Source organism: Urocitellus parryii, chromosome 9, assembly GCF_045843805.1.
Source record: "Urocitellus parryii isolate mUroPar1 chromosome 9, mUroPar1.hap1, whole genome shotgun sequence".
Lineage (NCBI taxonomy): Eukaryota > Metazoa > Chordata > Mammalia > Rodentia > Sciuridae > Urocitellus > Urocitellus parryii.
This window is the reverse complement of record NC_135539.1, coordinates 37,091,445-37,230,274: the sequence shown is the minus strand read 5'-3', so window position 1 is coordinate 37,230,274 and position 138,830 is coordinate 37,091,445. Positions and strand designations below refer to the sequence as shown.

At 54.9% G+C, this 138,830-nt stretch overlaps 4 protein-coding genes across 6 annotated transcripts; 2 read left to right on the top strand and 2 right to left on the bottom strand.

The window, feature by feature from the left end:
• The first annotated feature begins 18,644 nt into the window (after positions 1-18,644).
• Positions 18,645-26,785, top strand: Lfng (LFNG O-fucosylpeptide 3-beta-N-acetylglucosaminyltransferase). Its single transcript, XM_026405706.1, has 8 exons — positions 18,645-19,113; positions 23,550-23,598; positions 23,967-24,066; positions 24,153-24,306; positions 24,447-24,532; positions 24,900-25,065; positions 25,453-25,538; positions 25,685-26,785. Exons 1-8 carry the CDS (start codon positions 18,685-18,687, stop codon positions 25,749-25,751), a joined length of 1,137 nt encoding a protein of 378 aa, XP_026261491.1. The 5' UTR covers positions 18,645-18,684; the 3' UTR covers positions 25,752-26,785.
• A 7,402-nt stretch (positions 26,786-34,187) lies between these two features.
• On the bottom strand, positions 34,188-62,649 carry Ttyh3 (tweety family member 3). Its single transcript, XM_026405714.2, has 14 exons — positions 62,501-62,649; positions 48,812-48,981; positions 48,625-48,736; positions 48,265-48,485; positions 47,884-47,979; positions 46,651-46,723; positions 46,334-46,409; positions 45,584-45,639; positions 44,851-44,943; positions 42,207-42,299; positions 41,889-42,025; positions 40,247-40,420; positions 39,614-39,689; positions 34,188-37,252 (listed from the first exon to the last, which is right to left on the bottom strand). The coding sequence occupies exons 1-14, from the start codon at positions 62,621-62,623 to the stop codon at positions 37,178-37,180; spliced, it is 1,575 nt and encodes a 524-aa protein (XP_026261499.1). The 5' UTR covers positions 62,624-62,649; the 3' UTR covers positions 34,188-37,177.
• A 13,828-nt stretch (positions 62,650-76,477) lies between these two features.
• On the bottom strand, positions 76,478-124,545 carry Iqce (IQ motif containing E). Its single transcript, XM_026405680.2, has 22 exons — positions 124,451-124,545; positions 116,000-116,047; positions 114,650-114,692; positions 110,883-111,011; positions 108,854-108,924; positions 107,506-107,619; positions 107,352-107,402; positions 104,468-104,538; positions 103,159-103,231; positions 102,865-102,914; positions 100,993-101,156; positions 99,476-99,531; positions 98,312-98,508; positions 96,297-96,401; positions 94,528-94,618; positions 89,593-89,769; positions 87,177-87,203; positions 82,629-82,739; positions 82,016-82,140; positions 80,987-81,081; positions 80,144-80,221; positions 76,478-78,699 (listed from the first exon to the last, which is right to left on the bottom strand). The coding sequence occupies exons 1-22, from the start codon at positions 124,484-124,486 to the stop codon at positions 78,572-78,574; spliced, it is 2,040 nt and encodes a 679-aa protein (XP_026261465.2). The 5' UTR covers positions 124,487-124,545; the 3' UTR covers positions 76,478-78,571.
• A 2,584-nt stretch (positions 124,546-127,129) lies between these two features.
• Positions 127,130-138,506, top strand: Brat1 (BRCA1 associated ATM activator 1). Of its 3 annotated transcripts, none has more exons than XM_026405707.2 (14): positions 127,131-127,237; positions 128,025-128,166; positions 129,929-130,083; positions 131,730-131,877; positions 132,331-132,703; positions 133,011-133,130; positions 133,958-134,049; positions 134,298-134,416; positions 134,487-134,673; positions 134,871-134,944; positions 135,541-135,643; positions 135,784-135,882; positions 136,013-136,188; positions 136,566-138,506. In XM_026405707.2, exons 2-14 carry the CDS (start codon positions 128,040-128,042, stop codon positions 137,256-137,258), a joined length of 2,466 nt encoding a protein of 821 aa, XP_026261492.1. In that variant the 5' UTR covers positions 127,131-127,237; positions 128,025-128,039; the 3' UTR covers positions 137,259-138,506. The 3 variants fall into 3 exon arrangements, with proteins under 3 accessions (XP_077658743.1, XP_026261492.1, XP_026261493.1); XM_026405708.2 differs by having other exon boundaries at positions 127,155-127,232; XM_077802617.1 differs by lacking the exon at positions 131,730-131,877 and having other exon boundaries at positions 127,130-127,237; positions 132,360-132,703.
• Positions 138,507-138,830: the final 324 nt, after the last annotated feature.

Below are 138,830 nucleotides of genomic sequence, written 5' to 3'. Positions count from 1 at the left end.
GGGCCCTCCACTATTGCTGTCCGCAGAGTGAGGGGGGCACACTATTGAGGCATTCAGGACGAGGAGCTGAGGAGCTGTGGGCAGCCATGGACAGAGCACTCTTGGTCCTTGGTGAGCAAGGCTCTCATCTGAGTGATCCAAGTGGCTAGGTGGGGCTTGGGGGCCACCAGGCACACAAGAAGTCTCAACTCGGAGGCAAACAACTTTGATCCAGTGACACAGGAGGCTGAAGCAGGAGGATGGCAAGTTTGAGGCCAGCCTCAGCAACTTAGCGAGACCCTGTCTCAAAAAAAAAAAAAAAAAAAAAGGTGTGGGATGTGGCTCAATGGTAGCCGCCCCTGGGTTCAACCCCCATGACCAAAAGAAGCTGCTTAAGTTCCTTAAAGGGCCAAGGGGTCACCCATGGGAAGGACGAGGGGATGACCTGCATACGGACGCCCTAGAGGCCAGGGGCAGGGGTGGGGCACCTGAGAGTTATTTGTTGGGGTCCACTGTCAGGGGAAGGGCTGCTGCCCACGTGGACAGGGCCAGGGCCTGCTGGGGACTGTGGGGTGGGGTAGGGAGCCAGATGTGAGGATGGCTGTGTGCTGAGGAATGCGGCCGCCCCTCCCCTCTCTGGAGAGACAGAGGCAGATGGCAGGGGCTGATCTTGCAGGGGGAGGTGGCCAGAGGCTCTGATGGCCCCCGCAGCCCCTCGTGGGGGGACGCATAGCCTTCTCAAGTTCCAACCTCTGCCAGCTGTGTGCATCTGGGGCCTGCACTGAGGAAACCCAACCCCAGCAGGGGACAGGAGCCTGAGGCCTCTCTGAGCCCCGATGGCCGGCCCCATGGGCTCCCCAGATAGGTCCATAAGGCCATTTGTGACCCGAGGTGACATGACTCCCAGAGATTGTCTCTGAAAAGGGACAAGTGAGAGCCCTGAGCCTGAGACATGGCAAGTGACATCATCCCTGAAAAGGGTGGAAGGCTCCTGTGTGAACAGGGTTCCCGATCCCCAGGGGGCCTCAGAGCCGTGTGCACTCACCTGTGTAGGCCTGAGGAAGAACGGCTCCTGGGCTGGGGACGGGACCAGACCGGGACATGGGACCCAGGAGGCAAGGGCAGGAGTTACTAGGCCCAGAACTGCCCTGAGTCAGTTTCCCCAAGAGGGCCTCCCCTGAGGCACAGCGGGGCCCACCGGAGGCCGAGCTGGCCTCTGCTCAGCCCGTGGCTCCACCTCAAGGGCTCCCTCCTGTTCAGATGGGGAGACTGAGGCCCTCCCCAGAGCCGCCCCTGCCTCAGCGCCCAGAGCCAAGAGGGCGGGCCCTGCAGGGAGGGGGCTGCCAGATGGCTGTGATCCCATGTCAACAGGGGCTTAGACACCTGCTCAGCTCCTTCCTCCACACCAGGGGCCTGCCCACATTCCCGCACATCTCTGTGGGCCAGGGGCTTCCCCAGGAGCCAGGGTCTGGGCCTCCTGCCATGGGGTGGGGGCGCTGCCTTCCCCGCTGTGCTGTTGGGGAGCTCCCTCTGATCTCACAGTCAGCCCTCAAGGCCAGGCCCGTGGCCTCCCCACCCCTGACCTGACCTGACCTGGCCTGGCCTTTTCTGCACACCTTGAGGCTAAGACGTCACAGTGAAGGAGTGACAGTGGGGAGACCAAGGGAAGCCGGGTGCTATGGCAGAGGGGTGGCGGGGGCCCAGGGCCAAGCTCTGGATGGGGGGCAAGGCTGTTGGGTGGAGGCTGGGGAGTTGGGGAGCAGAGCCCTGTGTTAAGAGCCGGCTGTTGGTCAGCTTGCTGGCAGGGCACGGGGCTGAGCAGAGAGGCCAGCCCCTGGACAGAGAGCCACCTGAGGAAGGAAGTCACTTGGAGGGCCTGGGACTGCGAGTTTACTAAGGGAGAGATGGACCTGGGGAGGTCAGAGCAGCTTCTGGGGTGCCTGCCCTCCCCTCTCTGTCCACGCTCCCTCCCCACCTCACGCTGGGCACTTAGGCCTGGCTTAGCCAGAGTGTCCCTCAGCCAGAGCATGTGCCTCTGCAAGTCTGTCCCCTACCCCCAGGGTCCACCTTAACTGCCTTTACCCAGGGTCCCACCAGACCACTGTTGAGTGGCCTCAGGGACCCAGGGCAGGGGAGGGGTGGCCACTGTAGGGGAATCAGGGAGGAAGGTGGGGCTGTTCTTGCCCTGGCCTGCACCTGCCCCCTGTCCACCCTGCCCGCCCAGCAGGCCCCCTCCTCCCTGTGAGTGCAGAGGGCCCTTTCCAGGTCTAGATTTCCATGTCAATGGCCGGCCAGGCCGCCTGGTAAGCTGGTTAACAAGCCCAGCGTGGGGAGGCGGGCGGGGTGTTAACACACAGCCCCATTCTCCCTGGCTTGGCTCAAGGTTGCCATGGTGTCTGCGAGGCCTTCAGGCCCAGTTAATCCTTTCTTGGGGCCTTTCATCCTGGCGTCCCACCCCCGGGCTGGTCCTGGTGACTGGGCCATGCCCAACAAGGAGGGCTCCTCAGCAGGGTCAGGAGAGGCCATAAATCCACCCCCAGGGCCCCCAGGCCCTAGGCCCAGCTCTTTGTCCTGGGCATTGTCTCCAAGTCCCCAGCCCCCCCCCCCCTCTGGGAACTCTGGTGGCGGGAAGGGTCTTTGCCAGGTGGTCAGCTCCTCTCCTTCCAGAGTGGAGGCTCCTCAGGACCATCCCCTGGTCTCTCTGCTTGGCCTGTGGCCTGTGGCCTCCTCTCCTTCTCTCTCCCAAGCTGCACTCCAGCTGTGGCCTCCCTGTTCCTGGAACGTGCCGGGCTGCTCTAGCCTCAGAGCTTTTGCCCTACCTGGACGCCCTCTTCCCCAGGTGTCCCCACTAGCTCCCCTGCTGCGGGTCTTTACAGTCATGTCACCTCCTCGGGAGCCACAGGCCCTGGGTCTCTGACAGCACAATCCCTCTGACCCACCTTGAGTGTCACTTGCCATCTGTCCCTCTAGAACACTGGCTCCAGTGCTGGGCAGGGACTCCAGCGACCACTGCAGGTGATGGACACTCTACAGCAAGGGATGGGAGCTCTCTCTGCTTGGGATGGAGGTCGCACCCCAAGGACACAGCAGCTGAGGTCTCAGCCTGGGCTGACCAGATGGCACCCTGGAGGACTCAACTGCCCATCTCCCTGGGGGCCCGGAAGCTCACCACCAAGACCACCTCCCTTTCCTCCAGCCTCCTCGGTCCCCAGAAAACAGAATCCTGGAGTCCTGGGGGCCCCAGGCCAGCATGTGACCTAAAAGGCCAGTGGTCCGGCTGCTCCTCCCTGCCACTCTGCTCACAAGCCCCCAGTGAGGTGGGCCCTGGCTCAGGAGCCAGGAAGTGCAAGTGGACCCCCCCAACCCCCCGCTGGTGTGCTGCTCCCCAGCCCATGGCTCCTGGCCTTGTGGCAAGGTGGGTGACTCTCCCCTCACTTCCTGGCTGGCCCAGGTGAGGAGCTGCCGGCAGGGCCCAGAGCCCATCCGCATCCCTGAATGTGGAGTGAGAGACGCACTCGCTGATGCGTCCACAGCTCCCAGAGTCTCAGGGCAATTTCACCAGGCAGAAAGGACAGGAGGTAGCTCCCTTTGACAGCTGAGAAAGAGGACTCTTTTTTTTTTTTAATTAACATTTATTTATTTTTAGCTGTAAATGGACCACAGACCTTGATTTATTTACTTACTTACAGGGTTGGGCAAGCGCTCTCCCACCACCCCAGCCCCAGCCCGGGGCTCATGAGGCCCCTGGAAGGCAGAGCCTGGACGACCCCAGGGCCTCCCTGGCCGTCCAGCGGGGAGGCCACCCCAGCCTTGCTGATCAGACAGAGCGCCGGGGCCTCCACAGACCTTGTGAGATGAACTCCTGGCCCCCATGTGGCGACAGTCCTTGGGAGGTGGGGACAGCAGGAGGGTCAAAACTCAGGGGTGGGTTGTGGCGGGAGAGCCCCCTGGGGCAGCCTCCGCTCCTCAGGCATCGGGGCTCAGGAGGGGGACATCACCTTACAGGGCCTCTCAGGAGGTGGAGCAGCAGACCCCCACCCCTGCACCCCACTGTGGGGAAGGATTATCAGGGAACACAGGCAGGCAGCCTCTCCACTGGGTGCTTGGGAAGACTGGGATTCTGGAACTCTCTGGGGAGACCTTGCAGCTGCAGTTGGCTGCACAGTAGGGGCGGGTGGCTGCCCCCAGCCTGCGCCCTCTCGGAGACTCTGACCAGTCATGAGGGTGGCGCTTCTCTGCCAAATGGAAGGCATCACAGCTCAGAGAGGGCAAGAGACTTGCCCAGGGGCACCCAGCGAGGACCTGTGACACAGTCTGTGTGAGTGGATGAGGACATGTGCTGGTCCAGGCCCCCTGAGCCCACCATGCCCTGGGTTGATCTTCCTCGGCAAGCAGAGAGCCTGCAGGAGGGGTGGGGCCTCTGCACCTGGGTGGACACCAGCTTGGGCAGCCTCCCCCTCCCAGGTCCTGGTTGGGGTGGAGGTGAGCCGAAGCGGCCCCCACCGGCTGCCAGCCTCCCGCGGCTGCAGCGGGGCCAGGCAGCTGCTCTCAGAGGCTGGCAGAGGCCCCTCTGGGGCTCAGGGATCTGCCGCTGTGTGGGCGCCCCCAGCCTGGAGCCCAGCCGGTGGCGAGTCAGAGCAGGCCCACCCATCTGGGAAAGGGCCCAGATCTGCGCCCCAGGAGCCCCAGGCCCCACCCCCAGCTCTGCTTTCCTCCTTCCACCCCCCAGCCCCTGGCCCAGTCCACCCACCAGCTCCTCAGCACCCACTAAACCCAGGCCGGGCTTTGTCCGGGGCTCCGCCCTCTCTGAGCCTCGGTTTCCCAACTTGCAGCAATGCAGATGAATGAAAGCCACCAGGCCGTGCTGCCAGACTCAGACCCCACAAAGAGCAAGGGGCCTTGGGGAGAATCGAAAGGCGGGGAGGGGCACAGAGAGGTCATATGCCTCACCCGAGGTCACCCAGCACAGATCACAGTTAAGATTTAAGCCCCAACAATATGGCCCCAAAAGGCAGATAAGCACACCCTTGAGCAAAGTGTCACCCCTCCCAGCCTCAGTTTCCCAGGGAGGTCCCAATGTCAATTCCAAAACAGGCCTGGCACAGTGGATAAGAAGTGGCTGTCAGGGACAGTTTGCAGGCAGGGCCTCCCTACTACCCGCTCCCCCTCAACACACACAATGAGCCTCCCTTCCAGTACCTGTAAAACTGGGGGATCCTGACCTGCCTAGAAGAACTGGGCAACAGAGACAGCAGGCTCCCAGGTGCTGGTGTGGAGAGCCAGCAAGCTGCAGCCACAGTCCCCTGGCCTTGCCTGACCCGAGGGCCTCCGACTGGACGAGCAGGCTGCAGACTACAGAGAGCCTCAGACACCATGGGGGGGGGCGGGCACAGGGGTCGTGGGAAGGGGCCTCAGGGAAGGTCCCTGTGGATACACCTGGGCGGTCCTGCCTCCTGGGGGACAGAGGAGATGGCATCAGGACTGGCCCCTCCCTCCCTCAGCCAGACGGCCACCCCGCCTGCCTGCTGTCCTCACCAGCAGGGACAGAGCTGCCGGTGGCCCCTGGGGAGTCACCTCCCTCTGACTCCACAGAGGCGAGGACAGGAAGAGATGAGGAACCTGCTGTGCGGGGACACCTGAGCCGATGACCAGGCCCCAGGGGGGTGCACGTGGGGGCTGGGAGGCAGAGAGCAGGCCCGTTCCCACCACCTCCCCACAGAGGCCCTGGAGGGATCTGGCCACCAGGCCAGCTGGGCTGGGCCTGCCCTGACCTGCGTCTGCTGAGCTGGGGTCCTGAGACCAGGCCAGGCACACCTGGCCTCAGCTCCTTTGTCCATGACCAGGGACACTGTCCTTCCCCTCCCTGGCCCTGGGAGTCCTGCAGGCAGACAGGACTCTATTTCTGAGACAGGGAAGCTGAGCCCCCAGGTGAGCAGGGTTTCTGAGGGACAGAGCAGCTGCTGCCAGGCCTTGTGGAGACCCGCAGACCTTGGTTCCAGACCTGGCTGCACCTCCTGGCTGGAGGACCGCTGGATTTCAGTTTCCACATCTTGTGAAGGACTCTGGAAGATCATCTGAGTTGACACCGGCATGCGTGATTACACTGCAGGAGGCGGCTTCCGGCTGGTGGGGCAATCTGAGGGGGCAAGCGCTGGGAGCCCAGCCTCGCTGGCCCAGGGCCTGGTGGCCGCTCGCCCACACTCATGCCCGGGCCTGAGGGCCAAAACACCCTGCTAGCAAGAAGGCTTAGCACAGGGGGGAGGGCAGGCCTGCGGGGAGGAATTGGCCTATCTGTATGCGACCCTCTGTCTCTCCTGCCTAGCAGGGGCCTGGGACGCTGGGAACCAGCCAGGAGTCAGGGGCAGGTGTTAACTGTCCATTTGTGCTGTGCGGGTGGGGACTGCAGGTCACATTCCTGGTGGGCAGGCCTGGCACTGCCTGCTCCCTGCTCTTGGAGCCGCCAACCCTGCCTGGGACCAGGCTCTTGGTCCCCATGCCAATCGGTGTCCCCCACCCACCTACACCAATGCAGATAGGGAAACTGATTTAGCAGTGAGGGAAGTTTGGCCTCATAGGTCCCTGACATTTGGGGGTACTGTGACACCCCCCCCTCAAGTCCCAGCCCCTGGAAAGGGATCTTGCTTGGAGAAAAGGCCTCCAGAGACGTAACTCGTTAAGGACCTTGAGATGAGGCCATCCTGGAGGGACGGTGGGTCCTAAGTGCAATGACGAGTGTCCTCGTGAGGAAAGGACACAAGGCTCAGAGAGGACCCTGCTACCACAGAGACAGGATGGTGCGAGGCAGTTAGGGCCAAGGAGCACCAGGAACCCACCAGAAGCCAGAGAGCAGCCAGGGACAGATTCACCCTCAGCCCTCAGAGGGACCTGGCCCTGCCCACACCCTCACTTGGACTCCTGTCCTTCAGGACATGGGTTGGGGGACCAATGCGTGTGTGTGTTTCTCCTTCCTCCTTTTCCTCCCTCTGTCTTTCCTTCCTTCCACTGGGAATTGAATCGAACCCAGGGCCTCATACGCACTAGGAAAGCTCTTTACCACCAAGCTGTATGCCCGGTCCTCCCCACCCTCCTGACGTTAAACTTTGATTCTGATGCAGGCTCTTGCTAAGTTGCTGAGGCTGGCAGTGATCCTCCTGAGTCGCTGGGATCACAGGTGTGCACCACTGCATCCAGCTCAATTTTTGTTGTTGAAGGCATTTGGCTTGTGGCACTTTGTCACAGCAGCCCTGGGGCTGGGAGGGTCTAAAGAGGCTCATCTGTCAGAACCCGGGAGGATGGGAGGCCCGGCCTGCTTGGGTGTCTCATGGGCAAGCCCCCAACCTTCCACGACATGGGCTACTCCACAGACCTCTGAGTTTCAGATTTCAGCTCATTGACCCATGAGGGTCCAGGGGTAGAGACTTGCAGTAGACCAGGTCTCCTGGGTCCAGGGGCTGAAGGGGACCCTGCTCCCCAAGGAACAGAACAGATATGGGTCCAGCTGGAGCTCCTGCCTCTGCCCAGCCACGGGATCCCTCCCCTCCCCCATTCCCATGGACTGGTCTCCTCAAGTTCTAGCTTTCTAGGGAGAGACCCTCCATCTCAACCTTGCCCTGGCCCTGTCCACCTCAGGCCCAGGAGCCCCTATTCCCCGAAATCCGTGATCATCCGCGCCAACGTAGCTTTGGCTTCTGGGAGATGCCCCACAAATGCTCCCAAGAGCCACTGAGCTCACTGGACCCAGGGACTTTGCACCTCCCTCACCTCCGTGAGATGCCCTCATGACACCCCTTTTATTTGATCCTGCTGATCCTTCGTAGAATTCCGTTTTCAGGAGAGTCCCAGCAGCAAGACTGGCTGTGCCTTGTCCCCATTCTATCTCCACCATCACACGTGGGTCCAGCATCTCCATCACATTCCAGTTTCAGGAAGGGGAGGGTTTGATGGTTGCCCAGGACTAGCCAGAGTGACCCTGAGGACTCCCCTGTGAGCTACTATGGAGCCGCTGCCTCGGAAGGCCTCAGCATGGCTTGTCCCTCCCCAGGCCCTTCCTTGTGTCTGGAGGGGTCACCAGGCCGGGCTTCAAAGCAGACCCTGTCTGTCCAGGGCCCAGACTGCTGTTCCTTAGGGTAATGAGCCCTCAGGGAATATGTCCACTGGACGCTCAGGAGTCCCAGGGAAGCAGCCATTCAGCAGGTGCTTGGGATCAGGAGAGGGCTGAGTCCTCCTCTCCCTGAAGTGCCACCCTTAGGCCTGGGGTGCAGCAGAGGCAATGAGGGCCAGGGCAGAGGTCACAGAAGGCTGCCTGGAGGAGGAGGGGTAGAGGGTCAGGATAGACTCCAGAGCAGCTGACGCAGCCTCAGGGGCCTCGCCTCTCCAGGCAGCACATTCCCCATGGACAGGCCTTCGGTCGAAGGTTGCTGTCACAGCCCTGGCTCCCCAGAGCCAGCCTGGCCTCCACCTCCCACCTTGTCCTGGCCACCTCTCTGGAGACCAAGGATGAGGCCAGCAGGACCCGCCTCCTCCTTCCGGAGTTTCCAGCTGTGCTGGGGAAGGAGCCATCTGGGGGCTGATGGGATGGGCTCAGGCGTCTGCACATGGGGAGACACGTGTCCCTGGACATGGCCAGCCCACACGTGCAGACTGGCTGCGTGCCATGTCCCCCCACCACCTGTGGACACACAAGTGCACTTGGGTGCCACCCTGTGCCACACCGTCTGGCCGAGAGACACTGTGGTTCCCAAGCCATCACAATGCTTTTTCCTGCACACGGACTGACTGTGTGCCACCAGCATGCCTCTCTGTACTGGGGGTCTCTGTTCTGTCACCGACACACCCAGCTTCCTGCAAGTGTCATTATTAGCAGAGCTCCCTCAGGCTCTCGAAAATGTCCCATTTTAGATGATAAAATATGTGGCCACCTCTGTCTGGGGCACCAAGAGGAAGACTCCAGGCTTCTGCACAAGGGCCAAAGAGCAGGTCATAGGCCCCAGAGGGGGTGAGGGGAGAAGGAGGGGCCCAGGCCGGGTGCTGGGAGGCATCTGACCACCTGGCCCCCAGTCCTATGCACCCTTGACCCTTCAGGGGGGAATCGCAAAGCCTTGGGATTAGGATCTGAAGTTGTCTGTCCTCCATCACCGTCAGGGCGGAGGCCAAGGCCAGGCCTTATAATCGGAGCTCGGGCTGGGGAGGACACCACCAAGGAGAGCAGCCCTGGCTGCAGAAAGCCTTGAGTAATGGGGAGGGAGGGGACGGAGGGCAGTGTCAGGGCCACTGTGCGCCTGGACGGAGGTCATGCACTGACCAAGGATGGGCTCTGGAAATCCAGCCACGCTCTGCTCCTAGATCTGCAAAGAAGCCATGCTTTCCCAACAGTGCTCCTGGGCAGAAGACAGGGCGTCAGGCGGGCGGGGTGCCGTGCTCCCCAAGGCCCTGTGTCCACTGTGGCAGCAGGTGTTCACAGACATGAGCCCCCAGGTGCTCCTTCTCTGGAGGCTGCCCAAACAGCCCAGAGGATGCTGGGACCCCAGCCCCGGCCAGGGCCACACCGGCTGGCCAAGAGACACTGTGGTTCCCAAGCCATCACAATGGCCCCATAACAGGGGTCCCTGGGGATGGAACTTAATCTGCAGCATTGAAGACCTGAAAGCTGTGGCCCCTGCCACAGCCAGCACCTGCCCGCCCCACCCAGGACACCCGATCCATCATGGACCTGCCTCAAAGGGGGACACTATCCCCAGCGTTCCCTGCCCCAAGGCAGAGACAAGGAGGGAAACTGGGTCGCAGGGATAGAGTGACAGCAATGGTGGGTGGGGACCAGACAGGAAAGAGGGTGGCCACTGAGGACACACCAGACCTGAAGAGCTGCCCCAGGCCACAGAGTCCAAGAGTGGCTTCAGGGACTGCTGGCTTTGGAAAGAAATCCTGTGACACACCCAGGACAGGGACCCTTCCTCTCTCCCTTTCCCACAGAAATGCCACAGGTCCTGCTGTGGGCTGGTTTGGGGTCAGGCCTGGGGATGACACAGGCCACCTCACCTCACCCCTCTTGGGGCAGGCTAGCCAGCCACCTGCCCCTGGAACTGGGCCTGTCCAACTCTTGCTAAGGCTCCTGGCTGGGCAGAGCCGAGGGACAGCAGGGAGAAGCCCAAGGTCACCATCTCCACCCAGCCTGCCTCTGAATCAGCGTCCTGTAGTCCCCGTTCAGGAGAGCTCTGGAGCCCCTGCCCTCTGACTGTGGGGTCCCTAGGGAACGGGGGATGTGGTGAGCCCACGGAGGCGCACTCCCCAGGGTGACATGCCACACGCTATGTGGCCTAGGCAGGCCGCCCTCCCTGCCTCAGTTTTCCCAATTGTGAAATGAGACTTTGACCTTAGGCTCCTGGAGGCCCTTCTAGCTCCTCTAGCAAGGGCCACGGTTGAACCCCAGACGAGAGCGGGGCCAGAGGGGATAGTGGGGTAAAGGGAAGAGGGGGAGGGGACTTCCTGGAGGAAATGGTGGCTGAGCAGAAAGGCCAAGCTGGGCCCGCTGAGCCTTCCCCGCAGAAGCACAAGCACAGAGGGGGAGACCTGGGGAGTAATGGTCTGGCCAAGCCAAGGAAGGCCGAGAGGCTGGCAGGGGCGGGACTGGGCTGGCCAGCCAAGGGGGGCAGCCCTCATTGTCTGGTCAGGCCCACCTGCCCCAGCTGCAGGGAGGTGAGGGCCCTCGGGGCTCTGCTTGGCCTGACCTGCTGTCGCACCCAGAACCACCCCAGAGGTGGTGCAGGGAAGCCTGGCCAACCACGCCTGGTCCACGGCTTCCTGGGGAGGGGTGGGCTGTGTCCTGGGCCACTTCTCCTCTCACCCCAGCCCTGTGGGACCTCCCGGCCAGCAAGCTGCTGCTCAGCGCCACACCCAAGCACTGGAGACCCCCTGCCCACTGTGTGACCCAGGCCAGCCCACTTCCCTCTCTGACTGCAGCTTCCTCATCTTGCAGATGAGGCCAGGAGGCTCCCTGCTGGGCCGGTGACCCTCTACCCACCCCACCTTCCTGCCCCTCCTGTCCTCAGGCTTCAACACCCCCCACCCCCGCAGTTAGCAGAGGAGATGGGGTGCCCTACCTTGAGGCCAGCCTCAGAGCTATGGGAGGAGGGGGCCCTGGAGGCCGGGCAGGAGGAGGCCGCAGTTGAACCTGGCAGGCTCAGTACAGCCTTCCTGTTTTGGAGATTAAACCCCGGCTGAGCAAACAGCTTTCAAGGAGGCTCCTCCCTCCACCCCAGCCTGGCCCAGGCCTGAGGCTGGGGCCACCTAGAGACTGTGGGATGACAGAGATGGGCCTGTGACCTCGAAGCGCCCCCTCCACCCTGCCCTAGCACTGCCCAGAAGCCTGGCCCCAGCCCCAGTCCCTCCCTGCCCCTGCTGGCCATCACCGGAAGCCCCCTGTGCAATCCTTCCGTTCTGGGCCGCCACACTGTCCTGATGGCCCTGCCCTCTGCAGCCTCTGCCCTCTACATCCTCTGGCCTCGGGTGACCTCCTGCAGGAAGGCAGAAGCAGCCGCTCCTTGGGCCATACCGTGAGGCGCATGCCAGGCGCGGTGGGAGAACCCTGCCATCTCTCCAGTAGCTCCTTTGGATTAGAGCGTTCTGTGCTGTGGGCCCTTCCTGGGTGTCCGGGTGTCCAGCAACATCCCTGTCCCCTCCCTAGTACATGCTAGCACAGTGGGCCCTCTCCAGTGGCAAGGATGACCAAAAATAGCTCCAGGAATTCATCGTCAAATGTTTCCCTGGGGACCCGAATCACCTCTGGTTAGACCCCCGGGCAGCCCCAGCAGACCAAGGGTGTGAAGAGACCCTGCTACAGAGAGAGGGCCTCAGAGGCTATGGTGGGAGCAGTCACAGCTCTGCTCAGGCTCACCTGCCCACTTCCTCTTTCTCCCCTCCCACAGAGTGGGGCCCCTGAGCTACCCAGCCCTCCCTCTGCACTCCTCTCCAAACTAAGCTCCAATATTGGCAGAGCCTCCCAAGGAAGGAAGGAAGGAGGAAAACAAAGGCTGAGGGGGCCCTCAGTCCCCTCCCAGCGTCCTACCTCCCTGGAAGAACTGACTGACAGACAGGGAGGCTCCAGCCTGGCCCCAGCGGCTTCTCTTTCGGTAATGCACTTTGGGTCACTTCTCTTTTGCTCCCTAACCTTCCGTGGCTTCCTATTGCTTCCCATGGCACCCTGAGCCTGAACTTGAGGCTCCTGTTCACTGCTCCAGCCTCATCTCCCATGGTGGTTCTACCTACATCCCTGCCTAAGAATTCAGCCTCTCCAGACCCCGACAGTCCCACCCGCTATCTCCCCGTCCAGCTTCACCTACCCAAAGCTTAAGCCCCAGGGAGGCATCAGTGTCTTTTTCAGAAGTCTTTCCAGAAGCCTCATCTCCCCCAGCTCTGGCGCATGGTGTATTCTCACCACAGCCGGCCCAGCACCTTTGGGCCTGAGCCATCTTCCCATCCCCACCACCCTCTGTCTGCCCTCAAAATATCTGGGTGCCTGTTGAATTCTTCCCACAAGACTGTGAGCTCCCCGGGACCAGAGGCTGTATCTGGGGCCCCATCTCAACTCCCCCATGCCAAGCACAGCCTTCATGCAGAAGCTTAGGCACGGTGTGGGTGGGTGGGCAAGTGGGCAGGAGGATGGGTGGACGGTCAGACAGGTGGAAGGGTGAGTGGAGGTGGAACTGACTCTCAGGTACTGAAGTGGCAGCTCACCTCTTTGCAACTGAGCACATCATTCCTGGATATAACCCCCACACCACCCCGACTTCCAGGGCAGCCTGGATTATCCCGATGCCATATCTGCCCACCCTTGAGGGAGTGAAGGAAGCAACACTCCTGTTTTGCAAAGGTAGAGAGTGAGGTCAGGGAGCACCCAGACTCTGACCCAGCCTGGAGCCTTCCCACCATTCCTGGGATCCTGTCCCCCTGACATGGCCTGGGGTTATGACTGGGGCAGGGGATCACGCCTGGAGCCTGCCAGGCCCCAGCAGAGCCCGCCCACCTCCTGCTCACCCACACAAGCTTGCCATTCTTAGGGACACAAAGGCCATCTGGGGCGGGGTGGCTCTGCTGCCTCCCTGGTGGGTGTCTGGCCTCTGCAGGATGTCGGTTAAGTGGATCCTGGTGGTCCAGCTCTGCTACTGGGGGCTGCAAATCAGATTAGCTCCAGCCAGCCCCACAGCCCAGCTGGCCCGAGGGCAGAGTCCCCAGAAGAGGCTCAGCTGCCAGGCCTGGGCCTCTGCCCTCCTGGTGTGGACAAGTCCTGGCCCCACAGTAGAAACCATCCCCACCATGGGGTCCGGGCATGCTTCCTTTCCTTTTTGAACCCCTAGACCCGTCTAGGAGGCCAAGGGTTTGCATGAGACCCTTTGAGGCCATGTCACAGGGCAGACCCACAGCCTGCTGTCTCGAGCACTTGTCTTCACGAAGGCTTCCTGAGGCCCCAATCCTTCGCCAGTCAGAGGTCAGCAGGCAGCTCTGTGCACCTCTACCCCGAGACCCACGTTCCTCACGGCTGAGTGTTTGGGGACAGAAGCAAGGGAATGTGGGGCTGGGGTGGCGGCTCATGGCAGAGCGCTTGTGTAGCGTGTGTGAGGCACTGGGTTTGATCTTCAGCCCCGCATAAAAATGACTAAAAATAAAATAGAGGTATTGTGACCATCTACAACTAAAAAGGAAGCCGCCGCAGCAGAAGGGGATGCTCTGTCCAGCCCAGAGCAGGTCTCTGTATCCCCCGCCCGGTCCACTCTTCCTTCCCGCGGGTTTATAAAGCTGGCAGCGTTCGGACACTGAACACAGCTGTGAGCAACACGGTTTCTGCTCTCACATAGCTGACATCTGGCCCCTTCCCAGCCATCCACATGCTTCTGTCTGGCTGTTTGTCCATCTATCCATCCAGCTATCCCATTCATCCTGCCCTCTCTCATCCATTCATCCATCTGTGTCCATTCATCCCTCCACCCATCCATCCGTTCACCCACCTGTGTCCCTTCAAACCTTCCAATCATCCATCCACCCATCTGTCCATCCATCCATCTACCCATCCACCCATCTACCCCCCACTCATCTGTTCAGCTAGTATTTACTGAGCACCTACATTGTGCACGGCCCTCACAAGGAGTAAGACATGCCCCTGTCCTCAGGAGGCAGATGGATAAAAAGACAGTTACAGCTTCATGTGGTCAGTACCAGGATGAGGAGGTTGGGGAGGTTCGGGGAGAGGCAGAGCTTAGCTGGGCTGGCAGGGTGCCAGGACAGGTGTGCTCCAAAGCCTTGCCCAGTCACCCAGCCCAAGTTGTTCATGCAAGGGTCAGGGTTCAAGCCCAAGTGTCAGGCCACCAGTGGAAAGGTGGTCACTTTCTACCTGCAGAGCCTGTTTGGGTGGGCAGGGCAGGGCAGGAAGGTGCCAGCCATGTCCCTACTACAGAGTGGAGTAATATCCTGAGGCCCACAGTGAGATGGGAACTGTCCCAAGACCATACAACGTGTGGGCAGTGGTGAAGGGTGCTGGGCAGAGTGGGCAGGCAGGGCTGGGATGAGGTGGGCGCTCCACTCACAGCCACTCTCCCCCTGGGATAGGGCCATCCCCCACCCCACCTGAAGCTATGGGACTCAGTTGTGCCCTGGGTACCCCCCGCCCTGCCTAGGGAGCTAGCCCTCAACCCCGCTCTGCCAGCAGCAACTGCTCACTCAGAAGCTGGGCTAGGTGTCCCTGAGCCACCTCCGTCATGCCATTGTTCCTTGGGGAGCCCATAGGCACCAGACATTCTCTCCAGCAGCTGGGACAGGCTGGACACAGAGCCTAGGTGTCCAGCCTTGCCTTCCTGCCATGGCCTTGCTATAAGGTTGAGGGATGCCGCCCGCCTTCCCTCTCTGGACTCTGCCGGTTCCTGGGCCACAGAGCAGGGCCACCTGACACAGGGAATGAGGGGTCGTCTCAGATGACTTCCTACTGAGTTAATGGGTGACCCATTACATCTCCACACATCTTCCCAGGACCCCATGGGAAGGCTGGCAGCAGCAGCCCAAGACACCACCTGGGAAGGCAGGCAAATGGCAGGCTGGATGCCATCCCCTGGTGGGGCAAGGACAGGACCAGGCCATGTCTCCCAGGACCTGGCGGTGACTGATTCCAACAGGAGACCCTCATGTGCCGCTGAGCCTGTGGAGGTGGGGCCTGAACTCAATAAGGATACAACAGCGCCCTTGAGGCTAACGTGGGGACTGGGGGCCTTGGGATAGCCAGCCGCCTCGCATGGCCTTCCCGGTTGTGTGAGTCTGTTGACTTTCCACCCACCCTCAACAGACAGGTGTCCTAGTCATTAAGGCATCCAGCTGTCCAGAAGCCACAGCTGGGGGTGGCAGAGGGGCTGTCCCAGGAAGCACAGAAACCCATGTGCCTAGGAGGGCCGGGCTGCCACTCTCCAGGAGCAACTAGGAGCACCTTAAAAAACAGATGATATCGCTGGGCACAGTGGTGCACGCCTGTGATCCCAGCAACTTGGGAGGCTGAGGCAGGAGGACTGCAAGTCCAAAGCCAGCCTCAGCAAAAATCAAGGGGCCAAGCAACTCAGTGAGACCCTGTCTCTAAATAAAATACAAAAAAGGGCTGGGGATGTGGCTCAGTGGTCAAATGCCCCTGAGTTCAATCCCCGGTACCAAAAAGAAAAAAAAACAAACGATGATATCTTCCTTGCATTATGGGTGGGGAAACTGAGGCTCAGAAGAGCAAGGTTACAGGTTCAAGGTCTTGAGGCTAAGAGGTGGCCCCTGGGATGGGAAGGTAAGCAGTCTGGCTAAGTCCATATGTCCTGCCTGAGCTGGGCCCTGAGGTGGCCTCCTCCCCCAGCCCCTTTCCCTAGGATCCTGAGGCCCCCAAGGGGCTTTCTGGGAGACCTCTTCCCTCTCCAGCCCCCCCCCCCCAGCTCCCTGGGCTGAGGACATGGCATCCCTTACCCCCCTTCCCTGCAGGGGCAGTTTGCTCAGAGGGTCCCTGGAGGGAGCCTTGGAGTCTGGGGAAGGGGAGTGCCTCCGGCTGGAGCTGGTCCTGGGGAAGGGGCAGGGGTGGCTCGCTGGCCACCCCCTCCAGATTTCAGACCTCAAGGAGTCACCACGAAATTCCATTCTTCTGACAGCAAAGAAATTGAATCACTCTTGCCAAAGCCTGCAGCCCCCACAAGAATGCCGTCAGGCTTTGTCCTGCTGTTCTCAGACAAGCAGCCACAGCCACAGTTCCCGACCACCCCCAAAGCTGACTGCAGGGAGCCACAGGAAGCCCCTGGCCCAGCTCTAGGCATGTGTCCCCACCAGGCTGGACCCATCCCTTCTGCACAGTTCTGCTCTCTGTACAATGTGGCAGTCCTTCTTGGAGTCCCAGCTTGCTTTCTGTACAATGGGCACATGGCTCCTACTGACTGTGTAGTGACAACTATGCCGCAGCAGCCAAGGTGAGCCTGCAGCATGAGGGCCTGAGGGGCTCTGGACTTGAGGGAGTCCCAGCCTCTGGACTGGGGGCCCACAGGATATGGACTCACTTGCAGGATTTGCAGGACAGGTGGGTGTGGGGAGGCACAGCTGCTTCCTCTCTGGCTGCTGGCAGAACGCTCGGCGACTAGTTGGTACCCACTAACTACCCTTGCCCTTAACCTGAATTCCAAGGCACAGGGCACAGTGCATGTAAAGATGTGAGAGCCTGGCATGCTTGGGTTGTTGGGGACTGAAGAGGGTTGAAGGGAGCAGCAAGAAACTGGGCTAGGGCTGTCACAAGGTGTGTGGATACCAGGCCAGGACTTCAACTGGCAGACAGTGGGGGCCGTGGAGGATTTTCATCTTCTTGTGTGTGATGGTGGTGGAGTTTCCAATCAGAGTAGCCTGGTTGCTGTAGAAAGAATAAATAGAGCAGGTAGGCTGGGGACCAGGGGACCATGGGAATGGAGGGTGTCAGATGGTACGGGGAAGAGATGCTTGGGTGGAGGTTAGCGCTCCACATAGTTGTGAGGCAGACTGACAGGAGTTGGGGTTGGAGGTGAAGAACTTGGGGTAGAGACCAAGGTTGGGGCTGGGCTGGGCTGTTTGGGGGCAGCCCACCCAGCCTCTAGGTAGGTCCTTTCCTTCTTGCCCATCCTCAAGCTTCTGCAGCTGCCAGGAGACTCTGGGGGTGGGCCCTGCCTGATGGGGGAGGGGTTTATGGTAGGAGGTGACGCCATGGGAGACTTGTCACTTGGGCACAGCCAACACCATCTGCTGGGGCATCTGCCTACCCGAGGTGGTGACTGCTAATTACCTGGGGAAGGCAGGAAGAGGCCTGGGAACCACCATCCCCCTCCTACCCCAGCACAGAGGGCCCCAAGCCCTTACAGCAAATGGGCCACAGCCCTCTCTGCGGGGTTGAGCAGACGGGTGGGACATCTATTCAATAAATCTTCATAGGCCCCTGCTATAGCTAGTACCTGTCCCAGCCTTGGATTTCAGGAGTTCCCTGCTATCTTGCCTTGAGGTTGACATTCAGGGAGAGGGGCACCAGCGGGTATGGAAATAACTAAAAATAACATTTCAGGCCCAGTGTAAGTGCTGTGGCCATAAACAAAATGAGGCAAAATGAGGAGCTCTGGTGGTCCTGGGTGGGCGCAGAGGGCCCCCTTAGGAGGCGACCCCGGCGCAACCAAGCGGAGAGCCGCCTCCGGCTGCGCTGCCGGAAGATGTTGCAGGCAGGGGCTCGGACCCTTCTCCGGCTCCCAGGGGATCCTAGGCCACTTCCGGGCCCCTATCCCCTCACTGTCGCTTCAGGCGCGCATTCCTGCCGCCCCCGCTCGTGCAGGGGGCGGACCCAGACCCGTGGGAAGGGCCGGGGGTGGAGGCCGTGAAGGGGGGCGGGAAGGGCGCACAGCTGGGTCACATCTGGCGTGAGCACGGAGCGACCAAATGGGACAGACGGCGGCCTTTCATCGTGAGGGAAAGGGCGGCTTTAGTTCTGTTCGCCACGGGGCGCCTGAGAATTTCGGGGACCAACCCACCCCATGTAGGTCTCGGACTCCAGGAGATCACCGGGCTGGGGGCGGATTTGGTACGGGTGCTTTCTCGATGGAACCTCGCATTCTCACCTGTTGGCACAGGTGGCTAGGCTCCCGCTTGGTGTCAGTAACGGCTGCCCGGAGCCGAGCACTCTCGACGACCTCGGTTAGCTCGGCCTGCACTGTCCCAAGGGGAGGAAGCCCGGCTCCGAAAGGGGAAGTGCACCGCGAGGAAGTAAAAAGTCCCCTGCGGGGTGTCTGAGCCGGGACCCGTGTCCCAGCACCGTGGCCACCACCAAGAGCGCGCACTTCCGTGCGGCAGGCGCGGGCCAGGCCGCGTGCCCCTTCCGGGCATCCGGCCCGGGTCGGCCCCTAGCCCCACACCTCGGGCAGTCTGTGGGGGCAACCCTGAGGGGTGTGCTTGCACGTGCGCAAGGGGGCGGGGCCGCGGCGCCCGCCGAGCAGTTCCCAGCCCCCTGCCGCGGGCCCACGTGGGCGCTCCCTGGAGGGGGGGTAGTGCCGCGAGGCCCCGCCCCCAAGGCTCGAGCCACTGAGCGATCGGGGGCGGGGCCGGGCGGGGAGGTTAAGAGCCCTGGGCGCGGGTGGCTTGTAGCTGGACGGCGCCGCCGGATCGGGACATCGGCGGGAGCACGGGAGGGCGCACGGCGCAGCCCCTACCATGCTCAAGCGCTGTGGCCGGCGCCTGCTGCTGGCGCTGGCGGGTGCGCTGCTTGCCTGCCTCCTGGTGCTCACCGCCGACCCGCCGCCTTCCCCGGTGCCTGCCGAGCGCGGTCGGCGCGCGCTGCGCAGCTTGGCGGGACCGGCGGGGGCCGCCCCGGCGCCCGGGCTGGGGGCGGCAGCGGCTCCTGGAGCGCTAGCCCGCGAGGTGCACAGCCTGTCCGAGTACTTCAACCTGCTGACCCGCGCGCGCAGAGACGCTGGCCCGTCGTCCGGGAGCGTACCCCGCCCCGCCGACGGCCACGCGCGGCCCCCGGCCGAGCAGCTGGCGCCCCGTGATGTCTTCATCGCAGTGAAGACCACTAGGAAGTTTCACCGCGCGCGCCTGGACCTGCTCCTGGAGACGTGGATCTCTCGCCACAAGGAGATGGTGAGCCCCGGTGGCTTAGTGGGGCAGGGTCGTCGTCCCTCCAGCCGGTGACGGTATCCGATTGGGGTTAGGCTGCATCCCTGCCCAGCCATGGAACTATCTGGGGCCCGGTGATACAGATTCATCCCCTTCGACCCAATTTGTCAGCTGGAGACCACTCTTCCATACAGCCCTGGAAATGTCCGAGCCCACTCCAGCCTAGCTCCAGAGCCCTGGATGGCTGCATCACCCGACAGCAGTCTCCAGTGCTTGGGGTCGGTTTCCTGTGATGCTTGTCCCACAAACGCCAAATTAATTTGGTTGATTGCCCCCAAACGTCCCAAAGCAGATTCTGCTCAGGCCTTAGAGTGTCATCCACCCTAGACGGGGACCAATCCCCAGGAGTAAGGCTCTAACCTTGGCGGTGAAGAGAAAGCATAGGATCCCTGGGCACAGGGCCAGACCACTTCTCATCCCAGTTTGCTACATGTAGGGTCCAATCACTGCTGGCTGGGGGATTTGGGAGTGCATCTTAGAAAAAGGAGAGTCCTGGGTTTGGGAGTCTTGTGTGGAGACCCCTCCCCATAGTGCAGGAGACCCTGAAGCCCAGAATCTTGGGCTTGGTTCCTCCAATTGGGAATGGACTCCTGCACATCAAAAAGACACACCCCATTTTGAAAATGTCCCCAGAGGCTACTGCAGGACGGTTGGGTTGGGCAGGGAAGGGGCAGAGTGTGGGCCCTGAAGGGGGGCAGCAGGGGAACATGCCCGATTGGGGAGGCTCTGGGATGTGTAATGTGAAGGTGGGTACTCAGAGAAGACCCCATGACCCTTTCCTCCCTGTTCAAGTCTAGAGACCAGGGCTTTCTGGCTTGGCTGAGTCCTCTTTGGGGGTAGAGTGGGGTTGGGGGGAGGGCCGTGGTAAGCTTATGGAACTAGGGGGCAGGGTACTGTCTGGTCTTGGCTGGGGAGAGGCCCTGGGAACCCCATGGCAGCCTCCTGGGAATCAGGCGTCCCTTTCCCAGGGGCTCAGCAGGCTGGCGGGAGGGGGTAGTGGGGGCCATGGGTTTTGTTTAGCGGCTGGGCCGTTAGGATTCCCAGCGCCGGGCAGCTCTCGGGCCGGCCCCATGGGCAAGGTAACAAAGCCCCTTTCTCCAGCCGAGAAAGGCGTCGGGCCTCTTGTGTGCAGCTATGCGCTCCATGGGAACCGCCGCTAGCACGCTGGCCACTCAGGTTGCCTGGCGATGAGGGGGCCTGTGCCCCACCCATCTCTGACTGACAGCCCTCTTGGGGCACCATCCCTGAGCCAGGCGCATCCCCTCCAGCACTTGGGCTTCCTACTGTGTGACCTTGGGCATCATTGACCCGCTCTGGGCTGCCACCAGGTTTGAGCACCTCTCACGCTGGAATTTGGGGGTTTCTCCAGCAGAGAATATATAGTCTCTGGTGTGGGTCTTAGGTGTGGGTCTCAGCTGGGCTAGGTACTTTTGGGCCAGATCTTGGTCTTTTCATCTCTGAACTGTAGGAAACGTTGCCTTTCCATAGGCAGTATTGTCAAGGAGAACTGGCCCAAACTGAAGGCATGGGTGCGCCTCCTAGGCACTCAGAGTTGGAGCCCATCTCTCCACTGGTCTCTGAAGTCCTTTTTGAAGGATCCCTTCACCCAGGAGAGGCTGGGTCTGCGCAGAGTCAGCTCGTATGCGCATGGCAAGCAGAGCCCCTCTTGTGGTACCTTGTGGTCAGGGGTCTATGGAACGTGCTGCAAAGAGCCCGCTTCCCCAGCCTGTGCAGGATGACTCAGACCCTTCTGACAGAGGGACACAGAGAGGCTGTGTGAGCTGAGTGGCATCTGCCCACACTGGGGGGGAGGCTTCCTGGAGGAGGTGCCATTTGAACTAGAGTGAGTCACAATTGCCCAGGAAGAGAAGTTCGGGCATTGCTATCTCAGGCACAGACTGTGCAAGAAACCTCAGCTGCCAGTGGGGTGGGGTGGGGTGAAGAGAAGTTCGGGCATTGCTATCTCAGGCACAGACTGTGCAAGAAACCTCAGCTGCCAGTGGGGTGGGGTGGGGTGGGGGTGCTGGCCGATGGGGGCCATGCTCTGATGGGTCCTGAAGTTGGGGTGAGGAGCCTGGCCTCTGGCCCGTCCACTCCTCCCCCACCCTTCCAGGAGCGCCAGGCTGCAGCGGCTGCCACCACCTGGCCACAATGGTTGGGGGAGAACTTGGCATCCTGTGTTTCTTTGAATGGCGGCTCCAGGCTCCAGGAACAATGCCGCTTCCTGTGGGTGTCCTCCCGCCCCCCCCACCGCCCCCTGCCTGCCCTGGTCCAGCCCTGCTGCCCTTGCTGCCCCATCTTCCTCCTTCGGGGAATTTGTGGGGCTGCTGGAGAGTGCAGGTCCCTGGAAGCCAGGGGCTGGACTGGTCTGGCACCACCTCTGCGCTGGGTATGAACACAGGCTGGTGCCTGCATCTCTCTGGCCTCGGTCTCCCCGATTGTACACACGATGGTGCCTATGTCCACCTCCCAGGGCCTTTAGAGAGAGGAAAAGACAGGTGGTCCCCAACACTTTGCTCCTCACAGGTGAGCTCTTGTGCCCCTTTTAAGAGAAGGAAACCAAGCCTGAGCAGGGGGTGAGGCCTGCAGCTGCACCTCCTGCCCCCTCCTCTCCTGTTGCTCTGTTGGGGAGACACCCCCACACCTTGCAGCCCTGCCCCTTGAGGGCAGTTCTTCTGGAGGCTGCCTTGCTCCTGAGCTGAACAAAGGTGACTTTAATCTCCGTAGCCTTGGGCTGGGTTTTTAGAACACCACCAAAGCGCGGGAGAACAGGCCTCGCTTGATCTCATTAAGAAAGCATTTTGCTTTTAATCCAGCGGCACAGCGGAGCGTCTGCGCAGGCCGGCCCTATCCACCTCCCACGGCATTCCTGGACTGAGATGCTGGGGCATGGGTGGGGGGCTGGGTGCGAGTCTGTGCGTGCGGGCTGCCCGGGGTGTCTGGCAGGCTCCAGAAGGAGGGGTGCATGCAAGCAGAAGGTGTAGACTGCACCTGCACTGCCCATAGCTCTGGGCCCATGATCTGCAGCTTGGGGCCTCACCCCAAGTGAGTTGGGCGCAGGAGCCCCTCCACACCCTTGCCCTGGCAGTGCCCACCCTGGTGTGCCCCTGATGGCCCTGCCTTGCCCCCAGGTGGTTCTGCTTGTGTCTGGGCCTGGGGTCAGCTCTGGCCAGAAGCTGGGGCTGCCCAGGTGAGCTGTGTCAACCTCCTGGCTTGGGGGTGAGTCCCCGTGCTCCAGGCCTGTACACACTGGACCTGTTTGTACACGACAGGAAACAGATCCAGTGGGTCTGGGGGGGTCCCTGATTTCTGCTCTGGGCATCCCCCACCCGCTCCAGGCTTGCACTCACCCATGCCAGGGCGCGGCGGGCGGCACGCGCTGGGCGGGCCGGCAGAGGAAGGAACATTCCTCCCCGTGTGCCGACCAGCCCAGGCGGGCGCTGGCAGCTCCTGGCCCCGCCTAGCAGCCCGTCCCCCTCCTCTTCCGCAAAGCTATCCTGACAGGGGGTGGCCCTGTGCCGGCGCAGGTGGAGTCTTGCTAAGGCCCTGGGCAAGGTCCTCTGAGCGGGCTTCCTTGCCTGAGCAGCAGGAGGGGTGCCAAGTGCCAGGCTGTATGGGCACTGGGGGTATGAGCCGTTTCCTGCCGGCACCCCACTCACTGTTGGCGATTTTAGAACCTTGATGGCTGCTTTGGCTCCGAGGGTAACCTGCTAAGCTGGTCACACCGCAGGGGGCTGGCTTCAAGGCCCAGTCCCTAGGGTTGCCTTACTGGTGGCCACACCCCTGCCTGGGGACCTCTTGCCCAGCCCGGCCCAGTTAACCAGGCCAGCTGTATGGTAATGACAGCACGGCCACTCCTGCTTAACTCGGCCGAGTTAAGGCCAGCCCTGCGCCCCACTCTGCTCAGCCCAGGACAAAGCTGGCCGACGATGTCTGGTGATTCATCCTCCCTCTGGGCCCTTTGTCTGCCAGGGCTTGGCAGCCGCCCAGCAGAGGCCTTTGTCCCCAACCCAAGTGACTGCGACTTGGCTTCCCAAAGCCGACCTCCTCTGCCTGTCCCTCCCACCCCCCTCCCACCCCTCCAAGTCAGCAGGCCGGGCCCTGTGTCAATAAGGGTGTGTGCCTGGGCCAGGTGCACTGAGCCGAGTGCACTGGGAGCGGAGCTGGAGCGGGTTACCTGGTGGTGGGTGGGGCGCCCACCTGGCTCGTGCCTCACAGCTGCCTAGGTGACCTTGGGCCCAGCTGCGGAGGTTGGGCGGGAGGCCCCAGCCTAACTCCGCTGAAAGAGTGGGGAATGGTGACCTGATCTGCAGCCGCAGAACCCCAGGGTGCCCAGCCCGGGCTCTGTGGCCCAGTAGGGATACAGAGCTGGGGGCTCACGGTTGTGTCTTTACTTCCAGACGTTCATCTTCACCGACGGGGAAGACGAAGCCCTGGCCAAGCACACGGGTGAGCCCTGGGCTGGGGAGGGAGGAGCCAGCCTCCATCCTCGCAAGCCTTTCCCCTGCCGGCTTCCTCCCCCTCCCAGGGCAGAAAGGTCGCAGCCTTCTGGGCTGGGAGGGCAGTTTACTCAACAGGCTTGCTCAAAGCCCCGCCCCACTACTCCAGGGCCCCCTAATTCTCATGCAAATGAGGCCCTTTCAGCCCCCAGGGTCCCTTTGAGCCAAGCAAGCAGCAGCAGGTGGCGGGTACTGGGAAAAACCTGGCTGAAAGGGCAGGGGCGGTGCACTGGGGTGGGGGCTGGGCTGAGGGAGGGGCCACAGCCCCTGCCCCCAGGGGGGAACCCCAGGCCCACTCACCGCCCTCCCCGCCCACAGGCAACGTGGTCAACACTAACTGCTCGGCAGCCCACAGCCGCCAGGCCCTGTCCTGCAAGATGGCCGTGGAGTATGACCGCTTCATCGAGTCGGGGAGGAAGTGAGTTGGGCGCAGGAGCCCCTCCACACCCTTGCCCTGGCAGTGCCCACCCTGGTGTGCCCCTGATGGCCCTGCCTTGCCCCCAGGTGGTTCTGCCATGTGGATGATGATAACTACGTCAACCTGCGGGCCCTGCTGAGGCTGCTGGCCAGCTACCTGCACACCCAGGATGTCTACATCGGCAAGCCTAGCCTGGACCGACCTATCCAGGCCACGGAGCGGGTCAGCGAGAACAAGGTGGTGAGTGTCCCCCTCTCCGTTGTCCCATGTCATACACATTGCACACAGTGTGGGGGGGAGGCTGAAGATGGCTCTGCAGCCTGGGGGACCCCACCCCAATCTCATAACACCACCCCCCACCCCCCCACCCCCCCCCCCAGCGTCCTGTGCACTTCTGGTTTGCCACCGGCGGAGCTGGATTCTGCATTAGCCGTGGGCTGGCCCTGAAGATGAGCCCGTGGGCCAGGTAAGCACCCTGCACAGGTGACTCCACCAGGTTGTTCTGTCCTCAGGTTCCCTGCTGTGGGGCCTGACTGGTTTCACATTCCCAGCAGTGGGGGGGGGTTCCCAGCCTCTGCGTGGCACCACCTACCTCCTGCCTCCCGTCCCTCTCTTCTCCCTGGGTAACATGGCAGGTGCACTTATGTCTTTCCCATGTCTGTCCATCCTGCTCAGAGCAGGCCCATTGGGCAGCAAGCACCCTTCTGGTGCAAGAACCCCCAAATCAGAACCAAGGAGCAGCAGCGCAGGTGTGGGGGGCAGGCAGGAGCTCTCTGGACAGAGCATGTGCAGCGTGTCCACCTCCTTCCTGAGCGTAGCCCCCTCTCCCTCAGCGGTGGCCACTTCATGAGCACGGCCGAGCGGATCCGGCTGCCGGACGACTGCACCATTGGCTACATCGTGGAGGCCCTGTTGGGCGTGCCCCTCATCCGCAGTGGACTCTTCCACTCTCACCTGGAGAACCTCCAGCAGGTGCCTGCCTCTGAGCTCCATGAGCAGGTATCCCGTCCCCTGGGGCCTGGCCAGGCCTGGCTGAGCACAGGGAGGGATGAGCAGACAGGGGGAAGGGACCCACGGGAGAGGGGGAAGAATGGGTGGAGTCATTGACTTAAATCAGATGCCATGGGGTACCGAGATGCCCCGCAAGCACGGACACCTCGCTGTTTATATGAGGGAACACACCTCTGTGCCCTCTGGGTCTTTTTCAGATCAACAGACGTTTTCTTATTATGGCCGTCAGCCCTCTTGGACTTCATTGCTGGGGTGGGCAGAGCAGGCTTCCTCAGCCCGGGGGAGGCAGTACGAAGGGCAGGCAGGGCTGTCTCTTCCTCCAGAGCCCAGGGACACCAGGGCCCCTCCAGCATGACTCTGCCTGTCCCCCCACAGGTGACTCTGAGCTATGGCATGTTTGAAAACAAGCGGAATGCTGTCCACGTGAAGGGACCCTTCTCGGTGGAGGCTGACCCGTCCAGGTGGGCTTGCAGAGGGTGCCTGGGGCTGGGAGTCTCTAATTAGAGGTGCCCCTGGAGGCCCGCCTTCTCGGTGAATAAGCCCCCGCTGCTGGGTCTGCAAGGCACCCCCACCCCGCACAGACCAGCCCTCTACTCTGTCCCCACAGGTTCCGCTCCATCCACTGCCACCTGTACCCGGACACACCCTGGTGTCCCCACACTGCCATCTTCTAGAAACCATGGCTGAGACCTCGTCCCTGGGTGCCCCTGGTATCCAAAGGGCCCAGGGACCTCTGTTGTGTTGTCCTGTCTGTAGCATTTGATCGTTGTGTGTGTGAGTGTGTCTCTGTGTGTTTGTGTGTGTGTCTGTGTGCGTGTGCCCACCTGCACAGTGGACTGCTGGGCAGTCTTGCTCTGCAGGGAGCTGGCAGAGTGCCTCTTGTCTGCCTTTCCATAGGGGGAAAGGGTCCGTGGGGGGGTGGGGGCAGTCCTATTCATGTTCCTGGGTCTCCGTAGCACTGGGCTCCCAGCTCCTCTGCAAGGTGATGTGGGTGCCTCTTCTGCTGAGCACACACCTTGTGCTGGGGAGTGCCAGCACCCTGGAATTCTGGCCCCTTCCTGGAGTCCCCCAGGACAACTGAGCCATGCTCAGTGCAGGAGAAGCTGGTTTTGGGGAGAGGCCCAAGCCCCCTCCTCTGATCTCTGACCTGGGCACAGTGGCTCAGAGGAACAGCAACTGCTGTCCGGGGACTCCTGGGGCTGTTCAGCTGATCCTAGGTTGGGGTCCTCCTGGCCCCCTTGAGGTCCTGCCTTTGTCTCCCCATGATTGGGGGGTCAGAGCATTTTATTTCCTCTCCAAAGTAGAGAGAATGTCGCCCACAGTGGGCGTGTCTGTAAATATTGTGACAGTATTTTTTTACTGTGCTCTTTTTCAAAAAGGGGTGGGTGAAAGGGGGTCTGATTTTTGTTTTGCTTTGAGGAGTGGGTGGGGAAGGGCCTTATTTTATCTTTTCTGTGGATCAGAAAAAGCAGAAGCCAAACTTGGGGAACGCCTTCATTTGTAAACCTGACCTGGGAATGTCTATGTTTTATGCCTTCCAGTATCTGGAATCCCCCCTCGTCCCTGCCCACTAGGCCCAGGGGCTCACCTGGTCCTGGGTGTGTTTTTAATTCTCTTTGCAAAGACATAGCTAGGAAATCGGATGATAAGGGAAGAGCTCTCAGGGAACTGAAGTGTTGTTGCTATGGTGACGTCTTTTTGCTGTCAATAAAGGTGCTTTTTGCAGCAGCCCGGCATCCTTCTCCTGCCTGGGAGTTAGGCCTGAGCCCTGGGCTCATGGAGAGGCTCCCAGAAGCCTCTGGGGGCATCAGGTCAGGGGAAGTTAGGCAGGTGAGGCGGTAGGCCTGGCTTGCTCCACAGTGGGAGGGTAGGTGGAAGACCCTACACACTTTGGAAGGAAACTTGGAATCGAAAAAGTGACTCGCTGGGACCGGAGAAGTGTGGCCAGCCTGAGGTAGGGTGGTTGGGGGGGGTGGGCACTGTGCTTCCTGGAGGGACTTGTCGGGACTGCTGGGGGCCAGCCAGGGGAGCAGCTCTGAGGCTGCTGGCCTGAACTGGGAGGAGCCCCGTCATCTCTGCAGGAAGGATGACTGTTGTGGCCGGGCTTTGGACCTCCATCTTCATCCTCATCCCAAGCCCAGTCCCGTTCTTTAGATGAGGAAACCGAGCAAGTGGTGTCCAAGGCCAGTCAGGTGCTGGGGTTGGGGTGGGTCCAGCCCACTGCTAACACCGCCCCTGACCAGCTGCCTCTTGGCTCCCCTGCCCAGGGGTTGGAGGAGTCTCTGGAGCAGTGCCTCCCGGGGCTGCTTCCCAGGCTGGGCCTGTGACAATGCTCCCCCACCCCCAGGTCCCAGGAGCTGGGAAGGATTCAGACCCTTTTTGCTTGTGAAGAAGGCCACTCTGCAGTGGCCTTTGTTCCTCAAATCCAGTCTTTGAGGGCTGAGCAGGCCGCCAGCTGGGGGAACCCTCCACCCCTTGCAGTGCCTGGGGGCTGCCCCGCTTCCTCTTCAGACTGCCCCACGCCTCCCTGGCTGGCTGGGCCTGGCTGCTGTCCCCTGCAGATGCCCGGGCTGGCCTCCCCTGTGGCTCCAGGTCCACCCTTCCTGCTGCTTCTGTGCCATACTCTGAAAGGTGTCCCCACTGCTAACCCACTAGAGACCCATGTCAGCCCTCCCGAGGCTCAGCACCCCATGTGGGCTGGGCCTCTCCTCAGCCCTCGCTGGTGGCTGCCACTGCTGCTGACCTGGGACTACTGGCCAGACCCGACCCTGCCTTGGCCTCGCGCCGCTGAATCAGCAGTGTGGTTTCCAGAGGCCTGGCAGCTGCCTGAGTGAGCGGCGACTGGGAGGGGGATAGGAGGGCCCCTTGCCACCTCATGGTCTGACCCCCTGAGGGCACCCCCTGACTCAGCTGCTGTTGTCCCTCAGTACCAGTCATGTTTTCTTGGAATGCAAGAAAGCTGACACTTGGGGGTGGGGGTGGGGTGTTACAGAGCAGGCTGTGGGCACTGGCTGGCCCCTTCCTTCCTGGGTGAGTCAGGCTTGGTGCTCTCTGCCCTGGCCCCCACACCACCTCCTGCAGCCTGTGTGAGCCCTTCCGTGGAGCTGGCAGACAGCAGAGCTGGCAGAGGTGTGGCCCTGCTGGGCCAGGTGGAGTCCACTTCAGCGTTGAAGTCATAAGTCATCACCACAGCTGGTGCAGATGTCCCTGGAGCAGCCAGGAGCAGTGTGGAGAGGATGCCCTGCTCCTCCACAGGCCCAGCTTCTCCATCTGAAAAAGTGGGGTGAAGGTAGTGCAGAGAGAGGGAGGGGTCCCGGGAAGCACAGCCCAGCAGCCTCGGGCCTTGCTCCCAGGGAGAAGCTGGGGAGGGAAGCGGCTCCCCCTCAGAAGGGGGAGCAGGTCCGGGAGCAGCAGGGGGACCCCACCTACAGGTGGTGAGCCAGCCAGACAGGAGAGGGAACCCTCCTTTCCCCCAGGTTCCTTCTGGGGACAGCTAAGCCCCACCTACAGGCGGATCATCAGTGCCTCAGTACACCTGCGCTCAGGGCTGGTGGGAGAGGGTCCTGGCTGGCCCAGCCTGCACCCCCTTCCAAGCTGTCAATCATTTGTGGGACTTTCAAAAGTAAAACTGCAACCTTCAGTGGGGGTGTGGGTGCGGGGTGCTCTGCAAGGATGGCAGGACTCGGCCCCCACCCCCAGCTTCCGCTTTTTCAGTCGAGTGCCGTGGAGCCAGGTCCGGGGAGGGCTGCTGGGATGGGGCCCCTCCCAGCTCAGTTTGAATGACTCTCCTCCCCCTCGGCTTATCAGGCTGACTTCCTGGAAGAAGCACCCCAGCTAGAGAAAACCTTTGCAAAGATATGATAGCGATGGGGAGGGGGTGGGCAGAGGGAGGTTACTGCTCAGCACTGTCACAGCAGAGGCGCCGAGGGAGCCCTGGGAGGCCCTGAGGGCAGGGAGAGGAGATGAGCAGTGGAAGGGTGACTCTGAGACCTTGCAGCCAAACATGGCTTTCCCTGAGCTCCCAGGTGGCAGAGCTAGGCCCTGCTGGTGGCCTCAGCAAACTGGGTGAGACAAGGACCAGGGCCAGACCTGGCTTTGTCTGTCAGACTGATTGGTCCTGCTGGTCTGGGGGCTCAGAGTAGTGGGTGCTCCTCCCTGTGTCCCTATCCCCAAGAAACTACAAGTGGACCTCCCGTCTCCCATCACAGTGCTTGGGTGCCATCTGGTGGCAACAGCTGGTGGTTTCTATCCCACCTTTCCTGGGACATGCGCCTGGATCTAGGGGTGAAGCCCAAGGGGAAGGAAGGGTTCCCACTGAAGCTTCGGCTCACTTCTTCACCAGCATCTGATTCGGGCGAGGCAGGTAGCGTCCAGTGGCAGGCTGGACCCAGCAGATGGAGCAAGCCCCAGGCCCCACTCCTGCCACTTTGGCGACTGGTCTCTGGGGTGGGGTTTTGCAAGTGTGAAGTGCAGTGGCCAACTCTGTGACAACTGAGTCACACCAGCACCCTTGAGTACTGCGGAGGTGGCGATTCTCCGCCGCTCGCCAGGAACTCGCGGAGATCCGCCTGTCTCTCCTCCTCCAAGGACCAGCGCCCCCTGCTGGACACTTGCATCCATGCATCTCTCCCTGGAGCTGCTCTCACTGTGAGGCCCAGACCCTCCCATCCTTTCCCTTAGGGCAGCCCCACAGTGCAACCCCTGCAAAACCCCATCTGGGGGCTTCTCACCTGATGCCCCCAGGGGTACTCACAGGCTCACTTGCTCTTGGGAGATCCTGGCTCCTGTCCCTGACTACTGTTTTCTGCACTGATCCCATGTCCATTTTTTGGAGGGGCGTAGAGGTTGGTACTGGGGGTTGAACCCAGAGGTTCTCTGCCACTGAGCTCCATCCTCAGCCCTTTTTATTTTGAGACAGAGTCTTGCTAAGTTGCTAAGGTTGGCCTCGAACTTAGGATCCTCCTGCCTCAGCCTCCCAAGTCACTGGAATTACAGGCTTGGACCACTGCCCACAGTCTATGTGCATTCACAAGTCCTCGGTATTCACTGTCCTTCCCACAACACCATGCCCTCCCCCTCCTTGAAGGATGGCTACTCTTCATGCTTTACATGCTCCATAGCCATGATCTTCAGCCTCCAGCTCTGCCTCCACCTCCAGTTGTGCCCAGGGCCCAAATGGCACATATCACCACCTCCCTAAACCCAGTTCTCCCTTTGATACCCTGACTCCAGGGATTCCTCTACCTCCTCTAACCCTGTTGAGGGCTCATCCTCAACCAGCTGAAATTTCTCAGTCAAGCATGGCAGGCTCCATCTTCAACTCCTGTCAGACTGATTGGCTGGTCCTGCTGCCACCCAAGGCCCATCTGCCCGCTCCAGCCTCAGCCTTTTTCAGTGTCTTTGGAGGGTGGAGCCCTGCTGACCCCAGTTCTGAGCCCAGGGCCAGCATAAGGACACACATGGTAGTCTTCAGGAGGAGCCCAGACAAAACGAGAGCCCTGTCCCTTAGCCCCAGATAATCCATGAGGTCAGCTTCATGTGCTCTGGGCCAGCCCTGCACCTGGGCCCTGTTTACACCTGGCCTGTCATCTTCTCCAGGCAGCTGTGTCCTGGCCTGGTCTCACTTTCAGTTCCAGATTTTGAACCTCAGGGGGACCTCAAGGCCACCCCCACGTGTCCCTCTCCCCAACCTGGCTCTCTGACAATCTTGCTTCCTCTTTCGTGCCCCGCCGCCATGTGCCTGCATCACGCTGACTGGCAGGCCCTGGACCCGCCCTGAATCCCAACCCCCTGCCTCTCAAGAACCTCCTCCACCAAGTCCCTCTGCCTTCACCTTCCTCTCTCTGCTGCTGTCTCCATCTTGAAACACTCTCACGTACGCACACACGACACTTTCCTGGACCACCTGCCTCCTGCTCTCGGGCTGTTTGGCTGCTTTGCAGCTGAACTCCTGTGAGTCCTGGCCGCTTCCAGTTCCTCCTTCCCTGAGCCAACCCTGGGCTTCACCAGCCCTGTCTTGTCCAGGCCATATGTGGCATCCAGGTCACTGAATCTGCTGATCAGGTTCCAGTCCTGGTCAACATTGACCATCAGAAGTATTTGATGGGGTTCTTCCTCCCCGCTCAACATGCTGTCTGCGGGTGGCTGGGATTCTTTCCGCTGTTATGTTACCCCTAAGCCCCTTTGGCTGGTGGCCCCCTCTTCTTGCAGACCTGACCCAGCGCCCCCTGCTGGACACTTGCCCAGTCCTTGGTCCTTCTGTCCCCTCTCCCCACTCCCTCAGGGATCTCGCCCAGGTTGATTGGCTTCAAATAGTACCTGTGCCAGAGACTCCAATCGGCCACCTTCAGCCCAGTGCTTTGCCCAGGGCCCTACTGGCACATGTCACCACCTCCCTAAACCCTTGGTGTCAGGAGGACACCCCAGGGTCAACATGTTCAGACTGGACCTCTGACCACCCTCCTACCCAAACCTGTGCCCTTCCCAATTGTCCCACCTCAATTTATGACCATGCTCAACCCAAACCCCACACAGACCCATCAGGAAGTGCTGTGGGTGGCACCTTCTGGAACCTACACCATGGGGCCCCAGCTCCCATTCACTTGTGCCTGCATCGTGGCAGCAGCCTCCTAATTGGTGTCTGGTTTCTGTTCTTGTCCCCTTCCCAACTCAGCAGCTAGAGTTAGAATGAATGTTAAAATGAACAGTTAATACTCCAGTTAAGATGAATGTTAGATCAACTCACTCTGCTTAGACCCTCCATGGCTCCCACCTCACTCAGGAAAAATGTCCCAGGCCTTATGCAGCCCACAAGACCTTTCGAGATCCCCCCACTCTGACCACACTCTCCTTGCTCCCTCTACTCCAGCCACTTTACCATCTAGCTTGAACCACCAGGAAGGTGTCTGTCTGCCTCAGGGCCTTTGCTCTGACTGCTGTCTGCCTGGAACCCTCTTTCCTCACGTTGCCTCAAAGTTAGATTCCATGGTGAAAGATGTCCACATCCTAAACCCAGAATCTGAGAATATGATCTTGGCGGGGTTACCCAGGATTGAACTCAGGGGCACTCAATCATTGAGCCACACCCCCAGCCCTATTTTGTATTTTATTTAGAGACAAGGTCTCACTGAATTGCTTAGGGCCTCACTGTTGCTGAGGCTGGCTTTGAACTTGTGATCCTCCTTTCTTAGCCTCCTTAGCTGCTGGGATCATAGGCATACATCACTGCGCCCAGCTGTGAATCTATTTTACATGGCAAAAGGGAACCAGATGAGATGACTCTGTGTTATTTAGGTAGGCTGGGTGTCATCACAAGGGTCCTCAGGAGGAGGCAGGAGGCCAGTATTGGAGCGAGATCTGCAGGTGCTGCTGACCTTGTGGATGGAGGGAAGGGAGCGACCCTGTATGTGGTGTACTTTATGATCTGGAAAAGGCAGGAGAGGTGCTCTCCTAGAGCCCCAGCAAGAATACAGGGCTGTGGACACTTGGCTTAAAAGCCCAGGGAAGGCCAGGTGCAGTGGTACATGCCTGTAATCCCAGCAGTTTGGGAGGCCAGGGCGGATGATTGCAGGTTCAAAGCCAGCCTCAAGAATCTCAGTGAAGCCCTGAGCAACTTAGCAGGACCCTGTCTGTAAATAAGAAAAAAAAAAGGGGGGGGGGAGCTGGGGATGTGGCTTAGTGATTAAGTATCCCTGGGTTCAATCCCTGGTATAGAAAAGTAAATTTTAAAAAACTGAAGTAGCCCAGGTAGGCTCTGACCTTCAGAACTGGCATGTTTGAAGTCAAGTGAGTTTGCAATAAATTTGTTACACCAGCAGCGAGAACCACATACATTCTGATCTATAGTCTCTTCTCCATGGTGGCTCCTTCAGGAAGGTCCTTCCTGAGTTTTGAAAATCATACCTGTATACCCACCTTCCACCCCTTCACCCAGGCCGTCTCACATGTTTGGCATCTTCTATGTATCAGCTGTCCAGGACCGAGCTCCTTGACCTTCTGTTCCTTGGCTGCACCGTGCCTAGTCAGCGCAGTGCCGTGGCCTAACATGGCTGGGGCTGCTGCCCTGGGATGTGCCTTTCCCGGTTAGGAAACCTGATGCTGATTTTTACCTTCCCTGATACAGGGGCTGAGGGCCCAGGGTACAAGACGTGCCTGGGGTCTGTCCTCATCCCTGGCTCTCACTCCAAGCCTGGGGCAGTCATGTCTTTGGGGCCTCCAAACCTGAATGTCTCCAGGTCACTCTCCTTGTCACGTGACACCAGAGTCATGAATGCCTCCACCCTGGTGGCTCAGCATTTCTCCCCAGAGCACCCCTGTCCGTTCCCTGGAGCAGAGTGCTGGGCAGGACTCCTGGTGTTTGCGGGGATGGAGGAGCAGCTCTCCGCTGGGCAGCCTCCCTCAGGTGCCAAGAGCTGGGAGCCAAGGACGCCTTCCACTGGCCCCTGCCACCTGTGTTTCCTGAAGCCTCCCTGCGGGGTGGGGGGTGTTGCTCACAGGGCTACTCGACAGGTGGCCCCAGGCAACCACTTTGCCACCCCAAGCCTGCTCCTTGAGGAAACCAGGAAAGCTCATTCCCACCCACAGTCGGTGAGGGATCCACGGAGAGATGGTGCAGACCCCCAGACACGCCAGGACCTGCCAGCAGGAAGTCCCAGCAGGAGGAGGAACGAGTGCCGTGGGGAGCCACCTGGATCCAGCCTGTTCCCTAGGGGCCCTCCACCCTGTCTGTGCTGGCCCAGGCACGGTCACTTTTGCTGGGGGCCTCATAACACTCCCCAATCCCATGACCTGCAGAGCCAGGTTTTCAGCCACATCCTCTGTCCCCTGCCGTGACACTGCCCCTGCACATCTGCTCTGCAGGCCAGACACTTCCAGGCAGCTTGGCCCCAACAGCCACCAGCCAGGACCTGCCCGAATGCAGGGTGGAGCTAACCCTGTCCCCTCCCCACACCCTCTGGCCTGGACTACTGCTGTTGAGTCCTCATCCAGCCCCAGAGGCCCCCACACCTCCCACCCCAGCGCAGCACAGTGGGCACCTGGACTCCCCCAGCAGAGCCTAGAGCTGGGACCCTCCAGAGCAGCTCAGGAAAAGAGGCCCGTCTTTTAAAATTTGTTTATTTTAAAACATGAAACCCAAGCTGAATAGAAACCACAGAAATTACATCGACGAGATTTTTAGTATTTGCCAGAAAAATAAAGTCCCCAAAGAAATAAAAATCAAACCCCAAACCCAGTTTTAAAAAACGAAAACACAGCGACAATACACACAGCCATGGCCCTACAGAGGCTGGGGGAGCGCAGGGCTGGTCAGCGCGCACGTTAGTTCACATGGGCGGGGGCGGGGGAGATGCAGGTGGGCAGGAGGGAGAAATCAAGAGGTAAAACAAAATCATATATATATTTATAGTATAACAAATATAAAGGGATATGGTACACAACCATTATGGTTAAACATAAAAAAGATCCCACACTAAAGGCCCTGGTCACCTGGGGCCCAGAGGCTACCAACTGACCACCCCCTTGGGCTGGGCGGAGCTGGGACCGGCGGGGAGGGCGATGGTGCTTGGAACTGGAATTGCATAGTGCGATGGGGGCGGTGGGCGCCAGGGGAGAGGGGCAGGGCCTGCTCCTAACCAGGAGTCCACTACCCAGACCCTGCCTGGCCATGGGGAGGGCAGAGAGGCCTGCGAGGGGTCCCATGGGCATGTCTCTTGTCCCAGCTAGACCCCTCCTGCTCCTCTGGCCAGGGACCTGGGGCCTGGCTGGTGGCCTCGCTGCCTCCACAGGGTGCAGGACCCTGGGGCAGGGTGGGTATAGCAGCCAACCAGGCAGCAGGTCCTGGCCTGGTGCCCCGGGTGGAGTGGAGGTCGCTGGGATGGGGGTTGTCAGGAACGCGGCACCAAAAACTCAGAACAAAATAAAACCGAGAGAGGAGCCCGGCCTCCCTCAGCTGAGGCCGGGCGGGAGCCCCTGTTGACTTCCCCTTCCCTTCTTCAGCCTCGGTGAGTGAGTCACGGACGGCACACGCACACAACGGTCAGGACTCCCAAGACAGCACAGGTTCACAGCCACGTCCGGGCAGCGCCCACCGCTCATGCTACGCATTCACCTTGGGGCAGCACGCGGCTGGGCCGCGGGCAGCATTTGTGCTTCCGAGTGGCCCCAGAACACACAGTGGCACCCAGGCAAGGGGTGCAGCACCTCCCTGTGGACCTGTGGCCAGGACACAACCCGGCAGGTCAGGCCCAGAGGAAAGACTGGGCAAGTTGGCTGTGGCCACAACTTGATGGCCCCACCGAATCCCAGTGAGGCCAACTGGGGCCAGAGACAGAGTCCCCTCGGTTGAGGTTTGGTCATGCCTGGGGGGCTCAGATGCCCAGGCTTGGGGCCATAGGCCCACTGACTCCCCTGCCCCACTCCACTTTTGGTCCCAGACACCAGCACAAAAATGGATCAGGAAGGAAGGGCAGGGTGGGGGGGCCTCGCCCAGAGAGGGGTGAGGACATTCTGGAGCCAGAAGCTGCCCTGAGCTCCACTCAGACCATAGGTCTGTAAACCGCCTCCACTGCAGGGCCTCCAACCTCAGCCCCTGCACACACTGTCCGGCAGCCCCCTGGCTGCCCTTGGCCTTGGCACACAGGTCAGAGCCTGCACTGGACCATGCCATCTGGGGTGGGCTGGGCCGGGCAGGGCAGAGCCTCCTCGTCCTGATCTGGGGAGGCTCCACCCCCCACGCAGGAAGCACAGCAAACATCATACACTAAAAGCCAAAAGCACCTCAGGGAAGCCTTGTTCCCACTTCACAGGTAGGGAGACTGAGGCCACTGGGACCTCAGCCCGAAGTCCATGGGGTATTTGATCCCGAGAGCCATCCTCCTGCCCAGGGAGGGGTCTCCAGGCCCTTGGGGCTGCTGTCATTCTGCGGCCCATCCCCAGCAGCACCCAGGGGAGAAAACAGCTCCTCCAGCCCTGGCTCCCAGCCAGCTGTCCTGGCCCTTGGCCCCAGGCTCGACTTGGGTCACGCACACTGGCTCTGGGCAGCCAGGGCATCCAAGAGGCTGGGAGTGAGGTTAGTGGTTAGTCCCAGGAGGGGCAGCAGGGACTGTGGGCATGTTCACAGCCAGCTAAGGTCCAGCCCCCGAGGCTGGGCCCCGGGGACACTGTGCTGTCCTGGATGGAAGTGGAACCAGGAGAGGGAACGGGGCAGCGCCCACTCAGCCTGCCCTGGAGATGATAAACGTGGTTAGTGCAAAACCCAAACCGGATGGAGCTGCCAAGTCTTTGGGATGGGGGAGGGGGTTTGGCACCAAGAGGGTGGCCAGCACTGGAGGCCAGTGACCCAGGCTCTGCATGGCACCTGCTGTCCGTGGAGAGCTGGGTGGGTGCTGGGGGAGAAAGCAATGCTGGGCGGGAGGCAGAGGAAGGGCCTCCCTGGAGGCTCTGGCCACCAGCAGAGGGGAGGATATGATCAGGTGAGCTGTGTGGATGAGAGAAGGCAGGTGCCACAGACGTGGTGGAAGGCCATGGGAGGGCCCACCTGCGAAGGTCACCTGTCCCTCAGTGGCAGAGATGCCAGGCACAGAGGGCTCCTGTTGTGCCTGTGAACTAAGAATTGATCCACAGAAGCGAGGGCAGAAGCAAGGGAGGCCCCACGACAAGCTCAGAGCTGCGGAGGGAGGAGGGGCTGGGGAGGCCAGCGCTTGAGGGACAGTTGCAGCAGACAGTCTGGAGGGCCACCTGCAGATGGAGCACATTGGGACAGAAGCACCTGGGCTCAGTGAATCCAAGAAGGCAGAAGGATAGGGGAGTGGGTGGCCAGGCAGGGCCAGGTGTTGGTGGCGGCATCTGTCCAGATACATGTCCCAAGTCGGGGGCATCGGCCCATAGCCCTGTGTCTCAACCTGCCCCGAGCTCATGCCGGGCACCTCTGTGCCCCCTGTGGGGAAGGGAGAGGAGGGGTGAGGGGCCTACAGATGTGCCCAGGCTGGCCTGGAGTGGCATGCGGAGGGTCCGGCGGGCGGCCACAGGTGGAAGTAGCAGTGCTGGCACAGGAGGGGTGGGGCGATTGGCACGTGGGGCAGGTGGCTGACCGGTGCGCAGTCTAGTGCCCGCTGCCGCTGGAGTCAGGGCGAGGCTGGCTCGTGGCGAGGTATTTGGCTCTCATGCTGGAGGTGTACTGGAGGAGAGAGGGAGGGGGAGGGGGGTCAGCAGGGTCCCAGGCGGGCCAGGGCAGCCAGAGGCCTCCTCGGCGTGGTCCTCAGCAGGATGAGCCAGAGCCGGCCCTTGGGAGGCAGGTGGGAGCACAATGCACAGCTGGCAGAGCCTAAGGAAGGGGCCGGGGGCCTGGACCCAGGACTGGATACGGCTGAGGGAGCTGGTGGCCCCCAAGGGCAGTCCCCTCCCTTGACCGGATGATCACGTTCAGCTCATCACTGCCCACGCTGCTGGCATTTGGGCATCTGGTCAGGCAGAACTCGACCACCCCTAGGAGCCAGAGCACTCGGCAACCCAGAACCTGGAGGCCACACACACGCAGGCCGAGGTCTGCACAGGTGGGTCCTCCTGAGCCAGCTCACAGCTGGCAAGGCCCAGCCTCCAACCCATGGCTGCTCTGCCCCGTCACCCAGGGAAGGAGGGACTCCCAGGCTGGAGCGCTGCTGCTGCCAACTCAGGAAGGAGACCAACTGTGGGCTCCTCTGGTCTTAGAGTCAGGGACAGGGACAACTGGCTCTGCACATGGCCTACAGAACTTGGCCACCCTCATCCAACCAGAGCATGGCGGCCTCAAATAGCACGTGTGTGCGTGTGGCACATGTGCTCAGGAGGAACAGGTGTTGAGGCAGGGCTTGGTGCCCACGGCAGGGGCAAAGATCACCAGTGCTAAGGAGGCCTGGGCTGACTCCACCGACCCCTAAATGGGCTCTGGGGACTCTGGGTGGTCCTCATAGCCCCCAAACCACAGAGAAATGCTCCCTGGGTCCCTAGAGCCCTCCTGGAGTACCTAGAAGGTTACGAGCAGCCTGGGAGGTGACCAAAGAGCAGGGGAGGAGGAGCAGCGGCACTGGGAGCCATGTCATTCCATGGTCATGCAGCAGGGACAGGTGGTGGGATGGGAGAGTGGGTGGCATCCCAGACCCCAGAAGAAGCCCAAGCAGGCGCCTGTACTGCTGCCGGGAACAGCAGGGGAAGCTCGCATGCTTGTCTGCATACACGGTGTGCACCAGGGTCACACCACGGGCCAAGCTCTGCTCTCAAGTCCAGGTGCACAAAGGGGCCTTGGTAGATGCTTCCCTCACTGTGAGGTGACAGGAGGGGCTGGGGCCAATCGTAGCTGGTGGCAGAGTCCCCAAAGGCTGGGTGGCTGGGCTTGGGGGTGGGCAGGGGATGCCTGGACTGGGGCTCACTGCCCACTGTAAGACCGGCAGAACGGGGGGCCAGCAGTTGAGGTCTCTGGCTGGACTGTGCCACCCACAGCTGGTCCTGGAGCAGTGGAGCCCAAGGCCAGTGTTGGGGGAGGGTGGTGGTGAGAGAAGGGCAGGAGGCATGGAGGCGCAGGCGGGTGGCCGTGCGGGTGGGGGACAGGGTGGTCAGTACCTGTCACTCAGAGGGCACAGCTACCACAGCGTTCGGGCACTGTCCATGGGCTTAAACTGCCAGCCCGCGTGGCTGCCAGAGTCCAGGGCAGCCAGATAGCGCTAGGAGGGCCCAGGGTGGGAGGGTGCAGGAGAGAGAGAGAGAGGGGGTATCCTCAACGCCAGGGCGCAGCTGGCCTGGAGCAGGCTGTGGGGCCAGTGGGGCCAGGTGAGGACAGCTAAGCGGAACGTAAGAGGCCAGCAGCTGGGGACGGCCTCTGGGCTTACAGCCCCTGGTCCAGGTCCTGGGCAACCCAGGGCCCTGCTGTGCTATGGGACTACAGGACAACAGGGACTCCTGACAGGTGAGCGTTTCTGAAAACAGTGGCCTTCAGCCTCTCCAGCCCTGGTCGCACAGCTCATCCCCTCCAGGAAGGCCTGGGCCCCCAGCCTCTCCATCAGCTCCTTTCCTCTGGCACCAAATCACCCTGTCCTTTTGTGCCCATGTTTCACTTCCATGATCAGAAGAAACACCAGGCCCAGACTAGGACAGCCCGGGGTCAAGACTGCTGAACACCAGGAGAGGAAGGAAGGAGAGGAAGCAAGGCTGGGCCCGAGAAAGGGACAGTAGCCCTGCTGGTCCTGGGGCACCAGGACCAGGGCAGTGCAGCTCAGGGAACACAGTTGGGTCACACCTTGCTATATGCCTGCCTTCCCCAAGAGAGAGCCAGGAGCTGACCTGCTGGGCTGCTGGCCCCTGAGGGCCACCCGGACTGTGAGGCACTTCATGGCGGGTAGGAGCTGATGGGCCCACCCAGTCCCATCCACTGGAGGGGTCCCAGCTGGGAAGAACCCCAAGGCCCCCAGCACTAAAGGCTCACAGCTGCCCCCAGAGCCCATGCTGCCCATGAGAACCACACCAGAGCACCAAGGCCAAGGTCCCCCCACCCTGCCCTGAGACTTACTGAGGGCGGTGGGGACTCGCGCCCAATGAGGGGGGTGTTCTCACAGCGGGGGTTCTGGAAATTGGCATTCTGGCTCCTGAGGGGTGAGGAGAGAGAGGCTATGAGTGGCCACTGGTCACAGTGGTCCTAGGTCCAGGCCTGTGCACACTCGATTCTGTCCGGCCTGACTTCCATGATGACTTCCACAGGGGTGGGCACCTCTGTCCTTGCTGAGGCGCTGTAACCCAGACAATGATAGGCTCAGGGGGCCCACTGTGCCCTCCTGCCTCCACAGCCCAGCCAGAGCCCGCCTCCCATCAGGCTGCCTGCCCACCATGAAGACAGTCCCTTGGCCTAGAATCGGACCCTCCACCTGACTATGTGACCTTCTCATGGCCCCTTGACCAGGTTTACCTGTGGGCAGGAGGCACTCAGTGTCAGGCTGCTCCACCTGAAGCCCAGGGCACCCACCCTGCTGTAACCCTTTCCTGCAGCTGTCCCCACCACCCTCCCCTTTCTTGCCAGCAAGTCCCAAGATGGATCCACTCTCCAAGCTGCAGCTGATGTGCCCGCCACCCCATGGACTCAAGCAGCATGTGCCTCAGAGTCTGCCTGACCTGCCTGGGCTGGCCCCACCCCGCCCCCCGCACTCACATGTACTCAGTGACCGGGGCGTTGCTGACGGTATGGGCGGCAGCCGGGATGCTGGTCTCACTGCCATAGCTGCTGCCACAGCTGTACAAACTGGGCATGTGCACACGGTAGAGGCTGTCATGTGCTTGCCGTGGCCCTGGGGCGGCCTCCTCCTCCCCATCCTCATCGGGACCTCTGCGGGAAGGGACACCCAGCACAGGCTCAGGCCCAGCAGGAGGGAACTGCCACCAGACCTGTGGGGGCTGGATCTGGTGCAGACATCTGTGTCCAATCCTGACTATGCCACATACATTCTGCTGACCCTGAGGCCTCTTAACTGGCTCTGAGCCTCAGCTTTGTTCTTTGTTGGTGTTAAAAGACCTGGTCACGTGAGTGCCAGGCCCTGCTGCACAGCCCATAAAGGGCTGCCTGCTTATTAAAAGAAGGTGCAGGGCCCCGTGGGGGAAGCTGGGTAGGGGAGCTACTGGATGGTGAGCAGTTCAGGGTGGGACAGTGGAGCTTCTGTTGAGTGGTGTCCACCAGCTATGCCCCGCGGGTGGGGCCCAACCAATGCTCACCTGACCCTCCAGGGTGTCCTCTTACAACTCCCTTTTTATGCTTAGGGATGCTGAGGCCCAGGGTGGTTAGGTGACTTGTCACATGACAAGCAAGGATCTGCATCCAGCCATGGGGTTCCAGGGTTGTTCTCCTGGCCACTCCACTACAGCTACAAACTTTATTATCACAGCCACCTTCATTCATCACTGTCCCCATCATTACCACCACCACATCACCATCACCATCACCCCACCAGCACCACCAAACATCACCATCACCACCACAACCATTACCACCTCCATCACCACCACCACCACCATCATCACAACCACCATTACCACCTTCATCATCATTACCACCATCACTACCACCACCACCACCATCACCACCACCACCATCATCATCACTACAACCATCTTCATCACCACCTCTATCACCATCACCATCACAAGGGGAAACAACAGAAATCCAGGCAAATGGCAGAAATCTGAGCTGAGCCATCAAAGCTGGGCTGTCAAGCAGCAGCCACTGCCCCAATGGGAGGGACCAGAAGGTTTGGGGATGGACTGAGGGGCCTCAGCAAGGGAAGGAGCCCAGAACTCTCACACCCCAGTCAAGCCAGTTCAGGTCACCAGGACACCCACTTCAAAAGACACAGCAGCCCTGCAAGAGCTGCCTTCCATCCTAGTCACCCAGCACAAGGCCACAGCCACCTGGACTACCCCGTGTAGAAGCTGACCACAAAGCTGGCCCCTCCATCCACAGCTCTGCACACTGCACCTGGGGGCTTGGATAGGACGTTCTGAGGCCAGCGTTCAGCGTGCTGGGTGTAGAAGAAGCCCGAGGGGCCAAGAGACCCTAGTGCTCCTCCCTGCCCGCTCAGGATGTCCAGGCTGGGAGCTCCTCTAGACTCAGTTCTTCGGTGACACGGGGATGTTCACCTGGGAGCTGGAGGCCTTGGAGAGGCCAGAGGCCTAGGGTGTGGTGAGGCGAGGAGGCATTTGTTCCTCACCTCTGGGGACGGGGAGCTGGGGGTCCAGAGGGCTTGTTCCTAAAGAGTCCTGTGTGGCCTGAGCCAAGCTCCAGGACCTCCCTGAGCCCTCACCTCTTCTGCTGCCAGGTGTGTGGCACGCTGCAGACGATGGAGCTGAACATGAGGGCTGTGACAAACGAGAAGAGGGCCAGGTAGATGAGGCCCTCGACGCCGTCGTAGCAGAAGCCCGTCAGCGCCTGCACATAGTCCTGGGATGGCAGGGACCAGACGAAGACAGAGACGGCATGAGACAGAGAAGCTGCCTGAAGCCCAGACTACCCACAAGTCCCTCTTCCCCAGGGCCACCCCCACCTCTCCCCAGCAGCACCCACCCGCTGCAGCACCCCTCCCCCACCAGCTGCCTACACCCAATCCCAGGGACCACCTCACCAGATGCAGGCTGCGGCAGTCCACCAGGGCAGTGAGGTGCTGCAGGTTCACCTCTGTGCCATTTAGCACCTCCTGGATGCGGAGCAGGGGGTCCTGGGGAAAGTCACCACGGAAGGTCAACAGTAAGCCAGCCATGCCTCTCCCAAAGCCCCCAGGTCAACCTCCACCCCATAACCTGCCATGGAGACCATGCTTGAAGCTGTGGCCTTGGTGAAGGTCCTGAGGACCCTGGGGCCTTCAGAAATGTTGAAACTGGCCGGCTGCAGTGGTGCACACCTGTAATCCTAGTGACTTGGGAGGCTGAGCCAGGAGAATCACAAGTTGAGGCCAGCCTCAGCAAATTAGCCAGGCCCTAAGCAACTTAGTAAGACCCCGTCTCAAAACAAAACATTAAAAGGGCTGGGGATGTGGCTCATTGGTAAAATGCTCCTGGGTTCAGTCCCTAGTACCAAAAAAAGGTGAGGGCTGGTATAGCTCAGTTGGTAGAGTGCTTGTCTCGCATGCGCAAGGCCCTGGGTTCAATCCCCAGCGCCATCCCCCCAAAAATAAATAAATAAAAACGAATGGTGAAACTGGAGTCTGGAGCTGTGTTCCAGACTGTGACCCACAGACACCTGTCCAATGTGGTCAGCACGACATGAAGACAGGACTCCCTTACTGCTGGGAAAACAACAAACCACGGCATGTTACTACTGACTGGGGCTCGGCTCTGCTTTTAAAAATCCCATTTGAGGAATAATGGAACGCGAGGGAAGATCCTCAAGATCTATTAAATGAGAAAACAGTAAACAAATGTCTCTGTATGGAGCAGGCCTGACTCTGGCACATCTGCACCCGCAGGTCTCTGTACAGAGACCCATCCTCACACAGGAGAAGGGAGCACTCATGGCTGGCCTGGGCTCCCCAGCACACGGGTGCTGCCTCCTCTGACAGGTCTCTGGATGCTCTATGATCCTGAAATGGGTTCAGGAAAATAGAACCTACTGTTATGGGCTGAGCCGTGTCCCCTGATGTCCTGGGCTAAAGTCCTGACCCCTAGCACCTCAGAATGTGATCGTACTTGGAAAAGGGCCTTCAGAGAGGGGATCAAGGTGAAACAAGGCCACTGGGGTGGCCCTAGTCCGGTACACCTGGTTTCTTGATGTGAAGAGATCAGGACACAGATACACACAGTGACAACCCGGAGAGGACACAGGGAGGAGCAGCAGCTGCAAGCTGTGGAGGGCGACCTCAGGAGAGCTGGCCCTTGGAAGGCCCTGCTCACACCCTACCTAGGACTTCCAGACTCCAGGACTCAGCAACATGTCTGCCGTTCCAATCACCCATCTGTGGGGCTGTGACGGTGGCCCCAGCAGATTGATGTGCTCCATGAGCAAAGCACCAAAAGGATTCTCTGCCACATTAAGTGTGGGATCAAGAAGGTAAGGTGTGTGCACGTGAGTGGGTGTGCCCACGTTCACGATGATTTACTTTTTGAGTGTGTGAGCTTTCTTAGAGAAGGGTCCATTGCTCCCACTGGGAACCCACAGACAACACTTTTCCTTCCTGTCCCCAGTTGCTAAGGAGGCACCTAAAGGGGTAGGGATCCCCATGGGGAGTCCAGACACTTCTGGGAAGATTTGGGATTTTGTCAGGAGTTGAGCAACATAAATTTAATACACAAATGCTCAGGGCCCAGAATGCTAAAGGAAAAAGCAACAATCCCCTCAGATTCTAGAATGTTGTCCCCAAATGGTCATACTTTCTTTCTTCATGTTTCCATCACCACCCTCCCCCTAGTTTCTTTCTTTCTTTCTTTTTTTTTTTTTTTTTGTGGTACTCAGGATGGAACTAGGGCCTTGTGCATGGTCACGGTGGGTAAGTGCTCTCTCACTGAGCTACATTCCTTGTCTTCCATTTCTTTATTTCCTTTTTGGGATTGAACCCAGGGAACAGTTTACAACATCCCCACACTTTATATTTTTTATTGAGACAAGGTCTCACTAAGTTGTTGAGGCTGGCCTCAACCTTGGGATTCTCCTGAATCCCAATCTCAATCTCCTGAGTTACTGAGATTTCAGAAGCGTGACACAGCACTTGACCCCTCACTTTTTTTTGGGTTACCGGCGACTGAACCCAGGGGTGCTTAACCACTAGGTTAGCCCTTTTTCTATTTTATTTAGAGAAAGAGTCTCACTGAGCTGCTTAGGGCCTCACTAAGTTGCTGAGGCTGGCTTTGAACTTGAGATCTTCCTGTGTCAGCCTCCCTAGCTGGTGGGATTACAGGTGTGCACCACTGTGCCTGACTGACCCCTTACCTTTGATACAAAGAGTTTGCATTACTGTTTTTGATGATGTATCTTTTTTTTTTTAAGTTGTCGATAGACCTTTATTTATTTATTTATTTATTTATTTATTTATTTATTTATTTATTTCTATGTAGTGCTGAGAATCAAACCCAGTGCCTCACACGTGCCAGGCAAATGCACTACCGCTGAGCCCCAGCCCCAACTGGGTTTGCATTACTTTTAAAATTAAAAATATATATATATATTTTAAAAACCTACTAAAAATCCCCCAGGAAAAAGGATCAAAGGGGAAAGGGAGGGGAGGAATAAAGGAAACTTTGCAGGACAAAGAGGGACAACAGGCCCCAGCCCCTCACCTTGGTGGCCGGGTGCTCCCGTGGGACATTTCTCAGAAGCTCAGACACAACATCTTGCATCTCCACCAGTGCCTTGTGGCTGCCTGACAGCTTCTGCTCAACAGAAAGGCACAACTCTAGTGGCAGGCACCCACCTTCCTTCCTGCCCCTCCCACCCAGGGCAGCCTGTGGGCTCCCAGATGGGCAGCTACGCTGGCTCTGCCCTGCAGGCTGCAGGGCACCCCTGATCCACCCAGCTGCCTAGACACCCAGGGACAACACAGACCCTGAGATGGTGATAGGGGCCCCAGGCCCTCCAGAGGGCACAGGAGGACATCCTCAATGCAGACAGTTTTTAGCACCCAAGGGTGGTGTGATCTGGGTACAATGACAGGCATCAGGTGAAGGGTTTGGTGAGGGGTGCTTTGAGCCTTTAATTCCACAACCAGGATTCCTTTTCAGGTGTCACCCTACAGAGGTATCCCAGGCTCCTCCCACACCTGCCTGAAAGGGAGCAGTCAACTTTGCCTCAGTCCACAAGGGTGGTCAAGGGCAACCCAAGGATTATAAGCAGACCCAGGATACGGTGGCACTGAGCAGGTCACCACAACCTTCTGCCTGGGGCACCAGGGTAACAGTCCCAGTGGTGCTAATGCCACTCCCTCAGCTGCTCCACCCAGCGCCTGTGGTGCCAGCGCCTGCTCAGCCCCTCCCACACAGGCTTCCACCTCCCAGGGCCAGCCAGGGCTCTCACCTGCTGGAAAGGGTTGGTGGCACGGGGTGAGCAGGCCAGGTAGTACTGCAGGATGTCTGCGGAGAGAGGATGCAGTGGGCTGAGGAAGTGGCCATCCATGCAGCTATGTCTATGCAAGTGCATGTGTGTCTGCAACACAGCTGTGTGTGTGCATGTGCATGTATGTGTGCATGCAAATACCTGCTTGCGTGCTTACACACATGTATCTGCACATGTGTACATAGCATGTGTGTGAGAAAGCTCTGTGGTCTCCAGGGAGATCAGGGCTGGGGTTAAGCCTTCTACTGGAAGCGGGGTCCCTATAGTGTGCGGCCTTGCTCTGAAGCAGTGACAGTAGGTGGGCTAAGGTCTTGCCACACCAGCACCTTCCCTTGGCCTGGGGGGGTCTATGCTCCCATCAAACCTCCAGGAGCCCAGGGGCCATCAGAGCAGGTGTAGGCTCCTTGGTTTCTCTCCCCAAACCCAGCTCATCAGGACGTCCTGCCAGCCCTGCCTTCCAAGCACCCTCATCCCTGTCCTGGGCCCCACCTGCTCAAGCCACTGCCATTTCCTGTCTGCAGGAGTCCCACAGCCTCCCCCAGCCCTCATGTCTTCCCAGCAGCCTGAAGAATTTAAAAGGATGTTCGATCACAGCTCAAAGCTCTCCCATTCCCCCACCCAATGGCTTCCCCTGAGAATAAAGCCTCGGCCTCTTCACCTGGCTCTGCTCAGCCTGCCCAGGGACAGGCTCTGAGGCAGCCGCAGACTCACCCCCACTCAGCACCGAGTACTCCTCCACCATCTTGGTCACGTAGGTGTCAGGGTCTACACAGAAGTCACTGGAGCCCTGGGTGGGTGTGGGCAATGAAGGAGGGTGACCAAGCTGGGCCTCAAGGGAGAGCTGTCCCACCCTGGGCTCTTAGGGGCAAAGTGGAGTGTGACTAATGGGGCGTAAAGTGCCCTGTGTCCACGGGCAGGACCCTGCAACCCAGTGCAAGGTGAAAAGGGAGAAGAGTGTGGCTGCTTTCCCCTCCCCTCCCCCACACCTAGGCCCAGCAGACAGGGATACTGGTCCCCTGGCCACTCACCACAGACACGGCCAGCTCCAAGCCCAGCGCACCCCAGCTGATGACCAGGGCCAGTACCCCCAACAGGCAGACCCTTGGGGTAAAGAGAGCCGGTCAGCAGCCTTCAGGCTACAGGGTAGGGGACATGCCACTTGCTGGGCTGCTGACTGGAGAGCTAGGTTCCAGGGCACACCTGGAGTCTGACCCACAAAGAGCTGCCCACCACCTGAGCAGACCCTCCTCCTGGCTTAGCTCTAAGACTTGATGGCTCCCTGGGCCTTGCCCTTCTTGTCCCCCAAGTCCCCCTGCTAGGGCCATCTACCTGGAAGACAAGCCTCTGCTACTTTCATGCTGCTCTGCAGTCCACTGTCCACTCCCTGAGGGCTGTGGAGCCCCAACCCCACCAGGTGCAGCCTGCCCCATGCCAGGTGGGGCCTAACCGGCCTCTGCTGCCAGCTACACACAAGCCTGTGTGCTGGCTGTCAGCTGTCCTTCCTCAAGGGCCCAAGCATCCCTCCTCCCTCAGACCTCTGCTTTGACATTCTGTCTCTCAGGGCTTCTTGGATACAATGTGCACTGAAGGCTGCCTGGCCACCTGCCGGGCTTTACGCTTCTCGGGGCACTGTCACCACTGACGTTCGGCATGTTCTATGAATTCATCCCGCAAGGCCTGTGCGCACCAGGGCGGGGGCTGCAGTGTTTTCTGAAGTCTCCTAGTACCAGGCTCAAGTAGGAGCCAGGATGGGCTTGTAACTGTTCAGAGAGGGACAGGGACAGCATCTCGCAGTCACCCTTTGGGTAAGCTGTCACTCTGTCCTTCAGAAGAGACAGAGGTCCGGCACTGACCTAGCCAAGGATGGCAGGCGGCCTGGTGAGTGGGCTGCTTCAACACCTGAGGGTGGAGGGAGCAGGCACCGCACTCCCCGGCTCCTGCTCCTGGTCTCCTGGGATCCCTTAGCACTTGGGCCCAGGCAGGTGGCTCCCAGGGTCTCCCTGCCACAGGTACCCCATGGACACACTGTCCCAAGCAGGAACACAGCAAGCCACCAAAATTGGGCTGGGGGAGTAGCCTAGGATGCTAGTCACAGGGACATCTCAGAGCAGGCCTCTCTGGGAGAAGACCACTTCAGGCGGGCCAGCGATGAGGGCCTCGTGAGTACCACTGGAGACTGATGAAGAGACAGTACCTCGAGGGCCTCAGTTGCCCCTCCATCCTGCCAGCCCGCAGGAGGCCCACCTCCCACCCAGACTCACCCAACCAGGATGCCCTTGGAGCTGCGAATGAGGCCCACCAACACCAGGAGGCAGATGATGACATCGAGCAGCAGCAGGCCCAGGTAGCCCAGCCACCTGCGGGCACACATGGGTGTGGGCTAGGCACATAGAGGGGACAAGGGAGGGGGGACAGCAGGGACAGAACAAGGCAAGCAGCCTGGTACCCACAGGCAGTCCTAGGATACAGGGACCAGGGTCAGGGCCTGTCCACTTGGGGGATTCCTATCATTGCCAGTGACCTCCAGCTGCCCTGACCCCCAAAGTAAGGCCTTAAGTATTAGGTACTAAGAACAAGGTGCAGAAGAGGGTGATGATTGAGCCAGGTGTACTGGGCAGGCAGGAAAGAGGATGTGGCCATACCTGTACCAGTCATAGAGATCCACCTGCTCAGCCAGCACCTCCAGAGACACGCCTGGGTTCCTCCAAAAGGGGATGGCGGCAGTGTAGCCCAGCAGTGTCTCCAGCAGGCCCTGTAGCCGCTGGACAGCCCGCAGGGGCTCTGGCTTCCCGGCCAGCTGCCGCTCCAGGCTCTGCAGGCTGGGCTCTGCCGTGCGGTTCAGGGCCGCTGCCGTGTCCCACACCTGCCACCAGGATGGCCAGAGCTGAGGCCAGGTGCAGGCCCCTGGTTCCCCAGGGCCTCAGCTGCCCCTCCATCCCACCAGCCCACCGGCATGCACAGAACCAGTGGACAGCCCACAGACACCTTCCCAGCCCACTCACGCGGTCCTGGACCCCCATCACTGTGCGGTTGGCGTGACGGAGCGAGTAGGTGGCCCGATGGACACCGTCGCTGGTCTCCCCGTTGCCGTAGAATCCCACTGCGATGCCCGCGCTGGAGAGGGCAGGGACATGAGCACGCAGCCCCCTGCCCCCCTGGACAGTCCCTGCGCGACCCTGCCCAGCTCACCTGCAGACCAGCGTGGCGATGATGACGCACCAGGCCGTGCAGCAGCAGTCGGCATCCAGGTGCTCGTCGCTCTTGCGCCGCCGGCAGCACAGCCAGAAGGAGTAGAAGAGCAGGAAGAGGAGGTCCAGCGCCAGGCAGGCCAGGGCCGTGGCCCCCAGCAGCAGCAGTGCCTGTGGGAGGGAGGAAGCTCGCTGGAGGGTGGCCCGGCAGACTCCCACTTAACCCTCCCCCTGCCCTGGGTGGAGGTGAGGCCTGTCCCCAACTTCTAGGTGAGGAATGGTGGCTCCCAACACCTAAGGGACTCCCACAGGCAGCCGGCCCCCTGCAATCAGGACTTGACCCCACTTGGAGGGACCAGGCGGATCTACTGGAGGCTTCTAGGCCCTGTGCCCTCCTGTGGCGGACTTGCCAGCTTCCTGGGCCCCAATCTAGGGAGGATTCCAGACTAAGCCTAGAAAAGAGGCTCTGAGTGGGGTGTAGCCAGAGACGGTGGTGACAAAGAGCCACCTAGTGGGCGGATGGGGCCAGCACCATCACTGATTGGTCACGTGGCCCAGGAGGCCCCTCCAGCTCCCTGAGTTGGTTTTCTTTTCTGTAAAAGGGGTGATGGCCCCTCCCCTGAGGAGTGGATGAAATGTGCAGAGAAATCCTGGCAGCCATGGGGCCAGACAGCACAGGCCCCACAGGCCCCCGGGCTGCAAGAACTGCCTCCATCCAAGTCACCAGACAGTCTGTTCCTGGGACAGGGTTTGTGCCCTCCCACCAGGTCTGCGACTCCTCAGTCCTAGGAGGGACCTGGGGTGGGTGGGAAGGTGGCACAGCTGCCTCCCATAGCCATCGCCTCCCTGTGCCCTCACCTGGGCAGGGACAGGCATTTTGCCATCCGGAGTCCCCGCTCCCAGTGCTGTTTTAGGAACTGTTAGGAAAATGGGGGCCTGCTGAGCTGAGCTTGGCCCTGCTCACAATGAGGCTTTGAAGGGTGAGCACGTACGGGGCTGAGGGGCCACCCTCCCTGGTGCTCTCAGGAGCTGCACTCAGGACTGGGCAGGGGGCACTGGAGTCTCAAGCACTGAATGAGATGGGCTGGCAGCACACTCTCCATGGCCACCACACCAGTGTGTCCTGTGGACCCCACCTATACCAGTGGCGTACAGTGCCCCCACCTAACACCTGGCTCTAGGAATGCCACCGGTGCTGCCTCCCTGGGCCTCAGGACACCAGGGCCTGCCTGTCCCCAGGCCTGGGTCTTCAGAGGAAGTAGTCTATGAGTGCAGCAGAGACATTTCCTGAGCACTCACTGGAGGGAAGGAGGGTAATGGGCACAGCCAGAGCGGTTTGTGGTCGGGGCAGGCGCCAGGCCCTGCTCCCCTGGACACTGTACTCTTCAGTTTGCCTGGCCACGTGCTTTCAGCAGTAAGGATGTTTCAGAGAGGTAGAGAGAGAGAGAGGACCAGGACCAGAGTCCTCTCTGTTCAAATGCAGCCCCTTCTGGTCACAAGACGGGACCTCTACACACTTCCTGTGCCAGGGTGGGGTGGCAGCCAAAACCTGGCCGCACCTCGTGTGGGGGTCAAGAACTGAGGCTCAAGCACCTGACTCAGGGAGGCGTCCACTAACAGCTGTCAGCGTGGGGTGACCACCAGTTATCTCTTCCTGCAGAGAAACACCCTCCCTCCCCACATCTGATCATTTTGGCAACTGTAGCCTCCCTGGGGCCTGAGCCTACCCCCTGCCCAGCTCCCCTTGGGACAAGAGGCTCAGCCTGGAGGGCACTGGGACTGCTGGATGAGCAGCCCTGGCGCCTAGTGGGCTGTTTTCTAGGAGACAGTTGCCAGGCAGCAGGAGGATGGCACTCCCTGCTCTCCCAGAAGCCAGCTGGTTCCCATACCTGGCTGTAGACCTGCTCACCTTCTACCTGGCCAGAGGGACACTGACCAAGGGCTGCACAACCAGCCATTGCAGGCCGAGAACCAAACCCCTGCTGGAGTCCAATGCCATACTGGTGCCCTGGAGGCTGATGTACCTTTGGAGACTGGGCCTCCGCCTGTGACACACCATAGGGGAACCCTCAGGGGAAGACCAGGGTTCTTCCATGAGGCTGTAGTCACAGGCCACAGCCCTTCCTCCTCCATTGCCCTGTGCCCCGTGGCCACCCTGTGTGGAGTAATGTGAGTGCTGCAAGGTGTTGGAGGGGGACACTTCCTGGTTCTTGGCCCAGTGCTCAGTGGCCCCCACTGCTGCTCATTACCCCTACACCAGCAGGCTTGGGGGGAGAGATGAGCAAGTCCAAGGACTTGATGCCAGAGCCACCTCATCAACACAGGGATCCCACAAGACCCAGGGTGCTCACGTCAGAAGGGTCTCTAAAGCTCAGGAGGGCTGGCCTAGGATCATACACGGGGTGGAGTCAGGCCCCAGTAGGCGTCCCTGGTGGAAATTAAGCACCTGTCCAAGGACCAGAGACCAGTCTCAAGAAGCCCAATATTAACTGTCCCTTACCCCAGCACCACCTTGCCACCCAGTGGGCCAGTAACCATGAGGTGCTTGAACAGCAATGTCACCTGGGATCCCTGAATCTGCCCTCATCTGCATGCAGTGGGCACAGACCAGAGGTGTCAACCCTAACACAGGCCCTATGGTACCCTTCATGACAGGTCAAAGGCCTGCATCCAGGTCCACGGATGCCGGCACTTCCACAGGCAGGGTCACCCTGGGGGCTTTTCATGGTGTGTGTTGGGGCCACAGCAACCTGCCCCCTTGCTCACAGAAATCCTCAGGGACTTGGCTAGAGTGTCCTCTCCCCTGCTTCCCTGTCCCCACTCACTGAGGGCATTCTGGGAGGGTTATTTGGGCTCCATCCTGCACCTGGAACACTCTCTCTTGGGAATATCTTGCTAGGGGCGAGGAAATTGGGAATCAGGGAGATTCTCAATCAGGGGCTGACCCAGGTGTGCACAGGAGGAATGTAAAGAGGCATCTGTGCTTCACATCTAGCAGCCACCCAGGCTGGTCTGCTGCCCAACTCTCAGATGGCCATAGGGTAGACACATCAAAGAGCTTGCGGTCCTAGATCACCTCCTCAGTGGCGCCAGGACTGCACACTCCTACTGATCAGATGAGAAAACAGGCACAGCAAGATAAGCACTCAGGGCCAATCGGGAGCTGGGGTGCAGCAAGCCTGCCCCTAACAGCACAGCCGTAGCACAGGGCCCCTGTCCAGCAGGTGCTACTCTGTAGGAAATACCACTAGGTGCCAGGCACACGCAGGGGCCCAGCAGATTCGTTTTGGCATGAGGCAACATTGGCACTAAACCCCACTGTGGGTAAACACTGGTGCCTTCTGTGAGGTGAGAGGAGCCACGAAGAAGCAGAACGGACAGGAGCTGGAGGACCAGCGAGTCTGCACTTTCAGTAGCAGCAAGTGCTGGTGTGTGAAATGGAGATAGCAAAGTCACTTTTTAGTAGGGTCACTGTGAGCATGAGCCATGGGAGCAAAAATTCCACCAGCATGGGGAGCCCAGGAGAAGCAGGCTGCCCCTGGGGGCAGAGCTGTTTCCAGGCCTGGCTCTGCAGACCATGAGCTGCAGGGAGGGGACCCAGTGCCACGCAGAAGGTGCAAACACGCAACCACGCCCACACACAACTGTTGGGCCCACGTCCACACATGTGCGCATTTCACACCTACACATGCTGCCACATTTGGGTGTGGCGCTGTGAGCCCCCAGGCTCTGACTGGGACAGCAGCCAGAGACAACAGGCCAGCAGAGGAAGCACAGGCCTGGCCATGATCCAGGGGGAGGGGGTCAAAGAGCAGGGCAAGATGAGTGTCCCGGAAACCCCCAGACCAGGTCCTCGAGGATAAAAATACATCCTGGGCTCAGAGGGGAGTCATTCAAGGACCCTGACTCACTCAGGCCCTGGAGGTGGTGACAGGCAGGGCTGTCAGGTTCACCTCCCTGCCCTCCAAGGAGCCAGATGTGCTCTCACCTGGCCTGGCTCTACTCCAGGAAGCTCCTCCTCATGGAAGAACAGGGACCTCACTCCCACCCCCTGTGCCCTGGGCTCTGCTTACACATTCTTGATGGGTGCTGGGAAGGCCTTGCTGAGCTCGTCAATAAGGCAGGGATGGGGAGAGACAGCCACCTCTCTGAGCCCATCTTCAAGTTTAACTCAGGTCCTATAGTCACAACCTCAAGCTCCAAGAGGCTGAGCAGATTTCTGTGGCAGAAGTGTTCCTCCTGATGGGGCAGCTGGGAACTGGGCTCCCTGGCCGTGCACTGGGCTAGGGGCTGGGCTGTGAAGCTATACCAGGGTAGCTCCACAGGTGGAGGGACGCTCTGAACAAGGACAGGCCAGCAGGATGCCCTGGGCCATCCGCCCCTGGGGACCACTGCAGCCTGTCCTTGTCCGGGCAATGCAGGATGGTCATCAGGGTGCCTAGGTGCCAGGGCAGCTCCCTGAGCCAGCTAGTCTGGCAGGGATAGCACTGTGGCCAGTGTGACCTCTGCCCTTCTCTGAGGCCAAACTCCCAGAGGACAGGTGTTCATGCGGCACCAGGCCAATGGCATTCAGTGGTGTCCCTGCTGTTGCTGTCCACAGGGCCATTCAAAAGAAGAATGGGAAACGTCTGATCAGCATCTGGGCTCTGACCACATGGAATTTTCCGTCCGTGGCAGAGTGATGTAAGGGCTCAGTCAGGCGAAGCAGATGCTCAGCCAGCCCTGTCCTGAGCCACCCGCCACAGCTCAGGCTACAGAAACCATGCTGCGCTCTGCAGTGGGGACTCAGCCAGACTGCACTGGGCGACCGTAGGCTAGAACACCCCTCCTGTGGTCTCTGCTGTCCCCTCTGAAACTGGGGCCCTGCTCCTCAGTCCTGGACCACCTCATTCTTCTCAAGGTCCTATTGTCCAAAAGCCATGGATTGTGGCCACTGAGGATGCTGTCCCTGCCCTGTATCCAGACATGCCCCAAGTTCTCACCCACTTTGAGATACCCAATGGGCCAGAAAGTGCAAGGTCCGAAGCCTCAGCTATCCCAAATCAGACTGGGGCTGCTTCTGAAGCTGTCAGGCGTGTCAGGGGACCAAAGCCCTGGGCCCCAGCAAGTCCTCCCAGCCCCAGCCTAGGAGGGACTCCCAGGGCAGAGGTAGACCAGAAAAGGTTGGTCAGGGCTGGGTGGAGGGTTCTCTGGCCTCCAGGCCCAGCACATGCTGCCCTTGAGGCTGGAACCCTGTTCCCTTCAGGGAATCCCTACTGTCTCTAAACTCAGCACAAGCCTCTTCCTCTAGCATGTTCCAATATGTCAGAGACTGGAGTCCAAATCTCACCCTGTGGCCTGTCCTCCCCAACCCCTGGCTAGGCTGCCTGCAGAAGTGGTGACCCTGACAAGCTCTGTGCTGAGAGGGGAGGCCCTCAGCATGCCACCAAATCCTTACAAAAAGGCTGGGCAGGAGGAGGCTCCACCGCATGGACCAGTCACGGAGAGGAGGCAGGAGCAGGTGGCATGGCGCAGTCTGTGCCCTCCCACCTCCCTAGCAGCCTCCTGCTCAGGTCTGCTCTACTTCCGGCCCCTCCTGGACATGGCACCTGTTAGCCATGTGGCATGTGCACACTGTCACCCATATGCAAACCCAGGCCCAGCGCCAGCACAGGTCATTAAGACTGTAAGGCAAGGTACACCTTTGGCCGACTACACAGGCAGCTTAAATTCGTGTCTTTGGGGCCCTGGGCCCAACCTGGGTGAAAGCACTAGGGCATGGCAGCCCAGAGGGAACATGTTGCACACTGAGTCACAACAGTCACACCTGCCTCCCCAGAGTGTGGAACGCTTCACCACGCAGCCCAGGGCAGATGAGAACATCGCTTTGTGGATCACTCTGTAACAGGCCCTGAGATGAGTGCTGGGGCCAGGCACTGGGCTCCTGCTGGGTCACCGGTGGGGCCCTCAAGACCCCAACAGCACAGAGCTGGGGGCCAGGAAAAGGACATGGGAGGGGGTTGCCTAAACTGCCATTGTGGGTTGACAGGTTACTGGTGAGGTAACCTGGGATGTGGAGAGCTCAAAGATAGTCCTGTGTGCTGGAGTCCAGCCCCAGCTGAGACCAGGCCAGCGGCAGCTCCCATAGAAAGAGTGGAAACAGACAGAAGGGTAAGAGGAAGGGAAGAGGGAGCCCATCCTTAACCAGGAAGTTTCCCGTGGCGGCCCTGGAACCCTGAGAGGAGGAGACAGGGTTTGAGGTGTCTAGGAGGCTGCTTGAGGGTCCTCCAGTGCCATCTAGGGCCTCACTTGTGTCCCAAGCCAGGGTGAGGAAAGGGAGGGGCTACCAAGCCTGATGATGCCCTGGATGGCTCAGGGTGTGCAAGCTGCAGCCACAGTCCGTATCTGGGGTCCCTGTGAGACAGCACTCCCGCCTGTCCTGGGCCTGAGCTCCGGGGTCCCACACTCCAGACCACCCCGGGAGAGGGGGTGTGTTCTGTGCAAATCAGTTGCCTACAGCTGGACACAAAGCTGTCTTCACCCTCACAAGTGGGGAGCCAGGGTCCACACGCCTGCAGAGACCTCCAGGCTGTGTGGGCGCCAAACTGGCTGCGTGGCATAGCCCCCACCCCGGCATGCTCGGCTGAGGTTCCCAGTGACGCTGGCCAGAAATTAAAAACAGATTTTCCATCGGGCCAAGCTTGGGTTTCATGAATTCCATGACAGTGAGTTCTTGGCGGATCTTAGAGAAAGTGTAGCTGGCGGGGGGTGCACAGGAATGAGCCGGGGAGAAGTGGCCCAAATTTCTGTCCCAGTTCACCCACCTTGAGGTCCAGGTAATCAGGGCTGCACCCCTCCCACCCTCCTAGAATCTCCAAAGGGGAGATGCCATGGTGTCCCTGCAGGCCGCACACTCATCCTGCCACCCTGAAGTTAGGTGTCAGCATGAAAGCACAGACCCCAGGTCTCCTGCAGCCCACACCCACTACCCCCAGGGAGGCACAGACACCGGAGAGCAGGACATCTGTCCTGCTGCAGTGGACATAGACATTTCAGTCCCTACTCCAACAGATTCCCCCTGTGCAAACACCAGAAAATCCCCTTCTCTTACCAAGCTAATTTACAAGCAACTGCCCAGGCCACCCTAGGGTCTGAGACCACAGGCCTGACCCAGCCAGGAGCTACCAGACAGGCCTGGTCACCCACTGGAGCCAGCATGGAACCAAATCTCAGAGTGAGGCCCCTACTAAGAAGAGGCGGTAGAAGAAGGAAGGTTTGAACTGAATGCACCCTGAGGCCTGGAGGGCCACTCCACGATGACCAGGAACCCAGCCTAGGTGGGCAGCTGGGTGAGGGAACACACCATGCCTGCTCTGAGAGGTGGAAGGAAGTAGCTGGGCAGCATGTGCTGTTCTCAGGGCCCATCTGTCCCTTCCTCAGAGACCCATCCTCTGGGAGGAGAGAGATGCCAACTGAAGGTAACCTGTGTTTGCAGGACTGTGGATGGCCGCGTGTCTGTGCACAAGCCTATCCGAGGACATGAGGAGCCCAGGGCTTTGGGCAGTGGGGCCCTAAGTAGCCCTCTTCCAGCAGCTCCCCACCCAGCCTCCCTGCAAACCCTGGACCATTTCCTGAGGGCAACCCCAGCACCCCATGCCTTTCCCTGGCTCTGGACAAGAACAACAGCATCCTGTGGTCAGCTGGCACCAAGTGCAGCCCATCCTGCCACTGGTGGGCTGAAGGCCTGGCCTTGACCAAGGCCCACTGCAGCCCTCAAAGTTCTGTGGCATAAAGGGCACCCAATGCCTCAGCATGTAGCCACTGTGCCATGGACCCCTTGGGAGTAGGAGGGTGCCAGTCTGAAAGCAGAATTAGAAGCTTCCACTATCACGACTCCAACAGGCCCCTCCTTGGACCTTAGCTCAGATACACCCTCTGTAAAGTGGCCTCACTGCAGCTTCTGGAAGCATGAGTAGTTGCTCTCTGTGCTGGGTGGCACAGTGCCCAGGGTGCTCACTAAAGCCTCGCCAGGCTGGGTCACAGTGGCTGGGTTCTGGGTTTGTGTCCTCACCCCTCCAAAGGATTGCAGCCCTGAGCAACCAATGCACCCTGATCTAGCAGGCTGGGGCGGCCCCCTGCAGACTGCGGGAGGCAGGTCTGCCCGGCCAGGCCCTCCAGTGGTCTTGCCACAGTCACTGCCTGCCCACTGTCACATGTCCCCATCCTTCTGTGGCTGTATGATGCACTTCCCATATCTGAAACTCCAGTTCCCTGGTTGCAGAATCGGTTCCTCTTTGGGGGCTGGGCCTCATGGGGCTGCCTGTGGGAAGGGTATGGTCCAGACTCCTGAATTTCTTGAGCCAGCACCTACTGCGAGGGGACACCTGGGAAGCCTCCACCCCCAGGCTCAGGAACTGCACTAAAGTTGTGTCCACAGGGAGGAAAGGAGTGGGTAGGAGTCTTAGCCCAGGGACTTCAGGATCTGGCCATGCCAGGGGCTGGGGGGGGGAGTGTCCCATTCCCAGGGTCACCGTGTAGTTCCCCTCTAAAGTGCTATGGATAAAAACAGCATATACCCAGGCTGGGGGCTGTAGCTCGGTGGTTCAGCACTTGCCTTGCATGTGTGAGGCACTGGGTTTGATCCTTAGCACCACATAAAAAATTTTATAAATAAAAACAAAGATATTGTGTCCATCTACAACTAAAAAAAAAAAATGTTAAAAAAACAAACCAAACTGAAACAGCATAAAACCCCCTGGGCAAAGTGGCCATGTCCTAGTGTCAAAACCACGGAGCACTCCACTCCCCTAGAGCCCGACCAAGCGAACCCAGCCAGTGGCCAGAAGAGCTAAGGTACCTTCGGCAGCGAGTGCAGCACTGTGCAGGGTAGGCCCCTGGAGGTGTCGGGATGGAGATTCCTGCAAGAAGAGCCTGGAAACAGACAGCTGGAGTGGCCCCTAGGCTGGCTGTAGCCAGGGAGCCAAGGGAGCAGTGACCTGACCCCAGGCCCGCACACTCAGAGAAGCCTTCTTGAAGATCTGCCGTCTCTGGGACTTTGCAAGAGTCCAAAACTGTACCCTAAGGAAATGCTTAAAGATCCACAGACTCCTGGGCACGGGGCTGGTCACTGCACCTTCTGAGTCTTAAAAACTAAGTGCCAGGGGCTGGGGTTGTGGCTCAGTGGTAGAGGGCTCACCTAGCATGCATGAGGCACTGGGTTCGATCCTCAGCACCACATAAATATAAAATAAAGATATTGTGTCCACCTAAAACTAAAAAATAAACATAAAAAAACCCCCAACAGTGCCAATGAAAAGGTGGACATCAGGGCCGAGTGTGGCAACACAGTGCCCTTCAGATAACAGGTGGGAAGCCAAGCCAAGAGGGGCCCCAGTACCTGACCCCAGTGGGAGCGGGCCCGGTGGTGGCCCAGGGTTCATAGCCTACCCCTTCCCTGGCCCCAAGGTAGGTGATGACCCAGCCAGGGGCTTCCCTGCCTCCCAAGTGGAGCCCATCAGCTCCTGCCCTCTCAGGCTTGCTCTAGAAGCTTCCGCCCAGCTCCCTGAGCACTCTGTGCTTGGCACACTTCTGTCACTTGTAACTTCAGAATCCTGAGTAGCACTGTGGAATGCTGGGCAAGCATTTGGACCCAAGGCCACAGACATGTGGAAAGCACACATGGTCCCAAAAGCAGATGACAAGAAGGTACACAGCATGATTCTGGTTTCAAGCAGCATCCTCCCCACAAATCCAGTGCAAGACAGACCCCAGTGTGAGGGGCTTCTTTGTCTTCCTGCAGCTCCTCCCGCCCCTGTGGCCCATGGACGTGTCCTGCCTTTGTAAGCTGGCAGACAGGCGACAGTGATAACGCTGCCTTTTCAACCAGAGCTCATTTCCTGAGTACTCGGGAGGATGACAACAAGGCCAGCCCTACCCAGAGGATGTGGCCTCTGCCACTGGCCTGCAGCTGACCTTGTAAGCCCAGGGACTGTGGTCTTACCAGTTCTGAGGGCCACTCAACCCAAAGCATAAATCCCTCTATGTGGCCACAGTGTGGGCTACACACCTCTGCACAGAGCACCCCACACCCATGGGGCAGTGCAATCCCCTGCAGAATGCTGGGAATTTCCTGTGGACCAGCTGGCCTCCCTCTCCTGGGCTCCTTTGCCTCAGGACCTTTGCACACACTGTTTCCAATGCCTGTGACCCTCTTCTCAAGTTCAGTCTTATCACTGGGGTCTCAATGGAAACACCTGAGAGTTTAGAGCTTTAATAGTAAATGGCCCCACATGTTAGGCAAACCTGAAGAAAGTGCCACCATCTACCTGAAAGCCAGTATATTGCTGAACGCAGTGTGAACTTGATCCTTGCCTAAGGACACAGGGTCATGCTGGGTCATCAGGACTGGTAGGAAATGAGGAAACAGACTCCCACCCCAGAGAGGTGGGTGGGTCACCCAAGGTCAGCTAGTGGGAAAGACAGAACGAGGATGCAGGCCCCACCAAAGGTGCCCATACAGCAGCCCAAGAGAAGGTTGTTACCCAAGCCTGGGGACCACAGGCAGCCAGGACAGGCCCCCACATACAAAAGTAGTATTTTCACTTAGAGGACAGGATGGCCTCAAGTCTCCTCAGTCACCAGGCCTCTAGAGCAGTGCTGCCTGCTTTGCTGTGGGACCACAAGGAAGGGCCTGACCCGCTAAGCCTCCAGCTCTTCCCTGTGAGTGAGAAGTCCCCCCATTGAGGCCTGCAGCCACAGCAGAGGCAGGGAGAGCTGGGGCACCCTGGGGACAAGCTGGCCCTAGAGAAGTGCAGCCAGCAGCCTGGTTTAGGAAGAACATGTCACTAGCCCCCAAGAACCCAAACAGGTGACTCCCCACACTCCATCCACTCTGCAACCAAGAGGTGGACATAGGGACCACTCTCCCAAAAAGGGGCCTTGGGAATGCTGTGGCCTGAGATACTCAGTCCAAAGAAACCTTCACACTGTAGGGTGCAGACACTGGAGAAGACTGCGGGTCCCCAGTGTAGGGCCGTCTGGGGGTGACAGTGTGGGGAGTCACTTGTTTGGGTTCCTGGTTCCGGCAGGCCCCTGTGGCAACCTTGGAACAGCCTCATCAATCCCAATTCCACAGATTGAACCCCTGCAGCGGCCCGGGACTGACTGGCCCCTAGAGAGGCAGAGGCAAGAGTTCTGAGGAAGGCCTGGCTCCCCAGCTTGCTCACTGGCTAATGCTGAGCCAGCCCACTCTGAGCCTCAGCTTGCTGATCTGTATAATGGAGACAACTGTGCCCAGGTCTAGGCTGTGTGAAAGGGGGCTAGTGACAGGCAGCCACAGGGTGGATCTCACCAGGGATCCTGACAGTGGGTCACAGGGGCAGGGAACAGCAAAGGACCAAGACTGGTCTCCCACGGCAGGGCCCAACTCCTGGCCCCACCTTGCCCCAGGATGGGCAGAGAGACAGAGCTCTTCTCAGCAGGGCACAGAGGCTGAGGAGGGGGCCCAGGACAGCATGTGTGAGGGTCACCCCAGGAGTCGGGCAGCCAGTCCCACGGCAAGGAATGCCTTAGCATCACCCACCCACTCTGGAAGGAAGCTCCAGCTCTGCTCCCACCTTGGCACCCTCATGTAAGGCACACCAGTCCCACTTCAGGATGAATTTAAAGACACCTGGTGCCCACCTAAAGGCACAGCACACGGAGGGCAGGGCAGGACACACATCCACAGCCCCTTGCCAGAGGCAGAGGTGGCGGGGGAAGGAGACAGGCTGGTTTCCACACCGTGAATTATTCAGTGGCTAATTCTGCTCCTTAGAGAGAAGTGAGTCAGCGCCCTCCCACCATGGAGTAGGGCAGGAAAGGGGGCAGAAACCAGCGCCCTGCCGGGAGCCAGGCTGACTGTGGGGCCCAGCCAGCACCCCCAAGCTTCTGTGGGCTGCAGGCACCTGACCTGAGAGCTAGAACAGAGGCACCCTAGAGGGCTGGCAGCAAGTTCAACTGTGGCTGGCAGCATGAGCAGGTGGCAGCCCACAGGCCACAGGAAACAGCCATCTAGGTGCCAGGGGCCCCTGACCTTCAGACTGAGAAGTGGGCCAACCCTCAGGGCAGATAACTTTCCAGGTAAAGCACATCCACCTGCTTCAACAGCCCTCCAGGGAGAAGCGTGACAGAGCCACCACGCCGGACAGTCCTAGGAGCACAAGAAGCACAGGTTGCCCCACACTGAATGGCCCCAGGCCCAGGCTTTACACAAATCCTCCTGGGGCTCCACATGTCCTTCCTTCTGCTATCCCTGGGTGTGCCTAGGCCAATCTCTTGCCCCCTTTCTAATCTGCTTAGAAGCTGGGGGACCTGGGGTCAGGTAAGCACGGAGTGGGAGCAGAAGCTCCCATACTGCCTTACCCTCTACTTCCGGTTTTCCTCCTTTGGACAAGGGAGGCTGCAGAGGACAGAGCTGAATAGCAAGCGCTACACGGCTCCAGAATACCGGATCCCCACACAACCATGGGGCTCTATTGTGACCCACTGGAGAACCCTGAGGTGCTCAGGGTGACCAGGCACCTTAGCCAAGGAGCTTCTGGAATCTGGATCCCCAAACAGGAAGGAAAAGCTCACAGCCCATTCCCCTGCACCCAAGTGACAATGGCTCAGCCAAGGGGGTGGTGCTGGGACTTGGAATGAGGCCAAGCCTCCAGATCCACTGGGAGAGGGCTGAGATGGGCCCCCACTGCTCCCTCAGCTCTGCCTGGGCTCAGTTCCTTCTAGCCTCCCAGAATGAGGCCCATTCGCCTCCCTTCAGCCAGGCCTCCCTCCCCCAAGGGCTGCTGGCAGCCTAGTCTCCAACAGCCACACACGCACTGTGTGTACATCCCACAGCCTGACCGCGGAGCAGGGGGTCATTACCAGCCACAGAGGGCTGGCATCTGCCCAGGCTACTTACCCACCAAAAGCCTGGCAGCGGGATTCCCCAGCTGAGGCTGAGGGGGCGAGGAATCCCCTCCTGCACCAGGGTGCTGAGGTTCTCAGAGCCCTGGAGCCCTGGGTAAGGGGGTCTGCTGGGAACCTGGGGTACTGGCCTGTCTTTAAGGAGGGGTTGGGGGCAAGAACCCACAGCTAGCAGAGGGGCTCCACGGAGGGGAGGAAGGCAGTTCCACTATCCCAGAACAGGGGCCTTGTTGACACAAGAGGAAGCCAGAATTTGGAGGGGGCTGAGGATCCTCGATAGGGGCAGGAGAGTATTTAGACCCTTGAAGAGGCCCATGGCCCACAGAAAACCCTCCAGAAGGAAGGGATTGTGACACTGGATAGGGGTGGGGAGTCTTACTACTCTGGGGAGGAACCCAGGACCCAGAGACCTTCCACTGGAAGGGACCGACCCTGACCCCGAATGGGTGCTGGAGGGTATGTGAACCCCTGAGAAGGGGGACCAGGACTCAGAGGAGAACCTCCATTGGAAGGGGCCCTTATCCTGAATGGGGGCTGAAGGGCATCTGTACCCCTAGGAGGGGGCCCGGGACACGGCCCAGGACACAGAAGAGACCCTCTAGGGGAAGGACCTGAGTGGTGACCCCGGATGGGCTGGAAGGTATCTGGAACCCCGAGGAAGGGCCCAAGGCCAGAGGAGACCCTCCAGATGGAGGGGACATGACCCCGGATGGAGCGGAGAAGGCGCGACCCGGGCCCTGACCCCGCAGCCGGGGGCGCGCGTCACCTGCTGATAGTCGGCGTCCGCGGGCCGGAACTGGCTGCTGGTGGCCTCCCACCGCAGGTCGAAGTGGGGCAGCCGGTGCAAGAGGCTCACCCACCAGGGCGCCGCGTAGCTGACCCCGGCCATGGCGGCCCCGCGCCTCGGCGGGCGGCGCCGCGCGGGCTCCCTCGCTGCTGGCGCGGGCTCAGGGACCCGCCGACCCCCGCTTGGTCGCCCGCATCGCACGCGCGCTCCTGGGCCCGGCCCGGCCCGGCTCGGCCCGGCTCGGCTGCGTTCGGCTCCGCTCGGCCGCCCGCGCCCGCCGCCTCTTTGTTCGCCGCCGCCGCCGCCGCCCCCTCGGCGCCCCCGCCCGCCCGCCGGGCCCACCCCCGCGCAGGTATTGGTCCGCCGCGCGAGGGCACCTCCCCGTCTCCCCCTCCTGTTTTCAGGCCTCGCCCCTCCCCATCATTGGCTCGCTGCCTGCCTGTCCCACCCTCCAACGTGCCCCGCTCGCCCGCCAGTGCATCTCCATTGGTCCTTTAGCTCCATGGCCCCGCCCCTGCACTCCTCCGCCCGCCCATTGCCCAGGGACCGTTCGCCCCGCCCACATGCACCGCCCCTGCGTTGTCATTGGCCCGTAGGCAGAGGCTCCGCCCGCTCTCTGGCCCTCGGGAGGGGCGCCTAGCCCCAAAGTCGGGGGAGGTTACTCATTGGTAGCAACTTGGACCCCGAGGTTGGAACGTTTCCTGTATTCTCCCCGTGTGTTCCCCCGTCGGTTCGATAATTGCACATTTACTGCAAGCTTACTGCGGGGGTCCGGCCTAGAGGGATTGGACCAACCTCCCCCACAGCCGGCAGTCCAGATTGCAGAACCCCACAAGGGGCCAAGTGGCCTGTCTGTAGGATGGGCATGAATGGATTCTGAGCCTAGTTTGGTTACCTGCAGCTGTGCAATCTTGGGCAAGTTACTTAAACTCCTTGTGCATTCATGTCTTTGATAGGGTATAATAGAGGTGCAGTGCCTGTGAAATACCAAGGCCTGGCAGATAAGCCATAACAGTGCGAGTGTAAGGGGTGGCGGGTACATTCAATTCCCATTTGGCCTCCTTTTGAGGAAGGTTGAATCTCTTAAGACCTGAGATAAAGACAGTGCCTGATCCTGGGGTCCTGACTGTTACTCAGTCACACTTCTTATAGAACAGAGGAGGATGGACACACAATAGGTGTCCTTGGACACATGGACACATGGACCCTGGACACATCCTTCCCTCCTCACCCCAGAAGCAGTGGGTACATCCTCTTGGCTCTGCCTGCTCACTGCCCTGGGGCCTTATTTCAGGACCTCCTGAGTTCTGAGAAACAGGTTTCCACACCTGGACTCTTCCATCTACTGTGCTGGGCTTGGTCAGCTCTATGGGCAGATGGGGGCCCTTCCTGGCAGGCTGGCAGTAGCTTGCCAGGAGACCTGTCCTTTACTTATCTGTCTTGACTTGCCTGTTTTCCTGTGATAAAGCCCAGGGACAAGAGGCCATTGCAGAGCTGTGGTTTCCATTCTCTGGATAGCTTGGAGACACCACTTGGGAAATAGTGGCCTGAGCAGGAGGAGGGAAGTTACATTCTTGGTCTCTAAAGGCCAGGGACTCAGGGGGATTTTGGCTCCAGCTTTTCTTTCTCCAATGTATCCAAGGCTGCTGGGGCCACAAGGCAGAATGAAGGCCCTGCTGTGATCTTAAGACCAAGGCCAACTCCAGGAGTGGGTTGGTGTCTGGCCAGGTAAATTCTTTCCCTGGCACCAGGCAACTGCTGGCTGTGAGCGGTGGGGTGGGCAAGATGTCCACCCCTAATCCGACACTGCCTTGGCAGGTGGCCTGTCTCTTCACCTGCACAGTGAGGATACTAGTCCTACCCCATACCTCCCCCACAGATTCTGACCTGAGGGTTCTGCATTTCTGGGAATGAACAGAACAGTGCCTGTTCTCATGGATGGGGAAAGTTCTGGGTCCTATTATCAATAGTAGCTCCCATAGCCACAGAGAGAGCCCCAGTATCCCTACTTGGCCCCAGATCCAAAAGTGTCCCCAACATCAGCCTTGTAGTCCTGCCAAGGTCCACCCACGGAGGCATGGGGTCCAGGAGTTTCTTTCCATGTTTCCTAATGCCTCACAAAATGAGTATTTTCTTCTAAGGCCAGAAAGCCCATTGCTAATGTGACATAACTCAGATGTAGTAGGTTGCACTGTGACTCCAAAAAAGATGTTTAAGTTCAATCTTTGGCATGGTAACCTCATTTGGAAATAAGATCTTTGAAGATGTTAGGAAGTTAAGATGAGGCCATACTGGATTATTAGGGTAGCCCTGATTCAAAGATAGTGTCCTTATAAGAAAAAGGAATTGGTACACAAAGATACTGAGAGAAGAGCACTATTTGACATGGAGCCAGAGATTGGAGTGGTGTGTCTCCAGGCCACAGGGTGCCAAGGATAACTGGAGCCACTAGAAAGTGAGAGGGAAGCCTGGGGTTGCCTCTCCACAGAACTTTCATAGGAAACCAGCCTCCTATTGATTGTAGCCTTCTGGTCTCCCAAACTGAGACAATAAATACTTTTCTACTGTTTAAAGCCACCAGGTATGTGTTACTTTGTCGCAGAAGCCCTAAGAGATGAATACACAGATGGGACACCTCAGAGTTTATGTGGCAAGTGTCTGTTTCCCTGATTCGAAATGCAAGAGAGTTAATTATGGACTAACGTTGTAGTGTGTTTGGTCACTGAAAACTTTTCCTAAGGAGAAGTTCCCGAAGGAAGAAAAAGAGACCTCCAACATATGGTCTGAAATGCTGAGGAATCTAGTGCTAGAGAGGAAAGCTCACTGGAACTGACAGCCCCAGCTCCTAGGAGGGACAGAAGACACCTGGGGGACAGGGCAGGAAAGAAGCCTTCTATTGCACTGTGGCCAGAGTAGTGGTGGTTCTCTGACACAGTGTTGCCCATCCTGGCACAACTATGGCTAGAGGCTGAGACTTAACCCCACTTTACAGAAGGAACAGTTGGACTCTGGGTCCTACCACTGCTTAGAAGGCCCAGAGAATCACCACACAATCAGAACCAGGATTCAGCCCCCTTCAGAGGCTCGCCTTCTTCCCAGGATCAGCAGCAATCACCAGCCATGAGTGAGGCTACTGCACTCACTTTCCTTTCTTTCTTTGAGTGAAATGGGGTTTTCGAGCTAAAGACAAGGAAGAGGAAGACCGTAAGGAGAGAGTACTCAGGGCTGAGCCATTGAAAGCATCTGGCAGAAGAATCTGGAACAGAGGGAGGGGCAAGACAGACCAGGAGTTTCCCAGGGCTGTCTCCCAGGCCAAGAATTGTCTGGGCTGAGTTTCCTGGATGGCTGTCCTAAGACCTGTAGCCGCTGGGAGGAAAGCCAGGCTGAAAGCTGCACATATCCAGGCCTGGACCAGGCCCCCAGATGCTGCAGCAGCAGCCAGAACAATGGAATTCCCTGCGTCTGGACCCCATCCAATGAGGTCCACATTTTCTGTGAAGATAGTGCTCATAAGAACTGGCAAGGAGAGGAGAAGGCTGGAGTTCAGGGTTTCCTTGGTGCCCGCTGAGGTGTGGCTGGTGATGCAGGGGCCACAGAGCCAGCTCAGCACCCAGTTTCCCCCAGACAACTTGACTGATGAGCCTTGGTCACAGTAAGTTCGCTGGAGCTTTGCTTTCAGTCTGGCCAGGAGGAATCCAGCCCATGGCTCTGGAGTCTGGGAGAGATGCCAGCCAGTATGGTCCCTAGAGGACTGCAGAACCAGAGATGATGTAAGCGCCTCTTGTGTCCCTAGAGTCACCTCCCCAGCTGCCTCATCTATCCAGAAAACCACTGAGAACCTGGAAATGAGCAGGGATGGCATCTAAGCTGCCGAGAACATGGTCCAAATCCCAGCACTCCCACTGAGCCTCTTGCTCAGAGTGCTCCCAAGCCCAGTGCAATCCAAGAGAACAGCCTGGGGGAGGCGGCTGCAATGGCCACTTCCATAGGAAGAAGAAATCATAGTGATGCCCTCCAGGGCAGGACAATTAATCGCCTGCAGGCTGCCCAGTCTGCCACTTGGTTTTGCGGAGATGAGGGTTGTGCTGAGAGGCAGACTTGGGATTCACATTAGTCCTTGCCACCCACTTTGACCCCTTTGCCACCTGCAGGGGACCTGGGGTCATCTGAGCCCAATTTTCCCATTTTACATATGGGAAACCGAGGTTCCAAAGAGGAAAGAGGCTTACCTTAAACACAACCCTGAGTCACTCAAAAAGCAGGAAAACATATTCCTTGATCTTCTTATTAAGAGTGTGGGGCTGGATGTAGCTCAGAGGTGGAATGTTTGCATGGAATACACAAAGCTCTGGGTTCCATTCCCCAGAGTCACCCAGAGTGCATGCTGGAAGAGTCCAGAACTTGGTTCTCTGCAGCCTCAGGAGAGAAATGCAACTGACTTCGTTTTATGGCCAGGAAAACTGAAGGTAAAACTCCCCAGGATCCAAAGTCAGGGAGGTGGGAACAGTATCACCCTGTGTTTCAGGCCCCATGTATAGTAAAGAGGTCACTGGTCCACATTGAGGTCTGGCAGGTGCTCTTGGCTTTAGGGAGGTCATCTATATCCTGTCTGACTGGGGGTCTTTGTTTAGAATAGGGTCTGACCATGTCAGAAAGAGCAACCATGCAATGTGGGATGGGGGCTTTGGATCACAAGGCATCTGTCAATCAGTCTCCCAGTGGGCAATCATCAATTAATCACTCTTCCTACAGAATGAAGGCCCTGTAAAGACTCGGGACACTGGCTGGCAGCACTCTGTGGTCACATGTTGATGCTGGCAGGGTAAGGCTTCCTGAGGACAACAGAGGCTTTGCATTTGGAACCCTGCCAGACTGCCCCATGAGCCTCTTCCCTGACTGACTTTAATCTGCATTTTTTCATGTGATAAACCATAACCGTGGGGACGGCAGCTTGCAGGGGTTCTGTGCATCCTTCTAGTGAATGATCAACCCCGAGGGTTGTGTCCCTGGACTTTTGGCTAACTTTGGGTAGCCATGAAGTTCAGTCCCCATTGCACTGTTATGCCCAGCCGGAATCCCACCGATTCCCCACTCAAGGCAGAAGGGTTGACATGTCGCCTATTTTTCAGAAGAGGAAACAAAGGCTCAGAAAAGTAGGTACATAGATGATATGGAAACACTTGTCTCTTTAAAAAATTTCTGGCCCAAGTCTTTCTCTAGTGTGGCCTATTAAGTGATGCATTTTTAAAAGGTTCATGTACATGCTATTTATTGCTGTATAATGAAAGTACAAAGCCACTGGTTTTAAACAGAGACCATTCTTTGTTTGGGCTCAGCTGTGTGGTTCTTCGGCTGTATCCTGGGGTCTCAGGGGCACCTGCAGTCCTGGGCAGCTGGAGCTGGAGAGAGTGCAGCAGCCTCACTCACGGCTGGTGATTGCTGCTGATCATCTGCTTTAGGGACTTGCTTGGGCCTCTTTTCATGGCATCTCGGAGCAGCAAGAGAGCACAAATCCTGAAGCAGGCTTGATTATGCTCGTTTGGCCAAAGCCACCACACGGCCAATCCAGAGACAGCAAAGGGGACCACATGAGGCACCAACAGGGCTGAGCACTTTTCTGGAGGCCATAGTCATTGTGACTCAGTGGACTTCCAAAATGGCAAATGGTTTCTTAATGTTCTGGTGCTTTTGAGGGAGCTCTGTCAGCCATTAAGTTCCCTCCTCCACTGTGGGCAAAGCCAGGGGCGGGGCAAAGCCTCCTCTCTTCAGGGGAGAATGTTCACCAAGACCCACTGTTGTTTCTAAAGGCTTGGAACCCCAACCCATGCACAGTGGGAGGGGACATCCAGACACCCAGTGGACCAGAACTGGTTTGGTTGACAAAGGCTGGCCCAGTACCTGTTGGAGGCAGGGAGGCTGTCTGGTAGGAGGGTGGAGGCCAGGCAGGACTACTACAGCTTCCACAGCCTGAGCCAAGCCCCTCACAATGAGAGCTTGAGCTTCTGTGCTGCTATTGTTCCTCTTCTAAGAGTGGAGACCTTTGACCTTTGACACCCCAGGCCAACATCAGTTTTCTTCAGTAGAGGGAAGTTGGTCATGCTGCTTTTCCTGGGTGGGTACTAGGGTCATTCTGGAAAGGAAGTCTAAAACTGAGCTGCCCCATAAACTATTCCCTGCACGACCTACTCCAAGTCCCCTCAGGAGGCCCTGTCCCCCACTAGATGACCACTGTCTTGGTTTTACCTGAGTAGGGATGGGAGGGGTTGACCCTGAATCATGTGGATTCAAAGCAGATCAGACAAACCTTGTTCCCCCCTACACAAAGGGGAAGGCCTGACTCTACTTTCCTGGCCAGGGTGGGGGTCTGGGAGCCAGGGCAAGGAGGGCAGGTTTTGGAAGTTGCCCTTGGGGTGGCATTCTTACTCAGAAGGGTCTTATCTGTTAAGTAGGGAGAGTCCTGGGGACAGGAAAGTCCTTTGTCCCTATGTGAAAACCTTTGGGTCCTATAGGGGAAACCTCTCAGGCATGAACAGCCTGGTAAGGGAAGGCACTCTGGCTCCACCCTGAGCCAAGACCTCTGGAGTGAACTCCCAGCCTGGGCTCAGAAAAGGAAGTGTCTCCATCAAGGTTCCCCCGGAGCCCTGGGCCAAGGTCCCTAGGGAGCAAGGACAGTGAGCCTCTCTGAACCCCTCTTTCCTGTCTCCAGGACAGGAATCTGGCCAATGCTGTTTCCTTGCTAGCCCCTCCCTGATTTCCCAGGGCCTCAGGACTAAGTCCAAAGTCCTCAGGACAAGTGAAGCCTCCACATCTACCCTGGGATATTCCTGGGTCTCACTCTCTGGGGGGCAGGGCGGGCAGCTGCGATGAAGTCGGCTGTGATGACCATCTTAGGTTTCTGGACTGACTGTGATCTCATTCTGCAGAGCTCTCCTGGCCAGCACAGGCCTTCCTCAGCCCCTGGCTCACAGATGCCCAGAGACACGGCCAATGCATCTTTGTTTACATATAGGGAAACTGAGGCTTGCCCCAGTCACCCACCAGGAGGGGTTGGCTGGGACCCCTGCCCGTATTCTTCTGCCTGCGGGTCCAGGATCCCTTTCCCGCCCCATTTCCTAGCTGGCTCCACAGCACGGGTGCAGAAGGCCCCACCAGGCCAAGCGACATTCTTCTTGGTTGGTTCACAGCTCTGTGGGCCCACTCCAGCTCTGCACACCCTGCCATATCCTTTCTGTTCCACCAGGGTCCCTGTATGAGGCTTGTGGCATCAGAAGCCTGAGAGTAAGCAGCTCCAGCAGGATCACAGAGGAGGGGCCGGTGGAAAGGTACTCCCCCTGAGGCTGCTCCTTGGAGGCTAGGCCTCCTCCCCTTTAGCCTCTCTTGGCCAGAAGCCAGGCTGTCCCCTCCCTGGGGGGCTCTGAGGGGGCTCATAGGCATTGGAGACAGGCGATCAGCATTCACATGTCCCTCTTCAGCCCATAAACCATTGTCCCCTTCCTGCCCCTGCTTCTACCTTCTAAAATGCAAATTGAACTGCTATTCCCTTGCCAGCAGCAGCCTGTTCCCACGGCTCTCAGGGCCTGGTCCAAATGCCTCAGCAAAGCCTGCATGTCCATCCCCAACCACCACCAGCCTCTGTGGCCCTCCCGAGCCCTGTGGTCCCCACCACACCAGCCCACTGTGTGCATCTATCTGGCTCAGGGCCCTTTGGACATCCTCCCACCCCTTAGAGTGCAGGAGCAGTCCCAGAAGCTGCCAGCATCCCTGGATCAGGGCTCAGATAAAGCATGGAGTAGAACGCACCCCATGCCAGCGTAGATCAGAGAAAGAGCAGTGTGCGTGAAGCGTAAGCAATCTCAAAACATGGTACACGAGACAGAGGGTACAAGACACACTGCTTGGAAATGACAGACAAAAAACTCAGGGTGTCAGAAAACAGTATCGAAAGGACAGAAGAAATCTTGGCACAAGTTTAGCTTTGTGCTAAAGAACTTGGTAAGAGCATGAATGCAAGAACACAGAGCTCAGAGATTTAAAACCAGGGAGAGCTCAACAGTTCAGCAATTCCTTCAAGTTCCCTTTTCTTCTGCTAAAATTGAGTAAGTATAGTATTTAAAAAATCAAAATAGTACATCTCTGTCTGTTCATATTCACACTCTATTATTTTTGTGTGGTATGTGCCTTCCTCCCTTCCCTTCCTCCTGTTCTTCCCTCCATTCATCCATCCTTTTATCCATCCATCCATGTGACCACTACTTCATTCATCTACCTACCTACTCATCTACCCATCCATTCCTCCACCTATCCATGCATGCATACCTCCATCTGCTCACCAAACCATCCTTCCACCCATCTTCTATCCACCTGTCCGTCCATCCATCCATCCATCCATCCATCCATCCATCCTCCATCCTTCTTCTATCCATTCATGGGTAAATGCAGAGTGAGATGTCTGCCATGATATTTATCAAATACCAAAGCAGTTATTTCTGAGTAGGGAATGGTGAACAAGTGTAGCTACTCTGTTTTAGAAAATGTTAGATTTCTTAAAAAAAAATAAACACGTATCATTTCTACAAAATAAATGGCCAGAGGGTCCTTCTGGTTGAATATGGGAATGAAACAATCAGAGTGGGATGACCCTGTGCAGGCAGGAAAGGGAAGAGCCACTGGCCTTGGGAGGAGGAAGGACTTGACAGGGAGCAGAGTCAGGAGGCTGCCGTGCTCGGAGTGGGGTCCTGCAGGCCAAGGTTGGGTGTGTGAGGGGACATGAGTAGGAAGGGTGAGAAAGGCCCTGGTTTCAAATGTAAGGGGAGGGGACAAACATATCGTTTGGATAAGAGGGAGATGAATTCTTAAGTGCTTAGAAGGTATCTCCCAGCGCCAGGCTCTCAATTAGCTGCTTCTTACAGCTACATCATGTCTGGAGAGAGCGAGGAGCCACAGCCGGAAGCGGTGCTGACAGGGCTCGCCTGACGGACTAGTTGCAAACACATGAGAGAAATTTAGCTCAGGCTTAGTCATGATGCCAGGGGTAGATCCTCTCATTTGCAAGGATTGGGCATCACTGTGAATCAGCCTTAAAAGATGACTTTAACACATAGTCAGTGGTTACTCTGTGGTAATGGGAAGCTACCAGCCGCCTCCTCAGACAACCCTTGGGTCGTGTGCAGGGCGGGGGTCCCAGTGACAGCCTGACCTACTTGGGGTTTTAAATCATTGTGGGAATGTCAAACAACTCCGATGGGGGTCAAGATGCATGGGGACTGCATGAGGTGGTTCCAGACATGGTGACAAAGGTGCCACGGAGCAGGCACCCCAGAGCCCTCCAGTGGGTGTTTCTAGGCTGATGCCTGTTATTTATTTATTGATGGCACTGGGGATGGAACCCAGGGCCTAGAGCATACGAGGTGAGCGCTCTGTCACTGAGTTACACCCCCCAGGGCCTTAATGCTTTATTTTAGATGCAATTTCAAATCTGTATGTATGGTGTCTGGTCAAACTGCTTATTAGTCAGTGGGCCATTGACAGTTTCATCCACATGGATAAAAAGTCCTCGTTTTCAAGTTGGCCAGACATGCTTTCTTTTTCGTGGTCTTGTCTTTGAAAAAATGAAGTAGTGCTGGGTGCGGTGGCACATGCCTGTCCACCCAATGGCTTGGGAGGCTGAGGCAGGAGGATCTCCAGTTCAAAGCCAGCCTCAGAAAATGTGAGGCACTAAGCAACTCAGTGAGACCCTGTCTCTAAATAAACTACAAAATTGGGCTGGGGATGTGGCTCCAGTAACCGTCCCCCTGCCCCCCCCCCCCCGCCAAAAAATGAAAGAGCATCAAACTGGCTTGACTTTCAAGTGTGTGTTTGTATTTGTGTGTGTCTGTTTGCATGTGTGTACATGTGTTCTTGTGTTTTGTGTATGCGTCTTTGTGCATGAGTGTTTGCATTGTGCATACAGATGTGCATGTCTGTATGAATGCAAGCATCTGTATGTGGGTGTACGTGTTTGTGCATGTGCGTTGCATGTGCTGTGTGTATGTGTGCACATGGCCCGTGGGGATGGCTGGTTGGGTCTCCTGCCTTGCTGCAGGGCCTGGTACTGTGGGAGGGCTGGGGACGTGGAGGGAAATGAGGGCGATCCCCAGGTCTCTGGTGCTGACCACCGTGTGGCTTGTGATGATCACTTGACCAGGAGCGGATTGGGGTGAAGGGACGTGAGAACTGGAAGGAGCTGAGCTGGAGGCCTCCATTGTGTGACAATGTCCAGTAGATATTTAGAGGGATGGGCAGGTCGGGGCACTGGGGACACCTCCATTAACTGGGGAAGGGGCCGAGTGCCAGGAGTAGAAGAAAATTCAAAAAGGAGGGAGGCGCGTGATCACACGGGAAGGGCAGCAGAATGGCGGCAGCGAGCGCTGGCACAGCACGACAGAGGAGGCAGGTCTGCGGAGGGGCGGGCGAGGAGGCAGCTGTTAGCAGGGAGCCGCCCTTTTCATGTATTATGCGAGCTGTGCCCCTACCCTGCCCACGCGGCCTCTCGGCTTTCATCCCTTGGAAGCCCGGCCTGGGAAGGGAGAGGCCGGGAGAAGAAAGCCCCCAGGCTGGGCCCGGTGAATGGCAGCTCAGGAGCCTTGGCACATATAGGACCTTTCCTTTGAATCCTGGGCTGTTCTGGGCTTAATTAACGAATAGCTCAGAGGTACCCCCTCTCCTCATTCAGAAAGGGACACAGCACCATGGAAACCTCATCCAGATTCCTCCGCGGGCACTGTCTAATGGGGCCACCCCTCAGCGCTGTAACTGGGCCCAGCCCGCAGGAGCCGTTGGGAAAGCTGGCTCAAGGCCATTAGCTGGTGCTCATGAAGCCGGGCCAACCTGTCCCTCATCCTCATCATTCATATTCTGAACCCAACATCAATGCCAAAAGGAACTAGGGCTTCAGACTCTTTTTTCAATGTCCCCCGAGGACTTGGGAAAATGTCATATTTAAACCTGACTTGGAGCTGGGCATGGAGGTGCACACACCTGGGATCCCAGCTATTTGGGAGACTGAAGTAGGAGGATGGCATGTTTAAGGCCAGACTTGCAACTTTGTAAGACCTTGTCTCAAAAAGGAATGGGGATGTGGTACAGCGGTAAAGTACTCCTAGCTTAAATTCTTGGTACCAAATACATAAATAAAATAAAAATAAAAATGCCTTGGCTAGGACCTGGGGTTACTGTCTCCAGGTCTTTAAGACCAGCATGATTCTCCCAGGCCAAGCTGGAACAGATTCCCAAGAGCACAAAATCCAGTGGTAGGAATGGGCAGGGGACTGTGTGTGTGCAAACATGTGAGGGTAAGTCACTGATGAACCTGAGGCTTGGCGGGAGGCCTCATTTTCTTCCTTCCCTCAGCTCCAGCTAGGCAGGGGCTGCCTTGCTCTGCTCTTAGACCAGCTCACAGGCAGGTTGTCGGTAGCTGGGGGTTTGCGGCTGGGTGATTGTCCCTGCACTGTGCATCCTAGTCCCACCGGCTTCTGCAGGCCCGGCCAGCTCCTCTGTAAAGCAGAAGTTCCCACATTTGTCAACTGGACACTCATGTGATCTGGGTACAAAGACGAACCCAGGCAAATGCCAGAGCTAGCACCCAAGTCCCTGGGTTTCAGACAAACCAGATCTGGGACTGGATGACAGGGAGGGCATGGTGGGAAGGGAGTCACAGACACACCAGCCTGCTCAGCAAAGTATCAAACAAAGTGCAGGTACCAAGTTGGTTCTTTTTGGCATGGCCATCTGTGTTTGTAATTATACTCTCCCTGTTCCAGAAACGCCGATTAGGCAGAATCTGGAGAAATTCCCGCACGTACACACATTTTTATTTCTTGATGTTCAAGTTCCTCACTCGTGTCCAAGGAACAGAAATTAGAGGGATAGGGTGTCCATGACAACTCAGAATACCACGTGGCAGGGAGTGACTCTCAATCCCCAGCCCCAATGAGGACCCAAGTGAAATGCCCGAGGCACAGGAAGCTGGGGCTCCTGCAGCGGATCACCCCCTCTTAGGGGCATGTACAGAGAAACAGCAAGACTGCATCATGGGAAGCACGGGCAATCTAGACAAATGCCTCCCTTACAGAGGCCAGGAACAAGCAGCACAAGAAATGACAGACTTACTCTTTCCAAAAGATTCACAAGGAAATTATGTGTGAGGTGTGAGAAATTCTAAATAAAACACTCCAAAGATCATCAGATCAACTCCCAAGTCCCCTGGGCCATCTTGAGAGTTCCTTTTCAGCCTCCAGACATAGTTCCTCTTGGTACTTTCCAGGCTCTGGGGTTCCCTGCTTGGGGTAGCCAGCCTAGTGTTAGTGCTTCCAGGAGGCCCCTGGGGAGGTGGGGTCCTTGAGAAACCGCGTGTGCCCATGGCACCGTCTTCCTGTTAAGTCTCCAGTGCTCAGATATTCTCTGTGCTGAGCATGAACACTGCTTCTAACACCCAAGGAGGAATTTCAAAATTAGTTCAGACAGGTTATAATGGAATTTTTATTTAGATCTTGAAGGTTACAGTGCTTTCCACAGAAGTTATTTATATCTTTAAAAGTGAAGCAAAACTGCTGGGCTTGGTGGATCTGAGCTAGGATGGTCTTTTTCTAATGTAACTGGTCTTTTTGTAGGGAAGGATTCTGGTCCATCTGAGGGACAGAGAGCACAGTCCTCACTTCCCTCGTCAGAAAACAAGAAAAGACATTCACCAGCCAGAACATGGCCGTCATATGTGGTCAGGGTCATTTGTCCAGAGGCCTGCACGAATGCACAGACTCACTCGAGCCAACAGTCCCTAATATGTCACCTACTTTGTCCAAACACCAGGCTCTGGGCCTGGGGATGTAGCCCTGGTTGGCTCCGCCTACCAACCTTGCAGTCAGGTCCCCATGGGTAGTGGGCTGAGGGGCTGGGAGGCTGGGGTCTTGCCTTCTCTGGCCCCTCTGCTATTCCTTGGTGGACTGCTCAGGCCTGCTCTCCATGCTGCATGTCTCTCTCTGGGGTCACACTCCCCACAGAAACTTGCTGTTGAGTTCCCCCAAAATGCACCTGCCACTGGCTGCACCCTGTTTCCATTTGGCTAGTTTCAGGGCAGCCTAGTTGGTCCCAGCCCCTTCCATTAGCTGCGTCTGGTGGGTGGAGAGCCATGGTACCACCTGGATTCACTTCTGTAAATCACCTGGCATCTTCAGAAGGGCACTCCCTATCCCAAGTGTCCTAGCCAAGGGATAGCATCCTGGAAAGGTCCTGCCAGGGCTGTGTCCCAAGCCAGCCTGCCTCCTGTAAATCTTTGGGAATACCTAAGTCCTCCAGGCAGTGCTGCCGTGAAAGTGAGCAGCAGGGACGGGGATCCGCATGGAGCGTGCACCTGGCCCAGCACACCTGCAAGCACCAGCTCAGGTCAGCAGGTGTGGCTGTCACCCACACAGTGCAGCCAGGTCTAGATTTTCACTTCTCCTGTTTAGAAGGCACGGGATAGAGAAAGTGTCTTTCTTTTAAAGCTGGACTATCTACGCAGCCTGTAGTGGCAGGTAGTTTTGCTACTGTTCAAGTTCAAGGTGATGTGGTGGTGTTGCCGTGAAGGTCAGGGTTGAGCCCCTTCCTCTTGCATTTTTGCAACAAAGGGCTCTCTCCATGGCTTTCCTGCTACCCAGAAGGGGGCGGTCTCCTCTTCCTTCACAGGAAGGTGGAGTTCAAGGCTGACTTGGCTGCTGGCCTCTTCCCCTCCTGCCCAAGCCAGCAACAGCTCCTGTCCCCACCATCCCAGGGCCCAGGCCTTGGGCCATGGGTGCCATGTGGCACAGCAGCCAGGCAAGCAGTCCCAGCACAGGACTGGGTGACCAGCTGAAGCTGGTAGTGAAGGCAGACTTGAGGTATTGTTACTTACTGAGGTAGCTTTAAGACAGAACATTTGCTTTTAATTGATCAACAATGCTTACCAAAATAGACAGGACAATGTACATATTTACAATTCTCAGGGCATTTTCTTGGAAAACTCAAGCCCAGGGGCTGCTTTTAAACTCCTTGGCACTGCCCCTTGGCCAGGCCCCTTACAGTTCACGTAAATGGGATGCCTCGAATGGGCAGCCCTTGGCCTTGGGCTGGGGTACCCTTCTACCCCCAGCAGCCTCTCGGAGGTACAATAAGCATAGGCTTGTTCACCAAACCTGAGGCAGGGACGTCTCTGTCAGAAAAAAAAAATCTCCTTCAACCCCCTAATCTAGAACTCAGGCCACTGGTCCTGAGGAGTGAATGATGTAGAAATGCCCTCCTTTAATGGGCCACCTGGGCCCAGCAGATGAGCAGGCACCTTGGGGCCACCTGCCTCCTGCACTCAGTGGGTGCGTGTGAGGTTCTGAAGGAGGGTGCAGGCTGCTAGGGAACACACCTAAGGGATCCAGTGAAGGAGGTCTACAGAGGGCTCATGTCAGTCAAGGTCAGTCAAGACTCCAATCAGTTCAGTGGGAAAAAGAAAACGGATTTAGTAGCCCACAGTCCAAATACAGGAAAAAATTACAACAGCCGGGCCCCTGGCGCCATGTTTTCCTACTCACCATGTAAGCAGAGCCAAGGTGGAGAAGGCACTGGGCACCAACCTGTGTGGCACACAGGTCCTCCAGCCTCACTCAGCCCCGTCACAAAGAGGCAGGGAGGCCCTCATGCTCTGGCCAGCACAGGCTCCAGTCCCTGCTGGCCCTGTTGGAGCCAAATGCAGCCCAGCTTCCCAGAGATCACACCAGAAAGCTGCCATGTTCAAGAGCACTGGCTGTTCAGTTGTGTGTGGGGGGTGCACCCAAGGAATGAGACTGTACCTAAAGGTAAGACCCCTGGGTGCCCCCAGCAGTTTGGTCCAAGAAGGAGCTTTCTAACATCAGATCCCTCCTAAGACAATGGCCAGCCCTGGGTCGGAAGTTCCCCAGTGGCTGGCGCTGAAGCAGCCCAGTCTGCAGGGATTCTGAAGAGTGGACTTGGGCTACTCAGGGTCTGGACACTATCAAAACCTTGTCCCAGCTGAGGCTCTTAATATTTGCCACCAGCAAGGGCTAATTTCACATATGAGACTCAAACGATGGGCTCCTCAAGGGAATTCCACAGCGCACACCTCAGCCAGCTTCAGTGGGGTCACCAGGTCAGCGTGCCCCACCCCAAGGGTAACGGGGCTACCCCAAACGAGACTTGTCCCCACCCGAGACTTTGCTTTCTCCAGGATGACAGGCCTGTCTCCTTATCCTGCTTCCCTGAGGATGACCCTGGAGGCTAAGGCACCTTCCCTGGTGACAGAGCGGGAAGCGGCCACCTGTTTCTTCTGCAAAACCAGGTGTGGCGCTGCTTCTGTGACCACTCTCTTCTACTTTCCAGTGTCTATCCACTCGAGACTCCACCCAGACTCCTTCTCAGGAAGGGCAGCTCTAGATAGCACCCAGGGGAAGGAAGAGGGAGAAGGGGACCTGTGGGTGGGAGCTCACTGTGGGGCCCTGGGATCTGCAGCTCTTCACTGGCTTAGAAGTGGCTACATCCTGTTGTGGAGCTGGGGAAGCCTGGCTCACCCGCAAAGGTGCAAGGGTGCTTCAGCTGGACCCCTGGGGCCACGGTTGGTTATGGCATCCAGGATGAGGATGGGTGGCATGCCCCGGATTCCTGGTGAGGTGGCTCCTCACAGGTCAAGGTCAAGGTCAGGTGTAGGTTGTTAGGAGAGCATCATCTTTACAGAGCTCCTTGGCTGTCCCCAATGCAGGGGGAATATGCCTGTGGGCACTGAAAACCACTTTGGGTGCTGTGGCAGGAGGTGGCAGAGCAAGGTGGCTCCCTGGGCTTCCCCAGAGAGGAAGAGAAAGGCTGCCAGGATTCCTCCAACAGACCAAAGAGCAAAAACGAGAAAACTGATGGGATGCGGAGGTGCAGGAGGGATCATTCTTTCTCTAGGAAGATAAATCATCTTTCCAATTTACTTATGAATCCTCTAGAATGTGCTTTGTCCTTTAACCCTACCTAACCTGTCCCTGGCAGCTGTCACCATTTGGAGACAATAGGGACCTAGAACGGGGAGGGGGTTTTCTTTGTGGGCAGAGGTGGCATAAAGACAACATCATCGGAGTCATCGGAGTTGATGTCATCCAGGGCTGGGGGCTTCACGGCCTGCAGCTCCATGGAGGAGGACCCGGCTGAAAAAAAGAGGAGTGAGGTCAGCCACGCCAAGTCACAAGTGGCTCTCTGCTTAGGGCTGCCAGCCAGCATGGACACACTACACCACCAGCACCTCCTGGCAGGCAAGCCCAAGGTCCTTCCCAGGAGAAGGGAGCCAAAGGCCACGTACACACTGCCAGAAAGCCCTCTCTTACTTCCCAACTCCGAATCCTGAACTTGAAACATTTGTGAAAGAACTGGACCCTCGGTGGGGGCCAGCCCTGGTGTAGACAGGGCTAACAGCCACCTGGGAGAGAACCAGGTTCCTGGCTCAAGGTGTGGCTTCGGGATGAGGCAAAGGGGCACTGGTGACTGTGAGCGCCCCATGTAAACACTTCAAATCCTTATTCTCTGCTGGGAAGAGGCGCCACCTCCAGGCTGAGTGGGGGACAGACAGGGCGGAGGGCTGCCACTGAGGAAGGGGCGGTTCCCACCGCCGCAGAGCCCCAGGGCGCCTCAGAAAAGAGCCTTACTCTCACTGCTAATAAACAGGGGCCAGCCGCTGTCTTGAGATTTAGGAGCAGGGGAGTTTAAGCAACCACGGGCAGATTCCAGAACTGTGGCAGTTTTTTTTTCCTGCAACTTTCAAGAAATTAATATGAAAGTGAAAAATTATGAAGGTAAAAACACCCATTTTCAAGGTTATTTTCATCTTTTTTTTTAAAACACCATCAGGTCAAACAAAGGCTTCACTTATACTTCTGCAAACCCGTGGCCTTGGGCCAGTGGCAGTGGAGCATCTGGACACAACCTGAGATCACATTCTCGGGCAGGTGGGTGAATCTGCCTCTTCAACTTCACTTACGTTTAGCAAGAGGAGGAAAGGGCAGCACCAATGAACACTTCAGCCCTGGTCAAATAATCTAAAGGTCGCCAAACACCGGGTCTGAGAATCAGCGTAAACTGGGCTTTGAGAGAACAATTTAAAGCCTTTTAGGTGCAGAGGGTTACAAGCAGACTGCTGGCCTTTCAGGCTTCGGTGCCTGCATGTTGCTCCTGAAAATCCCGGGGCTGCTGATCTTTGCTCACTCAGCTTAGCAGATGCAAGTTTTGGAGAGAATGTCAAAGTCCAAAGTGCTCCAGCTCTAAAAAAGCCACGGAAAAATGGCTCCAGTGGGTGAAAGGCAACTGCAGACGTGTTTGCAGGCTGAACGTGGAGTGAGATTCTCAGCCGGGTAGCAGCTGCATCCTGTCACCTCAGAGACATGCCTCCTAATGTGCTTCCCTCCCTAATGTGTCCCTGGGGAGGGAAGGGGCATGCCTACCCAGAAAGAGATGGCCGGCTGAGGGCACACAGGCCACCAGGTCTGGGAAGGCTCCGACTTATGGCTTTAGCCTTAAGTGCAACTATTCTGTCATCAGAGAACGAGGGTGACGGCATGGGAAGGTACAACCTCACCTGCCATCAGCCCCCACACTTACCGGCGTGGGGCTGAGCGCCTGCGGGCTCCTCTGGCTCATCCTCTGCAACCTCCTCACCACTCAATTGGCTCTTCTCACCTGAAGAGGCAAATTGGACCCACTGCACATAAGGCACTGCGTCCTGTCACTGACTGGTGACCCCTGCCTGTTTCTACCTTGTCATAGCAAGTGCCCTGCTCTTTCCCACCCACCCTTCCTGGTTCCACCAGAGGCCTAGGAGCGTCACGACTTCCCTGTGTGAGGATGTCCAGGGACACAGGACCCAGCAGGCTTTGGACTCCACTTCCCTGCCGGTGACTGCCCCCAGCCTCCCACCGCCTTGTCACTCCCGCCAGCTCTCCAGCGGTAGAGGCCGCCACTGTGAGCAGCTGCTGCAGGTCTGCACTGAGCGTGAGGCAGGACTCAGGTTCGTTGATGTGGGGGCTGAGAGGGATTTCCAGCCGTCTCTGCACCACTCCCCACTCTGCACAAAAGCAGAGTGACCCCAGAGAAAGTCCGGGGCCTGTGGGGATTACCCTCAGGGTGGGTGGAACAGCGGCACAGCAAATAAACAAACAAACAGGACGGGCAAGGAGGGAACCCCCTAGCTCAGGCTGTAGCTGAGGAGAACGAGGACACAAAGCTGGGCAGCAGAATGGACGTGTGGTCAGCAGAGCTGTGAGCAAGGAGCTCCGTGAGCAAGTGCCCCGCCAGGGAGGACACTGGAAGAGGGTCTTCCTGGTTTCCGGGGTGGTGGCCACCGTGTGGCAGCCTCCCTTGCCTCCTCACCTGCCCAAGCTGCCTACAAGGTGGCTATTCTTTTGGCTTAACCCCTGGAGGGCCTGCGGCTCCTTGTGTCCTTACCAGGAGAAGCCGTCCAGGAGGGTGGGGAGGTCTCTGGGTGCATGGCTGTTGCAGCTCTGCTAGGTACAGTGGTGGCTGTCCTTTTACCACCGGAGCTGGAAGACAGAAAGACGTGGGCCTGGACAGTGCTCACCAACTTGCCCGGGCGGTTGTCCCACCATATGGACACTGTGCTCTGGCCCAAGAGCCTCAAACGTCCTCAGGCCCACACGGAGGTCAGGCGGTGCAGGTTTATAAGCTGACTGCAGCATCTTCCTGCCCCCTCCGTCTCTGGTTCCCAGTGAACATGACCACAACACACAGCCGCCCACCTCCTGGTCTCGCTGACGGCCCCGGGTGGTGGCAACCTAAGCCAAGCCCTTGGCACGTCCTACACCACGTGGTTGCGAACTGAGGCTCAGACTTGTCTGGCTCTCCTTTGTGGAGAGAAGCTGCACACTCAAAAGCAATGGGTAGCTGCTATTTTCTGCCATGCAGCACAGGGTCCGAGGAGGAGAATGATTGTGACTACAGGGTGGGACAGGGAGCAGCACGCCTGCCTGGGGTCCCAGACCCTTCACACTCTGCAAACGCCACCTTTGTGAGCTGACCAAAATGGGCACTCTAGCAGGGATGCAGAGACCCAGTCTGTCCTGTGTGGCGGGTGGCTGCGGGAGGGTCCTGGCAACACCTGTGTCTTGCTGAACTCTGGGATCATGTCACATTTTTCTTTAAAAAGGGAAGGTGTGTTAGCCCAGGCTGACAACAGTTTGCCAACTGATGGTTGCCCTGCCAAGGTGGCATAGACCCCTTCATCTTGTTTCCACCCAGCACCAAGATGAACCTCTAGGAAGCCCTCCTGTAGAGGGCCAGATCCTGTGGCCCGTGCCATGGCTATGTGAGGAATTTCCCAGAAGGTCTAACTCCAGCCATGGCTACAGGCCAGGACCTGGCTCACAGACAGCAGGCACTGCACCAGCTCACTGCCATGCCCCTGCACGGGGCTTCCCCCATGACACAGCATGGATGCATACCTTGACCCCCACTCACCTGGTGAGCTTGGCTCGAGCCAGGTGTCCCCGGAGGACAGACTGGATGGTGGCGATGGCCTCCTCCTGCCCTGGGCTGCTCTCAGCCTGGGCACTGGGGCTTGGGACACAGGGCGTGGGCGAGCTCTGCAGTGTAATAACAACAGGGAGAGAACAGTTTGGCAAGCCCTGCCGGGTTGGCTCTGTGTGCAGCAACCAAGCATGGGGGGGCTGAACAAGTGCCTTCTCAGGTGTCCCCCATTATTGCTGTCCTAATCAGATTCCTGCTTGTAGGGTGTTCATTTTGAAACTCTAGAGATTCTTAAATAAACATCTTCTTTGCTGAGGAAGGGGCCGACATGGGAGCATAAACCTGTACTAGCACCTGGCTTCACTGCGAGGCAAATATGCCACTTGAGTCTCCAGACCTTAGACAATCTGGCCTCTAAGGTGGAGTCCACCCGGGCCAGCACCAGAGGTGTGGCAGCTGGGCTCCCAGGCTGGAGTGTGGGGCACACCCACCCGGCACGGCAAGACAGCGAGACAGAGCCCGAGTGAGCTTTCCTTGGCTGATGAAGCACGAGAGAGGAGGCGATGGAGAGAACTGGGCCTGCGTCCCGCCACCTGGATGTTACCTGCTCTGGAACACCCGGCAGTCCCGGAGATTCTGAACCACAGGATTTGCTCAGTAACAGCTTTGTTCGGGCTAGATGTCCCCTGAAAACTGCCTGGAGCAAAGTGGCTGCCTGCAGGGAAAAAAAGAGGGAGAGGAAAACTTAAATTTCCCTGGAAGATGGTGGGGAGGGTAAGGAAGATTCTAGAAGGAAAAGTTGTACGGGCAGAGGAAACGCCTTCCTGTACTACTGTGTAACCGAAAGAGCAGCTCAGAGCCTTCTCCCTCATTCTCCCTCACCACCCTTCCACCTGGAAGAAAAGGCTCAGGTGCCTCAAGCCACAGGGGACAGAACCACTGTGGCATCAGCCTGTGCTTCACACAGCGCGTTTTCAGGTTGGGAGAGTTTACTGTTTCATCTACATTAGAGGCATCTTCTAAAAACCAAAGATCTCCAGAACAATCATAAGGGACCTACTTATCCTTTGGCCTTTAAACTAGTGATTTTCTTAAGAGTGAGCACAGGTGTTCCCAAGGCCTGAGTTGAGGCCCTGCTGTTTGGGGGAAGCACAGGGTTTTGAATGACCCTGCCTATTGTCTGGTTCAAACTCTCCCGTGTGGCAGAGCACTCGCTGCTCTCAGAACACTTAGGAGAATGACAAGCCAGTGTGAGAGGTCTAGACTGTCAGGACAAGACAAGCCCTTTCACTTTTTCTTGAAGGCAAGGTGATGGAAATGTCATATACACAGACTAAGGTGCGAGTATGCAAGGGAAGGGGAGAGGCCACCAGTTATGAAGGATACATAACCCACTGAAGAACAGCAGCCACCCAGCCGACCCAGGAGCTTCACAAGAAGTACTGCCGGTTGACAGGTGACTGCACTGGCTGAAAATGAAGCCATCCAAAGACTGAGGGAAGGCACGGGAGGATCCTCTGTGCCCTAAGCTTGCATGTGGTGACACAGCCCTTCGGTGACACTATAAAGTGGGTCTCATCATCATCTTACTTCAGAGACAGCACGTGCTCACCCTCCCGCGGGTCCCTGGACCCTTCCCTCGCTCACTCATTAAAAACACTGAATCCTTCCACACACAGCTTTCAGGGGCATCTAGCATGTGCAAAGCTGATATCCAGCAAACGGTGGTTCAGAATCTCAGGCCCTGTTCTAGGAACTAGGGATCCAGTGGAGGAAAGACAGGAGGGCCCTACCTGCAGGGAGCTAGAGTCCTAGGGCAAGCGTCACTGCCACATGCTGTGAGAGAGTTAACCCAGGGCATGGGGTGGGAGTGATGGGTATGGGCACTCAGGAGGGGGCTCTGAGGACCTGCCTTTCTAGCCCAGTTCTGAATAAAGTGAGGGGCAAGACTGAGGGTGGGGGGAGGCTCCTTCCTGGCAGAGGGCGCAGCACACAGGGCCCCCGTGGCAGCAATGTGCCAGACTCAAGGTGCGCCGGAGGACACCAGGCTAGAGGGCTGGCACGTGGTCAGCATGCAGGTTGGTAGGAACAACTCTGGACTTGTCTAAGTGTGACAGGAAGATAAGGCGTAGTACTAGCTGACATTCTAAAACATCTGCCTGGCTGCTACAAGGGATTAAATCATGGGGGGTGGAGGGGAAACTATTGCTAAGGTCTAGGGGTCTGGGCTATGGCGGGAGCTGCAGACCAGGGAGAAGAGGCCAAGTTTTGTTCACGCTGCAGGCAGCTTCAGGTTTGGCTGGATCGGAGGTAGGATGTTGGGGAAAGGGGGGGCAAGCAGGTATACGGTGGGCATCGTGTCTGAAGATGAGCAGTGCAGGGGAAAGAGCAGGTCTGGAGGTGAAAAGTCAGAGTTCCACAATAACCCGAGGTGGTGGAATCCAGGCCTGCGGGGTGTGGGGGGGTGGTCTTGGGGTCGGGGAGGAGCCTGCTGGCTGGGAGGAGGTGGGACTCTGCAGGGTCCTTCTGCCCGTGGGTGCCACTGGAGGAGAGTCAAGGCAGAGACACTGCAGACCCTGAGATGAGAAGCACCACCAAGAAGAAACCCAAGCACCAAAGGCTCAAGGAGGTCAAGTCACAGGCTGATCCTTGGGAAGGACCCACTCTGGGTTGAGCAGCTGGTGACTGCTGGATAGGGACAAGTGGGTTCTAAAAGGGAGGTGAGCAACTGCAGAGCTGGAGTTTGGGGAGTCAAAGAATCAGGACAACAGATAGAGGGGAGCAGGCCCAGGGAGCACTTCCCATGTCTGCATCCTGATGGAATCAAGACGCACAGGAGGGGACTGACGGGCATGGGGCCCTGGCTGCTGCTGGAAGTGAGCCCCTGAGCCCCTTCCAGCACCCAGGGAGCTGGTGGCTTTCAGTAGGAGCCTGGAGCCTGGTAGTGGGAGGAGGATGAGGAAGGGCTCTTGTGTTCTTATATTTTGAAGTTTTTAAAAAAATTGTAAAATACACATCAAGGGTACAAGGCAGTGGAATTAACTCCATACACTGTTGTGTGACCACTGCCTTATTACTCTAGGTCTTCTCCCTCATCCCACATGGAGATCCTGGACTGTCAGCCATCACTTCCCATCCTCTGCTGCCCCTGGCCCTGGCAGCCAGTGACCCACTTTCTGTCTCCTTGGGTCACCTCTTCTGGACACTTCTTGTCACACAATGTGTGGCCTGGCTTCTGAGCTCATGTTCCTGGTGTGCTAAGTTGCACGGCATCACATCCCCACCAGCAGAGCACCAGGGCTCCACCCTCCCACCAGGGCTTCTTGTTGTCTAGTTTTTTAACTGTGGCTGTCCTAGGGGTAGAGGTGGCCCTGCTGTAGCTGAAGGTCTCCTGACAACTTCTGTTTCTCAGTGGGATCAGAAGCAAGATGATCAGCTGAGAGTGGGGGCAGAGCTGGGGACAGCTACAGAGGACAACATGGGGGTTTCATGGACTCGGGGTGAACTGACGAGGGGGCCCTGGGCAGTGATGAAGGCTACCTGGCCGGGGTCACGTCATGTGCTTTCCTCCAGTCGTTCAGTGGGGCAAGGGCAGAGAAGGCAGGACGAGGACTCCCCAGAGAAGGGGTCTACAGGAAAGTACGATGACCCTGAACCACAAAACAAGGCAGTCAAGGCATAAGCAGGGTGTGGCAGGCCAGGAAGGGGGGACAACCAGCGCGTCAAAGACCACAGGGCAAGGGGAAGGCAGGGCCTCAGAACTGCAGGTACCGTGGGAGTAACAGAAGACAGGAGCAAGGCCAGACAGTGACATTTGAAATGGCCATCACAGCTGGTAAGGACAGGGGAATGGCTACGGGGTAGGGCTGGCCAGGAGGCAAGGATGGCACCATATGAATAAGCAGGTTGAGGATGGAGAGGCCAGGAATTGGGTACTGATGTGGCACTTGGTGTCCATGGCTGAGGACAAGAAGGGAACTTCCTAAATGTGGAGTGGCAGGCCACTCTGGCAGTCCAGCACCTGCTAGCAAGGGGAGCTCCTGCCACAAGGACCTGGACCTCAACTGTCCACCTGAAGCCAAGCCTGCAGCATGCCCAGGGTGTACTGCAGATATGACGCCAGGAAGTCTGGGAGGGTCCCACTGCTATTAGGAGCCCCTCACTGAGGCCTGCGCTTCGCAAGGCACAGCCCTGAACACAGCATCAGCTCTCTGGCAAGGGTGCCGTTCCAGAATGTGGGTTGTGTCCGGTCAGTTTTTCTGCAACCCACCCAGGCCACCTGCTGGGCTGTCTGAGGGATCAGGTGAGCTAACAGGGTTTCAAGGACAGCAACTTCATAGGAAGCACAGCCCCAGGAGCCAGGCAGAGCTTTGGCTGCCTGCTGGAGCACCTGGCAGCCAGGCAGCATCAGGGCTCAAAGTCCTTGCCTGGATCACCTCATCTAACTGCTCAGCCCACAGAGTAGCAGGAAGAAGCAGCAGGAAGTCCTGCAGCCAGCTGCCCATCCTCAGGGCTGGTGGCTGCAGCCTTCCCCTCAGCCTAGATGGAAAAATACTGCAGTCCCAGAAGGGCCAGAGAGAAGGTGGAGAGGCAGTGAGGCCTCCAAGTCTTGAACAACGTAAAGGTTTATTTTTCTCAGTGCATTACTAAAAAGGGGGTGGTGGCTCAGACCCTCACTGCTCTCGAAGGTTCCTAATACACCCCATCTTATTGCTGACCTCCCTTCTAGCTTCTTCTCACTGCTCTGTTAGCCACATGGACACCTAGCTCCTCGTCTCTGACAGCTCTCCTGCCAACGGTGCCCTTTTTGTCCCTTTTCTCCTGGTCTCTCGTCACAGGGACCCTCCTGGCCTGTAGGTCGGCAGTCCTGACCCCTGCCCTGTCCAGAGTTCTACCTCAGCTCACCAGATTGCTTGACACAGACTGATACGTGAAAGTGTATTGAAAGAAGGAACTAATGAATGAATTTGAAAGTGTAAAATTGTTCCAATAAACATCCAATGTTTCTATTACTCAGGCATCCTAAGTCTAATGTTGGTTTGGTTTGATTTCTTGAAAACCAGGACTTGATGTGTCTTTGAGTATCCCCTTGGTTACTGTGCTCCAAAGTCAAGACAGGTTATTTCAAATTGGTGAAATTAACTTTGCTTACCTCATTCAGGACAGCCTTTTTTTTTCTCTGAAATAAAGAAAATTTAAAAAATGAATTAACATGAGAAGGATGAATTCCTTACAATAGTTTCCATCCTTAATCTTGCTCTGCTCTGAGTCAATAAGAGCTGAAAATAGTCACTTCTGACCTTAATGGCTGAGACAGAAAGTCCAGCCCTGCACAGGAAGGTGCAGGAGCCAGATCAAAGGGCTCCCAGGGCTAATTCAGGGCCATTTGAATGATAAACAGAATAATGTCTGTAATTAATTTTTTTAAAAGACTGAAAAAATAAAAGGTGTTGAGTCCATAGTTACATTCCTCCCAACCCTGAGAGGGAAACAGACAGACGGGGAGAGTCACTTGATCTGCTGAAGTTGACCATCAAAACAACACTTTACTCTGAAACTGGCATTTCCTTAATACTTGAAGGGAAACAGCTAGGGACTGGGCTGTCTGCTTAGGAGGACGGGGAACAGGGGAACTCAGGGCAGTGCAGGGGTCCAGCTGCCATCCGCTAGGCCCAGAGAGTCCCTGCAAGTGGACCAGGAGAAGGGAGAGAAGGGGCATCTCGGGCAGGAAAGCTGGCAAGAGCTAGGAGCCGCAGGTCCCCCGTGTGGCTGGTGGGGAGCGTGGGAGGAAGCATGGAAGGCAGGTCCATGTGCTCAAGAGGAAAACCCCGCTTTACAAAATAGAAGGATGAGAGTGGGAAGACACTGCCCTTGGAAATCATCTGAAGTGACCAGGGGTTACTAAGTCTAAGTTAGAGGACAGGGCAGGACAGTCACTGGGCAGACTCTCCCTCTGCAGGCTACTGCTTCATCATTAGGCAAGAGCTAGCAGTCACCACACTGACACACAGGTGGGACCACCCATCTCACTTGTGGGATGAACACAGTTTCACCTACACCTGCACTCGTCAAAAAGAAATGTCTTTAAAAAGAAAAGAGAAGGCGGAGGAGGGGACTGCTGGAAATCACACCAAGACCTAACCAACCAGTGAGGAGCCCAATCCAACCATGCCTGGATCTCAGCTTGAAACTGACAGCTAGGAATGGCTCCTGGCACATTTGGGGAATCTGAATATGAAGCACCCAGCATAGAAAATTGTTATATTCTTAGGTGCAATAATGGTATTGTGTGCCAGGCACAGTGGCACATGCCGGTGGCTCAGGAGGCTGAGGCAGGAGGATAACAAGTTCAAAGCCAGCCTCAGCAACAGTGAGGCGCTAAGCAACTCAGGGAGACCCTGTCTCTAATAAAATACGAAACAGTACTGGGGATGCAGCTCAGTGGTTGAGTGCCCTCGAGTTCAATCTCCAGTACCCACCCTCCTCAAAAAAAGATAATGGCATTGTGGTTAAGTAGGAAAAAGTCCTTCTTAGAAGATATGTGCTAATGTTTCATATCTGAAGCTTTCTCTCGAGTGTGTCTGGGGAAAATATTATATATATAAAAAAGAAATATGGCTGAGTATTAACTACCCTTGAATCCAGGTGCTGCAAGATGAGTCCAGTATACTGTTGAATATCGTAAGTTCTTTCCACTTTTCCATAAGTTTTGAAAAGTCTTAATAATAAAAGCTGGGAAGAAACAAAGATTTCAAGAGGCTTCAATGGCCTACTAGAACCAAGGTCTTGCGAGGTGCAGGCAAGGAGAGAAGGTCAATTTGTTTGTTCAATTGGGGGAAAGGTGATGACTTATTTTTATCACTAGGTAGACCTTTTAGAGCACTAAGCTCACCTGAGGACACCATGCCTCTTAAGAACTGCAGTCTCAGTGGTAGGGACCCCTGAAGAGCCCCTCAGATGGTCAGGAGAGAGCACTTTTCCTCCCTCACCCGAGGGGCAGAGAGGAGTCTCCCAGCCTGTTACAGATGGGCTGTCTGCAGAGCTGCCTATCAATGAAGACCCTCCGTATTCCCGATAAGATGGACCACTCCTGCAGGCCCCCCAGGGCGCCCCTGAGGAGGGCTGGCTGTGGGTAAGTTCAATTCTCCACATTATTTGTGTCCATGAACTGAAGCGCTCCTGAGCTCTTGGATGCAGCTCGGGGCTAGCAGGGGTACATTTCTGGGAGGTGGTTGCGTGCAGTTTTTTGCAACCCACCCAGGGCACCTGCTGGGTCGTATGACAAACCAGGTGAGCTAACAGGGTTCCAGAACCCACCATTGCCTTGTTTCTGTGTAGCAAAAAAATGGAATCCTGTTTACTCTCCAAGGAGTAGCCACAGTGATCTTCCTGGAGACTCCCCTCCCCCTTCGCCCTCCCTGTGCCTCTTCCTACACATCAATGGCACCAGCCTGGTGCCTGGCACAGAGGCCAGTGCCAGTTGACAGAACTCATGAACAACTGAACACCTTCTGCAGTTGGGCAAACAGCGGGGAGCACGAGTGCCAGGCCCTCTGGGGAGAGCTCACCTTGTGTCTGTGGGCCTTCCAGCTGGCCTGCAGCGTCCGCGCGGCAGACTCTCTCCTTCCATCGGAGCAGGGGATGGGGGACAGGGGCTCGGGGCAGCCCTCCGGCCCAGAATCCACTTCAGAGTCTTGCTGAGAGTGCCTGTTGCTGGGAGGGGGTGTGCAGAGCTCTCCGCAGGCCTACAGGAAATGGAAGGTGGACGGGCTGGTGCAGGGAAGATCTTGTAAGGACCTGGCAGGACATCACCTGGCAGACGGCAGGCCGCACTTACGGATGAATCTTATTCATTCTGAGGAGGACCTGTTCCCGCACTGCCCACCACACCCTCGACAGATGCCCAGTAAGCACGTGGGCCCTGGACTTGTCTGGAAGCAATCTCCTAGGAGGAGTCTGTCCTGCCACTGTGGCATCTGCAGGACGCTCACCCACAGATGGCCACACACTTTCCAATAGCCATCTGTGACTTGAGAAGCACCCCTTTCAGGGCTGGGGTGTGGCTCAGGGGCAATGCTGGCCTAGCATGGGCAAGGCCCTGAGCCCAATCCCTAGCACTATGGGGGGAAATCACCTGGTTTTCTGCAGTCCTTTTTTGGATATTTTTGAAGTTGAATATTATATTTTGACAATGATGTTTCTGGGATTACAGGTAAGATATTTCTAGCAAGGCTTTTGATACAAAGAAACAGGAATTGCTATTGTGACCATTAAAATACCACTGATTTCTATCATTTATTATCCACAAGGACAATTCTCAATAAAAATTAAAATACTGAACTATTTCTCTGACATCTAAAGCTCAGTGGAGAAGCCCATCCATACAGAAGGCCCTCATAGAGAGATGTGAGCTTCCAGCCATGCACGTGCAGCCGAGATGCCTGGTGCATGCATGTGGCCTGGTGCATGGCCCAACAGAATCAGCAGGCCACTAGGTATAGAAACCAAGCCTTTTACTTTCTGTATTATATGATGCTGTGACATTTGACCCTGAAGAGAGGCACCACTTCCTAGGGAAGAAGGACTTCCCTGTGAGAAACTTTTCATATGCAACTCACCCAAGCCCAGCCCACACCACCACCTAGCTCCCTTGTGTGACCCTCATGCACCAAGTTAGTGTCCCCTGCCCCCTAGCACCCAGGGCCAGGTACCCATGAGAATTGTTCAACCCAGCCAATCCTCACCTGCCCTTGCCTCACCTGGTCCTGCCTAGAGCAAAGGCCCTGGGCCATACTTTACTGCTGCCTCCTACCTGTCCCCTGCGCCCCTATGCATCCCCATGTGGCACGCCTGCTCCCGTTTCTAGGGGTGTGTGGGGGTGGACCTCTGTGACAGTCATTATGTCTGGGGGTCTCACTGTGCCTGACCAGACAAATCCCACACATCAGCACAGCCACCCACCACTGGGCTCTCTGGGTGTGCGTCTCGTCACCTGGGTCCACATGCTGCCACCTAGCTGTAGTGTTCTGAGTTGTCCCCTGAAAGGCCTCACGGCCTCCCTTGACCCTGACTCATTCTCAGACCCTCATTCCACTCAAGTGAGGTGCAAGTCTGTCTCATATTTCATGCCAATGTGACCAAAGGGTAAAATCAGCCACTTAGAAGATGGAGGAACAATGACTCCAACAACTCCGGGCAGATAGCTAAAACAAAAATGGAGTTTGATATGCATATAAATTTGGTGAGGCACTGCTTCGTTTTAACCTACAATTAACCATTCTCCCAGAATAGCTGGGAGCAGACACCCTTACTCAGAACAACACTGACCTTCCAGTTAATGCCACTCTTCCTTTTCTTTAAAATGGAATTTTATTTATTTTTTTCTGATACTGGGGATTAAACCCAGGGCATCATACATGCTAGATAAGTACTTTACCACTGAGCTATACCCCCAGCCCTTGTAAAACTTTATTTTGAGGCTGGCCTCAAACTTGTGATCCTCTGGTGTCAGCTTCTCGATTAACAGGGTTTACAGGCAAGCACCACACTTAGCCAAAACAAAATGCTTTTATAAGTAGGAAAGAAGCAAAGTTAATTATGCTTATGAAGAAAAATCCAGCCAGGGGTGGTAGCACCTGCCTATAATCCCAGTGGATCGGGAGGCTAAGGTAGGAGGATCATGAGTTCAAAGCCAACCTCAGCAACTTAGTGAGATCCTGTCTCAAAATAAAAAATTTTAAAAAGGGCTGGGAGGTGGCTCAGTGGTTAAGTGCCTCTGGGTTCAATCCCTGGTACAAAAAAGAAAAATTCAGACAAAAGAAAGGGAAGAAGTGCTTATAACTCCACTGGAGTAAAAGCTAATTCTGGCAGTACTTTCAGATATACTTCAAAGTAAAAAAAAAAAATTTTTTTTTTCAGTAAAAAGGAATCTATGTATCTACACATATACACTTTTTGGGGGCGGGGGTTGTTTCCATCAAACAGGCCATAGGCATCTCTCATGTCATAACTGAAGACCCACTTTATTCTTTGTACTGACTGCTCAATACTGCACCGATGGGGACTCGGCCAGCTCAGGAATGAGCAGCACACCGTGCTCTTGAGTTTGCTGCAGCTCCTCACTACTGCAGAATGGACTGCAGCCAGCACCCGTCACCGCCTCTCTGCAGACTACAGTGATGCCTTCTGTGGCCCCAGTCTCGGCGAGGACAATGGGAAGCCTGGGATCCTCAATGTGCTCCTGTCATGTGCAGGAACACAAATCTCAAGGTCATGTAAGAAGATGCCAGAACAAAAACGTTGAACGAAATTTTGACACCAAGTGAAACCTCCTAAAGCCTGAGCTGAGAGAGGTGTGGTAACAGATTAAGGATATAATTCCTGGAGAAAAAGAACTTCTCTGCCATCTTACTGATGTGGCCTCTGAACAGAGTTAGTGGAAAATTTAAATCCCAATTACTGGGAAGCAACAGACTCTGCAGTACAGATCTCAAAGCAAGCAGGTGGCCCTGGAATATGAAGCTGGATCCTTTGGAGGTGTCAACATATGAGTCAGGAGGGACAAGCAATTTATACCAAGGCCTCCTTTCCTGATTTATCTGCATCTAGTTATTGTACAGAGAAGAAACTAGTGCTATGATGGTCTTCTGTGTTCAACCAAGACACTAATAACACAAGAGCACACACTTGTTTTTCTCCATTTTGAGGATCTACAGAAACCCTGAGCAGGCCAGAGACAGAGAGGTGCACACACAAAGCCTCTTTCCATCCCCATGGTCTATGGGAAAGGGGTTCCTCCCGAAGGGATGTATGACTTCGAAAGTTAACAATGGGCAGAAACCCTGACGTTTCTTTATTGCTGAGCACCTCTCAGGGGTCAGGGCTACAGAAGTAACCAAGTAACAAATCAGTAAGTCCTGTAGCCTCCCTGGTCCCCAAGGGCACTTTACTTGCAGAAGAGGTTTCAGTGACATCCTGTGCATGACACAGATCAGAGAGGCACTCAGGCCCAGCTTGTCACACACAATGCCCTAGGTATACCACCAGACAACAATGAGAGTCCAGGAGAACACTCAGTAGAGGCCTGTGTCCCTTGGGGTGGGCAGTGTGGCAATCAGATGAGTGGATGAACCATGAGGGTGCACAGAGAGTGGGAAGGGACAGTGACTCTGTGTTATTTAGAACATCATCCAGAGCACTGGAAAAACCTCCAAAAAGCATGCCCTTGGGGACAGCATAAAACCACACGCTCTGTCTGAGCAGCAGCAATGTTTTCACAAAGGACTGAGATGGACTCTCGCTGTTCACGAAGCACGCACACTGCCGGTAGGGTGTGCCATGGTCACGGTTGCTGCACAGCCTGCCTGGGCCTGGCTGGCACACATGCAACGAACCACGGGCTTCCCCCAGCTGGCAGTGCTGTGGTGTCTGGATTTGTAACTGAAAATGTACTGAGCAGCTTCTCCAAACTCCCTTTCAGTTTGCCTTCTGCTCTTGAGCTGGCTTTGAATGAAAAGACCCTAAAATTAGAATCCAGCTAAGTAAACCAGCCTTGGAAGAGGAAAGCCAGTCCAGATCAAAACCAAACAAAAGCCCCTTTATGTTCCACAACCAGCAGGTGACAGTCCTGCAGGCCCATCCTCCCGGAGGCCCAGGGAACCGCCTCCTGCCAGCCCCTCACAGCCGACACTGGTCCTGCTGCAGCAGGTCTGGGGCAGGCAGAAGAAGGGTCACGGGAAGGGACTGCAGAAGAGGCTGCAACCTGGGCTCGTTTTGGACCCTTCTAAACCACACTGGCTTCATCCACCACACATTCACGACAAGCCCTCTGGAGCAAACAGTGGCCATGGGATTTTAACATCTAAGTTGTTCCCTTTTAGACTGAGTCAGACCACACCTGCCATCTCAAGAATCTATGCATTGGGAAAAGACTCACAAGGAGGTAGAAGTGCAGGTAGCCCGGGGCTAACAGGGACAGAGCCACCTAGCTGACCCCTGGGTCAGGGAAGGGCAGGTGACCCTCACATGCCTGCCTCAGCCACAGCTGTCTCCTTGCATCCATCTAAATGGGCAAAGAGGATCAGTGGCCAGGTCCTCACCACACTGTCACTCAGCACCACATGAGCCAGAGATCAGGGATAGAAGGGAAGAGACCTGAGTCCCCCAGAGAGTGCAGCATATTTTGGACTTGCCTTTTGGGCCTCTGCAGCCTCCTTGATATAGTCAGAGAGCCCCTGCCACAGAGCTGAACTTGCCGCATGCTTGAGGTCTGGAAGATCTCTCACCAGCCCAAATGTCCAAGACCCAACACCAGTCTGAGAGGTCAATCCACTGACCCGGGGTCAACCGTAGCCCTAACTTCTGTACACACCACCCACATCACAGACATTGACTAACAGAGGTGAGACGGCCAACATCAGTCAGGAAAGGCTCTGGGCATGAGGATAAGCATGTGTGTTGCTGTCGGCTGAGAGTCCCAGTGCCCAATGGGAATGAAGCCGTACCTCTCGAGTCACTTCCATGGGAGCGCTGGGCTCCTCTTTCTTGGCTTCTTCCGGTTCTTGACACTTGTTGGCGAGTGTTTGAATTTCCTCTCTAAAGTGGAAAAAGAAAAGATGACTGCTATCAGTCACTATGTGAGGAAGGGCCCCTGCACAACTCAGCAGGAAGTTCTGTGCAGAGACAGATGCTCGACAGGGTGCAGAGAGCCCACGGCCACCTCCCTGGTGCACCAGAAGCCCCACTGCAGGACAGAGCTTTCTAATGTGTCCCCCAAGCTGGGAGCCTTGTAAGGGTGAGGCTGGGGATCTCCAGGGTCAGCCTGATCCCCGAAGCATTGTCAGAACTCTGAAGAGTAGCCATTGCACGCGGCATGTGCGAGGCCCTGGGTTCAAGCCCCAGCACCACACACGAGAAACAAACAAGAAGAAGAAGTCATAGCGTGAACCATGAACAGGAAGTTATAGCGTGGAGTTTTTAATAAACAATGTGAATATTTCTTTACTACAGATGCTAAAGTCAAACAACTTGTTTTTGTGTACCTGCCTTTTCAATTGAATTTTGGCTTCTGACAGTCTGAGTTATATTTCTCCTGAAAAGAAAATGTTCTACTTTGTTTCAGTAATATGTACCTTGCTAATTATCTTCAGTGCTGAACATTCCCATTTAGATTCTAATCTAGTTTTCTTATATTTTAAAAAATTGAGCTCTTTGCTTCTTGGTTGCCATTTTCTGAGCTGCTGTCCTCCATGATTGAGGTGCTGCCTCATCTTGGGCAATGGAGTTGGCCATCTATGGACTGAGACCTCTGAAACCTGCCTGCCAAAGAAAGTTCCGCTACTCAGCACTGGAGAATACCGACTCCCATCACATTACCACCATGAGGACGTTAGACCAGTCCAGAGGAAGTGTTTGGTATAGACATGCTTGCATATCTGTGGGAGGTTGGTTCCAGGATTCCCAGGATGCCAAAATCCACAGATGCTCAAGTCCCTTAAATAAAACGGCAATATCTGCAAATAACCTGTGTATATCTTCCTGTACCCTTTCAATCATCTCTCGGTCACTTATAATACACAAATGTCCTGTAAAAAATTGAGATAAGATTTGTAATATAAAATTCATTATTTTAAAGTGTATAATGAGGTGGTTTTCAGACTATTCAGAATGACAATCATCACACTAATTCTACAACATTCTAGGCACCCCCATAAGGACCCTGTGCCTATCAGTGACCATTCCCTATTCCCTTCTGCTGGGCTCATGCAGTCCTCTCTGCTTTGTCACTGGGAGCTGCCTGTCTGACACTTTATGTAGATGGATGGCACTGCTGGGGCCTGTTCCAGGTCCCTCCAAGCTGCAGTGTGCAGTGCTCCCTTTCTGGCTCCTCCTATGTGTGGCCTGGCCTTGGGCTGCTCATCTGGCAACAGCCGGTGCAGGTATGGGCAGTTGCTTCCTGGCTCTGGTGACAGTGCTATTATGGAGGAGCCTGGGAGGCAACTCCCTGCGGCAGCAGCAATGTGTGGGTTGGAGTGAGAAGCCCTGGCCCATTCTGAAGGGGCAGAAGTGGCAGAGCCATGATGCGACAGAGGCAGCACTGATGGAGGCCTCTTCCCAGAGTTTGGGTTTCTACTCCAAAGGCAAAAGAACACCTGGAAATATCTCAGGGAGAAGTATGGCCTTTGCAAAACCCTCTCTGAGGCTGTGCTGAGCCCCCACTGGGAAAGGCTGGCATGCACAAGTGGGTGGGTCCTCTGTGAAATGTATCACCTACCGCAAAACCTGCTCATGCTCTTGCCTCTCCTGCTTGCCTTCCCTCATGCTCTCCAGCTCCTTCTCCAAGTCGGCCTTTGCTTGAAGCAGCTGCTTCACCTCCACACTGAACGAAAGAACCAGAGACATTTCCACCCTCATTAAAACCAGAGGCTGGGGCTGGGGTTGTGGCTCAGTGGTAGCGCGCTTGCCTAGCATGCATGAGGCACTGGGTTCGATTCTCAGCACCACATACAAATAAATAAAAGAAAGTCCATCAACAACTACAAAATATTTTAAAAAACAAGAGGCCATCAAGGCAGGGAGTTAGCCTCCTTTCCTTAGGACAGTGGACCAGAGGTGGGAGGGTCAGGAAAGGCCCTTGATTCTAAAGATGTGGTGTCAAGAGCAGCCCCGAGGGTCCTGATTGGGCACACGGATACCAGCATGTGTGAGGAACTGCCAGGGGCTGGGAAGACAAGGGAATAAAGGCATATGAAGTCCTGGGGAGAGGTGCCACAGGATAGTCATGGAACACAGTCACACATGCAGCACCCTCTGGTTCACACCACAGGTGCAGGTCTGAGCCGGGGAAGGACCTGCCCTGCCCTACACCAGGCCCTGCCCTCACTGAGCCTGAGGATAAGGCTGCCCAGGCATTTCCACTGAGTTTCCTGTGACCTGTGTGTGGCATGGCAGCCACAAAGTAGACTCTAGAGCAAGACATCTGCCTGAACCTCAGATCCACTGTTATCTGTGCGACTTAACCCTTCAGGGTTCCCATGCAGAGATGCTCCCAAACTGTGTAGCAGAGTGCCTGTCACCTGCTAAGTGTGCAGCAGAGCGCCTGTCACATGATAAGGGCTCAGTCTGTGGTAGCTATGGTATTCAATAGCATAACAGATAATGCCAGAAATTATTTACCTTCCAAAATGACCAGTTTAATGTAAAGACCTTTTTCTGAAATACTAATTTTTCTTTTTTTGTACTGGGGATTGAACCCAGGGGTCTCTACTGCTGAGCTACATTTCCAGCTCTTTTTATTTTTTTAATTTGAGTGAGGGTCTTGCTAAGTTGCTTAGAGTCTCACTAAGTTTCTGAGGCTGGCCTTGAACTTGCAATTCTGGCTCAGCCTCCCCAGTCTGATGTTATAGGCACACACCACTCACTGTGCCTGGCCATGAAATACCAATTTTTACAATGAACTTATCACTCACATGAATGCATCCTGAGGTCACTACTCAGGTGGAAAGAGTGGAGTGTGAGGGATTCCCTTCCACCATAACACAAGGTGACTGAGCACTCAGAGAACCAGGAGGCAACAAGGAGATTCTTCTTGACTCCACTGTGCACCCAGATCCCTGGACTCATGCAATCAGAGGGCCTGGCAGCACCTGAAGCCCTGATCTCCAGTTAGCTCCCAGGGGATGAGATGCTCCCCACTCCACAGGCCACTCACCTCTAAGTTGCAAGGTTGCTGAAGTCTTGCAAACCTGAGATAAACATCTCAGAAAATGGGCAGGTGAAGTCACTCATGACAGATCAGAGAAGCCACAGATAGAAGCAGGGAGACAGATGCCTAGAGCGCACGGCGGGGACTACAGACCTTGAAACATTGGTGAGACTTTGCCTCCCAACTCCCTTCCTAGGGTTGCACTGGACATTTTACAGCATTTACACATCTTGTCTGATAGACAGATCATGTGCCATAAACATATTATTGAATTTCAAAACCATTCTGCCTAAGATGTAACTGATTTTATGCAATCAATGACAGTAAATTCCTGTCCAGGGAACAATTTGGGAACTCCTCTGGAATTCAGTATAAAGAGACTCCTGCGGCACTCTCCCTGACCTCCCCCTTTTAAGGTGGCATCTAAATGTCTTCTTTTGGCCATTCAAGCAACTTTGATTTTACAACCAAAATATAAGAAGTCTTGAGTCCTAAACAGTATTTACACAACAACCACCGTGAGCTCAGCATTTCTCCAAATTCATGACAACAGCCCTAGAAACAAGGTCCCCATGGGAACCTACTCTTTCTCCTGCAGCTGCGCCTGCAGCGCGCTCCGCTCTGCCTTCAAGCTCTTCACTGCCCCCCGGAGGCGCTCCTGCTCCTCCGGCCGGTCCCGAGGATGCTTGTGTGCTGCGCTGTTGGAGACGGAGTGGGCCAGGGGAGTTGGTCTGTGGGATTCTGAGCTGTGAGGCTTTGCATTCTCCATTGAACTTACTTTCTGGAGGCAAAACAGGCATTTGTTATTGTCTTTGATTTCCAGTTAAGAACTCAGGAGACAGACGACAAGCCACAGGGACAGTCTCCAGCAGGTGGGAGCAGCTTTGCTACGTGACCCGAATCAACCAGTCTACTGGCCCACACAGTTCCTGGAAGTCTGTGATCAAAAGGGGAGAACCTGGCCTGGACAGAGAGCCACTAGCACGACAGGAAAAAGCCACAAGGCAGGCAAGGTGGACAGACGGCTGGTCCCTGTGCTCGCTCAGCCCACTGCTTCCCTAGACTTTCTGAATTTCCAACCTTTCTGCTCCCAACCTTCAGCTGTGCTGCGGTCCTATCAGGAAGGTGACCCAGCATTTCCATGCTGCCGACACCCAGCCCACAGAAGCCCCCCGCCCCCGTGTGCGTCTGCTCTGGCTGCCTGCATTTCCCAACAGCTTTATTTGTAAATACACACAACATACAGAAACTTCTTATATTTTCTACTTTGAACTTATTTGTAAACATTCCCCTCAGGGTTTGCTCTGTTTGCCAAACAGCAGAGAGCTCAAGCTCAGTATTCTGGAAGGACCCGTTCCACAGAAACGGAGGCACCCACGTGGGGTATGAGGAAACGGTAATTGCCTAAATTTTCTGGTCAGCAGAGAGTAAATGAACAGTTTTCTGCAAATTCAAATATTAAACAAGTAGAAAGAAGTCTGGCCAGAAGCCAGCAGCTGGGTTGTGGGCGCCTCCAGGGTCACGTGCTCAGCCCTGCAGCTATGCACAGAATCTGATGACATTGCGCGGCCATCTGAAAAGTGAGGGCTGTGAACGACACAACTCAGGCCTTGCCCTGAGTCCACACTGTACTGACTGCTGGACGGTCACCATTTACTTGCTCAGTGTAAGTCTGTGTCCCTCAGCTGCCCCACTGCCCCTCAGGCACAGATAGGTCCTGAGCAAGGGGTGGCGTGACGCCCGCTCACCTTTTCCAGCTCCGCGATTCGTCTCAGCAGCCGAGGCTTGCTCCAGTCCACGTACCCTGATGGACACACAGGTCTGCTCAAAGACTGTCCTGGCACCCTTTGGCCCAACCACCCATCAGCAAAGCCACAGGGCTCCGGTGGGCAGGTCCTGCCACCCAAGGGTTTTCTCCAGCTCTGGATGATTTCTGTTCCCTTTGGCTGTTAAGAATCACTGATACCAACATCTCCAAGTGTCTTAGTGGGATGTCCTTTCCTGATTCTACACCAGTGTTTTTTTAAAAAATATTTTCTTAGTTGTCAATGGACTTTATTTATTTATATGTGATACTGAGAATCGAACCCAGTGCCTCACACATGCTAGGCAAGTGCTCTACCACTGAGCCACAACCCCAGCCCCCCCAGTCAGGTTTTGACTCCACTGGTCCCTTGAGATGTGGACCCTAGGGTGATTCTTAGTCCTCCTCCCACTTGCTTTCAGGCTGCCTCTGGACCTGGTTTTGCTCCTCACCAGTGGCGTCCCTCCTGGCTTTGCTGGCTCTCCCTTCCCCCTCCTAACCTCCTAAATATCATTAGGGTTAGGACTCAACCCCATTCCTCCCCTCTACTCACACCCACTTGAGGCCCCACTTGGCTCCATCAGTTTGCACGTCCAGTTCTCCAGCCCAGGTCTCTGCCTGGCCTACCTCTGCACACACCTCAGATCTCACCTGTCCCTTCTCCCCAGATATGTGCTGCCGTCGTCCCCCTCAGCAATGCCAGCTCTGTCCTTTTAGCTACTCAGACAGAAACCCTGGACCCTGCTGCCTCCCCTCTCATAGGCTGCACTCAGTCTCCACATTTCCTGCGGGCTTCACCTTAAAGATGCACAGAGCCCAGCTGCACCCTGCCACTTTTGCTGCCACAATGGCTCAGGCCACCTGTACTCTCACCAGGATGAGTGCAGAAGTCCCTGCTGCCAGTACCCCCTTTTCTGCACAGCGCACCCTGCATAAAGCCAGGGCCCCTCGGAGCCCCCTGGTGCTCAACACCAGGCTTTGTGGCAGCAACTACTGTGGTTTACCTTCGGGGCCACACTGGCCTCCGCTCGGACCTCTGCACTCACTGCTGGCCCACCTGGCACCCCCAGATGCCTGCACAACTGGCCCAGCAATCGGTGTCTCAGTGAGGCCTCCCCAAGGGCCCTCCTCGTTTCTCCTTAGTACTTTCACTGTCTGACAGCTTGGACTTAACCTTCTCCTTCTGTCCCATGCGGTCACCTCCATGAAGCACCTCCACACTGCTGTTCCCTGCTCTGTCTCCAGGGCCTAGATGGCTGCTTAGCTGCATTCTGCGATCACTACTAGGGTAACTCTGCCTAGTGGGACCTGTTTGCTGTGAGGCCGTGGACTAGGGTCTTCGTAGTTGGAGGAAGCAAGCGCCATGGACAACATGTGCTGCCCCTCTGGTGCCTTCCCTCATAGAATGAGACACGGCCTCCTCCCCGTGCCTCCCTCACTGAATGGCTTTGGGGAAGGTACCCTTGAGTCTGGAGATGGTGGGGGAGTTGCTCAGCACGCGGTCCAGGTCTTCCTTCAGGCTCTGGTTTTCCTCGGTCAGCTCCTGGACGCTCCGGGACAAATTCAGAAGAGTGCTGCTCATCTTCTTCTGCCTCTTCATGCCCACCTTCTTTTCCATCGGCAGCCTGGGAATGACCACATCGAGGGGCTGAGCTCTGGATTTCTCAACTGGCTTAATAATATTTGAAGTGAGGGACGTGCAAATCACGGCTCACTTCTGTCCAGTTGTGAGCCCAGAGTTCTTGCAGAGGAATACTTGCAACCGAATAGGGAACACTAACTTAGAACCCCAAATAAACAAAACCGCTAACCCTCGTAATAGGATTTCATATTGCTAACAAATCTGTATAGCAAAATACAGTACTCAATTATTGGTGTCATATCTTAGATGCCATCACTAAAAATCTTGTAGGAACTTACTCTTTTTTATGTAAGTCCCTTTTAAGCTTTCATTTTGCCTTATCCCACTAAAGACTAAAACACTGGTGGTCCTTATTTCTAGCAGATTCCTTATTTGCAAGTTTGCATACTCATTAAGATTTATCTGCAAACTCACAATCAATCCTCATGAGGCTTTTCTTTTTTTGGTACCAGGGATTGAAACCAGGGGCACTTAATCACTGAATAACATCTCCAGCCCTTTTTATTTTTATTTTTAAATTTTGAGACAAGGTCTTGCTAAATTGCTTAGGGCCTTGTTAATGCTGAGGCTGTCGTTGTTTTATTTTTATTTTTTTAGATGTTGATGGACCTTTATTTATTTATATGTGGTGCTGAGAATTGAACCCAGGGCCTCACACATGCTGGGCTCTACCACTGAGCCCCAGCCCCAGCCCTGAGTCTGTCCTTGAATTCACAATCCTCCTGCCACTGCGCCTGGCCCTTGTGGGGCTCTCAAGGGAGTCCATGCGCAGGCAGAGTGCTAAAAGACTGGTGAGTTGCTGGTGTGTGTTCCCAGCGGAGGTCTAACAAGGCCTTGCTGTATTCTTGATTCAGTTCTCATACTGTAAGTGCCTGTTTGCAGTCTATTAGTGTAGAGACAATATTTCACATTTTTGTGCTTTGTACTAGTAATTTCACTGTTCACAATGGCCTTACAGTGTAGTACTGAGGCACTCATTGTCCAGTGTCCCTAGGCACAAGGATATGATGAGCTTTATGGAGGAACTACGTATTAGACAAGATTGGCTCAGGCATGAGTCAGCACCGTGGGCCTAAATGTTGACAAAAGTGTGAGGTTTGCAGGAATCCAAGCCACATTTCCCTTGGTTCAGTGGCTTAGCATCTGCTAATCCAGTGTCTACAGAGATTGTTCAGAATATGTATCCATTTATCATAAATATCAAGACTCTAATAATCCTAGTAAGGTTGATTTGCTTTGAAAAGCACATGCCTGTAATCCCATGTACTGAGAAGGCTGAGGCAGGATAAACACAAATTTGAGGCCAGGCTGGGCAACTGAGCGAGACTGTCTCAAAATAAAAAATAAAAAGGGCTAGGAGGTTTAGTTCAGTGGTAGAGCACCCCTGGGTTCAATCCCCAATGCCTCAAAAAGAATCCCAAAAGCAAAACAGCATTTTCAATTCTGAACGGGTAGCTGCTGTGCAGTGCACATAACATATGTGTGGAGCGCGAATGGGGGCAGCTGCCAACATGGAGGATGGGGCACATCTGCACAGCCCTGAGTGGAAGCAGACCCGCTCTAACCATCAGCAGCGTGGGCAACGCGGGCACTGCTGCCAAGTTAGGGCAGGAGCTGCTGTTTCCAAGAACGACTGCCCTGCTGTTAGACATGTTAGACAACACACGGAACTCGACTCCACGTTATCATACTTCTTTCCTGCAACATCGGAACTCGCCAAGAGAGTCTGGAGACGATGGATCTGAAAGTGCCAAATTAGAATGTGTTAAAACATACAGGAGCACCAAGACAGCTTTCCCCAGAAGCTGTCACCAGATTCCTGACCCTGCTTCAGGGCAGGAAGCAAGAACCAAGCTGCTGGGACTCATTTTCATGTCAAGATAAGCAGGGGACCAGCACCGGTCTCAGTTCACCCCTTGTCAGCAGACTCCCCCTCACACCCACAGGCACCCTCCCCTTCCACGCGCCGCGGAGGGAGCACACACCTCCTCGTAGTAAGTGTCCATGGCGATCCTCATCTCCTCCAAGTTAGTGGTCTTCATGTCAGTCTGGAGTTTGCTGAGGACCCAAGTTCAGAGTTAACATGGCAGGTTTGGGTTACTGCAAACCTCCTCCCAGGGCCAAAGGAACAGGAGTTCCCAGAACACTGAGGGAAGGCATGGCTTCAGAAGAGAACCTGGCGGGAGCTAGGGATAGTGGTGCACGGCTATAATCCCAGCAGCTCAGGAGGCTGAGGCAGGAGGGCTGTGAGTTCAAAGCCAGCCTCAGCAACTTAATGAGACCCTAAACAATTCAGCAAGACCCTGTCTCTAAATAAAAAAAATATATGAAAAAAAGGGTTGGGCATATGGCTCAATGGTTAAGCATCCCTGAGTTCAGTCTTCGGTACCAAAAAAAAAAAAAAAAAAAGAGAGAGACAGGGAAAGAAACTGGTGGGAGAGAAGAGTGGCCCCTCAGTGAGCTTTAGCGTTGAACAAATGGGGCATGCTGTGTCAGACAGGAAGAGTCCTCACACCAGAGTGCCCCTCTGGTTAGACTACCACTTCCCAAGAGTCGAAAACTCCCAGAAGACATTCTTCTCCAAAGATAAAACTGCCTTGATAACCGTAGACTAGGTGCTGAAAGTCCTCAGAGGTTGGACAGACCGTCTCTGGGGGCAGGTGGGGAGAATGACCAGTTTTATTAAGAAGAGGATGGTTTTCTCCCCTCATACTGTTACTGTGTCATTTTGTTCTCACAGACCATAGGCTTTAGGCAAAGGTGAAAGCTGAGTCAGCACTCTGAAACACGGAGGAATTGGCAAATAACCAATTCACTTGAAGGTGCCAAATTTTAGCAAGAAATAAACAAAGGAGACTTGAACTTAAGACTTGAACTTAAGCAGAGCCAAGAAAGACCACCTCTTCACACCAACCAGACTGGTAAAGACAGACAGGTAAAGAAGCCTGGGTAGCCACAGCAAGTGCCCGGCTGGGAGGTGCCAGGGGCGGGGTCTGTGTGCCACCAGCTATATCAAGATTTAGGAAATTCATTCCAAGGAACCCTAGGGGAAAAGCACTTCCTAAATAAATCTGGAGAGAATGCACATTTGAAAGACAGAGAGAGGCAGCTAGTCCCTGCCTTCACTTGGGGTGGGAACGGGGACATGGACGGAGGTTGACAGACAAGTGGCAATGAGAAGGCAGAACAAAACCAACAAGGAAGTAAAAGGCAGAAGATGGCCAGTTGCAGTGGCAGGGTGGCCTGGCCCGGACCCTGAGAACCTTCCCGCGCAGGCCCCAGGATGCTGCGTACTTGATGGTGCTGTCCTTCTCCTTGCACTGCTGCTCCAGCTTGAAGATCCTCTGCTTCAGCCCGTTGATGACCTGCTGACAGAAGGCCACCACCTCAGCCACCGTCTCCCAAGGGCTTGCCTCCCAGTCTCCAGCTACAGGCTCGGCTGTCCATTCCCCAGGCTGGTTGGTGTCCCCTTCTAGGTGACCCCACAGCACTCTGCACTTCTGCCCTCTGAGGGCACTTCCACGTCCACCTGTCCTTCCTTCCTTAGTGGCTATCTTCTAGGCTATACGCAGCAACGACAAAGGCCCCAGTGTCCTCTTACTGCCTGGAGCTGAGTAAGTCAACAGGGAGGCATGAGATGCCCGCCGGGCGGGGCAGGGACATGGCGGCCAACTGTCTGCACCCAAAGGTACCCAACTCCCTGCACTGTGTGCTTAGGAGAATGGGCAGGATGTGCTGTTAGTTGTTTTTTAAAAAAGGAAGCCATCACAAGTCTGGACGTTAAGGCCACTGACGCTCACCTGCACAGTGACAACTCAGTCTTTCCAGTGGGGTGAGAGGGCCCAGGAGCAGGTTGCCTGGAAGATCCCCAGGGCCCTCCTCTCCACCTGGGCAGGAAGGCTGCGCTATTGGGTCATTTCCTCCTCCTCCGTTAATGTCTCCTTGGGAGATCACAGCCTCTATGCCCTAAAGAACATCCTTTTCTTTTGAGTAGACAACTTGTAAATCAGATTTTAATTTAGTAGTAGGTGAATATGTTTTCTTAAATGGCTTTCCTCAAATTTCCTGCCAAAGTGGGCAGCTGTAAATGTCATTGTGCAAATGGCTTCTGACGTTGGATTACTTTCTCGAGAGACAGTCCCCTAAGGAGCAGTGTCAGATAAATGGTAGGCACGATTTGACCATGCACTGCTTTAACAAGATGTGCCAACCTGGCATGCCGTGTTCAAGTCCTGAGGAGACCTACTTTTTTGTTAGCCCTGCTGATGGTTTTGATCATTTGTGTTATTTTTGTTGCTTTATGGTGCAAAGTGTTTACTCAGAGCAATTTAAAATAATCTCTTCACTCAGGTACGTACTGCTGGTGAGATGATGGGTGATGGGGTGGGGAGCGATACCAGCCTGCCCTCACAGTGCATAGAGTCAGTAGCTGGGAGCCCAAGGTGGGCAAATCTTTAACCTCGGTTTCCTGATTTTTACAAATAGGGTTTGAAGTCCCTGATATAAAAGTTCAAATGAGACCATGTACATGTGCAGAGTCAATAATTACATAACTTGGGAGTTATGTAATTTCTTGTAGAAGTTATGTATTTTCTTGTAGAACCACATCAATTTATTCACAACCATTGTTAAATATTGATCAAGTGCTTTCCTAGGCAGACAGCTAGGCTTTATTCATTTATGCTAAATGGATTATATTTCAATATGACATATATATGTATATATTTCAGAACAGACTTTTTCCTTTAGAGATTTGTACAGATTTTGTGCACATTGTGGACAGAAAACAATGTTTTTGTTTTTAGGGTTTTTTTTTTTAATACTGGGGGATTGAACTCAGGGTGCTTTACCACTGAGCCACATCCCCAGCCCTTTTTATTTATTTATTTTTATTTTGAGACAGGGTCTTGCTAAATTGCTAAGGCTAGCTTTAAACCTGCAATCCTCCTGCCTTCTGAGCCACTGGGATTATAGGCATGTGTCAACATGCCCGTCCAGAAAACACTGTTGTACTGATCAAGAATATCCTTCCCACTGGGCATGTCAATGCATGCCTAGAATCTCAGGCTGAGGCAAGTTCAAAGCCAGCATCAGTGCTGGGGATGTGGCTTGCGCTCGCCTGGCATGCGCTGGGCACTGGGTTCAATCCTCAGCACCACATAAAAATAAAATAAAGATGTTGTGTCCACCGAAAACTAAAAAATAAATATTAAAAAATTCTCTCTCTCTTAAAATAAATAAATAAATAAATAAATAAACAAACAAACAAATAAGCCAGCCAGCCAGCATCAGCCATTTAGCAAGACCTGGAAAAACTTAGCAAGATCCTGTCTCAAAATAATAATAATAATAAAATAAAAATGGAGGCTGGGGACATAGCTCAGCTGGTAGAGCGCTTGTCTCCTATGCACAGGGCCCTGGGTTCAATCCCCAGCACTGCCAAAAAATAAAAAATAAGAAAGGGCTGGGGATGTGGTTCAGTGCTAAGGTACCCTTGGGTTAAAACATCCAGTACCCAAAATAAATAAATAAATAAATAGATAGTTAGATAGATAGATATCCTTCCCTCTCCCATTATATTGTTTCAGCCTCATGGATTTTCATATAAATTTTAATTTTATATTACCAAGTCCACTATTTTTTACTCTTTGTATTCAATAGTCTCAAAAGTTTCTCTCTTCCAGTTTTAGTTCTCACATTTGAAAAAAAATTAACTTCCTGACTCATAGAGTTTGTGGCGATACATTTTTCTCCAAATGCTGTCTTGTTTGTTGCCACAGCATTAACCAGTCTCCAGTAACCCTTGCTTTGTTTCATCCACTTGCTGTGTATTACTGTACAACGGGAGAGGTGTTTATATCTGCTTTAGGGATTTTATTTTATTGCTGTTTGTTTCTTTGTTTTAAATCAGAACACTTGTTGAGCACAGGAGTGTCTGGGCATGATGGGGAAGTTGACCCTTGTGACTGTTTTGCTCTGTAATGTGTTTGGGGTCCCACTCACTCCCCTTGATCAATCCTGAAGGATCTTCTGGTAATCCCCTTGGCTCCACAGAGAATGGTTCCCGGAGGCTCTGTGTGTGCAAGGGCTTCAGGGAAGCAGCTTCCCTCCGTGTGCACCTGCTCCTGTCTACGGTCTTGGGGGAAGGCTCTCCTCTCTGGGGAACCAGACTACTTACCCAACCAGCGTCAGGCCTTTTCTCTGCCAGGGTCCGAACAAAATCTGGGCCCTGCAGTAAACATATTGAGACATGAGGTCCACATGTAGCTCAGCTTGTCCCCCCGTGTGACAGTGACTCTAGACAGGAGTCCACCATGAGGTCAGGAACTTACTCGACCTGGGTCCAAAAGCTGTTCTATCTGCCTATCCTTCCTGTTATTTTCCTCTTCCAAGCGCCGAAGCTTTGTTCTCATCAGATCTACGTCACTTTTCTTTGTATGTAATGACTAAAGAAAAAAAAAAAAAAAAGCCTCAGCACACACTGTGGATTGCCACCTGGGACTGGACACAGACTACAACACACACCACAGACCTCTCCCTGGGACAGGATGCAGGGCCACATGCACTTGGGATATGACAGAGGGACACACACTCTGAATCTACACCTGGGATGGGACAATCACACTCACATTGTACCAATGACAACTTTCTGGTATGGATATTGTATGGCAGTTGTGAAACCTAACCACAGGAGGCAAGTGAAGGGGACAGCAGCCCCTCTGCACTGTCCACACAACATATCCCGGACATGCATGTACACATATCCTGGGATCTGTAATTATTTCAAACAAGTTTTTAAAAAGTGGCCAGAACTTACTGATCTCTTACTGCCTACCAAGCACTTTCTGGCCTATGGCATGACAAGCCTATGAAATCGGTATGATTATATTCCTCTCCATTTTGTACTGGTGGTCCTGGGGATGGAACCCAGATCCTGGCACATGCTAAGCAGCCCTCTACTTTACTAAGCTGTACCTCAGTACCATCCCCAATTTTTAAAAGAAAATGGAGACATGGCTTATATAGAAAAACTATACTGATGCTCGAGATCCTAAGGATGGAGTATTAAAAAGCAATTCTCTTCTTTCTGAATCTGGAACCCAGGCTGACTCTACCCAGAGACCACACTGGTGAGTCTGAATGGGGTCAGCCCCATTTCTCCAGAATCACATTTCTAGCCAAGAAGACCCCTCCCAGAGTGCTAAAGAGCACCACAGCACTGCCGTTCAGTGTCAGGGCTCTCAGGTCCATTTAGAATAGTCTTCCAACAAGATGGGAATTGTCCCTATGCCACCCTTCAAGAGCAGCCTGACCTCTGCTTGGGACATCTGTGTGTGGGTGTGTGTGCGTGCTCTGCAGGAAGCCCCCTCACTACTGGGCAGCTCCCATGCTCACAGGACTAAAACCTGAGTGCTCTCTCTGGACCAGCAGCAAAGGCTGCATAGGCAGCTGCCCAGGCTCCCTTGCCATGCTGAGCTGCTCCGGTGAGATGCTCCAGACTCCTTGCCATGCTGGCTGCCAATGCCCTGCTCACCCTCTCATGCCAGCCTAAATGCAGTCCTGAAGACGCACTTCGACTGGGTGATTTTGAATCCACTATTATAGAAGACCATCCCTGCACTGACACTGTCATTGGAGGCTGGCCCTGCTAAAATCAATAAGATGCAGACAGACTACTACCTTCTTCAACTCAATAATCTCATCATACATATCTTCTTTCTCTCTGTAGACGGTAGTCCCCGGGACGTGACCTAGAGGAAGACATGCAAGCCTCTTAGGAAATCATCAGGAAGAAGAAAGAATTCTTGGCTATGCCTTAAGGAAAACCTGAAAGTCAATAAAATTATCCTTTTAAGAGGAAAATAAAAAAAGAAGAGCAAAAAACTTTCACTTTTACCCCATCATGGTACTTTCAAAAATAGCAAGGAAACACACACACACACACACACACACACACGCAAAAATGGTAATGATACAGAAAAGAAAAATAAAGATAAATGCAGAGTTTAATTATAGTAAAAGGATTAAGGAAAGGAGTCACAGAAGGAGAGTGACAGGGCTGGGGTGGTGGCTCAGTGGTAGAGTGCCTGCCTTGCACATACGAGGCACTGGGTTTGATCCTCAGCACCATAAAAAAATAAATAAATAAAATAAAGGTATTGTGTCCATCTACAACTAAAAAAATATTTAAAAGAAAAGAAGAACTGGAAGAAGTGATAGACTTAGATTTTAAATAACAGAAAAAACATATATATGTGTGTGTGTGTGTGTGTGTGTTATATATATATATAGCATTAGCACCCATTCCAAGGCAAAACTAGTACAACTTTACTCCCCCCACTCCCCAGGACTGGGGATTGAGTCCAGGGGTGCTCTACCATTGAGCTACATGCCCAGCCCTTTTTTATTTCTGTTTTTTATTTTGAGACAGGGTCTTGCTAAGTTGCCCATACTGGCCTCAGACTCGAGACCCTCCTGCCTCAGCCTCCCGAGCAGCTGGGACTGCCGGTGTGCAAAATCAACCTGGTTTGCTTTGGTTTTAATACGACCCCTAATATGCTAGGAATCTGGACTACTGAACTGCAACTCCTAACAGCAAAAGCAACAGGGGGAACAGCGAGACAGCTGTCACCAGGCCCTGCAAGTGGCTCTCCTTTACAGAAAGGAGCAGGATTCGTGGGGAGGACTGTTGTTTTTGGTGAGATTCAAGCTTTTTTTATTTGCCATTCATATTTGTTTCTAATACTGTTTATGTAAGAAATGTAAATAAGACTCTTAAGTTTAGGGAGGTTGGCACAATGAAAGCCTGGCTTCGAGAGGCTTCCTTTCTGCTTTTCCTCAGCTCTCCCCTTGACCATATGCTCTGCATTGCTGGCGGAACACCTGAGGTCTGACTGCTTTGCTCTCATAGCTTCGGTCAGGCAGTTAGGAGTGCTACTGGGGGTGGGTCCAGGTGTGCTCCAAGGTGAGGCTGGAGTTCAGGGGTTGGGCCAGAGTTCCTGGTTTGAGCGTGCACAGATTTAATATGACAGGCACAAGCAAGCACAATGGTGGGTTTGCCTCTCACCAACCTTCCTAAGTGAAGGAAGTTTACATCACCCCATGCTATCAGCTGTCAGTGGTGTGCTGATGTCTAACAATAAGATCTCAAAAATAAATCCCTGAAGCCCTGCTTGCAGCATTTGCCCATTTCCAGGGTGTAAAATATTCCCACTGTGCCCATTTCATTTTTTTTTAAATTGTAGATGGACATAATGCCTTTATTTTATTTATTCATTTTTTATGTGGTACTGGAGGATTGAACTCAGTGCCTCACTTGTACAAGGCAAGCGCTCTACCACTGAGCCACAACCCCAGCCCCACCGTGCCCAATTTCAAGCTGCTAGTGTGAGACTCACCAGCCCACAAAGCTCCTAAAAATTTAACAGCTGGACCTGGGAACTGGTAGGAGCTGGCTCCCACACACCACTGCCACTGAGCAGCACAAAGACAACCGGAGAACCAAGAGGCTATGGCATCACTCGAGCAAAAGCAGGGACATCATCCACGGTCTACATATGACATGCAACTATGACTACATGCTCAGTGTCTGCAAGACAAAGACCATGCAATTCAAACAAGGAATGTCAAAGTTCCTTCTCAAACTTCTGCTGCAGTTCCTAAAACCCTACTCTTGAGCAGCAGGGCCCCAGAGGGAGCAACTACATACCTTGCTTTGGAGCTCCCAGCCAGAGCTTCTGTGGGGTTAGGGACATTCTGCCACTCAGAGGCATGCTCCCCACTGTCCTGAGAGACCGCCAGGATGCTGCTTTTCTCGGCTTAGAGTAATAGGGTGACTCTAAAAAAAGACAATATGTGGTTTCCGAGTTGGAAAACATCAACTCCCCAACACATGCGCTTCAGAAAGAAAAAAATGATACAATGAAGTATTCAAAGGGCATGCTGATTCTAGATAAAAACATTCTGGCAAAAATTCTAAAATAGTTACTTGTGTTATGAGACAGAGTCTCACTGTGTGGCCCACATTGGCCTAGAACCCCTGAACTCAAGTTATCCTCCTGCCTCTGATTCCCAAGTAAGTGGGGTTATAGGTGTACACCCAGCATTACAGTTATTTTATACATATATATGCATTTACATTTCTCTTTTAACTTTTACTATAAAGGAAAAATAATTGAAAACTTTAAAATATAAAATTCTATTATTATTAGAATTCTAACATTATAATATTTAATGTCCCATTCAATTTTTTCCAGATATGTATATATTTTTACATAGTCACAATCATGGTGAACATATAACTTTACATCCTTTATATTAAACACGAAATATTTTTCATTTTGCTACGTAGTGATATAGCAATAATACTTGGAATGGAACATGTAAACTATCTAGACGAAATGATAAAAATTATACTTTTCCAGGGCATTCTTGTTTTTCTCATCAAAATGTTAAAAATGTTTTTTTGCTTTTTGGTCCTGGGATTGAACCCAGTCATGCTTTACTACTGAGGTACATCCCCAGTTCTTTTTTTTTTCCTTCTTTTTTTGTGGTGCTAGGGATCGAACCCAGGGCCTTGTGCATGCGAGGCAAGCACTCTACTAACTGAGCTACATCCCCAGCCCTCCACAGTTCTTTTTATTTTTTATTTTGAGATAGGGCTAAGTTGCTTAGGGCCTTGCTAAATTGCTGAGGTTGGTCTTGAACTTTTGATCCTCCTGCCTCAGTGTCCTGAACCCTTGGGATTACAGGTGTGCACCACTGTGCCCAGCCACATGTATTTTAAATAGCAATGAAATTCATATCTGTAGAAGGTCCTGAAAATTTAAGTCTACTATGCTTATATGAGGTTTGTTTTGTTTTGTTTTGTTTTCCATGATTTCACAACATATAACCAAGAATGCTCTGCTCTGGATGTGTTTTCAGGTATCCGGGGGCCACAACACCCACCTCAGGGATATTCTGATGGCCTTCCTTACCTTTTTTGTTTAAACTGTCATTTACAAAAGTAAATTAGTGATCAGAAAAAGGACCCGCAAATTACATTTCCCTTCTAAAGGATGAGGATTTATCAATGAACAGTAGGGATTCCACAGTAAGAATTTTTCAGGAAAACATACACACGGGTAAAAGCTGGGGCAGAAGAGAAAGTGCAAACAGGCCAGTGGGAACCCACTGTGTTATTTGATAGCGCCTAAGATCAAACGGGAGGAAGAGGAGCCTCAGGGCGGCTGCCCCCTCCTCACAGAGCAGCACCTGGAACACTCTGGAAACAGCATCCCCCCTTCCCCAACACACACACTGATTAGACATTCATGAGCTGAATGTTAAGAGAACAGGATAGACAGGGTCCCTGCCATCACGGCCTTTCACAGACAGAAACACAGGTCATGAACAAGGTTAGGAGGACACAACTCCATCTGAGCTGGGGGCAGCGTCCCTGAGCCCTGGGCAGTGAGATATGCTGAGCCAACAGCGGAGAGGACTGTGTGAGCTTTGCTCCAGGGGCCCCAGAGGACTATGGGAGAGGAAAGACAGGGGAGCTGAGGGCAGGCCCAAGGGGCAGCTGGAAGCATCGCATCGAGTCCTAAAGAAGCAGAGCAAAGGCAGCAGGTAGAGAGACAGGATGAGGCCACACCACTAGGTCAAGCGCAGCCCTGACTCTAGTCGGCTGAGAGCCCTGGTCTACGTGAGTCCCGTGGGGGGGAAAAAAAAATCCTGACCCTTACAGAACTCTACATGAATACAATTTGATTATGATGATTCCAACACTTGAAATGCTTGATATTCAATAAGAATAGTGAATGATGTTGACCTTAGTTACCTTCAAGCCAAAGGACTGAAAGAAAATAATTCTAAAATGAAAAGGTTTGAAACCCAAACACCTGTACTTTTATATCAATTCTCAATGTTCTCCAAGGAAGGACAAGGTTACCATCTGGATGTGTCCCCCAAGGCTCCTGTTAATGCAGCAATGCTCAGAGATGAGATGATTAGATTATAGGAGTCGTGACCTAATCAGTATGTCTTGGTCTGAATGGACCAACTGCATGTGGCGGGTGGCTGGAGAGGTGGGTCACTGAGGATGTGCCCAGAAGGGTGCACCTTCCCTGCAGTCTCTCCCGGCCTCCTGGCTGAGTGGAGAAGTGCTCATCTACCACACCTTTCTCCCAGATGTTCTGTCTCATGCTGGGCCCAGAGCAGTGGACTGACTGTGAACTGAATCTGGACCCATGAGCCAAAATAAACTTTTCCTCCTCTAGGCTGTTCTTGCTGGGTATTTTGGTCATAGTGACAAAAAGCTGACACAAACCTCAAAAATCCAAACTGCCAAAAGATTTCTTTCTTTTGTTTTTTTTTTTTTTTTGAGACAAAATTTTTTTTTCTTCTTTTCTTTTCTTTTTCTTCTTTTTTTCTCTTTTGTTTTTAAAAATTTTCTTTTTGTAGTTGTAAATGGACAGAATGCCTTTATTGTTTATTTTTGTGTGGTGCTGAGGATCGAACCCAGTACCTCACGCATGCTAGGCATGCTACAGCCCCAGTCCACGATTTCTAATATGTATATTTATTCTTAACATATAATGTGTTCTTTACAAGAATGTACTTTGGTAATTATGTTTTCTCTGTTCACTGAGAAAGTTCATCTGCATTCTCTGAATATATCCTATGTACAACTAAATGCGTTTAAAACACATGATACACACGATGTATATAAAACACACACGTATACAGATGATAAGGGTGGGAAAGGCCACAGGCTGATAGGTTAGTAAAAGGAAGCCAGTCTAGCATTTCACATCTTCCATGAGCACGTTTGTGAGACTAGCACCCGGGTCACTGTGTCCCAGAGCAGCGTTAGAACAACAGAGACAAATCAGGAGGCCCTGCTGCATCTGGAGCAGCCCAGCATGGCAAAGTTCACCAGCAGGAGCTGCCTCTAGGCCATCTGCGGAGGGGAACAAAGCTGCTCTCATCCGGCTAAGGATGAGGGGAACCCTGGCAGCAAAATGAGCCCGGGGAATCCCAAGAACATAAAGGTGAGCTTCCCTTCTGCCTTGGAATGTCCACACCTTCTCGGTACTGGGCCCACAGTAACAGCTTTGATGCTCAAGAAATGCATCCTAACTTAAAAACATCCTTTAACTTTGGCAGTATTCTGGCTTTGAGAAACCAAGAGAAAGGAAAAAGAAAAAAGAAAGGCCACAATGTGCTGTGTCTCATGGGAGGCTCAGTGGGACAGTGGCTGGGCCCTACTCAGGAGCGGCAGCTTAACAGCTTGGTGCCTGGGACAGGTGGGGACCCCAGGAGCACACACACCTGAGGTTCCAAAGCAAATGGGGCTGGTCCCTATGACACCATGTCTCTCCTACCCCATGGCACAAGTAAAGAAATGTCCTCTGTCCCAGGGGCAGGCAGCTTTTGGAAACACTCCAGGGTCAGGGCGGGGACAGGGGCAGAAGGCCTGCTCATACTCACTTGGTGATGTGGGAGGCTTGTGGAAACCTTTCCTTCTTGCTTTCTGAAAGAAGAAGAGGTGATGTAAAGCAACTGAGCTTCCTGTGCTTCCCTGGAGGTTCCTGTTATGGAACCCTGCCGTGTGCAGGGAGGGCCCAGGCGGTCATATGAGGGGATGAGGACAAATGAGCTCAGTAGAGCCCTATGCCAGGACTGAGGCTGAAGGGCACCATGTGCTCTCAGACATGTCCTAAAACAGGAAACTCAAGGAGGGGGCTCTGAGAGCTCAGAGGGAAGAGCCCAGGTAAGGCATCTTCTCTGCTCCCCGCCCCCACTGTCCTCGAGCTCAGTTCTGGGGCACTGATGCAACCTGTGTCCCCACAGCAGGTTGGGCAAGATGAAAACCCTAAGTAACTGCAAATCCCACGGAGGAAGACAAGTCCAGAAGGAGTGGCCCCCTGTGTGGGCCTGTCTGCCGTGACAACATGATGTCAATGCAGAACTGGGTGCAAATTTGCTTCTAATCCTCGCCAGTTCTGTCTCAGGGAAAATACCATCGCCCTCCAACCTCGTCTTCCTTATGCACTTCACTCTGACGGGAACTTCCCTCGCTTCCCCTGGGCGAACACAGCGAACCCTCTGTCTGAGGGAGGCTGAATTCTACCTAGGGGCTAGCGTGGGTTGCTGCTCCTCCAAGGGGTACTTTGGACCCCAGCCCCAGGGATGTGGCAGGACACCCCTCAGCTTTTCAGATAGGGTCCTTCTAGGGAACAGTGCCCTAGAGTGCAGCCAAAGCTTGCTGGTTCCCTCAGTGCTGACAGGCCACTGTTTTGCTAGAACCATCTACATGACAAGCTTCTTTTGCTTATCTCTAAGCAAGCAGTTAGCAGGCTTCCTCTGTCACCTGGCACAGTGGCAAACAAACTAAGAAAGGCCAACCACAGCACCATCCTGGGCCTCTGGGCTTGACCACCTATTTCCTGACCCCTCCCAGCTGGTTCCCAGCACCCCAGCGGCCCCGCTGCTGGCCAGGCTATCTTGGCTTTGGAAGTGGGCTCTGCCGGCCTCACCAAGCTCCACCTTCCCTCATGTGAGGACTGGGGGCAGCAAGCAGGCCCAAACCAGATGCAGGACAGGAACTGGTCACTGGCCTCACGTGAACCCTGCTCAGGATCTTTACTAGAAAAAAGTTTTAAAATTATAATCTAAATAATTTAAATCCCACCAAGGGATTAAAACTTTCAAACACCAAGGAGCATTCAGGATTGTATCCTGGTTAAGGACATCTGTGCCACTTGGCCTAGTCTACTCTCTGAGGAGCACGTGTAAGGGCAGCATAAGCAGCAGCTGCAAGTCATGATTAATACTCACCGTCTCAAAGTCTGAGTCAAAGGTAATTGCAGATAGACTGTCATCTCCCTGGAAGAAGAGAAGCAAACCCAGTAACTATGTGGCTCCTGCTCGGTTCCTGATGGTTCAGTTCAAAAAGCGCACATAGCCCATCTGTGGCTGCTGAAGCAGAATCCAGTAACTCCAAGGCACAGGACCCTGGGACTCCTCAAGCCGGCGGCCAGCTCAGACTCACTGGCAGAACTGCTGTGTACCCAAAGCCAGAGCACTAGGTCCTACAGAACTGCTGTGTGCTCGCCACAGAGAAAGAGTTCTTGACCAAAGTATTTCATTCCTCACACTGTGTAAATAAATATTCTGACTTTGTGGAGTTGGGGATTGAACCAACTGAGCTGTATCGCCAGCCCCCATTCTGACTTACTCAGCTTTGCATCAAAGCACAATGAATCTGTGATATCTCCTGCTAAGAGCGTCAGTCATGGATTAGAAAACATATTCCTAGGGGCTCAGGGTTCCGCTCAGCCTGTGGTAGGCCCTGGGTTCCATCCTTAGCACCAAACCAAACCCAAACCAAAAACACTCCTGGAGATGCACATGCACAAGGAGACATTTGGGCCCATGAAGGCTCCTGCCTGTTCTAGTCCTCTGCCCTGCTCAGGGGGGGATGAGGCACACCAGCCTATGTCAGCAGGAGGCTGCCAAGAAGGAAGGGAGCTGGCCAGAGAGAGGAGGCTTCCTAAACTAACGCAGGTCCAAGTCCTGAACAGCCAGAAAGCAAAATGTATGCATGTCCCTTCAGAAAAGCGTGTGGCTAATCTGTAGCACTGGTACTGGACGCTAGAATGGGACCCTTATTCTGAACCAATAAGGCTGTGGCTGGGTGGCACAGGTGGCTCTGTCTCAGGATCTGCCCAGCATGGAGGAATCACCAGCATCCCAATGGGTCACTGTACCCTAAAAGGAGATGAGCCATCTACAGATGGGCACACAGAGAGGGACAATTCAGCCAGTGGCTTGAGTTTTACTAGACACAATGGCCCTGTTATCACACGCACAGGGGCAGCTGAGTTGACGTGGTACTTACCCTGCTACCTCTTAAACATGCAGAACCCAGATTAAGAACACAGAGTGGGGTGGGGGTGGTGGCTCAGTGGTAGAGCGCTGGCCTAGCACGCTTGAGGCACTGGGTTTGATCCTCAGCACCACATAAATGTAAAATAAAGATATTGTGTCCACTTAAAACTAAAAAATAAATATTAAAAAAAAAAGAACACAGTGTGACTTAAGCTGGGGCCCAGGGGATAGTTCATTCCAAATAACCAGAATCTTTTAAAGAATTATTCACTGATTTCGATTTCTGCTGTCATTTAATGGTATTAGAAGCATATGACAACTATAAAATTTTCATTTGAACAAAGTGTACTAAAATGACGTACACGATTTAGGAAGGCAGGCAGGAAATCAGACATATCAAGTAAAGTCAGAGAATCCAGGTGGATAGCCTGTGTGTGAGTCCCCAGTGTCCAAAAGATGGGGTTTGCCAAGGACAAATACAGATGTGCTGAACTCTGGAAAGAAAAGTAGCCACAAGCGTACAGGAGAAAATCCAGATGGCAGGGGCTCAAGTGCACCCCTGCCCAATCAGGGACTTTTGCTGACCCAAGGGGAGCTTCTAGATGGCTAAGCTAGGAATTAAAATGGGGGAAAAAAACCTGAGTAGGAAACAAAAGGCTACACAATGCAGGCACAGACTCCAGAGAGTAAGCTCAGCCACATGACTAGTCAAATAAGTGAACAAGGACATCCACCCCCGGGGCATGGGGGGTGGGGTGTCCATATCCAGAGTCACTATAATACCCGACCAAAATGTCTAGGTTTCAATGGAAAAGTTAGGAGACACATAAAGGAACAGGAAACGGTGACCAACCCATGGGGGAAAGCAGGCAATGGGAAGTACTTTCAAAGGGGCCAGCTGTTGGACTTGGTAGGCCAGATGTCAGAGCAGCCACTACGAGATATTCTAAAAACCAGAGGAGGCCATGCCTGACTAATTCAAGGATGTGCGACAACACGGTATTTTAAACAGAGACCTGTGGAGGTGAGCACTGTAAGAGAACCAGGTGGAAATTCTGGAATTGAAAAATATAAGTAATTGAAAACGTCACTAGAGGTCAGTTTTACAGCAGATTTGAGGGGATAAAAACAAAAGCCAGTTGGTATGAAGATAGCACTGGAGATTGTGCGACTGGAAGAGCAGAAAGAAAAGTCATCAAAGGAGCACCAAGCAGGCACTGGGGCTAGCTTCCCGGGGCTGCTGACCACCATGCACTGAACCCCAGGGGCAACAGCCTGAAATAAGTGTCTTGCAGCTCTACAGGCTGGAAGTCCAAGACACAGCCCTGGCAGGGCCAGGCTCCTAACAGAACAACCAGGCGGAAGAGCCACAAGGAACTGGAAGCCTTGAACAGCTTGGTAAACTCATGGAGGTTCACAGAACGTTCCCCATCACAGAGCGCACAGCCTGCTGCAGCCCAGTGAATGCAAGCCCACAGTCGGCTCTAAGCCAGGAGGGTTCAGGCAGAAATCCTGCAGGGTGTGTCTGTCTCTGATCACAGTGGGAAGGAAAAACTCAACAAGAGAAAACAATGTGTAAGTTCACAAATGTGTGGAAATCAAACACATTCCTAAACACACAATGGATTGAAGAGGAAATTAGAAAACACCTTGGGGGTGGGCACAGGGGGGCACACCTATGATCCCAGAGGCTCTGGAGGCTGAGGCAGGAGGATGGCGAGTTCAAAGCCAGCCTCAGCAACTTATCGAGGCCCTGAGCAACTTAGTGAGACCCTGTCTTAAAAAAAAGAAAGAAAGGAAGGAAGGAAGGAAGGAAGGAAGGAAGGAAGGAAGGAAGGAAGGAAGGAAGGAAAGAAGAAAGAAAAAAAAGAAAACACCTTAGGTAAATGATTTTTTTTTTTTAATTAAAATGTGGGGCTGGGGTTGTGGCTCAGTGGTAGAGCACTTGCCTAGCATGGGCGAGGTCCTGGGTTGGATCCTCAGCACCACATAAAAATAAGTAAATAAAATAAAGGCATTGTATTCATCTACACCTAAAAAGTAAATATTTTTAAAAAATTAAAATGTACTTAAATTGAAACTTTGAGCAGGGCTCAAAGGGAAACGCAGCTATAAAAAAGCGTCTTTATTTAAAAGGCCATAGCAATAGACTACTCTTCCAGTTCAAAGAACAAAAGCAGATTCTTGAGGGCAATTTACAGCTGCAACACCCATATGAACATGAAGACCTTGGGTGAATACTAACCTTCTACCTCTAGAAACAGAAGAGAAAGTTAACCCCAAAACAGGTAAAGAGAAAGTAATAAGGATGAGACTGAAAAAATGAAATTGAGAATAGAAAAAAGAATTTAAAAAAATGAGACCTAAAATTTATTCTTTGAAAAAAAAATCAACAAAATTGACAAACCTTTAGCCAATTGATTTTAAAATGTGGTGGTGGGGGGAAGTGAAGACACTAAATTACCAAAATATGGAGTAAAAGCGGACATAGCCACTGACCTTATAGAAATAAAGAAAAGTCCAGGGCAATATGAGCTCTCTAACAAACATCAAAAGACAAACTGGATAAATTGATACCAATCCTTTATAAATTCTTCCAAAAATGAGAAAAGTAGGGGGTACTTTTCAATTAATAATATGATGCCAATATTACCCTGACACCAAACCAGATAAAGAGATGTCAAAAGAAGGCAAACTACAGACCAATGTTCCTTATGAATACAGATGTAAATATCTCAACCCATGACTAGTAACAACATACAAAAGAAGGTTTTATGTATATATATATAAAGGGTTGTATACCACGAACAAGCCTGATACACCACTAAAATGAAAGGTTGGTTTGACATAGAAAAATAAGTGTGGTATTACTGTATTACTGGAATAAAGGACAAAAAATATGATTGTCCCAGAAGCTGTAGAAAATGTGACAAAATCTAACACCCATTCACAATAAAAATATTGAACTAACTATGAAGAGAAGAGAATTTCCTCAATCTAATAAATGGCACTGCCAAAAATCCAGAGCAACATTATATTTAATGGAGACAGACTGAACATTTCCCTCCTAATATTAGAAACAAGACAAGGATGTCCTGATGTCCTTTCTCATCACTTTAACTTAAACTGTACTGGGGTTCTAACTACTACATTAACATCAGAAAAACTAATTCTAAAAAATCCATACTGGAAAAGAAGAAGTAGAGCTACCTCTGTTCACAGGCAACATGATCTTATCTACAAAAAATCCTAAGGAATCTATTAAAAACTATCAAACAAGTTTAACAACTTTGCAGGAAACAAGATTAATATAAATTTTAATTATAGTTATATATACTGGCAGTGAAAAAATCTAACATAAAATTAAGAAAATTCCATTTATGGGATAAAGAAAATGCGGTATATATACACACAGTGGAATATTATTACTCAGCCATGAGAATGAAACCCTGTCAATCATGTGTGACAACATGGATAGAACTAGAGATCATCATGTTAATTGAGATGTCAGGCACAGAAAGACAAGAACTGAATGATCTCTTATGTACACTATAAACAGCTGATCTCAGAAGTTGGAAGTAGAATGGTAGTTACTGGAGGTGGGGAGGGGGTACAGAGAAGGATTGGTGGAGAGGTATAAAAAGTTAGAAGGATTTAGTGCTATTAGAGCACAGTAGGGTGATTATAGTTAGCACTAACTTATTTATATTTCAAATTAGCAATGAGAGGAATTTAAATGTTCCCAAAACAAAGATATTAGCATGGGTACGCTAATTACCTTGTTTTGATCATTACACCTTATACACATGTATCAAAGTATCACTGCACCCCATAAATATGTACAATTATTATATCAATTAAAAATTACCCAGATGCAGTGGTGCATGCCTGTGATCCCAGATACTTGGGAGACAGAGGCAGGAAGATCCGAAGTTTGAAGCCAGCCTCAGCAACTTAGTGAGATCCCATCTCAAAATAAGAAATAACAAGGGCTGGGGCTGCAGCTCAGTGGTAGAGCACCCCTGAGTTTAATCCCCAGTACTGCAATAATAAATAAGGCCAGCATGACAGTAAAAAATTAGCTGCAAATCGTGTATCTGATAATAGACTGGCATGCAGAATGTATAAAGAAATCTTACAACTGCAGCTCAATAGTAAAAAGACAACTCCCCCCAACCCTTTTCTTTTTTCTGTGCTGGGATTGAACCCAGGGCCTGTGAATGCTAGGCAAGCCTCTACCCCAGAGCCACTCCCAGCCCCAAACCCAATTCTTTAAAAAGAAAAAAGATCTGCATATGTATTTTTCCCAAGGAGATATTCAAATGACTAGTTAGCATGGGGAAAGATGTTCTATGAATATTCTAAAGCTATTGAAATTGTACAGTTTTAAATGAGTGAATTTTATGGCATGCAAATTATATTTCAGTAAAGATGTTTTAGAAAAAAGGATGAGTTAATCTACATGAAGTTAGGAAAACCGGCTACTTGGGGGGAAAAAAAGTTGGATTTACCTTTCATTTCATGACAAAATAATTTCAAGTGGATTTAATATCTATATGTTAAAAAAACATGTGAAAAATTAACTGAGGTAGAGGGCCTAGCTACCTAGACTGAGCCCAAACTGACAGAACCTATTCGTGGTCTTGAACTCACTGTTGGCCAGTTCTGGTGGCCAGTCCTCGTTAAATACTTGGATGAAACAGGAGACCAATAAAATGTGAGTGAATTTGAAAACCTCCATTTCATTTAGATGGAAGAGGGCGAATGTCTCAGATGGTCTCTGGTCTGCAGAGGAAAGAATTGCTTACAGCAGTTTAGAATTAGGCAGTTCTATCTACCCAGGCCCTTAGCACACCTTCTGTTTCTTTTTTTTTTTTTTTAAAAAGAGAGAGAGAGAGAGAGAGAGAGAGAGAATTTTTAATATTTATTTTTTAGTTCTCGGCGGACACAACATCTTTGTTGGTATGTGGTGCTGAGGATCGAACCCGGGCCGCACGCATGCCAGGCGAGCGCGCTACTGCTTGAGCCACATCCCCAGCCCACACCTTCTGTTTCAACCCTGGAGTTCTGAGAATTCTATCTGCTGGAGCTTATGGGAGAAAAAAAAAAAATAGTCATTTGATAATGTGCATGGCCCTCTGAAGATGCACATGGCCAGCATGGCTCACCAGGAGGCACCAGGACCTCAGCGGTCTCCCTGCTCTGGGTCTGGCATCCTATTGCAGGCTGGGGAACAGGGGCCTGTGTCCAGAGCAGGCAACATGGAACCTGCCACAGGGGAATGCCCACCATGTCTCTGTTCATCCTGGGAAAATGCAAACCCTTCCCAAGTGCTAGCTAGCTCTGAAGCCGTCAGCCATCAGGTCCAGATGCCTCTTCACCCTACTATGCACTGTGGTCAGCAAGCCTGCCACAGCCAGGTGGGCAAGCGACAGGCACTCAGAAGGTGTCCTAAAGGCTCATAAGCATGCCCAGAGGTGCTCTATTCCCAGGGCTGGGGAAAAGGGGGACCTGACAGCCTCTCTTCTCAAGAAGGTCTTGACTGATTTAGGAAAATAGATCCAAGCTCAGTGGAAAAACCACAATCCCCAAACGTCTGGGCTGGAGCCTGAGTGTTTTCCAGACTGATTTCCTCAAGACCAAGGCACCTGGTGGTAAGCTCTTTGTGTGCTCTCTGAGCCTAGGGCAGGGCCTGACATGGAAAAGGTGCTTAATAAATGTTTATTATATATTAAAAAGATTTATAGCAGCATTGCTTCTAATAGCAAAAATTGAAACCCAGGGGGTTGGGGTTGTGGCTCAGTGGTAGAGCTTGGGATGCATGAGGCACTGGGTTCAATTCTCAGCACCACATTAAAAATAAATAAATGAAAAGGTAAAATATTGTTGTCTATCTTCAACTAAAATAATAATAATAATAGTAATAATAATAAAATCCAAAGGAGTAAAAGTAAGGAAATAGATGAAAATAACAGGGTTGGTATTTTAAAAATCATGTTCTTAAAAATATTTGAATCTGAGAAATGTTAACAAACAGCAAAGGTCACAAAACTACAAATCTCTATCTATCTATCTCTGTATATACATGTTTGGGAAAAGATGCATCTGGAAAATATTAGAAGAAAATACACCAAATGTTAACTGGTTTTCTGTAGGTGGCCAGATTACTGAACAACTTTCCAAATTTCCTATAAAGGGCTTGAATAATTTTTTTTTTTAAAGAGAGAGAGAGAGGAGAGAGAGAGAGAGAGAGAGAGAGAGAGAGAGAGAGAGAGAGAGAGAGAGAGAGAGAATTTTTAATATTTATTTTTTAGTTCTTGGCGGACACAACATCTTTGTTGGTATGTGGTGCTGAGGATCGAACCCGGGCCGCACGCATGCCAGGCGAGCGCGCTACCGCTTGAGCCACATCCCCAGCCCCAACATGAATAATTTTTAAAATCCAACTTAAGCAGTTCCTAAAGTTCAAAGAGGGAGGGTTGGTGATAAAGCTCAGTGGTAGAGCCTTTGCCTAGTGTGCAAAGGCTCTGGGTTCCATCCTCAGCACCAAAAATAAATAAATAATAAAAAAATAAAGAAATAAAAAGAAAATTGCAAAAGCAGTAACTTGAGGGCCCTGCAGACAGTCAGGCCCCCCAGAAGGTACAGGACCTGGGGTACCGGCAGAAAGCCCAGCAGCACCAGACCCCATCTTTGGTGAGCTCCGCGCAGCGCTCCTCCGAGCTCTGCAGTGGGTGGAACCTTCCCTGGGTTTGACAGTGCCCTCGATGGAACGCCAATTGCTGTACATGGCTCAAGCCCCCTTCGGAACCCTCCTCTCCCCGACCCCACCTCGGGGCCTCTGCACCTGCTGAACTCGCGTCCTCTGTCTTTGCGAGCCGAGAGCAGGGACAGGAACCACATCTGGGACGCCCTCCGTTTTGGGAAAGATGCATCTTTTCCCCCCAAAAAAAGTCAACTGAGGCACTCTGCACCTTTCGGTAGGGTCTTGGTCGTACTTAGTAGGCTACCGCCTCATCCCGGGGACCCTCCGCCCTGGGGGTAATGCAGCTCTGCCCCTCTTAGTCTCCAGCACGCGGGGTGCATCCATTCCGCCTGGGAGAAGGGTGGCCCACCTCCTCCTCCTCCTCCAGGAAGCCCTCCGACCGGGGGGCCAGCGGCTGCCCAGAGCTTCCTCCCTCGCCCGCGGTCGCCCAAAGCACTGGTGCGGGGCACTCCTCACCGGGGACCGCGGTCGCAGACTTGCAGCGCGCGGGCGGCGCAGTCCGGGAGGGCTCCCTGGAAGCGGCGGCTCGGCGGATGGGCGGGCGGGGCCGGGAAGAGGACTCGCGACGCGTGGGCCCCTGTGCGGTAACAATAGCCCGCTGCCCACCACCCCAGGAGGCCGCGCGCGCTTACCGTCTCAGAGGCCGCCTCCACCAAGCCCTGGCTCATGGCTGCAGCGCTGCCGGGCCGCCGCAGCACTCGGCACCGCGATCCAGGTCCGCGGTCCGCCAGGCCGCCCGCTGCCATGGCAACCGCGCCACGCCGCGGGCCCCGGATGTGGCCGCGCCCCGTGAGCCGGGCGACCGTAAGCCAACGCGGAGGTGGCGGGCCGACCGGAAACGCTCCCGGAGTTCCTGGCTCAGCGGGGTGGAGCGCAGGCCCGAGAGGTGCAGAGCCGCGCTCGGCTTCGGCGTGCTTCCCGGCTGAAGTTCCACAGAGGCTTCGCGCCGCCCTTGCATCTCTCCCCATAGGAAGAGCAAGGGGACGATTAATCAGGAATGCGTTTTTATCAAGTTAATGTGGAAAGACAGAGATGGCTTGTCCAGGCAGTCCCCAAGATGCTTAGGATATTTGGGCTCCAACATTCAGGTTATTAGCAAAGGTGGTTTGCTGTCTCAACCCAGGCCTCCAAGGCCCTCTGTCCACATCTTCTCCATTCCCTCTCCCTGCTTTATTTCTCCAGGATCTGACACTTATCTATAAGAACATGCAGTGTCTGGACTGGAAGCTGCTGGCAGTGGTTCTGTGTTCACTCTCTGGAACAGGGTCTGGCAGGAAGCAGTTATTCAATATATAGAGACTTTTTATTTATTTGTTTATTTATTTTTAAACAAATAGACATTTGATTCCAGCGAGTCCGATGACCTTGGCCTCTGCTTCAAGTGGAGCGTGAGAAAGGGCTGTGGGGCTCAAATGAGTCAGTATGTGTTCAAGGTTGAGAAGAGTAACCTGCCCCATAGTGAGGATAGTGTGGCTCTGTTGCGATTTTATGATGGAGGGATGAACAGACTAGGTATGCTTCACTGGTTGCTAGTTCTCTTATTCTGGCCACCACCCCAAATTATGAGTCTGTGGTCCTTTTCCCCCCTCAGTTTCCCCATAATTTGTGTTTTCATTGGGGCCTCCCCTCAAGCAGGGTAGTCCAAGCTGGTTAATGGTAGAAAGGTCAGAGTTTGGAGACTCACTGTTGTCTTCTTGTCTGCAAAATGACAATGATTCCAGGGATTTTTTTTTTTTTTTTTTTTTTGTATCAAAAGAGGAAACAAAATTTAGCACAGTGCCTGGCACATAGTTAGCACTCCTGAAACAGAAGCTAACAGGTATAACAGTCTTTGTAAAAACTTCCATTTGCACCAGGCTGGTGGCACATACCCATAATCCCAGCCAGCCTGGGTGATTTAGCAAGACCATATCTCAAAATTAAAAAAGGGTCTAGGAATGTAGCTCAGTAGTAAAGTGCCCTGGGTCCAATCCTCAGCATAGGGTGGGGAGCTTTTCATTGCTTCCAGGAATTGATCACGATACACCAGGTTTTTTTTTAAAATTATTTTTTAGTTGTAGTTGGACACATTACCTTTATTTTTTTTTTAATGTGGTGCTGAGGATCGAACCCAGGGCCTCGAATGTGCTAAGTGATCACTCTACCTCTGAGCCACAACCCTAGCACCAGGGTTTTGTTGCCCTCACTCCTGGGGCTTCCCAATGTCCTGTCCTTCTCATTTAATGATAAATACAGTGTATGTCTATGACCTTTTCTCTATGGTTCTAAACACCAAAAACTTCTGAAAATTTTTCATAATTCATTGGATGGCAACACCTATCCTAACCTTCCAGATGACACCTTGGAAGGAAAACTGAGCCAAAATGTGAATAGTACCCATCCTCCTGGGACTACTATCAAGCACAGCACCTAGCGCCATACTATTCTATGTTTTACTTTCTCCAAAGCTACCCAATCAGGTAATATCCGTACTCTAGTAGGATCTCATTTGGAGTTGGGTGTGGGAGGAGGGTCCCTGCAAGGGTCAAGGTAGTTGTCCAAAGTGCTGTCCCCATCTAGTCAAAGTTGTTGCTGTTGTTGTTTTAATTATTTTTGTATACATTTTTAGTTGTTGATGGACCTTTATTCATTTATTTATATGTGGCGCTGCGAATCAAACCCAGTGCCTCACACATCCTAGGCAAGCGCTCTGCTACTGAGCCACAGCCACAGCCCTAGACAAAAGTTTTAAAAGTCTCACTTTTATCTTAACATCTATAGGAATTCTGCTTTCCATTTACTAATATAAAACTAGTTTTCGCTTTAAAAGCTCGCTGCAAAGCTGACGCCAAGGGAACATAAACTTTGTTTACCTCCCCCCCCCCCCCCCACCGTGGCTTGAGAGCTTCTGGTACACACAGGAAAACCCAGTTCTGAGACCTGAAGGCCAAATGACCAATGACTTTGGCTCCTGAACCAAAGCGCCACTTCCTGGCACGTGCTCCGCTCCTCCTGCGGGGCGCAAAGGCGCGGGCTGGACGAGCCGGGACCCGCCCCCAGAGCCTGAGCCTGCCCCCTTCTCCGGAGCCCCCCTCGGGCTCGCTGCGTCCACCGAGGCTGAGGCATATACCACTGAGCGTCCTGGTGTGGGGGGAGACAGATCCGAGCAGCAGGTTCGGCGCGAGCCTCGCCCCCGTTACGCTCAGCTTGAACTGGCTCCGCCAAATCTCAGCCCTCTGGGCATCAGGAGCGGCCTCCTGGGAAGCTGTCACGGGTCCCCACGCCTACGGCCCCACCCTCCCTTTCCTCCGGCTCGGCAAATGGCACAGTCTGAAGGCCGGGCCCCGGCGGCGTGGGGCGGGGCCTGCGCCGACGTGGGGCGGGGCCCGGGCGGCGTGGAGGAGGGGCTTGCGTCGGTGCTCGGAGTTCGAGCGGGTGAGGTGCGCGCGGGGCCTGGGTCGCGGCAGCTGGCGGGCGGGGTCGGAGCGAGCCGAGGGCGGCTTCGGGCTCGGCGTGCGCGGGCCTGGACTCGGTCCCCGCGCGCCCGTGGCCTCCAAGCTTGGCCCTTTGCGGCTGACGCCCTCAGCGGAGCCACAGCAGGCACACAGAAGCGGGCCTCCAGCCCAAAACCGAGTCGGTCGCGGGAGGGCGCTTCTTATCCGGACTCAGCCTGTCAGGGGACTGACTGACGAACACCCCAGTCCAGGCCCACAGACACCCGGGTCACTTCCCGGGCGGGACACGCAAATTCACACTTTGGTCTTAGGGGACAAACACACTGTCCCTACTGCACACCGCTGTTGGATTGTCACTTATTACCGCTGACACTGAGGGGACAGACCCTGGGATGCCAGGATAGAGGATCCCCTATACACGTGGTTGATTATAGAACTCCCAGCCGCTATTTGACTCTGGCCCACTTGCAGTTAGATCAGCATGCATTTGTGTCCCCTGTCCCACCGCAGCCAGTAAAAGTCAGTGAGCACCAAAGACCTTGTGGTTTAGGTCAGTCTTATTTCCTGGCACCGCTCCCCCAGGACTCCAGGCTCTGCAGTCCTTTGAACGTCTGGGCCTCCCCAGACTGAGCTTGATATTTATCTGTACAGCTTAGAGCTCCAGTCTGAGTTGAAAGTTCTGGGGCCTCTTCCAACTCCTAGCAGGCTTCATAGGCTGCCCATGACTAGGAATCTGGAGCCAGGCATGAGGTTCCTCATGTTTCCTTTGCAGGGACCCTTGAGGATCATGGACCCTGAATGCTCCCATCTCCTCCCAGCTCTCTGTGCTGTTCTGGCAGATCCTAGGCAGCCAGTGGCAGATGACACTTGTTTGGAGAAGCTGTTGGACTGGTTTAAAACAGTGACAGAGGCAGGTAAGATAATGGTGCTGCTGTTGGCTGTTGGCCAAAGGCCAGAGGATGGTGCAGAGCATGGGATAAGGTGCCTGGGGTTCTCCTGGCTATCTGGAATCTTTCTTTCACTAACTAGAGACTCTGGGAAGCTGACTGGGGACAACCCAGGCTGAGGTCCAAGGCACCAACCTGAGAATCTGAGTTTGAAATTCTTAGCATATCCCTGTTCAGATCACAGTAGTTGTTTGCAGAGAGCATGGGCAAACTATTTTGTTGTTTTCATTGCATTTTGACTTTTTAAAAAATTTTAAATATTTATTTATTTTTGGTACCAGGGATTGAACCTAGGAGGTTTTACCACTGAGCTACATCCCCAGCATCTCTCCCTCCACCCCTTTTTTTTTTTAAGTCTCATTAAGTTGCTGAGGGTCTTACTAAATTGCTGATGTTGACCTTGAATTTACAACACTCCTGCCTCAGTCTACCGAGTTGCTGGAATTGCAGGCATGTACCACCATGTCCAACTTATGTTTAAGAAGTCAGATTTTTTTCTTTCTGATTTTGAAAGTATAAGACTTGAAAAGCACAAAGAAATAAAGAGAAAAATTAAACCACTGTTGATATTGTATTTGCTAGTTTTAAAGTGTTTAATTTAGTTGGGGGTGGTGATGCACACCTGTAATCCCAGTGACTCTGGAGGTAGGAGGAGCACAAGTTTGAAGCCAGCCTGGGCAACTTAGGGACAACCTGACTCAAATATAAAAAAGATTGAAACATATAGCTCAGTGGTAGAGCACCCCTGTCCCAGTACTATCAACCCCCACCCCCAAGACACCAAATTATCTGATGGGAAATCTGTTCTGACAGTTAAAGGAGCTCACTTTGGCTTTGGATCTGCTTTCCTCCATGTTATTATCTAGCACTTTAGCTTCTTATTTCAGAACCCTTCAATAATGATTTATTTTTAGTTTTTTAAAAATAAATCATACAGCTTAATTTTTAATAAACTTTATTTTGGGAAGTATTTTTAGTTTTGCGCTCGCTCAGTGCTTCTTGGGGCTCACCCACGTGCCTATTGGTTGTTTCTGGCTCCCTCCTCTTCTCTCTGCTCTCTTTCCTCTGACAAACTGAAGGCAGCTCTTTGGTAGTCCTTCCCACACTCCCCACCCCTGGATACTCCCAGCCCTTGATATAAAACGTCTTCCCCACCCCATCGGTACTTTTGGATCCTGTAGTTATGACTCTGAATCTGGGGACAAGGGTCTATTCCATTGTACTTGTTTGCATGGAACATTGTCCATTTCGGACAAAAGTAATCTTTTGGGAGGTAAAAATTTGTCTTGCTTCAATTTATCTTTTTTTTCCCTCCTCCCTGTGGTACTGGGGATTGAACCCAGGAGTGCTCTACCCCTGAACAAAGTTCTCAGCCCTTTTTATTTTGAGACAGGATCTCGCTAAGTTCCTGCAAATGACCTCAAATATGTGATCCTCCTGCCTCAGCCTCCTGAGCAGCTGGGATTACAGGTGTGAGATACCATGCCCTGCTCACATATCTTCCTCATATTCATGGAAATAGAACATGTTTTCAGGGTTCTTGCCACATGTGCTTTTTGAGGTGTTGGCTCCCTGCTTTCCCCATTAACAAAGTTAGAAGACATTTATTGCAAATATTCCTTTCCAATTGGACTGCTCAGTTCAGCATCCTGAGGAAAAGAGTTTGGAGTCATATCTGGGGTGGTAACCTGTGTCCCTGATGACCACAAGGTTATGCCTGTCCCTACAGAGTCCAGCCTCCTGCTGCTGCAGGAGAACCCCTGCCTGGTAGAGCTCCTGTCCCATGTTCTGAGACCACAAGACGTGAGCCCCAGAGTCCTCTCCTTTGCCCTGCGCCTTGCTGGGACATTTGCGGCCCAGGAAGATTGCTTCCAGTACCTTCAGGTGAGCTTGGGCCTGCCTGCATGTCTGGTGGAGATCCCAGAGGCCGTCTCAATCCCCACTTCTCAGAGGCTGGCCCTTCTCTGGTGACTTTACCCCTGGTGTTATTCCCCTTGAAAAAATTCACCAGGAATATTGGGGCTCAGGAGGGGATGTTTTGGAATCAGGCAGAACTGGGATTGGCTCTCAGCTCTGAACTGCTGCATGCCTTGCCAAGTTCCTGAGCCCCCAGCTCCTTCCCACCTCAGGAGAGACTTAGGCCTGTCTCAGAGGGTACTGTGGAGATTCCATGAGATAACAGAGGCTCCACCTGCAGACCCTGGCTGGTGAATGAGTGGGTAGTGAGAGCGTCTGCATGCGAGAGGCTCGAGGGTGGCCCGCTCGGTGGCAGATGCCTGACACCAGCCTCCTGGCACTTCAGACTCCCACGAGGGCATATAAAGACAAAGCTATGTTCTCCTGTCCCCTGTGCCAAGAGTCCTGGGGACGTTGTACCTTTTGGGAGTCACTCGGAGAAAGAAGCATATAACCTCATAAGATTAGGTTGCCTTTCATGAAAGGCTGCTGACTACCCTCCAGTCTCCGGGAGCTGGTTCCGTGTGTGCAGGGTCAAGGCACACAACCTGTTTGTTGCAGGCCCTCAGTTGAGGGTGCACCTTGGGCCTGAGTGGGGCCTAACATGGCCATGGCTGCACATGAGGGACACTATGCTGGAGTTGAATTTAGAGAAGGATCCAGAGACATCATAGGCAGGGCTTCCACCTGCTGCACAGTCAGAAACATGTCCTGGGGCCCCTCCGTCCCTCCCCTGGCACCTACGATGAGTGAAGGATTTCCTGCCCCAGCAGGGCAGGCAGCAATTGATTGGGAAGCCCCAGGCTTGGGTGGGCATGGCTGACAGCCATTCTGTAGTGGGACCAGGGGCTCAGGGAATGGCCAGGCTGTCACCAAGGGTGTCCCCTTGGTGAGTCAGCATCAGGTCTTCCCTGCTGGCTGCTGAGACCCAGGGTGGCAGGACTCTTGTTGCGTGGACAGGAGATGTAGATGAGTGTACTAGGGTACACAGGAAAGTACATGGCAGGTGGCAGTTCAGCAGGGACCTAGTCAACTTTGTGGAAGCAAGACTGGGATCCTGGGCTGGCAGGGTTTGAATGGGTGCAGGAGTGGCCCAAACTAGGATCAGCCTGATTTACCAGGTGCTGGGGCATTCCCAAGGTCTAAAAATGACAGGGTGCAGGACCCAGAGGAGGTGAGGAGAGATTCCAGAGGTTGGCAGGATACAGGAAGTGTCAGGGGTTCCAGAGTCCGGAAGGTCATGGTGAGGGGCAGACCTTTGAAGATGATCTCCTGGTGCTGTCTTGGGGGTGTGATGTCTCAAGAGGAGTAATAGGAGAGAGAGACCTTAGTTGAAATCCTTTTCTCCCTTCCCCTGAAGCCCTCACTCCACAGAGGTGGAGCTGGCTGTGCTGGGGCCCCACTTGCTGGTCCCAGGAGCTGTCCACCTGTCCTGGAAGCACAGCTTCTTGGCAGCTGGTGTAAAGTGCCTCCTGACACTGCCTCATCCAGTCCTGCAAAACAGAAAGCCCATCTCCTGCCTGCCCCAAATTCCCAGAAACCTGCCGGGTGCCCACTCCTTTTTTGCCTCCCAGCAGGGGGAGTTGCTGCTGGGGCTCTTTGGGGAGACGGGAACCCTGGGCTGGGCAGCCTGGAATGTCCCCAGTGTGCGCAGTGGCTGGATCCAGGGCCTGAGCGCCCTGGCACGGCACCCCAGCGCCCTGCACTTCCTGGCTGACAGTGGTAAGTGTGGCCTGCCCTACCTGTCCCACCTGCAGGGCCTTGGCATGCCCCAGTGGGGGGCCCCAGGGAGCCCCTGCACCTCACTGAGCCTGGCCTTTTTACTTTGGGAGTGGTGGTGGCCCAGGGTTGCTGCCTTGAGCACTCGTGGTAGCCACAGAGGTGTTCATGCCCTTGGCTCCTAGGCCAGCCCCCAGGAGCCAGTCTTTGAAACTAATTCGAAATAATGAGGAGCCTCTGTGGGTTTGAACCTGGGTAGGTGGCACTCTCACCCCTAGGACTGCAGTCCCAGTCCTGTCTTGCTTTTGAGTGGGGCAGTGGTTTGGGGCTGGAAGGGGCCTCCTGGTGCTTGTATGACTCAGGCTCTTTTTCCTGGGGCTCTGAAGTTCGTGATAAAAGTTGTTCTCTGCCCTCCACATTTGGATTGACCCCCGTTTCCTCCCCTCAACTCTCCAGGTGCAGTTGACACCGTCTTCTCCCTGCAGGGAGATCCAAGCCTATTTGTGGCTTCGGCCGCCAGTCAGCTCCTGGTGCACATCCTGGCTTTGTCCATGCGAGGCGAAGCTGTGGAGCGCTGCAGCCCACAGGGCAGTGCCTGGCCTGCATGTGCCCAGAAGATCGTGAGCCACGTGGAAGAGTCCTTGCGCTCCACAGATAGCCCACAGGTCACTCAAGCCCTGAACGTCCTGACCACTACCTTTGGACGCTGCCACAGTCTCTGGACAGAGGTTCTCTGGGATCAGCTGAGTCCCCTCGTGGCCTGCCTGCTTGAAAGAGACCCCGTTCCAGCTGGACACTCACTTGTTGACCTCCTCCTCAGTGTGGCCCGGTCAGGTCCCTGGGACATGGCTGGTGGGGGATCTGGTGTGGGAGGTGGGTGCCCTAGGAAGTCTTGGAATAGCTGCTACACCTGAGAGTCGTTATTGGCAGCCAGAGATGGAGTTGCCCCCCCCCCCCGCCCCTGCATCCAGAATGCTGTCTTGAAGGGAGCACTCCTAAGGAGGGTCTTGACACTTTCACCCCTGAGAGCTACAGGGTGTGGGCACCTCCAGCCAGGGTCTATGGCAGTCCTGAATGGGTGTCATGGGGCTCGAGAGGATGGAGGAGTGATTTTCTCTCTCTGGGGTCCTCTGCAGTTCTCCTGTGTTCAGTTCTACAGACTGTGGCCTGTGGGAGACGGTGGCTCAGACTCTGAGCCGTCTGAGCCCCACTCAAGCTGGACCTCTGGCCCTAGGGACACTGAAACTCCAGCACTGGTACGATCAGCATTGCTTTGTGCCAAGCAGGGGCACTGGGAGCTGGGCAGAGAGGACAAGAGGGTGGTGCTCATGGTCAGGGAACCTCGGGAGCCAGGGAGAACAGCAGGCCTGGCAGGGCATCACGGGGGCAGGGGCAGGCATTGGTGCAGCTGATGGCAGCTTGTGCTTTCTTTAGCAACAGAAGAATGATTTCAAACAAGAGTTTTAGAAGATCCTCAGATGAAGCTGATTCTGAGAGCTGCTGTATTTGGGGCAATGAGCTCAAAGAGCCCCGTGGGGGTATACCACAGAGTGGGCCAGGTATTAGAGAGAAAAAGGGTGTGGAAAACTTTCTAATATCCCCAGCGGACTTACATGGGGGATGCTGATGGGCATAGCACCCTCCCAGAAAGGCTAGGAGTGTGAGGGCCTGCGGTCTGATGTCTGGATGGTCAGGAAAGAAAACAGACAAGAGCGTAGATGCAGGCACTTTGCACTCTAGAAGCTGCGAGCGTAGCTTCCTCTCTAGGTTGGGCAGGCCCTAAGAAAGGTCATCTCCAGTCACTGCATGCAAGGTGGAGCACACCTGGGCACTGCCATCCAGAGGCAGGGCCTCCCTGTTACCCTGACCAGACACAGCCCGTCTGAAACCCAGTGGTTGCTCCTGAGGATGCCAGGGCCAAACCTTGTGCGTCTTGGTCAGGATTGACCCTGACCTCCATCTGTGGAGTCCCCTGGTTAGTGACCTGAAGAAAGGCTGGTTCTCAGGCTGTGCCAAGCCTCCACTTTGTGCTGATTTGCTCTGGAGACAGGGCAGCAGCCTTTACTGGGTCCTCTGTCTCTAGTCCACAGGGACTGAGGACTCAGGCCTTTGGAGTCCTCCTCCAGCCCCTGGCCTGTGTCCTGAAAGCCACCATTCAGACCCCTGGGTCTCCAGGTATGCTTTGTGGTGTGGAGAGGGGGGAACCTGTGCCCTGGGCAGGTCCAGGGTTAAGGGAAAGATGATGATCAGCAGGTACCCAGCTCCCGCAAGCCCAGCTTTGCTCACATGCTGGCCTCCTACCATGTGAAGGTGACCAGGGAGTGGGCCCGCATCCCTGGACGAGCTGCAGCTCTGAACCTGGGCCCTGGCCTCTGCTTTGGCCAGTGATCACTTCAGGGAACTGTTCCTGGTTTGGCCTGCAGGCTTGCTGGATGGGACTGTGGGCAGCTCCCTGACCGTGGATGCACTCCTGTCCTCCAAGTCGGCCTGTGCGGGGCTCCTGTGCCAGACTCTGGCTCACCTGGAGGAGCTGCAGCCACTGGTATGTGTGACCCTGGGCTTATAGGCAGCAGGACTTGTGGCCTCTGCTGACCCTGTCTTTTTCCCTGCAGCCCCAGCGCCCCTCACCCTGGCCCCAGGCACCCCTTCTAGAAGCTGTAGTGACCATACTGCGACTTTGCAATGGTTCAGCTGCCCCCAGCTCCAGTGTGGGGGGCCGCCTCTGTGGGACCCTGGCTGGCTGCCTCCGGGTCCAGCGAGCAGCCCTTGACTTCCTGGGGACACTGTCTCAGGGAACAAGTGAGTGACATTGTGTCCTCTGCACGCGTTTCCTCTCTGCTCAGTCTTGCGGGAGCTGCCAAGGCCCTGCGCAGCCCCTGCTCAGCTGTCCCCTGCTCTGCCAAGGCTTGGGTTTGCCTGCTCCGTGCTGGAGTGGGTGGGAGATGTGGCTCCTGGGGCAGGAGTGGGGGTGACTCACCCATTCGTATCTGTCTTAGGCCCCCAGGAGTTGGTGCCACAGGTGTTTGCCGTCCTCCTGGAGTACCTCGAGAGCCCTGACTCCAGCCCCACGGTACAGGGACTGGTTCTGGGAGGCAGGCAGAGCTAGTGCGCCCTCCCCATGCAGGCCTCTTGGAATGGGGCCTTCGCATGGGCCTGCAGAGCTGCTGCTCTGGGCAGGGCTGCTTGGGGTTTGGGCCCAGGACCTGGTGTTGGTGAAGCTTACTTGTGAGGGGGCCCTTAGGGCATGGTGAGCCAGGGGGATGGTCCAGGCTTCCTGTAGGGAATTCTGAGAAAAGGGAATTGAGCCAAGATGGCCCTTATGCTTAAGGTCCAAATTCTTAGAAGTGTACCCATTTTGTTGAGGCACAGATTTGGAGTCATGTGCCATTGGGCACAGTGGGCAGATGTGGAGGCCGGGTTGGGGGTTCTTGGGGCTTTAAGGAAAGGGACCCTGGATAGTTTGTCCTGGCTTGATAGAGAAACCCCATTACCCCAGGCAGGACTCCAGGTGAGGGCTGCCCTCCTGTCCCTCTCGGTCTGGGAAGCTTGTCCTGGCTTCCACACTGGGCTTCTGCCTCCCGGCAGGGGCAGCTTGGTGCAGGCTGGTGGGCGGTGGCTCACCCCTGCTGCCCTGCAGCCTGCCCTGCCCTGCCCTGCCTGCTCTAGGTTCTGAAGAAGGCCTTCCAGGCCACGCTCGGGTGGCTCCTGAGCTCACCCAAGACCCCCGGCTGCTCTGATTTTGGCCCCCACATCCCGCTGTTCCTTGGAGGTAACCCCAGCCCCCGCAGGGGTACCCTGAGCCAAGAGTTGCAGGGTGGAGGCATCTGGGGGTTGGGCAGGAAGGTCCATCTGGCTCAAGGGCAGGGTGAATGGCCCTGGAGTCCACTCTGACCACCCTTCCTGCCCCAGAGCTATTCCCCGTGCTACAGAAGCGCCTGTGCAGCCCCTGCTGGGAGGTGAGGGACTCGGCCCTGGAGTTCTTCACGAATCTGAGCAGACACTGGGGAGGTGAGTACCCGGTGGAAAGAAGGCCCCTGTGTCCACTGGCTCTGGTACTCTGACCACATAGGCTGCCTTCGGGAGGTGAGAGGCAGGAATCAGCCCATGGTCACCGCTGCTGTGGGTGTTTGTCCCCCAGGGCAGGCCGACTTCAGAAAAGCACTCCTCTCTTCAGAGGCACCCACGCTCACCCAGCAGCTTCTCCGAGACCCTGAGAGTTACGTCCGAGCAAGCGCAGTGAGCGCCATGGCCCAGCTCTCTAGCCAGGGCCTACAGGCCACCCTCGCCAGCCCTGAGCACCCAGAGACCGAGCAGGTAGGAGGCAATGGGTTCCTCTGCTGTGTGCCCATGCCGCACAGCCATTGGTAGTTGTGTGCGTGTCCAGCGGTGTGTAGCCAGCTGGCTAGGTCTGTAGCAGTTGCTTCTGGGGACAGTGCTGGCAGGAATAGCCATGAGGAGCCAGGGACAGCTGGGCATGGCACTCACATTCTTCCCAGCACCTCTGCCTCTTAGACCCCCTCTCCCAGATGAGCAAATGACAGATGAGCTGAAGGGTAGTGTGTGCCAGGGCCTGTCACATGAGGGAGCCAGAGCAGCATGTGGCCTGAGCCTGTGTTCCCAGACTGGAGCCCTGGCTTCCTGCTGTGTCCCCAGCACTGCCCTCCTCAGTGTCTCCTGCCCTCTGCCTGCAGGGCCTGCTCAAGGAGTTCCTGCACATTCTGTCTGCAGACTCCGAGGGCTTCCCACGGAGGGCGGTCGTGCAGGTCTTCACCCAGTGGCTGAGGGACGGCCATGCTGAGGTCGCTCGGGACACGGAGCAGTTTGTGGCTACTGTGCTCCAGGTGGTGAGCCAGGACCTGGACTGGGAGGTGCGGGTGCAGGGCCTGGAGCTGGCGCAGGTGTTCCTGGCCCAGAAGCTGGGACAGCCTGCCCATTGTCCCTATGCAGTGGGCCTGCCTGAGGGCCCCTCGCCTGGCCTGCGCCCTGAGGTGCTGCGGAACCTCTGCCAGCCTTGGCTCCTTGAGTTTGCCTTTCGTGCCTTGTTTGACTGTGACAGACCCGTGGCCCAGAAGGCCTGTGACCTCCTCCTCTTCCTGAGAGACAAGACTGCTCCCTGTGCTGGCATGCAGGAAACTGGGGACAACCCCTGCCTGGACTCTGTGGAGGCTATTCTGCAGAGGTGGCAGGCGGGCGAGCAGGGCCAGTCCCTGGGGGACCCAGAGCCTGAGGCCATGCTGGCTGTCCTGAGGTCCATAGATCTGGAGGGCCTTCAGGGCAGGCTGGCTGAGAGCAGTGACCATGTGGAGAAGAGTCCACAGTCCCTCCTGCAGGACATGCTGGCCACAGTGGGAGTGCTGGAGGAGAACGAGGCTGACTGCTACTGAGGCCGTGCCAGCTCCTCCACAGGCCCTGCTTCCCGGCCCTGCAGCCAGGCTGCTGGGAGGGACTCTCCAGGAAACTGACCAAAATCCCCACATTCTGATATGTTATTTTAAAAGTGGCTTATTTTCTACTCAAGTAGAACTGAAGTCTTTAATCCACTTCAGGGTGATTTTGTACTTGGTCTAACACAGGGTTGGGTTTCCTTCCTTACCTGGCTGACAGTTTCCCACCTGTGTTCGAAGGGAGCTCCCTCCCCAGCAGGCCTGTCTCCCCAGCAGGCTGCACTCTTGGCCGCCCTTGTGGGTGAGGGCTTGTTTCTGGGCCCTCTGCTGTCCCAGTCTGTGTGTCTGTTGTGGCCACTCCAGCTCCACAATAGCCCCTGAAGTCGGGCAGCATGATTTCCATCAACTTTCATTTTTCTTTCTCAGAGTCGCTTTGCCATTTGGGGTCTTTTGTGACTTCACATGAATGTTACTGTTGCTCTTTCTATTTCTGTGAAAAGTGCCACTGGGCTTTTGGTTGCAACTGCCCTGGGTCCGTAGGCCACTTTGGGGAGCATAGCCATTTTAACACCACTAGTGATTCCCCCCTGAGCCCAGGACCTTTCCCCCTGTGTTTGTGTCTTTAGCTCCTTCCTCTGTCTTCCTGTCTTCAGTGTTCAAAGTTTTCACTCTGTAGTTACATTTATTCCTAAGTAATGTTGCTGTTGTTGTTGTTGTTTTTGGTGCTATACAAATGGGACCATTTTCTTCTTCAGGTGGTTCACCTTTAGCTGATGTTTGTATGTCATCTTTTGTATCTTGGAACTTCACTGAATTTGTTTACCTAACCATGTTTTGATGGAGTCTTCAGGGCTCTCTGCATATGAGATCATGTCATTGGCAAACAGATGGTGATTTTCTTTCTCCCCCTCTGATTTGATACCTGTTGTTTCTTTTTCTTGCCTAATCTCTCGGCCACGGACTTCCAGCCCTGCTGGGGAAATGGCGAGTGGGCTCCCTCATCTTGTTCCTGATCTTAGAGGAAAAGTGTCAGGCTTTCCGCTATTGAGTCTCATGTTGACTGTGCTTGTCACTCGTGGTCTTTATGAAGTTGAGGTACATACCTTCTGTGCCTAGTTTGTTGAGTGTTTTCATCATGAACTGCGTTGAGTGCTTTTCTGCCTCTATCAAAATGGCCATGTGATTTTATTCCTCTGTTAATGTGAACCATCCTTGTACCCCAGAAATAAATTCCATCTGATCATGGTGAACGAGACTTTCAATGTGTTACTAAATTCTGTCTGCTGATACTTGTTTGAGAATTTTTTTTTTTTATTTTTGAGAATTTTGTTCATCAGGAATGTTGGCCTGTAATTTTCTTTCTTGGGGCATCCTTCGCTGACTTTGTTATGAGGGTAAAGCAGGCCTTGTAAAATGAGTTGGGAACCATGACACTTTCAGGAGAAAACATAGGAATATAGTTCCTTGACTCTGGTCTTGGCAAAGATTTTCTTAAGATATAACACCAAAACTAAAAATGAACAAAACCCAAGACAGGTGCTGTGGCACATCCCATAATCCCAGTGACTTGGG

Coding starts and splice junctions, on each gene's coding strand:
- Brat1 (XM_026405707.2), top strand. CDS start 128,040: ATGGACCCTGAATGCTCCCATCTCCTCCCAGCTCTCTGTGCTGTTCTG. Junction 133,131..133,957: donor ACACTGAAACTCCAGCACTG/GTACGATCAGCA, acceptor CTCTGTCTCTAG/TCCACAGGGACTGAGGACTC. Junction 136,189..136,565: donor AGCACCCAGAGACCGAGCAG/GTAGGAGGCAAT, acceptor CTCTGCCTGCAG/GGCCTGCTCAAGGAGTTCCT.
- Iqce (XM_026405680.2), bottom strand. CDS start 124,486: ATGAGCCAGGGCTTGGTGGAGGCGGCCTCTGAGACG. Junction 87,204..89,592: donor GGAAGGCCCACAGACACAAG/GTGAGCTCTCCC, acceptor TCTTTATTTCAG/AGAAAAAAAAAGGCTGTCCT. Junction 80,222..80,986: donor CTCCTGGACGGCTTCTCCTG/GTAAGGACACAA, acceptor TTGCCTCTTCAG/GTGAGAAGAGCCAATTGAGT.
- Ttyh3 (XM_026405714.2), bottom strand. CDS start 62,623: ATGGCCGGGGTCAGCTACGCGGCGCCCTGGTGGGTGAGCCTCTTGCAC. Junction 46,724..47,883: donor TCCAAGGGCATCCTGGTTGG/GTGAGTCTGGGT, acceptor CTTTACCCCAAG/GGTCTGCCTGTTGGGGGTAC. Junction 39,690..40,246: donor GCCCCGGTCACTGAGTACAT/GTGAGTGCGGGG, acceptor CTCACCCCTCAG/GAGCCAGAATGCCAATTTCC.
- Lfng (XM_026405706.1), top strand. CDS start 18,685: ATGCTCAAGCGCTGTGGCCGGCGCCTGCTGCTGGCGCTGGCGGGTGCG. Junction 23,599..23,966: donor AGCCCTGGCCAAGCACACGG/GTGAGCCCTGGG, acceptor CCCCGCCCACAG/GCAACGTGGTCAACACTAAC. Junction 25,539..25,684: donor GTGGAGGCTGACCCGTCCAG/GTGGGCTTGCAG, acceptor CTGTCCCCACAG/GTTCCGCTCCATCCACTGCC.